This window comes from Sturnira hondurensis, unplaced genomic scaffold (genome assembly GCF_014824575.4).
Source record: "Sturnira hondurensis isolate 20B ecotype Veracruz unplaced genomic scaffold, ASM1482457v3 Scaffold0021214, whole genome shotgun sequence".
Lineage (NCBI taxonomy): Eukaryota > Metazoa > Chordata > Mammalia > Chiroptera > Phyllostomidae > Sturnira > Sturnira hondurensis.
In genome coordinates this window covers 7,990,609-8,134,787 of record NW_028093845.1, presented here as the reverse complement: position 1 = coordinate 8,134,787, position 144,179 = coordinate 7,990,609, and the positions used below count along the sequence as shown (strand labels likewise).

The window sequence follows — 144,179 nt, the reverse complement described above, 5'->3', positions numbered from 1 at the left end:
ATGGCTTCCCAGCAAGTCCTGTTTCTCTTTTTAGAGTACTAAATGACCAGCCCCATACCTCACCACACACGCACACACACACACACTTTCTCAAGTCACTAGCTGTCTCATTCTACCAAATAATAATCACTAGCACAACATTGTCCTACTCAGTGTGGCTCAGTTGCAGGTTCAATTCTTGATCAGGGCACATGCATGTTTGAGCCTCAACTGGGCAGCCTACCAGAGACAACAAATTGATGTTTCTCTCTCACGTTGTTGTTTCTCTCTCTCTCCCCACCCCCACTTTCATCCTTTCTCTTCCCTTTCTCTCTAAAAGCAGTGAAAAAAATGTCTTTACATGAGGATTTTTTTATTTTAAAGCAATCATTATCATATATTGAGCACCAAGCCAAATTCTTTTCAAATTTTATCTCATATAAATCTCACAATATCCCCAGAAGATACATATCATATGTTTTCCTTCCTTTAGTAGATGAGGAACATGAAAACTGAGTTTTAGAGGTGTTAAGCAACTGGCCCAAACTTACAGTTAGTAAATTGAAAAAGTGAGATTTGAACCCAGGTGTTTCTGATTCCAAAGCCGCATCTGTCTACAATTAGGTAGGTATACTATATGGAAAAACTATCTAGTAAAACTTTGGAACATCATACTTCATCTTTCATAATTTCTCATCATCTTAATAGACTACTATGAAAAGGTGCTAGTCAGAAAATAAAAATTTTTAATGTTCGAAATGCAACATAAATTAACATCCATAACCATGAGCTGTAGGTCCTAATTTGACACAAAAACTTGTAGCTCCTAATTTCTTGACCAAAAAATCTTCGAGGATATTTCTGATTTTAAGGGAAGAGATATCATTCTAAGTGTCTGGGTTTCAAAGGCAGCAGAAACAGGGTTTATTTCCTTTTTAAAAAATGGTAGTAAAAATTATAATTTTCCTCTCCTGGTACCTAAAATTTCTTTTATCCTTAATGCAGCTGCAAAAGAGGCACCAAATAAAAAGAGGCACCATATAAATTACTCAAACTAAGATGTGAATGACAGAGCTCATAACCTTTCCTGAAAGCATGCCTTGAGATGGAAGAGTGAACCAAGGCCCTAAAACAGTGATTCTCAAACCTGAGTGCCCATGAGAATCACCTGGAGAGCTTGTTAAACACAGACAGCTGGGCTATACCCTTTACTGAGTCAGTACACCTGACACAGGGCTAGAGAACTTGCATTTGCAGAAAGGTCCTAGATGTTGATGGTGTTGCCAGTGGCAGGGCCACACTTTTAAGAACTGCTGTTGTAGAACGACTGAGGCAAATGAAAAAGCAGGTCCTAACAGAAATTACTCAAATGGTAGCAAAATAGATTTTTAAGGAATAATTTGAAAAATGCTACTTCATCATTTTGAAATACTTCATGCTTCACCAGGAGTTAAATATAGGTGATGGCTCATTTAGTCAAGAATGAAAAAGAATTAAAATTCAGGAGCTTGGATTTCTCTGGCATGAGCATGTTTTGTTTGCGAGTAAACATGCTGTGTTTACTCTTGAAAAAAATGTGGCATCCTGTCTTTATTCTCATAGGGTTTTAAATGCTTATTTAAAAATGTTCTTTGAAATCAAATAGCTTTTTAAAGGTTGTATTTTGATGACTGCTGCTAAATGAATGAAAAGCATATGGATTAAGTCACACATGGTTTTAAAGAACTACAGGCAAAAGTGTGTAAGGAGACACATTGAGAGTTTATCAAATGCAAGTCACAAGATAGAGAAAAAGAAGCTGACTTTATTCTAACTGAGGGGCTAACATGCCTATGTGTTAACATCTATATCTTAAGAATTTGATTATCACCATTAGGTACCTGTATTTATTATTTCTGTCAAAAATTTAATATACTCCCCTTAGTATTCCAGTTTGAAATAACCCACCCCAATGCATAACTATTAAAAAATCAATAATATTTATGCCCTGGCTGGTGTAGCTCAGTAGATTGAGTGCAGGCCTGTGAACCAGAGGATCCCTGTTCGATTCCCAGTCAGGGCACATGCCTGGGTTGCAGGCCAGTTCCCAGCAGGGGACACACAAGAGGCAACCATACATTGATGTTTCTCTCCCTCTATCCTTCCCTTTCCCTCTAAACATAAATAAACAAAATCCTTAAAAAATATTTTTAAAAAATCAATAATATTTTGTCTTCTGACCATGACTGATAGTCAGGACCTAAGATATCTATTGTGTTGGCATTAGTGAATCATCTACATATACAAAATACATGCAATATAGAATATTTTTAGATTTTAACTAATACTTGTTCTCTTAGAGATTAGCTTTTTCCCCTAGCAAAGCACATTGTAGAACAATGCTTTCCTGTGCTTATCGCAGAGTGAAGGAATAAGGCACTGCAGAAGAAATTCAAAGGCAGGATCTATTTGGTTTTGTGTTTTAAAAACAATGAATTTGAGAGAACCAAGAGAAGAGAAAAAAGATTTGAGTTTAGGATTTGAACACATGGGTTTCTATGGCTGTGGGGAAGGAAATGGAAGATATGCAAATAGTGAAGAGAGTGGCCAGGCTGAGAGGCTGGACCTAAAAGACAGAAACAGAACCGCAGGACCCATTACTAAAGCAGAGTCAGCATCTGGGCTGCCCTTGAAAGAATGCTAAACATGTCCTCTGTTCCGTATAACCACATCAGCATTCCCTCCGGTATAGCAGTTACGGTCCTTTTGTTGCTGACGTTCTCAATGTTACAGAACAAAGGCCCAAGGTCGGGGGACAATATTTGGCCCGCCCAGGGATGCCAAAAACTGTTACCTAACACACACATGGGTTCATTATGTCTGCCACCAGAGGAAGGACATCTCTCAATGACAGAGGTTTGTGAAAAGCAAAAGAAAGGTTTGTTTAAAGCTATACAGACTTAAAGTAGTGCCCCAATGTCCCCATTAAAATATCAAAGTCCTTTTGGATACCCACATACGCGCGCACAGTGCTTCCTTCTCCCCCTGCCCTAATTTGGGGTACTGTAACTCAGGAAAAGAAGTAGGCGTCTGTGTCACAGGCTGCTGGCACCGTCAGCTGTGTCACCATCCAGACAGTATCTCTAATTAATCCAAAACCATGTGGCACCTTCTCATGGCCTATTGGCAAGAGTTATTTTACCCTTCTTCCAGGCAAAGTCTCTCCTGCTTCCAGGCCACACGACCAAAGGGAACACCCGAAAGCCACGTGGTCCTCTTCTACCAGAGCTGCAGAGGTCCTCATTCTGGCCAAAACTGCATGGTTCTCTCCACCAGAGCTGTGGAGAGCGTAGGGTCACAACTCTGGCAAAGCTAAGTGGCAGAAAGCCACATAGTGATTCTCTCTACTCAATGGCTGCTGAGTCTGGGTTCAAATCCCTGCACCAATCCTCCTCTGCAGCCCCATTTCCGACTCCTCCTACAACTGGATACGCTTTCCAGCACTCTCATATCCTTCCCGCTTTACTGGGCTGCCATCGTGAGTCTGGGCAGGTGTGGCCTCATGGCATGTAGCCAATCATCTCCAAGCTCCCACACAGGCACTGTAACTCGGGAGACCTGCCCCCCAGTTACATCTTGTGGGGGAGTCCTTTTCCATTCCCCTGGCTCAGAGCATGGCCACTGCTATCTAACGTATCCAAACAACCAGCCAAAGGCTATCGATAAGCTAAACAACCATGCCTTGGTTGTTAGCTGCAAGGCTGTGGCTATACAAAACAGCTCTCAATGGCTCTGCTCCCTTTGTCCCTTCCCCCAGCTCACACCTGTGTGGGGAGGGGGTGAGGACATCCTAATATTTTCTGGATTTCTTGAGTTCTGGACCCCATTTCAAATCCATTTTTGGGCACCACCTCTTAGCTGCACCCTGTTACATCAATAGTACTAATTTATTCTTTCTGCTTATTTCCCATGGTCAGTGTTATTAAAGTCTTCAAAGAACCAAATTTTAGTTTTGATAATCTATTGGTTTTTGTCTGCTTGCTTGTTTTTATGTCATATTTGCTACTTCCCTTCTTCTTCCATTTTTGTGTTTCTTCTGTATTCTTTTTCTAACCTTATGAGTTTAACATTTAATATTTTACATTAATTTTTTCATACAGTTTAGACTATACATCTCCCTCTGAGTGCTACTATAGCTGCATCTCACTAATTTTTACATTCGGTAGTTGCACCGTTATTTATTATAATTATTACAAAATTCCAATTTCTATTTCTTAGTTACCTATAATTATGTTTCCTAGATTTCAAATGTATAAGAATTGTTTTTAATTTTTTTCACTGATTTATAACTAAGAGTATTTTGTACAAGAGATATGGTCCCTATGAAATCAATTGGTTGGGCAATTTTTTATATATGTTCCATGCTATTCTTGGGGGAAAATGTGTTCTCCAATATTTTAGCTCAGTTATATTTAAGTTCATTAATCATATCACTAATTTTTTTCTACATAGTTATTAAATTTTGTCATACTGATATACTACTTGTGATATCACACATATCCTGCAGATAAGCAGTTTTATCAGTTTCTGCCTTGTCTATCATATATATTTTCCATATACATGCAGATACATATACTTTATTTTCCCCTTTCTCATATACAAAAGATAGCATACTATAAATACTTCTTGTGCTTTGATATTTGCATTTAATAACTTATTGTAAAAAGTGCTTTGTAGGAGGTTATAAGTTTGCTCTTTAACTTTTTTTATAGCCACATACTACTTCATTGTGTAAATATAATAATTAGTCAACCAGCCCCTAATGTGTGGGCATTCAGATTGGTTAAAATATTTTGTATTTACAAATAATGCTTTAATGAATAATGCTGTACATACATGTTTCATATTTAGGGAGGTGTATCTTTATGTTAAATTTCTAGCAGTGGGGTTATTAGATCAAAAAGAAAATGTGTATGTAGCTTTGTTACACATTGCCAGTTCTCTTCCATTGAGTATGTACCGTTTTTGCACTACCTTCCATACTGAACAAAAGTAGCTGTTTCCTCACAATCTTTTAAATTTTTGCCAACTTGGTAAGTGAAAATTTTATCTCAGTATAGTTTTGGTTTGCATTTCTCTTATTATGACTAAAGTTGAGCATATTTTTGTATGCGTAAGAGCCATTTTATTTATTTATTTTTGTGAATTGTCAATTTATGTCTTTTGCTCATTTTTCAGTTAAATATTTGGTCTTTTTTCCTCTGATCTTAATTTTGTTAATACATTAAGGTTGTCAGCACTTTATCTGTCATCTATATTGCAGGGTTTTTTTTTTTTTACAAAGTGTCCCTTGTCTTTTGATTCTGATAATGATGCTTTTTTTCATGAGAAATTTTTTTTTGTTTTTGTACAATTTAGCAAACTTTTCTTTTATTGCATCAGCATTTTAAGTCATGCTTAGAATATCTTTCCCTAAAAGTGGGTTATATATTTAAAGTAATTCACCAGTGTTTTCTTTTAGTTTAATTTTTTATGTTTGGATCTGCAGTCCATTTGGTGCTTATTGATGTGTATGCTGTAAGGAATAGATATAGCAAAATATTTTTTCCAAATGTTCTATTATTGTCCAATACAATATATGTGAAATTTCAAATTTGCCTCAGCAATTTCAGTTACTACCTTTATCCTAACATAAATTTCTATATACTTGAGTCAATTTTAAATTTTCTATTCTATTTCATTGATATTAATGTTTATGCACCAATATCATATTGTTTTTTTCTCTTTTACTTTTTTTATTGTTGATCAATTACAGTTGTCCCTATTTTCTCCCATTGCTCTCCACTGCTGTGCCTGCCACCTTCTCCCATATTCAATCCTCCCCACCCCCTTGTCCTTGTCCATGTGTTCTTTATATACATGCTTATATCCCATTTTTTAGTTAATAATTACTCTAGCTATTGAAAACTCTTTTTATAAAGAGCCATTATAGATCCTTTCCACCTCCATCCCATTCCAACACATAGCCCAAAGAGTCCTAAATGGAGACACATCAAAATTTCAATAACAAGAGTTAAATACAAGGAGAGAACCCTAAAAGCCACTAGAGAAAAAGCAGTTAGTAACCTACAAGGAGCTCCAATTAGACTTTCATCTGATATCTCAACAGAAACACTTCAGGCCAGAAGGGAATGACATGACATTTTAAGGTGGTGAAAAGCAAGGACCTGCAACCATGGGTACTTTACCCAACAAGGTTACCATTTAAAATCTAAGGAGAAATAAGGAGCTTCCCTGACAAGAAAAATCTAAAGGAGTTTAAACACCATACCAGTACTACAACAAATGTTAAAGGGCTTGCTTTAAGAAGAAGAGGAAGAAGAGAAAGAAAACAAACAGAGGAAAACAGTCTAACAATAAAATGGCATTACATATGTATCTATCAAAAATCACCTTAAATGTATATAGCTTAATGACCCAACCAAAAGACATAGGATAGCTGAATGGATAAGAAAACAAGACCCATATATATGTTCCCTCCAAGAGACCCATCTCAGATCAAAAGATCACACTGATTAAAAGTAAATGGTTAGAAAAAGATATTTCATGCAAATGGAAAGGGAAAAAAGCTGAGATAGCAGTACTTATATCTAGCAAAATACACTTTAAAACCAAGGCTATAGTAAGAGAAAAATAAAGACACTACATAATGATTAAAGAAATAATCCAACAAGAGGATGGAACCCTAGTAAACATTCATGCACCCAACATAGAAGCACTAAATATGTAAAGCATATCTTGGTGGACATAAAGGGAGAGATCAACATAAATACAGCCATAAGGTGAGGATTTTAACACTCCACTGACTTCAATGGATAGATCTACCAAGCACAAAATCAACAAGGAGACAGCAGCATTCAACAACACTAAATCAAATGGATTTAATTGATATCTTCAGAGCATTTTGCCCCAAAGAGCAGAAATACGTACTTTTCAAGTGCACATGGAACATTTTCTAGGGTACACCACATTTTAGGACACAAAACTTAATAAATTTAAGAAGATCGAAATCACATGTAGCATCTTTTCTGACTATAATCTATGAAAATAGAAATCAATCACAAGAAGAAAAATACACTGAAAAATACACAAAGATATGGAAGCTAAATAACATGTTATTAATCAATAAATGGGTCAATAATGAGATCAAGGGAGATATCAAAAAATACCTTGAAACAAATGAAAATGAGGACACAACAATCCAAAATCCGTGGGATACTGGGAAAGCAATCCTAAAAGGGAAATGCATAGCATTACAAGCATACCTCTGCCCCCCCTCCTACAAAAAAAGCCCAAATAAACAATCTAACACACTTAAAGGAACTTGAAAAAGAACAACCACCAAAGCCCAAAGTGAGTAGAATGAAGGAAATAGTAAAGATCAGAGCAGGAATAAAAGAAATAGAGTCTAAAAAATACGAAAAAAAATAAATGAATCCAAGAGCTGGTTCTTTGAAAAGATAAACAAGATTGGCATAATTTTAACCAGACCCAAATAAATAAAATCAGAAATGAAAGGAGAAATAACAACTGGCACCAAAGAAATACAAAGGCTTGTAAGAAAATATTATGAAAACTACTATTCTAAAAAAACTGGACAAATCGGATCAAATGGATAAACTACTACTAAGAAACAGTGTTCAAAAAAATCTGGAAGAATGCAAGAATATTAATACACAGATTACAATAAATGAAATTGAAGCTGTAATAAAAAAAAAAGCTCCAATGAACAAAAGCCCCAGATGAGATGAATTTTACCAAATGTTCCAAGAAGAACTAACACCTCTCCTGCCCAAACTATTTTATATAGTTCAAGAGGAAGGAAGGCTCCCAAACTCATTTTATGAGGATAGCATTATCTTAATTTCAAAACCAGATAAATATATTATAAAGAAAGAAAATTATAGCCCAATATCCCTGGTGAACATAGATGCTAAGATCCTCGACAAAATATTACCAAACCGAATACAGCAATGATTCATACACCATGATCAAGTGGGATTTATTCTGGGAATTCAAGATTGATGCAACATTGGCAAATCAATAAATGTGATTCACCACATTAAAAAAAATGAAGGATACAAACCACATGATATATCAACAAAAGCAGGAAAAAAGTATCTGATGAAATCCAACACTAATTTATTATCAAAACTCTCAGCAAAGTGGGAACAGAGGCAACATACCTAAACATAATAAAGGTCATATATGACAAACCCGCTGCAAGCATCACACTCAATGGGCAAAACCTACAAGCATTCCCCTTAAGATCAAGAACAAGATGGGATGTATACTTTCACCTCAGTTATTCAATATAGTGCTGGAAGTCCTAGCCACAGCAATCAGGCAAGACAAATGAATAAAAGGCATCCAAATTAGAAAGGAAGAAATAAAAGTGCAATTATCTGCAGATGGCATGATACCATACATGGACAACCCCAAAGATTCTACCAAGAAACTACTAGAAGTGATCAATGAATTCATAAAATTAGCAGGATACAAAATTCATATCCAGAAATCAGTTGCATATTCATATGTCTGTAACAAACTAACAGAAAGAAAAATTCAGAAAACAATCCCATTCACAATTGCTGCAAAAAGAATAAAATACCTAGGAATAAACCTAACCAAGGATATAAACGACCTGTACTCAGAAAACTATAAGACACTGAAGAAAGAAATAGAAGATACAAATAGGTGGAAGCACATACCCTGATCATGGATAGGAAGAATTAACATTATTAAAATTAGGTCATTAACATCATTAACAGAATTAAAATCATTAGCATGTCCATGCTACCCTGCTTCAGGTAGCAATCTATAGATTCGATGCTATTCCTATCAAGATTCCAATGACGTATTTCACAGAACTAGAACAAATATTTCAAAAATTTACATGGAACCACAAAAAGTCCCTGCATAGCAACAGTGATCCTGAGAAAGAAGAACAAAGTTGGAGGAATCATGCTACCTAATATCAAACTATACTATAAGGCCTTACTAATCAAAACAGCATGATACTGGCATTAAAAAAAGAAGAAGAAGACAGATCAGTGGAACAGAATAGAGAGCCCAGAAACAAACCCACATTGTAATGGTCAATTAATATCCAACAGAGTAAGGAAGCACATACAATGGGCTAACGGTAGTTTATTCAATAAATGGTGTTGGGCAAATTGGACAGATACATGCATAAAAATGAAACTAGACCACCTTCTTACAGCACCCACAAAAATAAATTAAAAATGAATCAAAGACTTACATGTCAGACCCAAACAATGAAAATCACAGAAGAAAACATAGACAGCAAAATCTCAGACATTGCACCTAAGAATTTTTAATTAGATATATCTTTCCAGGCAAGATAAACAAGAGAAAAAAATAAAACAAATGGTTCTGCATCAAACTAGAAAGTGTTCGCGCAGCAAAGGAAAACATCAACAAAATAAAAAGACAACCCACAGAATGGAAGAATATATTCACCAATACATCTGATAAGGGGGTAATATCCAAAATTTATAAAGCACTTACAAAATACAACACCAAAACCAAACAAACAACCCAATTTAAAAAATGGGCAAAGGACCTAAATAGACACTTCTTCAAAAAGGACATACAGATGGCCAATAGATATATGAAAAGATGCACAACACCACTAATCGTCAGAGAAATGAAAATTAAAACCACAATAGATACCATGTCACACCTGTCAAAATGGCTATCATCAAACAACAAACAACAAGTGCAGGCACAGATGTGGAGAAAGGGGAACCCTTTTTCATTGTTGATGAGAATAGAGATTGGTGCAGCTACTGTAGAAAGCAGTGTGGGAGACAACTCAAAAAATTAAAAGTGGAACTGCCTTTTGACCCAGTGGTTTCCCTTCTGGAAATATATCTGAAGGAACCCACAACACTAATTCAAAAGAACATAAGCACCCCTATATTCATTGTAGCATCATTTACAATCACCAAGATATGGAAGCAGCCCAAATGTCCATGAGTAGATAAGTGGATAAAGTAACTATGGGACATTTACACAATGGAATTCTACTCGATCATTAAAAAAAAAGAAAATTTTACCCTTTGCAACAGTATGGATGGACCTGGAGGACATTACGCTAAGTGAAATAAGCCAGTCAGAAAATGACAAATACCATATGATTTCACTCATATGTAGAATCTAATGAACAAACTGGACTAACAAGCAAAACAGAGACAGACTCATAAATGGAGAACAGATGACAGCTAGTTGGGGGATTGGGAAATTAGGGGGTAGAGAGATTGAGCTAAAAAGAAAAAGGACTCCTGTACATGGACAACAGTGTGGTGATTGCTGGGAGGAGGGGCCATAAGAGGACTAAACAATAATGGGAAAAATATAACAAATATTACATCAAAAACTAAATAAAAATCCCTCTTATTAAATTGTAATTTAAGTCTTTTCTTCATTTGGCACCTTGTGATTTAATTTTCAAATCTGAGATTGTTTACTTTTCCTTTAATGTGTTTCCCAATTTCAAACAAATCTTACTACATTTTTTTATAATTTCTCTTGCTATTACTTGAATTTTTATTCTACTTTTTAAAATAACTCTAAATGTGCCATGGCTGGTGTAGCTCAGTGGATTGAGCACAGGCCTGTGAACCCCAGGGTCACTGGTTCGACTCCCAGTCAGGGCACATGCCTGGGTTGCAGGCCAGGCACCCAGTATGGGGTATGCAAGAGGCAAGCACACATTGATGTTTCTCTCCCTCTCTTTCTCCTTCCTTTCTCTTCTCTCTAAAACTAAATAAATAAAATCTTTAGAAGAAAAAGAAAGAAAATGTTTTTAATGTCTTTTCTCTTTTCTCTTTACAGTATCTTCCTTTGGACTTTGTCTAGGATTCCTATGTGAAGCATTACAATTTTTCATTCGAGATAACCCTCTTTGGTCAGTAAGGTCCAGATTCTTTAATGGATGATGTTGTTGAATGAAAAGGCAAGTTGGGGTGTTTTGTTTTCTTTTTCTTCTTCTTATTTCTTTATGACTCTTAATTCTTCCTTCTTTCCTTTCCCTCTCTGCCGCTTCCTCATGAATCCCTTTCTCTTTTACATCTTTTCCCCCAGAAGCGTCTACAAGGCTCTTACCTCCAATGTCACTCACATTGAAGCCCCTTCTTTGTAGCTGCTGCTATGAACTAAGTCCCAGATCTTGGTTCAACATTTTAGCCCTCAGTGTTGGTCTTTTCTTTTTTCAGCGGAAACTCTGTATCTTTCTACATCTATGCCTGCTGTGTTCCTCTTTCCCACATTGCATACCCAGAGACTAGCAGTGGCAGTGGGAACTCCATCCTTAGCCCTGTTTAATTGGTATTTATTTCTCTATGTGCAGATAATCTGAAGCTTGTAACATTCTTTGTTTCCTAGAAATACTGTAGGCATGGAACATGTATGGATCTATTGTCTTTATTTTTAATTTCGGTTTTTTTTTATAGTTTGGAAGAGGGTTTATAAAGAAGTCTAGATTTAGTGGTCATCATTATCCTAGAGCCAACCACAATTCTCCATTATCTCTTTAAATCATTCTGAAACTTTATCTGGCCTCCACGTCTCTTACGTTTTATTTTTATTTACATAATTTTTTTGTTTACATTTTTTCAGTTTTATTTTCTAATTTTTGTCTCTGTTATATAATACTCTCAAATAAATCTTGTCATTCATTTGTTCTCTCTTCAAGCATGACCAGTGTAATATTTAACTCTCCCATGGAGAATTCTTTTCTCAAATTATCCTTTCATGACTCCTGGCTTTAACAGATAATAATATATATATTTCATACTTCATAGGTATATATTTTAAAGTATTAAGAGCTTTGAAAGTTTATAGTGCTCCAGAGAGTGCTCCACAATAGGTGCTCATTAAATGTTGGCTATTTTTATTATATATTTAAGATATTCAACTCTGGCTCTCATTCCCATGGGGCTTCAACCTAGATTTCTCTTCCTCCACAGACTTCAAAACCCCAACCCTCAGCCATTGAGACCTATATCTACATCCCATAATCCCATCCTCCAATTTGATTTCAGCTTCCACACATCCTATAACTTTCTGGAAACTCTTTAGTGTAGTTTATAATAATATTAATAATAAAAACTAAAACATTTATAGCACTCATAGTGGCCTCCATTCAAAAAGTAAGATAATTGTTTTTTCTACCCACATCTAATAACAAATTTCCTACAGTGACACTCGGACTCTTAGCTTGAAAGTTGCCTAGTGGAATTTGTATCTGTCCAAGCTTTGAGAATGGATTTGGTTCCTGTCTTTTCTGTCCATTTGGATAATCTTTTTGCAATATCTTGCGACAGTCTAAATTAAGAAGGTGAAACTCCTGCCAGCTGTGCATGAGGGAGAAATGGAACACTACCGTGCCAGCATGTAAACAGGACCAGCTTAAGTACTTGGAGTGTAATTGCTTTATGCTATAATTTTTGCCAACTACTCAAAAAGAATTGTACTAAGAAGGAAAAGCTTCACACTTGAATTCCTCTAAGGAAATTTACTTTATTATTTCTGAAACCTAAAAAGAAATCATCCAAGCCAAATAGTAAATAAAAACAAATTGGCAGCAAGAGATAGGAGAAAAAAGAAATGGAGACAGAGAAGGAAGAGGAGACACTAGTTCCAAAATATTACAGTGCAAGGATTAGAGAAATTCGTCATACCTATTTTTAGTCTGCAACCTATGCTGTAAACACCGTATTTAAAAACTTATGTGTCAAAATCCGCAAGGTTTCCTGCTAAAAGGGGCCCTGCTGTGAATAAGATAGAGGAGGAAGAAAAGGGTCCTAGGAATGGAGCACAGCACTGGGCAAAGGATGACAGAGAAGAGGAAGCTGGGGGCCAGGCCCTGAAGGAAGTATTTGAGCTACGCTAATCAGGTGGTTGCTAGGTGATATGCAAAATAATACAAAAACTACCAAAAAGTATGCTTCGATTTCTTTGTGCAACCTGGTGAAAGGGCTAAGTTTTGCATCAAAGTTTGTGTGAAGGTGTAAAGGATCCCATGCAGACAGAAGGAAATTCCTACATCGGGGTTATGGTAGGAATTGTCTCTTAAAAGGTACAGTAAGATTTGGGCCTCGATGTAATAAAAATTATAATGTATAGACTTCCACCAAGATGGAGGCATAGGTGGAAACACTGTGCCTTCTCCCACAACCAAGTTTGAATACAACAAAGGTTTGGAGAACAAAGACGCAGCCAAAGAACAGAAAATTGAATTATACGGAAGTCCGACAACAACTAACCGTTCAACCAGGACAGTAAGAGAGGCGGAGCCAGCAGCGGAGCAGGGTCGGGCATAAAAGGTCCCCAGACCTAGGCGCGCAAGTAGCCTGGACCCAGTCAGGGTGTGGGGCAGACTGATTGCGGTCCCACATTTGCGCACAGTGAGACGGACCATGCAGGCCCCAGGGGGCGAACCCAGTGGTGGAGGGCTGACGGTGGTGGCACACTCGTGTGCAGTGGGATGAAACTTGTGGGCCCCGGTGACGGTGGCAGCTGCCGCACCTGTGGGGGCCAAGGCGGGAGGCGGCAGATGGGACGCCATTGCTCCTCATTGACCCCACCCCCACATACAGCGTCACAACCCAGGAACTGAGTTGTCCTGCTCTGGTGAACACCTAGGGCTCCGATCCTGCTACATAACAGGCACAAACAGCCCAAAAGATAGTGCAAGAAGAACTCAAAGTCCCAGAGCCATTAACTCTAAGCGACCAAGAGATTGCCAGCCTCTCAGAAGCACAGTTCAAGACACTGTTTATCAGGATGCTCACAGAACTGGTAGATTATAGTCACAAATTAGAGGGACATATGAAGGCTAAAGTAATTGAAATGAAGGGAGATGCACAGGAAACCAATGGTGATGGAAAGGAAACTGGGACTCAAATCAATGGAATGGACCAAAAGGAAGAACAAAACATCCAACCAGAAAGGAATGAAGAAATGAGAATTCAAAAAAATGAGGAGAGGCTTAGGAACCTCCAGGACATCTTTAAACGTTCCAACATCCGGACTATAGGGATACCAGAAGGGGGAAAGAAACAGCCATGAGTGGAAAACTTATTTGAACAAATAATAAAGGAGAACTTCCCCAGTCTGGCAAAGGAAATAGACTTCTAGGAAATCCAGGAAGCTCAGAGAGTGCCAAAGAAGTTGGACCCAAGAAGGAACATACCAAGGCACATCATAATTACATTAGCCAAGACTAAAATGAAGGAGAGAATCCTAGAAGCAGCAAGAGATAAGGGGACAGTCACCTACAAAGGAGTACCCATCAGACTGTCAGCAGATTTCTCAAAAGAGACCTTACAGGCAAGAAGGGGCTGGAAAGAAGTATTCCAAGTCATGAAATCCAAAGACCTACAGCCAAGATTGCTTTATCCAGCAAAACTTTCATTTAGAATGGAAGGACAGATAAAGTGCTTCTCAGATAAGGTCAAGTTCAAGGAGTTCATCATCACCAAGCCCTTATTATATGAAATGCTAAAGGGACTTATATAAGAAAAAGAAGATGAAAAATATGAACAGTGAAAGGACAGCAAACTCACAGTTATTAACAACCACACCTAAAACAAAAGCAAACCAAGAGGACAGCTAGATCAGGAGTGGAACCATAGAAATGAAGAACACATGGAGGGTTAGCAACAGGGGAGTGGGAGGAGGAGAAGGGGGGAGAAGGTACAGAAAATAGCATAGACAGTAGGTAGAAAATAGATAGGGGGGAGGGCAAGAATAGTGGGGGAAATATAGAATCTAAAGAACTTGAGACACGTGGTTATAAACTAAGGTGGGGGAGAATGGTGGGGGAGGGAGTGTGCAGGTGGAGGGGAATGAAGGGGGGGAATAGAACAACTGTAATGGTACAATCAATAAAATATATTTTAAAAAAGAAATAAATAAATAAAAATTATAATGTATATACTGAAAGAAAACAAATACCCTTTTTTCCAAGAAAGGTTGGAAAAATTAGAAAAACATTGCAAAATGTTGTTTAACCTGGGACTCTTTTCAGAGCTCCCCCAGCAGCCTCAGTTAAGATATTGGTCCCATCTCCCAGGGCCACCATCATTAGGAATAGAATCAATAGTTAATAATCAGCCCAGCATTACATTGCCGTAGGCAGTACAAGTGGCCAAATCTAGATAAAATGCAGAAATCACACATCCCTTCTATTTCTGTGTGTTCTTGCCCAGTAAGTAATCTATAATTCTCTGGCTTATAAACTGTTTCTTCCTAGCAACAACATACCATGATTTTACTGGTCATTCTTATTCATTAGTACCAGCTGCTTAACAGTGCCTGAAGGTATCAGGAGAAATACGTGTCGATGTTTCTACCATATGGTTTGCTAAAAGCTGATGGAACCCTTTCATGTGAAGCTGCTGTTGGCCGGGAGTGATGTGCACATCGCAAAGTCCAGCCAAGTGAAAGGAGGATCAAGGCTCCTACAAAAGGAGAGTTCCTTTCTCTTTGTCACTTTTGACTTATGACCTTCTTAATACTCGGTGACCAAAATTACCTAAAAATATCTCAGGCAATATCACCACTGTGACAAGCAAGGGGTATGATAACTCTTTCAACGCAAATAAAATCTCTTGTTCCAGAGTTGTTTCAGATTGACAGTTATTCACACTGCAATTTCTTACTTGAGAGTCGTGCTCAACAATAAGATTTTATCCGATGTGGTTCTATCATGTGGAATTTATTCAATTTCTCAGGAAGTGCCTATTCGGAGGACGCCATGGTGAACAAATGTTCCTAAGTTGCCAATTCTAGGGGAAAACAAATGCAGAGTCAATGATGTGAATGTGATGAGTCCGATAAAGAAGATGGAAAGGCGTGTGCAACCACGGGCCTAACCAAGTCCGAAGAGACAGAGAAGGTATCCTGGAGGAACTGATGTTTAAACTAAGACTTACTAAGACAAGAGTGTTGGAGTTAGCCAAAAGAGTGGGGAGAAGAGTTTTACTGGAAAAGGGAACGTGGACAAAAGCCCTCAGTAGAAAAGATAATGTCTTTTCAAGTGACTTGCAAATGTTTAATATGGCTGGAGCTGAGTGATTGTGAGGAGTGAGTCTGGGCAAGCAGACACTATTCTGATCACAGTAAGGATATTTGACTTTACACTAAAGGCAACAGAAAGTAATGGGAACAGGAGAGTGACTTGATCGAATACGTATTTTCAAAGGATCACTGTGGCACTAGCCGGGGAGCAGGGAAAGGAGAGGAAGAGTGGGTAAGTTGCTGACGGTCCACATTAGATGATAATTTTGAGGATGGAGAGAAGTCACAATCCTGAGGTATGGGAGTGACAAATTGTACTTTAATTCCCAGCTACTGATATTTCCCCATTCTGCCAAACATCTAGAGTCCCAAAACCACATGCATTATTCATCCTGTTCTGTCTGTGCTAACAAGGCCCTGCCAGGAACCAGAAGCCATGGCTTTTGATACTAATGAGGGCCAGAGCCTTGGATATGGCTTCCAGAGCAAATGGAACTGAGGCAGACCAATGCCAAGCCCGATGGAACAGGGTTATGGAACTTCCTGTGGGATCGAAATGGAAATGAGAGCAGGGGAAAAGAAAGAAGTGGACATAACAAAGAATCACAGGTTGACCTTTAACCTGGCCCCCAAACAGGGACGAGAAGCACACTCCTCTGCTCAGTGTTGTGTGCATTGAGGAAGTCCTATACGGCCAGACTCCCTTCTGCAATGTAGGTCTTAAAGCCGTACTGAGTTCCGTTATCTAAGAAACACTGTCTGCCATGAAGATCTAAGAAACAAAGAGCAGGACACCAAGCATAAGCAGTGCAGAGGTTCTCTGGGAGGCCATATGACTATGTGGCAGCTGGAAATGGCAGCGATCCCAAGACTAAGCTGAGGGCCTGACATCTGATGCCGCTGCTGACCTTCCACACGACTCAGAGACCTAGACCCAGCCCATTGCCCAGTGACTTATGAACATCATTGATTAGTGGTCAATGGCAAGCCCAAATAATTAACAGCAGTCCTGGAATGCAGTCAGCCAGCAAGGAAAAAAGCAATGTTCACCTGAACATAATTTTCTTGGACAAGACAGGTGGAAGCTGGCTGACAGCAGGATATCTGCACAGTTGTTTTAAAGTTGAGGAAAGTTAATATTAAAGTGAAGAAATGCTTTGGATGTTCAATGAAACGCAAATCAAATGAGCAAACTTTTCTGCAGAGCAGCATGAGAAATCCAAAGATACACCAAGCGTATGCACTTACAGAAGCTGATGAGTTTTTGTTAACATCAAATTATTAATTTTTTTAAAGGAAAGATCAATTTGATGCTGAATGTGGCAGGGGAAAAGGTTTAGTAGAAAAACAATACCAACCAATAAAGCTGCATTAACAAAACAAAAAAAATTTAAATCATTGTATATTCAGATTAAAAACAGCTCTTACATGCATATAACATGAAGGGGACTTTTGGTCAGAATTTGTTGTGCTCAATAATTTTAGAGCCAGAAAAATGACTGAAGTCATTGGTGTTTTCTTTTCACATAAAATTGACTCCTGAGTTAAAATAAAATCACACCTTTCTATTCACATCCTAGGTCCCCAATTCAGTTTAAACATCATCAAAAGCCCCATCAAAAGCACAAAACTCTTTGCTCTAGCAGGGTTGGGCTTTTTTTGTTGTTGTCATTGGGGGTTTTTTTGGCCCCAAGACAGGCAATGGAAATTACTTTAATGGTCAGGTAAAGAAGGAAAGTAGAGACATTAGCCTTCACATTTTATACTGAGTGAGCTTGAGAAAATTTGTCAGTTTACAGAATAGCTATGGAAAACTAAAAACGGTCACAATCTTTTTGACCTCCTTGCCATCCAGAAGTAGGGTCTAGGATGCTTCCTCTTTAACCTGGGAAGGCTCTGTGATGGCTCCGACCATTCGATCACAGAAGCAATGCCGGGCCTGTTCCCACGCTGGAAGAACAGCTCCTCCTTCCTCTCTCTTCAAACACCCACACTGGGGGCGCTAGACACTACGTAAGATGTTCAAATTCCTGACCCTCCCATGCTGTGAGAAAACCCAAGCTTGTTACTTGAAGAGGCTCCGTGGAAAGGGAGGTGCCTGGACAGGCCCCAACTGTTCCAAAAACCTGTCGAGGCACCCGGGCGCAGAGTGAAAAGTGACCTTAAACATTAGTCCATTTGGGCCTTCCAGTGACATGAGCCCTCACTGATACCTGAAACCACATAAAGAACTGCCTCGCTGAGCAGTCGACCCACTGAATCATGAGATAATATATACCTCACTGTTTTAAGGCACTATTTGGGGGGTGGTTTGTTACAAGAGCAGGATTTTGCCAAGCCTCAGTGCAGTTTTCAAGAGTGACTGTAATTCTGTAGACCTGTGTTTTAAGAATAGCCCCTAGCCATAGGTAGCTCCTTAAACTTGAGTTAGTTAAATGTAAATAAAATTTAAAATTCAGTTTCTCAGTAACACTGGCCACATTTTCAATGCTCAACAGTCACCACTGGCTGGTGGTTACCGTATTGCACAGAGCAGATTGTAGAATATCTTCATTATCATGGAAAGCTCTAGCAAAGTGACCCAGAAGCCTGACCCAGAGCTTCTCTGCAGAAGGATGAGGCTGAGAGGGGACATCTTGACGGGAATCCTATTGTCTTACACAAAAAACTAATTCAAAGCATAGTTCTATGACCTATAGCTAACAGCTATAAAAAGAAATGAAAAACGAGGCTAAATAAAAACAATGTTGGTAAAGCTCATCCAGGTTTAAGTTTTCTAAGCACAAGTCTTTAAAAAAGAAAAGAAAACTTCCTATTTGTGTTCGTCCAGCAATGACTGGTCTCATTTTATCACTGACAATGGGAGAGATTCTTAGAGAGAAAAAAATCCTCTCGAGCTTAGCCTTGCAAAGCTGAGGCAAGCAGGCCGCTGTAATTGCACAGGACATTATGCAGAATTCATAAAGGCTTTGCCTGACAGAGCATCATTAAGATAAATCAGCTGGAAAGGAACAAGGATCCGGTACCTTGGCATGTATCCAGAAAAAATGTTGCTTTTCATTATGAGATTTCTTTTGTTCCTCATGGAAAATTTTGAATCTATAGGGATGTATATGGATATGTCCACATGAAACAGAGAACAGACAGCTAGGCACGCAAACCCATTGTGTGTATATACATACACGGGCATGGCTTTAGAAAGAGGATACTGAAGATGTCATCTTTTCAAGTGCCTTTGGGGCAATTTGGTGTTTTTTTTAGGTAATAATCAAGCTACACAATTTCAGAAATTATGACTTTCTAATAACATTTGAGATGAGAATAAAGCTGAAGTAAAGTGTGAGGTGAAGTATCAAGACACATAAACATGTAAGTTATAGGGTATTTCATTTTATTTTATGTTGGCCAAAAAAATAATTCCTGCCTGTGCTCCCCCTCACTTTCTTGTCCTCAAGAATCACACATCAGTAAGCCTCAATTGCCAAAGACCCCTATGAAGGCAGCATGCTTATTCTTTATTTTTGAATGGGGAGAAGGTATACTCATAGCTCCATTTATAGATATCCTAGGACAAAAGTAATATCAGCAGAATAGTTCCAAGATTGTCAAAATGATTATCAAACCAAAGAGGCATCTTTTCCAGTATATCCCCCCAAAGACTTAATCATTCATAGTTTCTGATGAGAAGCCACTTTGAGTTTCCTAAATAATATATTTGCTACAAAAAGCAAGAAATGGGGGAAAGGACATGATGAAAGCATGAACTCCTACCCCAAGATCTTCAGAGACAAGAGTTGTGTACAATTATCACAAGAATCAGCTAAACATACCTACCATATCTTTTGGACCATAAGATGCACCTAGGTTTTAGAGGGGAAAATAGGGAAAAAAAAAATTTTGAAACAAAAAATGTGGTAAAAAAAATTAACAACATAAATAACATAGTATTTCACCAATGTAAATATAAACAGAAATCAACAGAAGCATTAACAACCATTATTCCTCCCAAATTTGGTGGGGGAAGGGTGCGTCTTATAGTCTGAAAATATGGTATTTAAATGCCATGAAAATGGAATCTCTAAGGATCTCTTTATTCATTATTTCCAGGTACAGAAATAGGTCCTGTGACCACAAAGGCATAGCAGATAACAATGAGCCTGCGCCAGTTACTTTAGGAAACAAGCTGAGTAAAATGGTCTTACATGTAGGCTATGACGATCTTCCTTTGGTTCTAGTTGAACGCATAAATGCCATACTCACATACTCAGATCTTTCCTTTTTTGCTTTCTCTTGCCTACATTGCAATTAAAAGAGACATATGATAGCCAAAGGAATTGCCCTGCAACTTTAAAAAATAATTGTTTAGTATTTTTGAGCTTAAACCAGGCACGGAAAATTTCAACCCAAAAGATTAACTTTGGAGAAAGTTACTTGCAGATGAGGACTAGAGTTATAATGGAAACCACATGGCAGACACTATTATACATGAGTCATTGCTAAAAATGTGACTTTATATACATAGTTATATAAACTATACGCTACCAATTTATTGATCAAATCTAGGCATTATCTCGAAAATGTTCACTGATGTTAAATGTTTGAAATGCCTTTTAACCTTCATAAGAGAAAGATACTATCCTTTCCCATAAAAGGTATTCAGTACAAATTTTTGGCATTAATTTTTGATTTTATTGTTTTAGATTTTGTGATAACCCTAACACTGCAAGAATTAAGATTATCTTTCTAGCCCTGGCTGGTGTGGCTCAGTGGACTGAGTGCCAGCCTGAGAAGCAAGGGGTTGCTCATTCGATTCCCACTCAGGGCACATGCCTGGGTTGCAGGCCAGGTCCCAGCAGGGGACATGCAAGAGGCAACCACACATTGGTGTTTCTCTCCCTCTCTTGCTCCCTCCCTTACCTTCTAAAAGTAAATAAATAAAATCTTTTTAAAGAAAAGATTATCTTTCCAGCTACAGAGAAGAGCTTTGATTTTCTTACGTAGAGCCAGCAAGACGGTAGAGGTACATGTGGCCCTATTTAATTTGAAACCAATGTTTTTAACTTAATAAATAATTTGTATATAGATACATACGATGATAACAAATACCTCTAAACTGCTTAAAACGGGCCAATATTCAGAGAATTTCTCCCTCAGCATTGTGTGTTTTGGAATTTAAACATTCCTCCCCTATCTTCAGGAAGGAGATGGGCACAGAGAGGTGGAGTGGAGTAGTACTGATCATCTAAAAGCTCTTCCTTCAGTCGGTGTCTCCAACCTGGACATGAAGAGCCATTCGCTTCTAACAGAAAGACTCCAGTAATATCAACCAAACACGGAAGGAATCATAATTCTCCACGGCGTGTAAGTGCCATGAACCCAGAGTTTTGTGTCCGTTTACTCACTGCTGTGTTCTCAGAAACTATAATAGTGACTAGCACATAACTGGTGCTTCATAAATATTTATTGACTCCTTTCATGAATAACTAAGCCAGCACTTTATCTTTTCACAAGGAACAGGGTTGAAGTTTTATGCCGACCAATCTGTAGTTTATTGCAGGAAAAGAATGAACTGTAGCAGAAACATTTAAATGAGGACATCCAGCAAAAGCTGTCTCACGGCAAAGGCTAGAGAAGCCAGATGTGGCTCTGGGAGTCCTTCCTCTGGAAGTGTTCCTGCAGGGCGACGACTTTCTCCCTCCAATCAGGAGCCACCATCAGGTGGACAGAACACCTCGGAACCAGGGAACCCAAAATGAGATTTACACCCCTCTGGTCACACAGCCAAATTCCCTCTGTGTGATCAGCCTCCCGGTGGAAGTTATTTTAACAAAAGGAATTTCCTTTCCTCTGATTCTAGCTGGGGATGACCACTCCTGACCTTACAGATGTGTTTAGATCTTGGCAACTAGTCAGGAAGCAGCAAGAACTCCAGCTAGAGGGAAAGCTGAACTGGAATAGGAGTCCACAATCCAGGCATGACTTCCTATAATATTTGCAGGACTTAAGCAAATGTACTGGCAAAGCCCTCTGAGCAAAAACCATCATGAAGATGTCTGTAGGGGGTTGGCATTGATGGCTCATTTTAGTAAGGAAGAACATTCATGCTGGGAAACGTGAGCTTTCTTATTAAGAGGGTATGAGAAGGGACTTACAGGATTTAGGCATGTATTAAGTGATTTTGAGGAGAGTTTAAGAAATGGGTCTTTGCTTAGGGTTGGATACTGTCAAGAAAGCAGGTGTAATGTTATGTTTGGGATTCTTAAAATTCTTATATAGAAAATAAGAAGAATAGAGTGAAAAGCAAGTTGTATCAGTGAATAAACAGTGGTCTCCCATAAAAACTAAGAGAGGAGGTGTGGTTATGTTTCAGTCTGAAAATGTTCTTGTACACAGAACATGATTTCCAAGTGGTTCTGTTTCTGCCTTGCTCCATCATGGCCACAGAGGGACCTTGCCCAGTGTGGTGTTCTGTGAAGTTGTCCACGTTCCCGGGAGAACACCACGGCCTCACTGTTAAGCACCAAGACAGCTCCTAGCCAGCCACCTGAGAGCTGGCTCTCAGATGTCTGGGCTGCTTTTCTCTTTTCAGAACAGAAGAGCCCATATATCATTTCTCTGAGTATTTAAGAGTTAAAAATCAACCTAACTGTTGAAGTATGTTTAATCCTCTTGCCTTGAAAAATATAGCCATAATAACAAAACTGAAAAGATTGTGTAAAACTATGGGTTTTTTATATGACTGAAATTTGGCAATTTATTTTAAAAGACTGAATTTAACTACTATTCTGGATGTCTGAATGTCCTATTGATGAGTCAGTGATGTTTGTATAGCTAATAAAAGAAAGATCTACAGCCCTGGCTGGCGTAGCTCAGTGGATTGAGTGCGGGCCTGCGAACCAGAGGATAGCGGTTCGATTCCCAGTCAGGGCACATACATAGGTTGCAGGCTGGTTCCTTGCAGGCTAACTACCAGCAGGGGGCACACAAAAGGCAACCATACATTGATGTTTCTCTCCCTCTCTCCTCCCCCTCTAAAGATAAATAAATAAATAAATAAAAATAAAAAAAAAGAAAGATCTATATGGTTCATAACATATATTTGTTTCATAAAATTTTCTTGCCTCATTTTAGCAAAATTGCTAATTACACTGTTATTGTGAAGATTTTTACATAATTTATGGTTTCCCAACTATAATAATCTGATAAATTTAAAATAAAATGTAGTCTCTGACTGAGTAGCTCATTTGGTTAGAGGTCATCCAAATATGTCAAGGTTGCAGGTTCAATTCACAGTCAGGGCACATACAAGCAGCAAGCAATGAATGCACAAATAAGTGGAACAACAAACTGATGTTTTGTTCTCACCCTCTCTCACTCTCTATCCCTTCCTCCCTCTTTCAAAATAAATAAATAAATACTTTTATTACTGTAATGACATTCAAAATATATAAAATTTGGATATATTTTCATATTTAAAAATATAAAATAAAATAAAAGTTTTTTAAAGGATATGTAGCACTTTATTTCTGAAACGTCTTTGAGTCTAAAATAATTTCAAAATAAAAGCCTTAAAAAACAAAAGAAAATTATTTGGCTTATAATATGAGAAATGTTTAAAAGGGAGTCATATAGTAGAAAAGCAAAGCATATGTCTAAATAATAAATTAATTTCATTTTTACATTTAAAACAATCAAATTATCATCCGATTTTGTTGACTCCTACCTTCCCACCACATGATATTATCTATTCATCTGTTTTAGTTGAACTTTTATTATTTAGACATTCTTAATAATTTTAGCACTTTTATTCCAGTTTTATATCTAAAAGGGGTAATGGTTTTTCCTGCCTCTCTTTTCAACTTCCACTGGAGTATTTTCCAAAAATTTCTATTTCTGAGAATTTATCATTTAACTTTGTCATTTTACTTTTCCTAGCCTCCCTATAAAATGATGTTCTTTTATTTCACATTCATGACCTAACCTAATTTTCACACTTAGTGACAGTCTCATCTACTTCTCCACTGCTTTTTGCCACTCTGAAAGTAACTAATGTTCTATTTGGTTAGCCTTCCCAGCATAGTCCCATCTGCAGACTTCATGAGCAATCTCTCTATTCCATTACCGAGAAAGATGCGAATTATTAAACGACAAGGTGGAATATGAAGATTCCTTCTCTTCCTCTCCCTCTGTCTCTGTCTCTTTATCTCTATCTCCATCTTCATCTCCCCCTTAACACACAAATATAGAAAGATTCATTCTAAATTCTGAGAAGATTAGATGAGAGAAGGAATCTCAGTAACAGCCTGTCCGCTTCCTGACTGCCTTTATGTTATGCTATTTGTGTTATTCCACTGACCAAACACCACCACCAAAGATACAAATTTAAGATTTGGGGAAGCTATGGGAGAGTCTCACACGTGATCAACCAAAACATTGCCACCTGCAGTCAATTTGCAGCTAGATTGTACCACGTCAAAAACTGGACGAGTTGTGTGTCAGGGCTCAGCTGTTTTGGGACTGTTTTGGTTTGTTTTTTTTGCACCTCAGTGGAAGATGCAGAGATTCTGGTGGGGCGGGGGTGGGGGTGTTAAGTCATCAGCTCTTTCTTTCTTTCTTTCTTTCTTTCTTCTTTCTTTTTTTTTAAAGATTTTTATTTATCTTTAGAGGGGAAGGGAAGGAGAGAAGGAGAGAAATATCAATGTATGGTTGTCTCTCATGAGTCCCCTGCTGAGAACTGGCCTGCAACCAAGGCATGTGCCCTGACTGGGAATCGAACCGAGATTATGTGGTTCACAGGCCCTCGCTCAATTCACTAAGCTACACCAGCCAGGGCTCTTTCTTCTTCCTTTCCTCCTCTTTCTTTCCTTCTCTTTCTCTTTCTGTTTTTCTTTCTTTCAGATAAAACAGCTTTATAACGTGAGCTAAGATGGGAGCCAGGAGGATTTATTTGCCTCTCCGGACTTCGATTTCCCTCAGCTACGGTCCCAGCTCCTTCCCCTGTAGCACATGGCCAATGTGACTAAATGAATGTGACTTAATGAAATATCATTAAGCAGATCTCTGTTCATATAGAAAACATATTGCCTGTTATAATCTGAAGAAAAATTACATTATGACAAAGGAAGCCTATTTTAAATCATGTTGGTGTTAATTGAATGGTTTACAAATTTGTGGGATTTTTTTCTGATATTTCCTTAAGTCACATTCATTTAGTCACATTGGCCTGGTCTTGAAGGTATGCGTGCAACAAGCTCACCCGGCTGGAACTGTTTCTTTAGAAGATAGCTGGTACTGACATTCTTTTTTTAAATCATATTCCTTCTGAATTTTCTTCAATTTTTTTTTCAAACCCTCTTCCTCCTCAGGAGTCATCTTGGTCTCCTTCTTGTGGCCCAGGGGCAGTGCTTAAGTGGGATGCGAACCACCATTGGTATGGTGTGCTGTCAATGAGCACGATGCTGCTCTTTACTAGAGTCTTGGTGTCACACGTGATCAACCAAAACACGTGATCCCTGTGTCACACATGATCCCTGTGTTGTTGGATGCATTTAGATGCATAGAAAGTTATCCTGATGGCTAACTGGGCTCAAATTTTTAAAAACAGAACCTAGCAGCCTTTTTTACACAGGGATCCCAGGCAAACTGCACGTCAGGGAGAAGCCTGCATGAACTACTTGCCTCTTCACCGATCTGCTTGCCTGCATTGTGTTTCTGCCACCTCAGTTAGCCCTTATCAAAGAGTTTTGGGAGTTCTATTTTAACCAACAGGACTGAGGCTTTCCCCATTAACTTGGAGCTGTGCAGCTATATCCCCATCAACATCTTTACTGACTAATCAGAGCAGCTTACTTCTGACTAATCAGGACTGTGCCTTTTGGACTAATTAAACTGTGAGGATTTGGAGTCCTCATTTGCATGATGATGGACCAATCAGGGACAAGGAGTGGGCACTTCTGTTTATATAAGCCAGCTACTTTCCAGGTTGGGGAGCTCACTTTCCCTTTCCACTGAAGACTACATTTTCCTGGCTGAGCTGAAATACAGGGGATGTCCTGCTGGAGCAGAGTGTAATGGACCAGAGCCACACAAGGCAGAGCTAACCAAGGAGAAGAGCAGAGCTGTCTAGCTGAGGAGGGGCCTGGCCCAGAGCTTCCTCAAAGCTATACTGTATCACAACTGAGCTTCTTTGTACTGAATAAAGTTTCCTTCTTTACTGCACCCCAAATTGGGGATTCCTGTTTGCATTGAACAGGCACCAACAACAATTGGTCAACAAGAATTATAAGAAGAATGGGTTTTTCTTTTGTTCAGGAGTAACCTGCATGAGGAAGCATCCACAGCCCCTGTTTCTGTCTCTTGTGGAGCTCCCTATTCCTAGCTGGCGGTGGGAGTGGGACTCAGGAGATTTAGGCTGTTTCTATTCTCTCTCATCTCTGCTCCGTTTCCTGCAGCCTTCTGGTTTCAGCCCATAAAACTTCAAATATTTTCTTTTCTCTAGGAAACTTTTCCATCTTCGGTGACTTTGGCTTTGGCCAGATGCTCATGGATACTCTCTTCCAGCCAAACTTGGTCAATTTTGAAAAGGTAGAGGAAGATCCATGAGGTGTGAACAAGAGGGAGGATTCTGGAATAAGCCCTGTGCTTTGGAAGACCTCGTTCATCACCAGTTTAGATACACAAAGTAGACTTATTAGAGTGAAGGGGCGTCTCTGTCCCTCAAGTTCTGGAGCTCAGTGCAATGCTTCTTTACATCTCTTACCCTCTGTCTTCAGAACAAAACATCTTGGACAGTGTCTGCATGCCATGTGGGTTGTGCTGCTATCATTGTCAGAGATATAGACTACTTCAGCATGCAGAAAGGATTTGAATGGCAAAAATGCTTAGATAAGAAAAAAGACAAATTAATTAACTCACAATTTTAAGAGTTCATTTTCTTCTCAACTTGTGAATCCAGAGATAATTTAGGAAATTAACAAGGTATTGCTGACAGTTGTATGTGATTGTTTAAAATCACTTGCAACATTACAGTTCTTTTCACTTATATTTTATATATGTAGGTCTAGATGTATTGGTGTGATACATCTAGACCTACAATTGGTGTATTGATGTAATATTGGTGAAGAGTGATAGCAATTTTCTATATTGGCAACTAAATGGACACTGAATGCTAGAATTGCAAATAATTTGATTTTTTAATGTTTAATGTGATTTATTATATTTTATAATATAAATATTATTACATTTTAAAAACATTAAATTAAAATTTACTTTTCTTTATATAATTTCTATTTAATATTTTGATATTCCATAATGATAAGTTTTCTTTTGCTTTTTGGTTTCTGTAATAATTTTGAATATATTAGAAGAAAATCTTTGTTTTTTGAAAAAATATACAAATAATTTTAATTAAAAATTTTTATTTCAGCTTCCAATGTTGGAGCCATTTTCAAGGATGCAGCCTGGAGAGAGCAAGGTGTTGAGACTGTCTGGACAGGATGTGGAACTGAACCCAGGCAGGCCAATGGAATGAAGGTTGGGGAAGGAAGTAGTCTCCGGAAATGATACTACAACGAAGTAGATGCAACTGCAGATGAGGAGTCTTGCACGTTGAACCGGACTTCTGTCCATGGGGAGATGATGGTCTGATATCAACAACGATTCTTTTGATCATTGTTAGCTGAACTTTCTTGGGCCCACCTTCCCTCACCTGCTCCCTGCCTCTTACTTTTCTTCCACATTTGAATCTCAGTGTTTGACCTTTCTTCAGTTTGAAATTTAAGCTGGTGTTGAGCCATGGGCATCTCTTGGGACAGTTGGCAAAAAGTGCAGCAAGACTGGGCACAAGAGAAAGACCCCACAAAAAGCAAACATATGAGCTGGGATGCTGGCTGCAGGCACTAAGTTGGCCCCTGCCCTATGAACACAGTCTTGGTGGGGGGATATGCATCTGTTGTTGGATGCATTTAGATGCACAGGATATATATATAGTGAAAGTTACCCTCCCTGTACTAAGAGGGTAAAAATCATCCTCTTCACCAGAGATAAGGGATTGAAGACCGAGGAGGGTGTACAAGCAACCTTATTACTTCTCTATTAATTTACTACCCCAAGCCCAACCCCCTTTGTCTTATCAATTCTTCACAAATTTATTGTTTCTTTGTCTAAAAAGTATAAAAGCTGCCTGCTCTGGTCATTTCTTTGAGTCCCATATTTTCATGAGTTTCTGGACACTCAAAATTAAATTTATTTTTTTCCTGTTAATGTTTTATGCCAATTTAATTATTAGCCAAAAAACCTGGATGAGGAGAAGAAAAAAGTTTCTTCCCTTATAGTATCATACTCATATTTCTTATTTAAAGTAATGGGGAAGGAGCTCCAAGTAGGCATTTGTTGCGCAGAAATCTGAGCTTCAGAAACGAATTTGGACGCTAAGAAGGCTACGTGCAATTTATTTCAATAATTCAGGTGGCAGTGAGGATTTACTGATCACCTTGTCTTAACGGATACAAACAAAGTATCCATTTCATTTCTTACACCCTGGAAACAAACAATTTTTAGTTGTTTCCTCATCTGGGAGACCTGATTCCCTTGGAATCGCAGGTGTCAATGGACAGACAAAGTCAAAAGATTGCCCACTTTCCCTCCAGCATCAGCGAGCGCCCCAGCGGCCTTTGCAACGCTGCCGAAACTCCTCCTCGGGGAGGCTGGAAATGCGCTAAGAAATGTCGTTTGCACAGATGCTGGCTGCCGGGCTCAGGAGCCTAGAGCAGTGATTTGCCGCCTTTTCCACCTCATGGCACACATAAACTGATTACTAAAATCCTGCAGCACACCAAAAACTGTATTGTGTTTTTTGCCAATCTAACAAAANTCACCTTGTCTTAACGGATACAAACAAAGTATCCATTTCATTTCTTACACCCTGGAAACAAACAATTTTTAGTTGTTTCCTCATCTGGGAGACCTGATTCCCTTGGAATCGCAGGTGTCAATGGACAGACAAAGTCAAAAGATTGCCCACTTTCCCTCCAGCATCAGCGAGCGCCCCTGCGGCCAGCAGGCCTTTGCAACGCTGCCGAAACTCCTCCTCGGGGAGGATGGAAATGTGCTAAGAAATGTCGTTTGCACAGATGCTGGCTGCCGGGCTCAGGAGCCTAGAGCAGTGATTTGCCGCCTTTTCCACCTCATGGCACACATGAACTGATTACTAAAATCCTGCAGCACACCAAAAACTGTATTGTGGTTTTTGCCAATCTAACAAAAAAAAAAGTATTACTTTGATTCATTCACACTGGATTGCTATTCTTGGGTTGGCTACTATCATTTTTCTTTTAAAGATTTCTTTTTTGTTTCTTAGAGTTTGTTCATTTTTAGACAGAGGGGAAGGCAGGGAGAAAGAGGGAGAGAAACATCAATGTGTGGTTGCCTCTCGTGCACCCCAGGTATGTGCCCTAACTGAGGATCAAGCCCGCCAGGGCTCAATCTACTGAGCCACACCAGCCAGGGCTGCGGTCATTTTTTTTATCTGACAATGTAAAGGAAACGAGGTCAGTGCCCCTGACTAAGTAGTCGGTTATTGCATGTTTTAAAAGCTGTTGTGACACCAGTTGAAAATCAATCACTAGCCTGAAATAATAACAATAAGGCATTAGTGTCACTCTAAAAAAAAAACCCAAAAAACACTGGCCTGGAGTAGCAATTTCCTAATATTAACTGCATGCCAGGCAAGTACTAAGAGTGTATTAATTGTTTAAATACAGTAAATAAATAGAAAGTCCTGATTCTTCTTCCCTGGGATCAAAAATGGACACCACCGTGGCCGCGCAGTAGGGCAGTTCTCGCAAGTGGACGAAGTGCCTGGTGCTGGCGGCAAGGCCTTCCCTCCCACCACAGAAGACATAGACACCACGCTGTGAACGAACGAGGTTGCTGCTGGGAACTTTGTGCAGGTGCTCCAAGTTGCAGAGACATCGTTTGCTGACACTTCAAATTTACACCTTTGTGCTGTCAAAGATACAAAAAACAATCACTCTTTGTAGATAAAGAGAATGATAGTAGAGAAGCTGCTATTGCTTAAAATCCATCACGTGTCCATCTGGAAACATATGGAGGAAAGTCTATTTTTAACCAAATTGGTACATAAAGTTGGATCTGCTTAAGACATGCAGAGGATAAGGAAGGCATCTGCTTCAAAATATCTGTATTTTATTTTATTTTTTACTTTTTTATTGTTTTCAGTTACCGTCATCTGCCTTTTTCCCCATTGCTCTTACAAATGAAAAAGTTTGTGATTCTCTGTTTGTAAATCAAATAGATATAATGTAATGGATTTCGTTAATAATATTACCTACCATTATCTCTGTTCATGAGGAGGAAAGATTATAATGTCAATCTCAGTTTGCAACAATATAAATTTCTACTTGTTCAATCAACACATTAAGGTACCTAAATATATAAACACTCGTCACACTTTAAAGAGAGGCTGATACAAACTTTCTGACAAGAACATAGGTTTTTCTCTCCATGGGAGAAAAACAGTTTTCACAGGTATGAAAGCAAGCACAAACACACATACTCACACACACACTCACACATGTATGACCTTGTATTTTCAAACTAAGGACCAAATATTTAGAATGTGGATTATCTTCCATGTGTTATATGTTAGTTATTTCCCTCATTGAACATGCCACATATAAAAACCGAAGCATATTCACACAACGCACTCGCCTTCTTCTCACACAAACATTTAGATTTGTGGTGTCTAAACTGTGGAGGTACTTAAACTTTTGTTTCTTTCCTTTCTTTTTTTAATTTTTATTTATTTATCTTTAGAGGGGAAGGGAAGGAGAGAGGGAAAGAAATAGCAATGTATGGTTGCCTCTCATGCGTCCCCTACTGGGAACTGGCCTGCCACCCAGGCATGTGCCCTGACTGGGAATCGAACCGCGATCCCTTGGTTCGCAGGCCCGTGCTCAATCCACTGAACTACACCAGCCAGGGCTCTTTCCTTTCTTTATTAAGAAATATTAACACATACAATCCCTTTAGGTATTGTAATATGATGAAGACAGACCACCGCTCATTATTGTTACTGATGGGGAGACCTTCTGGCAATGAAGATGAGCTCACCAGCTGCATGTGCCGAGAGGAATGGGCCTCACAAACATAAAACTGGGCATCAGAATTGAGACAAAACCAAACTCTAGGATTTAGGGACATTTGCTTCAGTGATAAAACTATAAATAAAAATAAGGAAGTGGCTTCCCCAGAAATGATTGTGGTTTTCTTTGTGGAGAAAGGAATAAATGACTAAGAGGGCCATAAAAGCCATTTCTGGAACATTGGCATCGTAAGTAAACTGCTGTTTGCTTTGTAATAAATAGATGAGAAACGAACTGTGCTTCTGGACGCATGCACTATGCTGTGCTTCATGGCAGACTGGAAAGCTGGAAAACGTAATTTGTGGACCCAGTCACAGGAGCACGAAAAAAGACCAATACTCTCCAGTGCTCAAATTCCACCTTGGGAAATCCACTTTATAGGTGTAATCTCTCTAAAATGTCTTATTCTTAATGACGTTCATTATAAATGTATTAATACTTTGGAAATTAATACAACCTAAAATCCAACGATAAGTAACATGGCTGAAAGAAGCTGTGTTTTCTAATTATAAAAATAGCAAAACTATGACTGTATTTTACAAATACTCAATCCAAGGAAACAAGGCCCGAAAGACATACAATAAAATAATAAAGGTAAGTTGGGGGAGTGGGGTTATAGCCAATTTCTCTTCTTCTTCATGTTTTACCTAGTTTCTCTATTTTTCTCTAGTTATCACTTATTAATGTAATTTTCTGTATACCCTCATTGAGGGACATTTTTCTTTGCATTTAGAGACAGAGGAAGAGGAAGAGAGACAGAGAAACACCCATGTAACAGAGAAACATCAATTGGTTGCCTCTCATATACACTCCAAACTGGGAACCAAACCCGCAACCCAGGCACGTGCCCTGGTGGGAATCAAACCCACAATTCTTCAGTGCACGGGATGTGCTCCAACAAACTGAGTCACAGCCAAGGCTAATTTAATTTTTTAAATAGACTGCAGTCCAGTTTGGGAAGAACTTTAATACAATTGGGGCTTGTCTTATTTATAGTGCCTGTGCAAGATGTCATTTCAAAAGCTCTACTTCTTCAAAGCCTCCTCCAAACCTCATAAAGAAGAATGATCAGTCCTTGGTCAAGTGAAGGAAGAGAGGCACATGGAACTTCAGTAACTTGGCCTACGGTGCACAACCAGGAAGTACAAGAGCCAGGATTTTGTCCTATTCTTCTTAATTCAAAATCCTGAAATTCATTAAATTACACCATATCCCTATGTAGGATCACACGATAGGATTGGCTATAAATAAGAATAACAGGAACTAAATTCCTCTAAAAAATACAGCAGCAAAGTCCAATGGTGAGATCCAGACTCACTGGCCGCTATGGTAGCAACCAGTGACTCTCAACATTTTGTGGGGAGGGTTCAGATGTCTATAAGAATCTTCTGAAAATCAGAGGGAAAAGCATATACACATGCACACATGTGCAATTTTTCCATATAATTTCAAGGGCTTGGGAAATCTGTGAATATCTGTCCGGAAAGTATCCAACCATGTCATATGAGAAAGAGACATTTACTGAACAAGATACAAGAATCATCGTACATAGGACAATGATGCTTCAGGTCCTCTTCAAAGTAGGTACCTAGAGACCTCACACAGTTCTCCCAGCACCATTAGCAACTACAGCACAATGTTCCTTCTGCTCTGATAGCAGAAGCCATGGAACAAATTTTGCCATGACACATTTCATACCAAGATCCTGCATCAAAATCTCGGACACAGTAGCTTTTGGAATCCCCAGATCAGCTTCCAGTTCTCATACTGTCAGTCGCCAACCTTTGCTGATTGCAGCCCAAACACATTCAACTTTCTCAGGTGTTCTGTTTGTTACGGACCTTCCAGAATGTGAATCACTTTCAACAGATTCTTGGTCATGTTTCAAGTGTTTGTGCCACACTTTTATTTGCACTGCACTCGTTGCATCGTACCCAAATGCATTCTGAATCATCTGACCAATTCTCAGAGGGAAGTTTAAGCCTAATGCAAAATTTGATGCAGATTCATTGCTCTGCTAGCTCAATCATGAGCTCAATTTTGAGTGCAACAGCCACACAGTACATGCTTACTCAGTGGTGTCTACCGGCCCCATTGACTAGTACAGTGACGTCATCATTGTTCATGCATGCACATCCCAGTCCACTCATTCTCCTCGGCTGCCAGGTTACATCAATGAGGTGCAAACCATTCTTATTATATTAACGATGGTTGAACTTTTTCCAGAAAGACCTGCTCTTATACCTCTGCTTCTAAACCCTGCGTCCATGAGCACAAATTCCAGAGAGCATTAGACTAAGGTTGAATATCTGAATGGCTGGGGAAAGAAGTTTAATTAAGTCAAAAGGAGTTAGAACAGCCCTGGCTGGTGTAGCTCAGTGGATTGAGCTCGGGCCTGCGAACCACACAATTGCAGTTCGATTCCCAGTCAGGGCACATGCCTGGGTTGCAGGCCAGTTCCCGGTTCACGGCAGGGGATGCAGGAGAAGCAACCATACATTGATGTTTCTCTTCCTCTCTCCTTCCCTTCCCCTCTAAAAATAAATAAATAAATAAATAAAAAGGCCTTCTAGGCTGTAACACAGAAGTAAAGTTAAAATTATATAGAGCAGCTTTCATTTTAAAAAAAAAGGAGTTAGAACAAACTTTCTTATTATATTAACAATGGTTAAACTTTTCCCAGAAAGACCTGCTCTTATGCCTCTGCTTCTAAACCCTGCGTCCATGAGCACACATTCCAGAGAGCATTAGACTAAGATTGAATGGCTGGGGAAAGGCAGTGTACTTAAGTCAAAAGGAGTTAGAACAAACTTTCTCTTCTTTAGCTTCAATAAAATTCCACAACAAAGACAGTAGAAACAGCCCCATTGGTTGACAGCTCTTCCCTCGTGCCTTTCTATACTATGTAAAAAAGAAACTGAAGGCTTTCTTTGCAATTTTTCCCTCCCTATGCATAGTTCTGGGCCCAGATGGATGAAAATAGAGATATAGCAAGACAAAGCTGATGAGACCAGCTTTGTGGTTGGTCTGCCTGGGACCAACCTGTCTTGCTCAGATCTTCCCTGGAAAGTGGATATGAGATCGTCTAAAAAGAGGACAAAAGAGACCCTCCGAGCTCCGGCATGCTCCACACCACACATGCCGGGAAGCTCCCAGCCCAGCACACTGGGCCAGAGCAACATTCCTACATGTTTGGCCATATTCTCTCACCCTAGCTCCTTATCCCAACACACGCTCATTGGATTATGACCCTAAGCCCATTTATGTTGTCGCCTACCCCACCATCCCAGCCCCCTCAACAGAAAAGCTCACTTAAAACTTGGTGAAATTTAGGTTGTAAATATAAATACTTGGAATCCCACACGTCACAGAACGAGCTGACTACCGTGTGCCCCAGAGTTGGGGCACCAGGGTGAAGTGTATGACCTGGTGTTTGTTCCCTCTGCTGCCCTGACCTGTATCCTCACTGTCTCTACTCCAGTGCTACATCAGACAGGGATGGGGGCTCTGACAAGAAAATAGGGGAGGACCACAATAAAACTCAGAATGAACATTTATGAATTCCTCACTGCATGCCAGATGCTTTCAAATATCTTACCAAATGCAAAACCCTATGAGACCTCAATTTATAGGTGACAAAACTGAAGCTCAGAGAAGTGAAGTGACTCCCAAAGTCACACTGCCTGTGGCTCTTGTCCGGGAAATAGAGCATTTGGCTGGGAGTCTCATTGAAATAAGCCGTCTAACCACAACCAGCCTTGCCTATAATCAAAGGCACTGTCAGTTTATGAGCTTAAAAATCAAGATAATACTTGGATGAAATCAAGGTAATATTCAACAATATTTTACAAATGGATCCTTCCCTAACTCATCCTCCATCCATCTTGGGAACTTCAGCACGATAACAATTAATTGCATGACAGTCTTACCCAAGGTTTCTATGCTTGTTTTATATACAATAGGGAAGGTAATATCAGACTCTTTTTCACTTCCTAGGCTTAAATTAGGAGCAAATATAAGTCATGTGGGTGAGGCTAATTAAGCAGAATTTCCATGACAATGCCTTGTTTGGCTCAGGCACATGGAAATTCAGTTGGACTATGAATTCTGAACTGGCACAATGAGAGAACGAATAGAGACTTTGCTTGTATAATAAATAAAAAAAAGGATTTCAAGGTTATAAAACATAAATGCTTCCTACAAGATATCTCTCACTTTCATTTTGTCATTGTCTTAATGTTCTTATTTAGTTATTATTTTATTATATATTCTCATATGAATCCTCATAATATGTCTAAATCTTTTTGTAAAAAATAATCAGAAATTTTTTTAACATTGTGACAGACACTAACTAAATGCTCATTAATCTCTTTAACCTATTTAAGAATTCAAGGAAACTATCTTTGCCAGCTTTCCTTGCAATTAGTTTGGAGTCACGTGACCAATCCTGGCCAATCGAATGTGGATAGGAAGCAATAAAGGCCACATTCAGGCATCTTTGCAAGATCAACCCTGCTCTCTCTTCTCTTGCAAAGCAATCAAGGGTGCCACAGATTGAAAGCAGCTGTGTGAAAAAATGGACTCATCTACATCTACCTACAGACTAAATGCAAGATAAATGCAAGAAATAAACTGGTTTTGTACGGACAGTTTGAGATTATTGTTACAGCAGTTAGCAATGCTTATCTTCATTATGTGGTAAGAAAATTCATATTATTCTACTTCTGATGACTGGCAAAAAAGAGGTAGAAAAAAATGTTTGAAACCTTAGTAAATACTTATACAAATTCATGGGTCATTAAGCCCGGGGCATGTTTCCATTTCTGGCCCAGGCCCTCATGTGGTCCTCTGTTACTCATTCCTGTTTCCATAGCTTTGGCTTTTTCTTTCAAGAAGCTGACAATATTTTTTTAATACCTTGGGTTTTTTAGATGGTTGGGTGGTACCTACTCCACCACCCACCCACCCAAAGAAGATGTGCTCACAACCTACTCCCCAAAAGCTGTGAATTTGAACTTAACTTGGGAAAAAAGGTCTTCGAAGATATAATTAAATTAATGATCCTCAGTTAACAGCATTGTAGATTACTTCAATGGATTCTAAATCTGATGACAAGTACCTTATAAGAGATAGAACAGGAAACGACAAGACATAGAGGACAAGGTCACATGAAGAAGGAACCATGGATTGGAGTTGTGCCGTCATAAACCAAGGAATGCCTGGAGCCACCAGAAGCTACAGGAGGCAAGGGAGGATTCTCCCCTAGGGACTTCAGAGGGAGCACAGCCCTTGTTTTGGGACTTCTGGTCTCCAAGACTACAGAATAATACATATTTGTTGTATCAGGCCACTGAACTGTATGGTAATTTGTTACAGCAGCTCTAAAAAACTAAAGCAGGATTCAGCGTCCCTAAAGATTGACCACTGAGCACAATTCAGTGTCCCCAGATGCCCCTGAACTTCTAAAGATGATCTAATAGACTCTTTTGTCTTAATGGCTTTTATTGCTAATCACTACTGAAAATAAGCCAGAGAGAGCCAAAAGTAGTAACCATGGAGAAGTTACAAAGAAACCTATAAAAAGCTTTTTTCGTGTGTGTGAACATTCAGCTTTGCACTCTGTGATGTCCCTGAAAGGCTCGACGAACCTCTGCTTCACATGTGTTGGGAAGGGCGAAGCTCCCCGGACAGCCCCCTCCCTCAGCGATCTCGAGCTTTTTTATCATATGCTCATATCTATTGGCGATCTTTTTAACACACATCACCACGAATACTTGTCTTCACTTGTATTTTTATTGTTAGAAAACATTCTTAACACAACGTTTATATTTTCAACCATTTTTGAGTGAACAATTCACTTGTGAGTAAGTACATTCACAATGTGTAATCATCACCCCTGTCTATTTCTAGAACTTTTTCATCATCCCACAGAGATAATCTGTAACTATTAAACAATAATTCCATTCCCCTCAGCTCCTGGAAACTTCTGTTACACTTGCAGTCTCTGTGAATTTTCTTATTTTATGTAATTCATATAGGTGGAATTATACAATATTTGTCTTTTCGTGTCTGGCTTATTTCAATTAGCGTAATGTTTTCAAAGTGGATCCATGTTGTAGCATGTATCAGAATTTCATTCCATTTATGGCTGAATAATATTCCATGGTATGTGTATACCACATGTTGTTTATCCATTTATCTGTTGATGGATATTTGACCGTCTCCACCTTTTGCCTCTTGATTCCAATGCTGCTATCAATACTGGGGCACTAATATTCGCCTGAGTCCTTGTTTTCAATTCTTTGGGATTTGAGTTCTGTCCAGGAAAAGTTCAGCCATTGTTAATGTAATGAGAATGGTTTTCACCTCATTGATGTAACCTGGCAGCCAAGGGAAGAACTGGACAGTGAGGGACTAGAATGTGCATGCCTGAACAATGATAACTTCACTGTACTAGTCAGTGGGGGCAGTAGATGCCCCTGAGTGAGCATGTGTACTGTGTGGCTGTCGCACTGAAAATGACTGAGTGAGTAGGGCAATGAATCTGCCTTACATTTTCTATTAAGCTGGAACATTCCTCTGTGGAACCTATTCGGATGATTCAGAAGGGTTTGGGGGACAATGCAATAAGTGCAGCACAAATAAAAGTGTGGCACAAATGCTTCAAAGATGGTTGAGAATCTATTGAAAGTGGCCCAAACTCTGGAAGGCCTGCAACAAGCAGAACACCTGAGAAAGTTGAATATGTACAGGCTGCAATCAACAAAGGTCGGCGATGCGCAGTGCGAGAACTGGAAGCCAATCTGGGGATTCTAAAAGCTACTGAGATTTCGATGCAGGATCTTGGCATGAAATGTGTCATGGCAGATTTGTTCTCTGGCTTGTGCTGCCAGAGCAGAAGGGACATCGTGCTGTGGCTGCTAATGACTTGATTCAAACTGCTACCAAAGAACCAGATTTCCTCAAGAAGGTCATAACTGGAGATGAGGTGCCAAGGTGCCTACTTTGAAAAGGACTGAGGTGTCATTGTCGTCCTATGTACAATGTCTCTTATATCTTGTATCTTCTTCAATAAATGTCTCTATTTTTCCTAGCAGGTGGCTGAATACTTTCTGGACAGACCTTGTACCTAGAAGTTGAGTGCTGGATCACATGGTCATTCTATGTTTAACTTTCTGAAACACCCATACTGGTTTGAAGCACCACCTTACATTCCCACCAACACTGCACCGGGGTTCTAAAAATTCTCTCCATCCTAACCAACATTTGTTATTTTCTATTTTTCTGATAATAGCCATGCCTAACCAGTGTGACCATCTCTTTTTATACATGTGCCAGCATATTAATAGTCTTTATTAACTATGAAACAATCAACAATTAGAACATTTTAAATAATTATAATAAAATAATTACATTAAATTTAAAATAATTAAAAATAAAAAATTAAATGTGGAAAATAAAGTTAATATAATCTATATTTAAAATAAATTTAAATGTTATTTATTAAAGTTTATTAGAACATTGTGTTTATCTATAAATTTAACATTAGTGTACACAAAGTGGTTAAATGCACATTGTGTACACTATTATGTTTTTTTATTTTAATTCAATATTTTGTGATGTTACTTAGTTTTAATGTTTGTCATTGAAGAAAAGTTTCTTACACAAATATTTGGATCCACATGGAAAAACTATACCATTGGTTGTAAATCCTGGAATTTATTTTTCAGTTTATCTACAAACTTCCAATATTTTTATTAAAATACATGTAGTAAATTTTCATCTTTCCGGAGTTAGTCCATACCCTTATAAAAATGAATCAGAAGGTATTGTATTTTTTTCTTGTCACCAGGTAGTTTCAAAATTTACTAAAACTATATTCGAAAAGTGTTTTTTAAACAAAATTTTAGTTTCCAGTTTTTAACAGTCTAGATATGAGGAAATGGGATGTGACACATTTACCTTGTTTTTGACAATAAAATTACATGACAATGGAAACCATTCCAACTATCGAATTTCAAAATGTTTTGTACATAGCAGGAGTTTCTTTACAAAAGCAATGACTTTCTTTTTCATTGTTGAAACGTCGCTTTAAACTTGGGGGATGAATTAATACTTTGAACACATTAAATGTCTTCATGTTTTCGAAAACTGCCTGGGTGCCACACTAGCCATAGCCACCTGCCACCACAAAAAAGGACTGCAAATTCGGAACACGTGTCTCTTTGAAAATATATATGGATCTTTTGATTTGGCCTTTCTGGAACCTTAGGGCATAATCCCAGCAGTGGAATTGCCAGGTCGAAAGGCAGTTCCATTTTTACTTTTCTGAGAAAATCCCACACTGTTTTCCACAGTGGCTGCACCCGTCTGCATTTCCACCAGTAGTGCACTAGGGTTCCCTTTTCTCCACATCCTCTCCAGCACTTTCCGTTTGTTGATTTTTTTATGTCGGCCATTCTGGCTGGTTTCAAGTGGTATCTCATGTGGTTTTACTTTGCATCTCTTTGATGGTAGTGATGCTGAACAAGCTTTCATATGTCTCTGGGCCCTCTGTATGTCCTCCTTGGAGAAGTGTCCGTTCACATCCTTTGCCCATTTTTTAATTGCGTTTTTTGTCTTCCTGGAGTGGAGTCATGGGACTTCTTTATACATTTTGGAGCTCAAACGTTTGTCCGAGGTATCATTTGCAAATATATTGTCCCATATGGTTGGTTTCCTTTTCATTTTCCTGATGTTTTCTTTAGTTGTTCAGAAGCTATATATTTTGATGAAGTCCCATTTGTTTATTGTTTCCTTTGTGTCCTTTGCTCTAAGGAACATATCAGTGAAAATATAGATGTGTGGAATATCTGAGATTTTCCTCCCTATGTTCTCCTCTAGGACTTTTATGTGTCATGACTTATATTTAAGTCTTTCATCCACCTCGAGTTTTATTTTTGTGTATGGTGTAACCAAACAAACAAGCAAGCAAAACATAACCAGAAACACTGACATAAAGAACAAACTGACAGTAACCAGAAAGGAGTGAGGAAAGGGAAAATGGAGGAAAATAAGGGAAGTGTTGTCAAAGAACTTGTCTAAAGGACCCGTGGACAAAGCCAAAGGAGGTAGGATTGATGGTGAGAGGCAGGAAGGATGGGACAGGGGAGATGGTGGGGTGGAAATGGAGACAACTGAACTTGAACAAAAATAAAATAGACCAACCATGTTCATTATTTATTCCATAATAGCCATCCAACCTTTCATTTAAAAATAAAGAAATAAATAAAAATTAAATATGTGTGGACAATACATCTTTAAGTCAAACAACTCTTCAGTATTTTGACATGAGAAATGTCGTGAAATTGTGGTACAAAAGATTTCCATAGTCTTTTCCCATCTCATTACAAAACTTCCTATTTTATTTTGTTCCTGTAAAACTAAGCACATCAGTATGTTCTGTATCATGGGGAAGGCAATACTTCGGGATGGGATGGTAGTAAATGAATGAGGGCACTGCTTGCTGGGATTCCCACATGTAATAAAGTGCAAAAATGACTGCAAGATCTCCCTCCTTTTAGCTTTTGCAGTGCGACCTTGCAATGTGACTTCACAGCTCCTTTTATCGAAAGATAGAAACTACTCCCTGCCCTTGAATTTGGGCCACCTTGTGACTTCTTTTGAAAAATACAGTGTGGCAGAATCGTCATGGCTCAAGTTTCTTTTTTTTAAGTATATTTTACTGATTATACTACTACAGTTGTCCCATTTCCCCCCTTTATGCCCCTCTGCTCTGCACCCTGCCTTCCACCAGCATCCCTGCCCGCTTCGTTCGTGTCCATGGGTCAAACATGTACGTTCTTTGGCTTCTCCATTTCCTATACTCTTCTTAAGCTCATTCTATTTTGTAAATACCATTTATGCTTCTTATTTCACATACCTTTTCCTCCATTTTCCCCTATCCACCTCCCCACTAATAAACCTCCATGTGATCTCCATTTCTGTGATTCAAATCCTGTTCTAGTTGATTGCTTAATTTGTTTTTGTTTCTGTTTTAGGTTCAGTTATTGATAGTTGTGAGATTGTTTTCATTTTACTATTCATAATTTTAACCATCCTCTTTTTCTTAGATAAGTCCCTTAACATTTCATAGAATAAGGGCTTGATGATGACAAACTCCTTTAACTTGATCTTATCTGAGAAGCAGTTGATCTGCCCACCAATTCTAAATGATAGCTTTGCTGGATAGAGAAATATCAGATGTAGATCCTTGCCTTTCGTGACTTGGAATACTTCTTCCCAGACCCTTCTTGCTGGCAAAGTTTCTTTTGAGAAATCAGCTGGTAACCTTATGGGAACTTCTTTGTAAGTAACTGCCTCCTTTTCTTTTGCTGCTTTTAAGATTCCCTTCTTATCTTTAATCTTGTCTAATGTAATTATGATGTGCCTTGGTGTGTGTTTCCTTGGGCCCAAGCTCTTTGGGACTCTCTGAGCTTCCTGGACTTCCTGGAAATCTATTTCCTTTGCCAGATTAGGGAGTTCACCTTCATTATTTGTTCAAATAAGTTTTTCATTTCTTGCTCTTCCTCTTTTCCTTCTGGTACCCCTACGATTCAGATTTTGGGATGTTTTAAGTTGTCCTGGAGGTTCCTCAGACTCTCCATATATATATATTAAAGATTTTATTTCTTTATCTTTAGAGGGGAAGGGAAGGAGAGAAGGGGAGAAATATCAATGTATGGTTGCCTCTTGTGAGTCCCTTGCTGGGAACTGGCCTGCAACCCAGGCATGTGCCCTGACTGGAAATCGAAACACGATCATGTAGTTCACAGGCCCATGCTCAATCCACTGAGCTACACCAGCCAGGGCTCTGCTTATATTTTTTAATTCTTCTATTTTCATTCTGTTCTGGCTGAATGTTTATTTCTTCCTTCTGCTCCAAGTCACATATTTGAGTTCCAGTTTCCTTCCCATCACTGTTCGTTCCATGTTCATTTCTCTTCATTTCACTTTGCATGGCCTTCACTCTTTCCTTTGTTTTGTCTCTGTACTCAAACCATTTCTGTGAGCATCCTGATTACCAGTGTTTTGAACTGTGCATCTGATAGGTTGTCTATCTCTTCGTTGCTTAGTTCTAATTTTGGAGCTTTGATCTGTTCTTTCCTTTGGGCCATTTTTTTTGTCTTGGAGCATCTGTTACATTGTAAGTTCCAGAACCTTAGGTATTCACTGGGGTGGGGCCTCCCACATCATTGGGTTGTGGCACTGTATGTTGGGGGAGGGGTCCTAGAGGGAACAAGGCTGCTTGTCCGGCTCTCAGCTGCCTATCAGTCATGTTCCCCCACTACCCACAAGCAAATTTGGCCCTTCTGGTGCTGATTCCCAGGTGGGTGTGTTTGTGTATGTTTTAGGACCATATGGATCTCTCCAACAAGTGCTCCTGTGAGGCCAGGATTTTCTCCTGCCACCACAACACCCACAGGTTTTCACAGCCAGAGGTTTTGAGGCTTTATTCCCTTACACTGGAACCCTGGGTTGCAAGGTCCCCAGTTGTACCTCCCAGTATATCTGTATGCAAATGTGGGACTGCCCAGTCCTCCATCCACTTCCTCTCCACACACGTCCTCTCTACCCCGGTTGCCCATATTTGCCCCTCCTACCAGTATAAATGAATGTTTCTTCTTTAACTCATTGGTTGTCAGATTTCCATACAGTTTGCATTCCTGGCAATTCTGGTTATTTTTGGTTTTTAAATTTGTTATTGTCCTTTTCGTTGTCCGGTTCTTTTGGTTGTGCTAGGAGGGAAAAATGTATCTACCTCTGCTTCTATCTTGGCTGTAACTTCTCATGGCTCCAGTTTCAAATCATGTTCTTGGAACTTGGCCACTGAGTGATCAAGCAGGGGCTTCTTCGACATACAGATCCCTGGGTTTCTCTCCCAAAGAGTCTGATTCATTAGTCCAAGAATCCACATTTTTATACAGCATGAGAAGCACCTCTAAATCAGGAAGTCCTTAGATAACATTTCAGAAAATGCTGTGAGTCTAGACAAAGGAGCAACCTTAACTTCAAGCCTAGTAAAAGAATCAGAAAATATATATGAACTAGTGTTCATTCATGGCCTGAAATGTGGGCCACCTTTGTCGAATTCCTATGTTTGAGTCTAGTCTTGACTTTATATTTTACTAGCTTTGTGATCTTGGATAATTCCCCTAACCTCTCTGAGCTTCAGTTTTTCTATTTATAATACAGTAATTTTATCTAGATCTTAAGTCAGTGGCAAGAAAGAAATGAGTTATTTGTATAAAGCACTTAACACAGAACCTGGTAGATGTTCAAATATTTGTTACATTTATTATTACATGATTATCTCTAAGTACTTAGTCTTCTCAAAGGGCTAATTTACATTGCTGAATACCTCTAAATCTCTTCATGGAAACTCTATCTCACACATATTCAGGGTCTGGAATCAGTCAAACCTTGGGCCCTTTCCATCATTTATTAGTGTGTGCATCTGTGAAACAGGTACATGCAGACCTATCTGATATTTGGAGCTGATACAAGAGGAGCAAATTGGTTTTGCTAGACTCACACTAAACCAATGTGAGTTGGTCAAAAGCTCACCTGTGAATAAAGAATGAACTAAACCATATGAGGCCACCAAAGAACAGGTCGGAGTATGAGGCCCAGGGAGTTATTTGGGAAGCTGGTAAATGCATTGTCCCTTCCCTATTACCTCTTTCAAGACCTAAGCCAGGTTCTCCTTGCCCCCTCTCTGAAAAAGTACAGCCCTTTTAACTGGTCCCTCTGTCTTGCTCTTCAGTTCCTCTCCCCACTCAGCACACCATGGCTAAAGTTACTTACCTAAAATCCTGCTTGTCTCACGTCGTACTCCTGGATAAAAACCTCCAGTGGCTGCTCCTATTGGGCCCAATGTAAATGCTTCGTTCTTGCTATAGTAGGCTTCACCTCTCCACATGCATGAAATTTCTCTCACTAAGAACACGAGCAATCCCCTTGCTGCCAGAGGTGGGAGTTACTGAAAGCTCACCTGACCATTTGGTATCTCAAGTTAGATGGCTTGGAATCAGTGAATTTCCCCACACCATCACATGTTACATCTAATTTCATTGCATTCTAGCCAAAAGAAAACAAGACCCTTTGACTTGTTTAATTTGTAACAATACTAAATCTAGTATAGCTGTACATTTTCCCTGTTTTGTTATTTTCATTGGTTATATTTTATTCTTATTTATATGACAATACTTTCTCTAATACTTTTAAGTCTCTTCCATTTTTATGGCATCTCCGAGAACTGGGAGCCCTGGTTATTATAAATAGTCACTTGCTTAGACAGATTCTGACTTCTGACCTCCCATCATTATGGCCTGTGGCTTACTTCAGGATTGGAGAGTGAGAATCTCCCCAAGCGAGCTGTCCATAGTGGTAAGCAGATACCTAGACTTCATGAAATGTGACAAGAGTTGCCTTTCACTTCTCAGAGCAGGAACTGAAGAAAAACAAAAAGAAAAGAACTGTAAACATTGAAAAACTTGCCTTAGATGCCTCTGGTATGAGCATTTTTCCTGAGACTGAAGTGTTTCTTCCCGTGGTTTATAATCTTTCCATTGTGGTAGGATTGCCATGGAGAAGGAGAGGAGGGGATCCTGAGGGAAGGGGAGACGGCTTGGTTGGCCTTGAGAGAAAATACCTGCGTTGTGTCCCTCACACCACTGAGAGGTCAGGCAACAGGAAGCTTTACACCATGTGGGCTGAGTCACCTTATTTCCCTACTGCTGGAGGATCGCCTTAGGCAGGATCCACTATGAGGGAATCGGGAGCTGTCTACAGACACTTCATAATACCAGTTAACTTTTCCTATTTGAAGTTAAAATCTCATCTAATTGACCACAAGCCTTTCAGTTAAGGCACCTTGTCAATTTGTGGAGATGGAGTCAAACTGAAGACACCTGAAAAAGTAACCTAGGATCCAAAAAACAAAAGACATTAAAAAATGATCTTATTTTTACTGTTACTGGAGGTCTTGTTTTGTTCCTTTAAAAGATTATATGAGTCCTTATAAAAGATTATATTAGTATTTCAGGAATCTCTGAGAATTATTTATGGAAAACCAAATATGTTTTAACATTTTTAGCAAAGGAGAAAAGACATAAAAGCCAGTTCAGGAGAAGACCATCCTTGTTTCTTTTCTGGCTCTAGCTGAACACATGGCAGTTACTCTCAACTAAAATATGTCTCGAAATGTCCAAGGAGCAGATACTCAAGTCCAAAGTTTATTAAAGTCTTTAAGTGGAATGCATATCCAAATCAGAACATATTATAACTTGTAAACAAACCTATTCAAAAGAACTATCCATCTCAGCATTTTGGCCACCAAATGTCAAACTTCAGGGTGCATAAAAATAAATAGCACGAAGCATATATTTAAAATGCATATTCCTGGCTTCAACGCAGAGATAGCAACCCAGGTGGCTTTAATACAGATGGGTCAAGACCAAAGTTTGAAAAACATTTCTTTAGACTTTATTTTTAAAAAATGATTGCTAAATACCACTCATTATATCTGTTACAGAGCTTGTCAAGGAAGCATTGTTAAGTAAGTCTTCCTACCACTATCTCGTGGCTAGCTATGTCCTCTCTGCTTTAGGAGGAAAGCAAAGCCTCCACCCTGAAAGAATTCCTCTGATGTCCTCTTGGCCTGAGTTGGTCTAATAGCCAATGATAGCTGCAAGGGAGGCTGGGAAAGCTGGGAACAGGACCCTGTCTAAAAACAAGGTGGAATGAAGACTAGACAACCATACTGCTACCTCAAAAAGGAAGGAGGCAACCATAAACTGAATATCTACTATATGAAAAGTTTTGAAACAAGTACTTTCACATTTTTAAAGATTCTCATTTAACATAATACTCCCAACTCTGGAGTAAACAGAGCTCCTTGCTTTTACCACATTCCTTCTGATCTCTTTCAGAGTTATCACAGAAGTCATCACTCCAGACCCCTTTCTAAAAGATTGCCTTTTAGAAGTTTCCATTTAATGTAATTTTAGTTACTCAAAACTGAGTTTTAAAGTTTGTCTCTTAGCTATGTTATATTTTATTTTCTTTATTGAGGTTCTTTGTACTCTTTTGTTTATTTTTGGCAGCAAGAGAAAATTTTTATGCAAATGGAGCATAATACTTTTAATCTATTAGAGATATGAATAAAAGGAACCAAATCCCTTCCCTATTATTCCAAAGATTAAAAAAAATTAAGAACCCCCAATGCAGCTATTCTGTAGTATATGGTGATTGCCATGAGAAATTGGGAGATTAAAATTTTCTTTTTGTTCTCAGTTTTTTAAAGAAAAGTGTATGCAAAGAAAAATGTTTAATAAAATGTGCAGATTAAAATTAAAAGAGGACATTCAGGAAATGCAAAGGTGAAAATTCTCCTAGGAACCGTATCTCACGTAGCCTGACCACATGCTCGATGATCTATCAGCAGCACTACAGCTTTGGTGTTTCTGCTGATAAACCTGACATTCCAGGTCACCAGCCTTTCTTTGTGAAGCTGTAATTTCCTGGACACTAACCGTAAGCGTAGCAGTGAAAAAATTACTATTGAAATTACTGCTTATTGAAATTCATATTTCTTTTTATTCTCTGCATTCATCTACTTAAAAATATAATTATGTGTATTCACAAGTTTTTACTTTCCATCACCAGAAGAAATGTTGCTGGATCAACATGATGCTAAAAATTCTGATCTATTCAGTAACACTTCAGTCAACATAACCCCAAATCAAGTCAGAATGGATGGCTGACACAAATGAATTGGGGACGTCCAATCTTGCTCTCCTGATAGGAGGCAATTGATCAAGTACCATCTTGATCTTTGACTCCATGGGGTTAAATTCACTGAAGTTTCTGGACCCCTTCACTTCTGTTATCTCCCCCTCCGCACCCCCACCACCCTTCCAAGTTGGAGAAGGAAATAGAATGGTGAGATATGCAGACTAAATATTGTGTGCATTGCTCAATTCCCCAGCCCTGTCCCCTCCTCATAGTTGTAACTGACGTGGACACTCCACGCTGAGGGAGACATTGTCAATCTAGAGCAGCAATTTTCAACCAGTCAGGGGCACTGACCTCTTTTCTCTTAGATTTTCAAATAAAGAAGTGACAAAAGCCAACAGGATAGCCATTCAATGTGAAGGAATCAAAATCATACATACCTTTTCTTTTTGTCAGATTGGCAAAAAATATATTTTTGGTGTGACACAGAATTTAATCATTAGTTTATGTAAAAAGTTTGAAAATTGTTGGTCTAGAGCAAGGGTAAACACATTTTCATTTTTTCTAGAAAGGGCGAGTTAGTAAATATTTTCAGCTTTTCAGGTCACGGGGTCTCTGTCCGAACCACTCAACTTTGCTGTTGGACACAAAAGCAGCCACAGACAGTACCTAGAAAAATGTGTGTGGCTATGTTCCAATACAACTTATTTACAAAAATGGGCAGCAGGCCAGGTCACAGTTTGCCAACTCCTGGTCTGGAAAATTGTTTTTATCTGCTCCTTTTCTTATTTTATCAAGTATATATTCTGTCTTATAGTTCAGTAACTCAACACTTTCTCTTTTCCACTGTGTGATCTGCTTCAGTTCCTAAAGCTTACGGGCAGAGGCCAGCAATGGTTCAAGGACACAGTTTGCTCTAGTGAAGGGCACTGTGAGAAACTCAGGAAAAGCCTTCCATAAATTCAAATACATGCATACTGTATTTTAATGTACACTTTTGCCTAATTGTGTTTCATATCTTGCCACTACTGTTCTGATTGATTCTAGCATTGCTCCTTTAATCACAAAGCTTCTAGCTTCTACTCCAGATTCCTTAGTTTTCCTTTACATTTCCCACAACCAAATTTCCCCAGCCATCATCTGCTGAGTATATCCGAGTTAGGATACAGGAGCTGTAATCCCTATATTAGTTATCACTGTATAACAAAGCACCCCAAAGCTCAATGGTTTAAAATAACAACTACTTCTCTGGCTGGTGTGACTCAGTGGATTGAGTGCTGGCTCCTGAACTAAAAGGTTACTGGTTTGATTCCTGGTCAGGGCACATGCCTGGGTTGTGGGCCAGGTTCCCAAGTGTTTCTCTCCTCTCTTTCTCCCTTCCTTCCCCTCTCCAAAAGTAAATAAAATCATTTTTTAAAAAAGGTAATTAGGATCTTTCGTCCAAGATAGAGTCATAGGTAGATATACTTTGCCTCCTCACACAAACAAAAGAAGGATAACAACAAATTTAAAAACAAAAAATAACCAGAATTTCCAGGAAACCAAACTGTGTGGAAGTTCAACAACCAAGGAGTTAAAGAAGAAACATTCATTCAGACTGGTAGAAGTGGCAGAGATGTGCAGCCGGGGTAGACAGGACACATAGCAAGGCAGTGGCTGGTAAGGTAATTAGAATTACCTTTAAATTACCTTTAAAAGGTAATTAGAAATTAAAAATAAATAGAAATGAAAAATAGAACAACTACTTACTTTTTTATGAGTCTGGATCAGATGGTGGGTTATCTCCCCTTGCTTTTCTCATAATTTTCTTGCTTATTCTCGGTGTTTATTTTCCAAATGAACTGATAAAAATTATCTTGTCCAAATCCCCCCAAAAAAACACATTTACATTTTAATGGTCTCAAACATTTATGAATTTTAGAAAGATTGGCATTTATATGATATCAAGTCTTCTCCCCTAGGACCATGGTATACTGTTCCAGTTTTTTTTAGACCTTGATTTATATTCTTTTATAAAGTTTTATTGTTGTATTAAAGCAAACCCCATTTCTTTTCTTCTTAATTTTGTTCCTTAGTATTTTACGGTTTGCGTAGCCATCATTACTGGGCATAACTTGGAGGTTTCCAGATCTCAGAAATTCCTTCCGATTTCAGCTACAATCTGAAGCCGGCCCTTGCACACAGGGGGCAATGACGGGCGGAAGACAGAGGCAGGCCATTCCAGATTAGTAAACAGCAGTTTAAGAAATAAGGGGACTTACATATGAAGCTTGTCCTGGGTGCCAAAAACAAGCAGATCTCCATACCCACACACCAGAATCTTAAAAATGTATATAGGGGCCTTAATGTGGTTCAGCCACATATACTGTCCAGATGGGCTGATTAACACAGGGCTCCCTCGAGGCTGTGTCCTTGCAATGGCTCCTCATGGGGGAATGACAAGGTGCTGGGAGGCAGAGTGCACCTTCTAAGAACAGATGGTCTATGGGTGGGTGGTCGAAGAGCCTCTAATTGTCCAGGTCCAGCTCACAGGTCAACTGGTGGTCACATCCTCTCGATGACCTCCTCTGACAGACATTTTCATTTGCAGTCGGTCATTTTTAATACAGAGACTTGGGGTTTTGCACATTTATCTTATATCCAATCTCTTTATCAAAGTTTAATTTTTGTCGGTGGGAAACGTGACTACAGAGAAATGGTTAGAGAAACGCAATGTTACTGGCTTCAGGGATAGAAGAGGGGCCCCAAAACCAAGGGATGAGAGTGGCTTTTCAAACTGGAAAAGACAGACACACGATATTTCATCATCAATCATTACTGAATGTCCTTTGAAATCACTACAACAGAGCCACTATTTGGTGAGAGGCACATTAGGAACACTAAGCCTGCCTGGCCTCCCTTCAGAGCATTTGAACTGGGCCATAGAGAAACAATTCAAATGGGAAATCCCTAACAGCATCACACATCCATTAAAATGGCCAAATCCACAACACTGACAACTACAAATGCTGACAAGACATGCAGAGCAATAGGAACTATCATTTACTGCTCATGGAAATGCAAAAACGGTACAGCCACTTTAGAAGGTAGTTTGACAGTTTCTTACAAAATTAAGCATACTCTTACTATACCATACAGCGAAAGTGCTTCTTGGTAGTTACCCAAAATAAGTTGAAAATGTATGCATACACACACACACATTTAATTTTAACTTCTCTTCTAAAAAGTTATACTGCTAGTTTTTATTTCAATTCTTATTTTAAAATCTTGTTTTTCACTCTCCTTTCTTAATATTCCTTACTATGCCAGTTTTTGTGATAATCATTAAACACTTAGCATGGTGTCTAGCAAATAAAATAGTAAGCACTCAGTAAATGTTAGCTGTTATTAAGATTTTCATTATACTTATTCACAATAAATTTATGCTATTCTTTACTGATCATTCTACTCTTTCCTATGAGATCCTTTGACTCTATGACCAGGAAAAAGAAAAACCTGTGTGGAAAACTCTGCAAAACATACAATTTTATATTTCATATTCCTAATGCCTTAGTACCTATTGTATTCACAGAAGATACAAATAATCTGCTAGTACATGAAGTACCACTTATAGTTCCAATTCTAAGAATAAATATATTTAAGATTTTATGCTTTGATCAGCAGTATCAACAAACTAAACTCAGGTTTTATATAAAAAGTATAACTTGTAAAAATTATGCTTTAACATAACTAATCACCATATTAATTAAAGTAGATCTTCCTCATTAAACTTAATGTTGAGAATAAATTCTTTCTAATCCCTGACTTCCACTCCTCATATATTAAGGTACATCTTCCAGTTAATTCCTTTCCCAAAGTGCTATCATTTTTTCAGTCATTTTCCTTTTGCACTTGAATTATCTATGCTTGCTTTTAAGCAAATGTGTATATTGTTCTGTGTATTTTTTCCTTTGCAAAAACATACTTTTTAAAAAAAATCTAAGAAACATAGAAGTTGGACACAAGGGAAAAATGAAAGGAAATAATGTGGCTGAGCAATAAATTCATGGCTGAATACTGAATACTGTCCCTTGAATGCCTTTAGATTTGTGACTAACATGTATATCTGCTCAGTTACTTTGCTCAGTGGGCTAGAGATGCTATTATGAAACAGAGATTACAAAGCCTAGTCTCATAAATGTTGGTATCACTGTGTTTCTTGGTCAATTGACTATACCCTTCAATAAAACAATAAACACACTAGAGTAGCGTTCTGCACAAATTCCTGACGATAACCTTCACTCCAGGTAAGGGCATCAAGGCCTCATGAAGCTGAAGGTCACACAACCAACAAGGAATTGGTCCAGTTTGACTTCAGAATCTGAATACTTAACCTCAAAACTACACTTGCCCTTAAGCTTGTGCCCCTGCTGAAGCCAAAACCTCTGGAGAAGTAAACTTTTAATTTTTACTCAAAACTCTTTATTGACTTCCCATTGAATTTTCCCACATCTAAAGTCAAACTCCTACATATGAACCTATACAGAATATATATGCCCTTAGTTGGCACAAAATAGCACAGCCACACAGTGAGGTTGAAAGTCATTTAGAGCACCAGCAGGCCATGGACCCAGCTGTTTCAGACATAACTCAGGATTTCCTTTCAATCACTCATACGTAGCTGTTTTTTCTTGGGGAGTGGATTGTGCAGCAAGGCCCCAGCACTGTTTGCTTTTAACAGATGCATAAGTTCTCTTGGACAATTGGAGTGGTTAAACTCATGGAGGTAACAAACACTTCTCAAGGATAAGCTAGATCTGTTGGAGGGAGAGCAGAGAGCAGGCTGCATTCTGGTTCATTTCAGTGGAGGTGTTTTCCTTTTCTTGACAAAGGCAGATCACCGTAGATGCTCAGTGCTGGGGCAGGTCCAGAGCTAAGGGTGCACTTTTCCTGAGTTCTTCAAATCTAGGCCCTAAACCCTTGTGCTATTTTCCTTGAGAATCTAAGAAAACAGGACATCAGGATAAGAAGTCTTCAATCTTCCCACAATTCTGCTCAATGATAGTCCTCAAGTACCCATGTATCTCTGGTGAGGCCAGCTTTTCCCTGGGTCCAGGGGTGCAGGATGTTTTTTGCACACCTTACACAATATGTAATTACATTCGGGATGAGACTGTGTGCAATAGGGAATGGAATCCTGGAGAAAGAGAAGCAAAGAGGATTGTGGGCTCTCTAATATACCCCACACATAAGGGTCCCACTGGGCAAATACTCTCTCACTTTGTACACCAACGCTCCCCTGACTACACATGTGCTGATTAAAATACACCATATGTGAGGAGCATGACTTCTGAATTTTCCTGATAAAGTAATTGAATGCTGACTCCCAACAGATAGACGCAATTGCTCCTCCCTTAGAAATTCAAATATGTGGTCTTATCATAGCAAAGATCTGACAGCTTTAAAACACTGTATTTCTGCCAAGATTATTGCACTTTCTTTTTTCCTCCTTCCTTCAAAAAAATATTTTTCCATTCACTTTTCCAGCTGATGGCTAGATTAAAGGGGTACTGAGATTTCCAAGACCACTTAGCAGGACAGGTTGGGTGTAAGGGTTGAATGTTTTAAAGATTGGTTTGGGTGCATTTTAATGAACCGGGAAGAGGAAAAATAATTTCTGCACACATCAGATTTGTAGATTAAAGTCACACACACCAACCTGTGCGGCTGGTAGCAGTCACCAGGTGCTTGCCTTTGTTTCCCCATCTCTCGGGAACACACCAGTGGAGGGCCAATGCCAAGGGCACAGGGGCCCAGAATCAGGTTTTCCTCTTGTTCCTCTCTTGTGGGTTGGAGGCCAGAGGGGACACAGTGGAGACTAGACTCACAAAGGACAATTCCATGATGGAACACAAAGTTACTTCTTAGGTCAAATTTCCCCCAAAGGCTGTTAATCTTGATCTCATGAATATATTTTCATAGTTTTAAAAAGGACATTACATTTTTCTGAGTGCCAAGTTTTTTAAAAAAATTTTAAATTCTGTATTTTAAACTTTTCATGCTGACCGTAAAAATCTTGCAATTTAGCAGTAGTATATTTTTGTGTGTGAAACACGTTTTATGTGTGAAAACACATTTGTTTTCATATCTCACCTGTAATGATCAGGGTACTTGGCAACAAACAATAGCAACCCCAGATAATTTCTGCAACAAAAGAAAGGGAAGGCTGTTGGGTATGTGTTGTAGATCGCTCTGCCTGGTTCTAGGAATTGTATCTGTGCCTTGCCCTTAGCCCTTGTGGCTAAGGGCAAGGGACAACCTCTGGAATGCGAGCTGCAGGGGAAAGCTTATCTCTGGTAGCAAACGCTGCCTCAGTTCCTCTCCCTGCCNAAAGAGGTACTGAGATTTCCAAGACCACTTAGCAGGACAGGTTGGGTGTAAGGGTTGAATGTTTTAAAGATTGGTTTGGGTGCATTTTAATGAACCGGGAAGAGGAAAAATAATTTCTGCACACATCAGATTTGTAGATTAAAGTCACACACACCAACCTGTGCGGCTGGTAGCAGTCACCAGGTGCTTGCCTTTGTTTCCCCATCTCTCGGGAACACACCAGTGGAGGGCCAATGCCAAGGGCACAGGGGCCCAGAATCAGGTTTTCCTCTTGTTCCTCTCTTGTGGGTTGGAGGCCAGAGGGGACACAGTGGAGACTAGACTCACAAAGGACAATTCCATGATGGAACACAAAGTTACTTCTTAGGTCAAATTTCCCCCAAAGGCTGTTAATCTTGATCTCATGAATATATTTTCATAGTTTTAAAAGGACATTACATTTTTCTGAGTGCCAAGTTTTTTTAAAAAATTTTAAATTCTGTATTTTAAACTTTTCATGCTGACCGTAAAAATCTTGCAATTTAGCAGTAGTATATTTTTGTGTGTGAAACACATTTTAGGTGTGAAAACACATTTGTTTTCATATCTCACCTGTAATGATCAGGGTACTTGGCAACAAACAATAGCAACCCCAGATAATTTCTGCAACAAAAGAAGGGGAAGGCTGTTGGGTATGTGTTGTAGACCGCTCTGCCTGGTTCTAGGAATTGTATCTGTACCCCTTGTGGCTAAGGGCAAGGGACGACCTTTGGAATGCAAGCCGCAGGAGACAAAGCTTGTCTCTGGTAGCAAACACTGCTTCAGTTTCCTCTCCCTGCCCCCAAAGCTTGGTCAGAAGTCAATGACGAGTAAGACCCCTCACAGCGGTGGGGGGGGGGGGGGCAACCTAAACCAGACTCGATCACTTGGGAGGCCTTCATGGAAGAACTGGGGGGGGCGGGGGCTGCAACAAAGAGCAATGGACTCTCACCCCCAGGCTTTGACAAAGCCCCAGTCCCCATGTTCTCTGGGAGAAGCACTTCCTGGCTCCAATCCCCTTAAGCCTGAATACCTGTTGGGGAGAGGTGCAGCTCCTTGCCTTGCTAGAGCATGTCCTGGGGAAAAATCTGGTATTGCAAAGATTTGCTGATAAACCTATGAAATCTGCTCTGCTAAGAGTGCTTTCATTCATAACATAAGGGTCCAAGAGGAAATGAGTATGTTTCCCAAAGTTTCTGCAACTCTCTTCCTGACACTGACTCAGACTCTGAAGCCCTCATATTTCTTTGAAATGTTATCTACTGTTTGATTCTTGCCGCCCTGCATTCCTGTGTATCAAAACCCAATAAAAGGCTATGGAGAAAGGCGCTCGGGGCCTTTTCCTCCTTGGAGAAACTGGCCACAGCCCACTCCTCCTCCCCAAGCAGATTACATCATGACTCAGCCATTATTCACTTTCGTCCATGGCACTTGGGGGGCTTTGTGAGAGAAGTCGCCCCCACAGGTATGTTACAGAATTTATGGAAAATGTTAAGAGACTGCAGCTTAGAAAGTGGTCAGGAATGAAAGGTTGGTGGCAGAGGACTCAGCCAAGGTCATGACATTGGACTACTAACATACTACTTCTGCACAGGACACCCAACTGCCCCGGGGTGCCACCTCACTGGACGCTCACGGCCCCCAGGACCTTGACTCTATCACTGCCACCACCAAACCACGATTTATCCTGTCTCTTCGCCTCTGCATCACTTCCTACACATCAACACTGCAGGTGGCAGTTTCTGAATTAGCTGAGTTGAGGCAGCACCACACCGCAGCTGTCTGTGGTTGAAGAGGGAGAATCCATGGGGCCCTTCACCTCTGTCGACTTATATAAAGGAGCTCTTCCCTAAATAGAGTCTAGACAATGTGGTGCCAAGAAAGTAACCTCAACGATCACCTCTAATTTTTCCCATCAACATATCCTTCCATATATCCTCCAAATCACCCGCTAATATTTTACTCAGTATCCACAGTGAACATATCTATCTATCCACTAGAAATATCTATTTATCATCTCCATTTCTTTTCTATTTATCAACTCTCACTAATTGGTTCCCTCGTTCTTACCTTTTTTTGTATTTTTCCTCTTGTTTCTTTACCTAGTAATATCTTATTCCCTCCTGCATTAATGACAACACACTATACCCATGTATAATATGCCATCACTTTGTAATGCTGAATTTTTAAGGCCAAATCATGCACATTATGTCATCATAAAAAGTATGATTGCAAATCAAAAGAGCTAGCATCTCAACCAAAACTATATACCCGGTTCCTAAATAATCATCTTCACTAAAATATTCAACTTAAGGATATTCTGCAAGAGCATACGTGGTATGTTGCCCCCTCCAAAATGGACTGACTGACATGCCCCTACTTCCCTCCGTCATTCTCTCTTTACTGGAACCACTGACTTAGGTGTTTGAGAATATTAGAGAAATATTTAGGGTAATAAGTTTTGTGATAGGCTAAGAATACATTATTATTTCCAACTTAAAAATTCATTTGAGCCCTGGCTGGTGTAGCTCAGTGGATTGAGCATGGGCCTGCGAACCACACAATCGCGGTTCAATTCCCAGTCAGGGTACATGCCTGGGTTGCAGGCCAGTTCCCAGCAGGGGACTCATGAGAAGCAACCATACATTGATATTTCTCTCCTTCTCTCCTTCCCTTCCCCTCTAAAGATAAATAAATAAAATCTTTAAAAAAAAGAAGTAACCTTTAAAAAAATTCACTTGAAACACTGTGCTAAAAACTAATTATTAGATTCCAGTAATAAAAAATACCTGTATTTTCCCTCCTCTATCAGAAACTTCAAAAAAAATGTAAACCAAACAATAAATGTATCACATAAATAAGAAGTCAACAGGTTTAATTTTATTGAATAAAGAAAACTCATTCAGGGCTTACACAGATCACAGGAATACTTTAGATTATAATGGATAATAAATCAACAGCTGATCAAGAGGAAGGAAGAAAGCAGTTTATGTTTTCAACGTAGAAGAGAAATCTAATCACTATATAGGTCTTGTAAAATTCCCAAAACAAGGTCTAGCTGAATTTATTGTTCAGTAGATTTTTTCCCCTTTTTTTAAGGGATGAAAAATGAGATTCTATGTGTATACTATTGGTTACAACTAATATAACAGCTTAGAGAAATCATGAGACAGAAGCATAAATATAAAAGGACAAGATTTTAAAATTGTATTACAGGAATATTAACTATAATCAGTGGAAAAGATACACTAAAACCAGCAGTGTGTTACTCTAGTTCGGAACAGAACTCACAGGCAGACCAACACTGACGCTAGTTAAGGAAAATGGTCTGTTTCCAGGAAGTGTGTCCAGACAGACACCACCACAAAGAGATGCCAACAGTAACTACGTGGTCCCCTCTGGCTACTCCTCGAAGTGTCAAAGGTGAGGGACCGAGGAGCAGCTTAGGCCTTCTCCAGGGATTTGTAGTACTGCAGCAGCACAGTCCAGGCCTTGGGAGCCATGAAGCCGTCGGGGGGCTTCTGGCCATCCCGAGCCAATTTGCGCATTCGTGTTCCTGAAATAAACTCAAAGTCTTCATGGCTGAAAGAGAAAAGGAAAATTATTTCACATTTTTAAAAACTTATCTATAGGAAAATATTTAAAAGCATATGTTCCTTCCGTTCACAGTAGGCAAACTTATTGAAAAAATGGATAAAATGTACTTGTGAATAGCAAGCTGATTTCAACCTTGTCACTGAGCAAAAATACCACACACTGTCAAAAATTTCCCAATTTCAGAACTGGCCAAAATATTTTAAGTGACATTTTTACACGATCATTGTAGATTCGTGAGCCATTGTAAGGACACACACAGCAAGATCCCATGTATCCTTGTGGCCAGCCTTCCCCGACGGTAACATCTTGCAAAACTACAGCAACATATCACCATCAGGATATCGGCATAGAAACCACCTACCTATCCTATTCCCACGACCCCAATTTTATTTGTACTCATTTTCTAGCATGTTTATCTAGCTTTGTGCAACGTTATCACCTGTGCAGGTTCACTTATGCACCACAGTTAAGACATGAAACAGTTCTATAACCATGACAACCCCTTCGGTCACCCTCTAAGACCGCACACATCACTCCCTGCTCTCCAGCCCCTGGCAACTGCTAGTTTAGAACCAGGAACTGAAAAAGAGAATCACATCTAATTTAGCTAGTGCAGATTCAAAACATTTTAGAATGACTCTAAAAGGCTAAACCCGTACTGGAACATTAAGAGGAAACCTGAAATTTCACAATAGCAACAGTGAGCAGGTAGCAATAATGGCTCTTATTGCATTGGTAAGGTACCGCAATGGTGGTTAGTTCTCATCTTCACAATACAAAAACACACAAAAGCCCTTACACCATCAAGCACATGGTGCCTATGGCTAGAACACATACTTGTCTACTAGCAATTTCATCCTCTTCCCTCAAACCAGGGAACCAACTAGATAGCAGACCAGCACCCAGCACCAGTTCTGAGTCACTGAAGACACCAGATCACAAGCCGAGCTTACTCCTTGTTAGAATCCGTATGTTCCCTCCCCCCTTCATTACCTGTGGATTCAACCTGGGATCCACTGAAATCACAAACTGCCAATTGGCCCTTCCTTCTAGAGGTACACTAGGTATGTTTCAACGAAGAACTACATTTCTAGGAATCTACATTAAGGAAATAATTAGAGATACAGAGAAACATTTTGCATGAAGATACCTATACGAAAGTTGTCTTATGATAGTCAAACATTATAAATAACCTAAAAGTTTAAGGTTCTAAATAAATGATGGGACAGCCCTGAGTTGAATTACATGATTATTAACGTACAGCTAAGGGTGGGGAAAGATGTTCAGATGTAATAATAGTAACCAAAATGATCAGAATACAAAACTTCACACAGAAAAACACTGCAATTTTGGTCAGATACAAGGGATGGGGCGGGGGAGGCTATAAAGAAATACACCCGAGTGTTAACAGCAGTTACTTCTACAAAGTGGTATCATAGGTGCTTTTGATTTGGTTCAGCATGGTTTCTGCAACTGTCTGTAATAATGATTTTTATCAATATCAAATAAAAATAAAATTATTATCAATAACAACTGTTGTAATAACAGCTTATTTTAAAGATCCCTATCCAAAGCAATCTGAAATAATTTTAAATAATGTAACCTTTAATTAACCTGAAACCCCAATCATTTGGAACATCCCCCAGTGAGCACAGATAAAGGGTGGGCTGCCGCAGCCTTAAGCCTCCTATTCTGGCCCCACAGTAGTGATAACGGCTATTAATTCACACTCCAGTGCAGACACAGGCAGAAAAGAGTACCTCTGAACAGAGCCACGGATGCAGAGCACAGTCAGTAAATACTGACCAGTGATCGACTAGCTTTCTAATTAGGAACCCAATAAATGTTTCTAGTTAGGAACTCAACATGACAAAATGAGAAGGTGTATGTATAGAAAGTGTTAGTGGTTCAACACAGGACTATTCATAGATTTAAATGAGTTGTTATTCTCCATCCTCTGGCAAAAAAAATGGGGACACAGGATTTGTGACTAATCTGAGCAGCCTGCACATCCCTTTCTTTCTAAGCCTGGATTATTCACACTAGAAATTTCTGCATGCCTTTTGTGATCTCTTCAATAATCACACCTGCCTTCTTTCTGACCCCACTCACCTCCTCTAGTCAGGGGACCCACACTCCATTTTCCTAACCTGCTTCATTTAGTCTCTGGGAGCTCTTGGGCTATCGACTCAACAGCACTGGGCTCCAGACCAAGAAATAAAGGAGTACTGAGATTTCCTCACCCACAGTGTGTACCAGACTCTGGTTTCTCTTGCTTTTCTGATTTTCACTGTCCATATGCTCAATGACGGGCCCGGCTCACTGAGCTTCTGAGCCTCAGACCTGGTTCTGTTACCACCAGCCTCTACGTACCTCCTGCCCTTGGCCCGCCCCTGTACCTGACACTACTGTTAGTTCCTAAAATCACCTTGACTCTTGCTCCTGGATCCAGTTCTACCTCTTACATTCACTGCTGGTTCCAATCAGAACCTTTCTAACTCCACAGTGAGGTACCCAGTCATTAATGAAGACCCAGACACCTCCGAAAGATGTCTGAAAGTTGTATTCTGGAATGCTACATCTGGGATATGAATATAAGTTCATGTCACACATTTAAGCAGTCACTGGAATATCCACATTAATGCTCTATCTCTTAATATCAAGCAGAAGGCACTGCTTTCATTCAGACATGTGGCATCTTCCCCTAGTCACCCTTTCCACTCTTCCTATTCACGGCACTACATAAAGGCAGGAAGGCGCGCGCATACACACATTCATCATATGCACGTTCAACTCAGTTTTCAGCAGCTCCCATTTTCTTAGGTGAAACATCTTTCAAAGGTCTGTACAGATTTTCAAAGATGCCTGATGAGAGGGAAAGGGTAACAGGCAATGCTTTAAAGCAGGCTGGATTCAAACAGTTTAAACCCAGAGGGTCTCCCCGACTCCTATCTTCTATTCCATATGCACATGGGCGGGTCGCCACAGCTGATGCAGGGCGCAAGCGACCGTCTCTCTCTCACAAGAATGACTCCAGAAGTGACTGCGACATAATGTGAGAAAAAGGAAATGGCTGTATGTGGGACGAGCCTAGAAAAAGAAGCAAGAATATGAGAGATTTCACAAAAATTCAGAAAAGACTGGGGTTAGAAACATAATTTGTAAGTTTATCAACCCCAAAATAAAAACTGAACTTGAGAAAACACATAAGCTCAACAGAAGAAAAAGTATTTGTCAAAGGAAAAGCAAGAAAACCAGGATGATTATATGAAAGTTATGGGAGAAATTTAAAAATTTTAAGGACAAACAGGAGCTAAGGAAGATGACCATGAGGGAAGGAAAAAAAACACACAACACTGGATTTACAAATCAGAATTCAAATTTTCTTGAATCTAAGAGTTTCAGAGGATGGAGAAAAACATGAAATAATAAAATGGCAGAGACAAACAGTGGGGAAAAGCTGTGATTTTTCTCCTAGAAAAAGGGAGGCCTTAGTAAGTGTACAGGAAGAAGAACACAAATGGCAAGAATGAAAAACAAAGGAGGACGAAAGCCAGGAGGGAGGAAGCTGGAGAGGAGCGAAAAATGGAGGTGGGCTGGAATAAAGAACACAGGGAGAGGAGCTCTGACAAGGAGAAGGGTCAAGAATGAAGAAAAGAAGAAAGAGTGACGACTTGAAGTCATGCGTGGAAGAGGGGAGGCAGTTAATGTTTCCGCAAAGACATACGCTGGCTTCTGAGGGTGACAAGAAGCTGTGTGGGAACGAACTGATAACGCTGTAGAATCCACCGACACAACCAACTTCTCTCCAGGCCAGAGAGGTTACCCCAGGCAGGGTCAGCAAGGCCGAGCCTCACACAAAGTCAAGGGAGCTGCAGGGTCCAGGGATCTGTCCCACTATTATCTCAAAACCCTTGCTGCAGCCTGGTGTAAAATTGGTTAATTTAGCTGAGAATCTCTGATAAAACATCGATGGAATGTTTCAGTTCCTTAGGAGCTTCACTTACCAGCTCCCTAAATAAGCTTCACGGAGGACAAATACGAACCTGGAGCTTTCTGGCCATGGAAATTTTGAATTCTGACTTCAAAAAAGAAGGCCTGTGTCACATGCATAAAGTACTTGTCATTGCCGGCAATGAGAAAGACGCGAGAGCGCAGCAGCTGCTGGATGACTTTGCCCTGACTGTTTGATTAAAGGAAGAAAGCCAGAACGATTGAAGTCCTTTCTTCCCCCAGAATGCCAAGCTGTCTGAAATCCAGAAGTCTGCTTGCATTCCTTCTGAAATTGCATTTTAAAGCCAAGGGCCCTGGGTACCTCTTTCCCTGACACCATTTCACACTCCATCTGCCCCACACGCCACAAGCATTTCTTCAGCACATGAGACTGGAGTTTCTGCCTCCACATGGCGGTGGTTCTACTCCACCTCGGCCACGAAAAACACGTTTACTTCCCTTTGCCTCGTCACTGGGCTTCTGTCACAACAGGATTTTGCTTTTTATCAGAAGTCAGGTGCAAGGCCTTGACACAAGAATTACTATCTATAATCAAATCATAGTATTAACAATTATATATTTAAATGGCTATCTTTTTACAGAAATAATTAAACCAAATGAAACTGGGCATTCCAGGAACCATCTGAAATTAGCTCTGAACTTCACCTGTGAGTAATCAGGACTCTGCTGGAAGCAGAAAAGGCTACTGAAAAAAGGACATCAGGCTCTGACTACAAAGCAACTCTAATTAAACCATCTAATTTTATTCGTTAACCAATCTCCCATGGCACCTGAAAAAAGAAATACAAGTATGTTTTGTTTTGTTTTCCTTTCTCAAAACCACTTGGCCACACATTCTTATAATCCGCAGCTGAAAGGACGCCTGCTCTTAAAAAAGGGTGGGTGGGGAGGGAATTCAAACAGCAGGAAGGGGAAAAAACCAGACCATCCAGCAGACTATGTGGGACCCTGTGGGACCCATGGCATCTCATCCCATGTGGGACACAGCGCACGTGGCCAGCATCTTAACTAACTCCAACGTGCCATAACTCTTGGCTGCTTGCTGGAGATTTTAAATCTTCACAACTGCCTCCGCCTGGGCCCACACAGGCAGCCCTCAGAGCCACCAGCCCCAGCTGCTCATGCGGACAAGACTGGGCTCAGCAGACAGCCCTTCATGGGTATCTTCTGACGGGTCACGTTCAATTAGGCCAGATTTTTTTAAAAGGCTAACTACATGACAAGAGAAGGAGAATTTCTTTACTAATATAACTAAAAATACTGATGGTAATGCATATGTGAATCTAATGAACTATTTGAGATCTATTTAACTTTTCATCCAACTTAAAAGCAACTTATACATAATATAGTGTATATCAAAAACCTACAAATTCTTAGAAATGAGGTAAAAAAAAACATCTTTTTAAAACACATAAACAGCTGTTTTTAACTTTCCAGAAACTAAAAAGCAATGGTTGACATCATACATGACAAATTTAATGACTTTTATTTCCAAACCGAAGACCAACTAAAATACACAAAACATTTAATTATCAAAAATTAATTAACCCAAATCCTTACTTCATCATATTTTCCTCCCAGCACCCAATGCTTATGAATAAGACTAGAGAACAGCTGCGATCAGACATTCAGTCAAATATCAAACTCCTGAAGTCACCACAGGCAGCTCCATTTTCTTCACTACAAAGAGCGATGGAGTCTACGATGCACTACAGCTCAGAAAAACAGTAATTTTTGGTTGCTTTTTGTTTTTTTATTGAGGTATAATTAATATGTACCATTATATTAGTTTCAGGTGTATAACATTATGATTGGGTATCTGTAGTGGGAAATGACCACCACAATATGTCTAGTTAACATCGGTCGTCATACACGGTTACCAAAAATACACTTTTTTGTCTTATGATGAAAACTTTTAAGGACTACTTGCTCAGCAACTTTCAAATATGCCATACAGTATTAGTATTAACTATAGTCACCAGACTGTACATGACATCCCATGACTTATTCATTTTACAACTGGAAGTCTGTACCTTTGGATTAATTTCGCCCACTCCCCCACGCCCACCCCAGCCCAGCAACTACCAAGTTGTTCTCTAGTACCTATGAGCTTGAGAATGGGGGTTTTAACTGAGTGCCAGTGGACAGGTTTCTAAAGAACCCACACAGATCTCGATGGGCAGAATGTTGGGTTTCCGTGCTCTCAGCTAGAAAAGGGTACATCACTTTTCATCTCCTTCTCTAACCAGCCTCTGACCACTCAAGAGAGGATCCCAGTTTTCAAGAAACTAATCCTAATCATTGTCCATCACCAAAGAACACTGTCTGGACGCTCAGCAGACTGTCCTGGACTATTCTGAGTGGCACACAGACATCCCTGGATGCAGTTTCCTGTGTAAGGCCTGCATCTAAGGAGGTTATACAGACAGAAATAATACATGTTCAAAGGGTTTTAAAAAGTTGTAGCCCAAACAGCTTAATTCTTTATAAGTTAACCAGGAAAATTAAGTGAACCCAAGCACTTCATTTTAGATAACTGCATGTTAGCATTGATCTAACTATATTAAACAATTTCCTTCCTAATTGTCACCAGGATTTCTTTGTTCTGTTACTTGCTTCCTACTTTGTGTCACATGTGACTATCCTCACTTACTTAGGAGCTAGGACTGCTAGTCCTCTCCACATGCACAGATCCAGTATGGAAGGAAAAAGCAGCCTCTGAGAAACACTGGGGAAATGCCTGTTTTTGAGTGGTCGATAATGATGAAACAGTGAAGAAGAGCATAAGGCACCCACATACGTCAACACCGTTATAAGCCACTGGTTCTCCACAGCGGTGAGTTTGCTGCCTTATCCCCTCTCCCCTTTCCCAGGGCCAATATCATATACAGCAATGGACCCCAACCTTTTCTGCATCAGGGACCCGTTTCGTAGAAGACAATTTTTCCACAGATCGGGGTGGGGAGCGGGGGAGGGGGGATGATTTCAGGATGATTCAAGCACATTACATTCAAGCTCACTTCCCGCTGTGTGGCCCAGTTCCTAACCAGCCCAGACCAGTACCAGTCCAGGGTCCAGAGGCTGGGGACCTCTGTTACGGTGGGCAGGACGGGCCCCCATAACAAAGAATTATGTGACTCCAAATGTCAACAGAGCTAAGGCTCTGCTAAGTGGCATAATAGAAGGAAAAAAATCAATGCATGAGACATGTAATTGTGACTATTTCCTCCTGGAACTCTTTACAGTAAGCAATACCAGTGCCTGTGGGTACAGCACAGCCCTACAGTCAGGAGAGATCACAGCCGGATCCCCATAGAGCAACATTTGAAGGCACAGGTACAGAAAAATGACACCGCGATTGCGAGGGGAAGGGGTGGGAAGGGGGGACACAAGGTGGGACAGGCAGACTCTTGCACCCACCGGCCCCGCATTCACCTGGTTCCACAAGGTGCTCTCACGTGTGTGCTCTCTTCTGTTAGTTGCTGTTTAAATGGGAGCCCTGATCTTGCACTTACCCAACTACAAAGATTTATGAGAAAAAAATTACCAAAAAAAGTATTTCTAAAACTTTGTAATATCTGAAAGAATGGGCTTTGAGCTTGTGGTCCTACACCAATCTCCCTGAGTCACTATTTTAGTTAATATGAACCTACTTAACTTCCTAAGTATAAACAGATGATTTTTGTCATAATTCCTATCAACAATATCTTGCCTGAAATTTTTATGAAGCTGGTTCTTTGTCCCTAAGCCTTGTCTTACACTGGTATTTAGTCAAATCAAAAGCTACAAAATCATCAATCGCATAAAAGTTGGCATTGAATAACAGCCATTAATCAAACGTAAGACAAGCTCACATGTGCATAATTAATAACTGTTTTCTCACCACATCAAAGACTATCGCCTTTCCATAAAATTTTAATCACTTTCCAACATATTCCCATCAACTTAATTGTATTTGAACCCAATATAAAAAATTTAGAAAACTAAGTCCGTTTTAAAGCTTCCTAAGTTACAATTTATTAAGATCTGCTAACTCAAAAAAATTCCAAGAAAATGAGCCACTTATGCAACTAATATAGAATTCATCATTGGAAAATCTTATGAAAACTGATGTAATTATTTAGCTTTTGAATGATTAAAAGAGAGACTTAAAGCAATACTCCACAGAAAACATGAAAGTTATCAAGGGCCCCCCAGCACATCAATCAACTAAGTACATACAGATGGGTCCTAGCGCCCGCGTGTGGTTAAACCAGCTGATCGTGCAAAGAAGCCGCAGTGACGGAACATGTCGGCATAAGGAACACGTAAATCTAGAAAAGCTCCAACTGTTCAGTTTTGTTTCCTTAACTCATAATAATGGAAACTCACCTAAGTTTTAAATATTTGGCCACTAGTTGAATAATTCTGTTTTTCTCTCCTCACTCTATTTGTGACTGATCAGTACTTTCAAAACATCTTGTACACAATTAAACAAATAAATTGCATGCTGGGTGAGAAGCAAAGAGCTGCCTGGCCCAGCATTCCATCTCTGACACTAAGTTTTATAAGCCTATAGAAAGGTGAGGCTGGGAGCTTTCAAAAGAATATCCAAAGCAGGCTTCTCCCCAGACTAAGCACAGTAGTTTCCCCCTTTTCTGAGGGGTATACATTCTAAGACCTGTAGTGGGTGCCTGAAACCTCAGATAGTACAGAAGCCTATATATGAGGTCTCTCTGGAAAAAGTCCAGCCACTGTTAATGTAATGAGAATGGTTTGCATGATATCAATGTAACCTGGCAGCCAAGGAGAGTGGATTGGAAGGCATGTGCATGAACAATGACAACTTCATTATACTAGTCAATAGGGGCGGTGCACACTGTTGAGTGAGCATGTGTACTGTGTGGCCATTGCATTCAAAATGACTGAGCGAGTAGAGCGATGAATCTGCATCAAATTTTGGGTTAAGCTTGAACATTTCTCCATGGAAACTACTAGGACGATTCAGCAGGCTGCAGCTGTGGGTAACTGGAGACTGGCAGCTTCGACACAACAACGTGGCTGCTCATGCATCACGCCTTGTGCAGAGTTTTTTTGCAAAACATCAAATCACCCAGGTGACTCAGCCCCCCTACAGCCCAGATTTGGTGTCCTGCAACTTCTGGCTTTTCCCAAAACTAAAACCACCTTTGAAAGGGAAGAGATTTCAGACCATCGACGAGATTCAGGAAAATACAGTGGGGCAGCTGATGGCGAGTGAGAGAACTGTGTGGGGTCCCAAGGTGCCTACTTTGAAAGGGGGCTGAGGCATCATTGTCCTATGTACAATTTTCCCTATATTTTTTATCTTCTGCAGTAAATGTCTCTATTTTTCATATTATAAGGCTGGATACCTTCTGGATAGACCTTGTATACCACGTTTTTTCCTGTACATGCATACCTATGACAAGATTTCATTTATAAATGAGGCTCAGTAAGAAATTAACAATAGCTAATAATCAAATAGAACACCTAGAATGAGACACTGTCATAAAGGCTATGCAAATGTGTTCTCTGGCAAATCATATTATTAGTGTACTACACTCACATGTTCATTCCAAGGAAGCCCCTCGCGGCTCCTCCCTGCAGGTCAGAATCCCTGGCATCACTAGTCTCACACGCGGGAGCCACTCTAAGTGAAATAAGCGTTCCCTGGACACATCACTGTGATTCTGTCGAGGTCAGTCCGATAACTAGGACAGCTACTGAGTGACCAAAAGGCAGGGAACACATACAGCGCAGATACGCTGGACCAAGGTATGACTCACGTGCCCGGGCAGGACAGATGAGGTGGTGGGCTTCCATCACACTCGTCAGGATGGCACACAGTTGAAAACCTGTGAACTGTTTATTACTGAAATTTTACCTTTAACGTTTCCGGGCCAGATGTGACAGACAGCAAGATGGCCGAGATGGCGGGAAGTGAAGCTGCAGTGACGGGGGCACTACCCGCTCTGAGTTTGACTCTCTGTGGGTGACCCTACACAACTGTGCCCACAGAAGGGCAAAACTGTATTAGAAACTTTTCCACTTTCCCTTTCCCTAATATTTATTTTTTTTAAATATTTTATTTATTTATTTTTAGAGAGAGGGGAAGAGAAGGAGAAAGGGTGGGAGAGATACGTCAATGTGCAGTTGCCTCTCACGTGTCCCCTACTGGGGACCTGGCCCACAACCCAGGCATGTGCCCTGACTGGGAATTGAACTGGCAATCCTTTGTTTCAGAGGCCTGTGCTCAATCCACCGAGCCACACCAGCCAGGGCATTCACTAATATTTAATTTATATTTTCACTTTTAATCAACTTTTCTGGTAATATGATTCAAGGTTTACCATCTTTTTCTTAAAATTCATTTTTAAAAGCTTCTAAGGCATCTCTTTGGTAGAAATAGTCTATTTACAATTCTTAGCACACCACTCGTATAGCTGCATGTTTCTGACAGTGAAATCGTACTGTGTGCGTGTCTATATGTGAGTGTACACAGGGTGGACAAAAGTAGATTTACCGTCGTGAGTACATAAAAGTTTATTCTTGCATTATTAGTTATTAATTATTGCATTATTTCCCATACAAACAACTGTAAACCTGATTTGTCCCACCCTGTATGTATATATAATATACACACAGGCATGCACACACACATTTTTAGGCCAAAACAAAACATTTGGAACTATTTCCGGGTGCTGGCAAACCCTGATTTTGTATAAGGGTAAAAAATGTTGTGGTTTATTGCAATGTGTCTCTGGTTCAGAAGCACATGGGATACAGGTCATATTTCAGATATTCAGGAAAATAACAGTCTAGAATTGCTCCGCTCTTAAATTCCACACCCAGGCCATTGGGAACACTTAGCTCTTTCACACTTGCCCACACCAGTTACACAAGCCTTTTCTCTTCATTGACTCGGGATTTCCCTGCATTTTAGCTACAGTTCATCACTCAGAGATGCCTTCTATCATCTAAAATTGTACTTTTTCCAGAATTATTTATGTCATTAAATGAGGAGCCAACAAATTCCTCTAATAGTCTTATCTTCATCTAGACAAATTTCATTTACCTCAAAGAAATTAAATGGCACATTAATGTCCCATTTAGAAACAGAATATTTGAATTTTTAAAAGGTTTCTCTTGCTGTCTTGTCCCCACCATTACAAAATGGCCCACAAGAAAAGAAGACCCAGGGTCAAGGTTGGGTCAAAATCATTCCTGAGCACAGAGTCAACTGTCAACTACCATGGAAAAAAGACTGAGAGCTCTTAGATTAAAGGTTATTATGGCCAACTTTTAATTTGTACCTGTCAATACAGGTGACATCGATAAAACACAAATAAAAATAATTATTGGTTCTATTTGCTGAACATGAATTATAATCTGCACTAAAGAAGTAAGTATACTAAATAAGTGGATGTAATTATACTAAACAGCGTCAATCAAAAAAACCAACTCACACGTACAAGTACCTGCTAAGACATGAAAATAACAAGGCACTACAGATTATGGGAAGAATGACAGATTTTGAACCAGAAGGGAATCATCTTGTCCACAGCCATCATTCTAGAGATGAAGGAAAAGGGCCGGAGATCACAAAGGACTCTCAACTTACACGGCAAGGATGGGCTAGAACCTGTGATTTCCCCCTCCTTCCCCCTCCCTTTTTAAAATTTATTGATTTTAGAGAGAAAGGAGGGGAAGGGACAGAGAGAGAGAGAGAAACATCGATTTGTTGTCCCACTTATGCATTTACTGATTGCTTCCTGTATGTGCCTTGACCGGGGATCAAACCCCCAACACTGGCCCTTTGGGACAATGCTCTAACCAACTGAGCAACCCAGGAAGAGCAATTAAAACCCATGATTTCTGATTCTAAAGCCTCACCTCGCCACTCTAAATCATAGAGTGCAGTACCTACTGGTATCATCTACAGACAGAAATACAACTTGGTCAGTCCAAGGGAGATAAATGCATTCTCAGTGCTACCAATAATTTGTACCAAAAGCATGTTAGTTTGTGGCTCCTCCTAAGATCTCTGAAGAAAGAAGCTGCACTCTTAGCGTTCAGGAGCACCAGCTGAGGGGTCACCACGCTTGGGTTCAACTGCTGGGCTGCCACTTACCGGCTCTGCGAACTTTTACAACTATTTAATCTTTGTATGCCTCAGCTTACTTCTGGTCTATATAATGGGGATAATATCAGCACCTACCTCTTAAGATTGTTATAGGGAATAATTAAACTATATCTAAAATAATTAGAAGAGGGTCTGTCACATAGTGATTGCAAGAATATTAAGCTCTCACTGCACAGGCACTGTGGGCTTTAGCGGAGTAATAATCATCACTGAGTCCTTGGACATTCTACATGCTCAGTAAAGTACAAAAAATACAGCAGACACAGAAATGTCAACACTACCCTTAAATATTTCCCAACAAAATTCCTGTAATCATGAACCATGTGACCAGATTCAATTTTTATTTCTAACTTCTGGAGTATGAAGAAATTAGTTTCCTTCACTTATCTTTCTCTTAAATGGGTACAACAAAATTTGTTGTCAGCAAAGATGTTTTAAAATGAGCCAACACGTTAAAGCCCCGGGAGCAGCATAAAACACAAGGTATTTCACAGATTTGTGCAGCAAATGTGAAACTTACTGATCTGAGTCATAGTAGTCCATACGCTTCTTTTTTTTGTTGTACGCTGCGACGCGAAAGGGAACTATTTCCAAAGTGATTAGGCCAGGGGCCATGGTCAGCACCTTGGCGCCATGAGTCGGCTCATAGAGATCCTTCCCCGTTTCCGGGTGAGGCATGCCAGCGGGGTCTCGTCCGACGATGTAGAAGTTGGCTCCCGCAACCATGCGTGCTCTGCAATGCCACTGGACCTGGAACAGAAGTTTTCATGTTAGGTAACTGTGCTTTTATGACCGGTCCTCAGAAGTGGTGAATGAGTAATAAATGCACGTACTTCCTACACAATCCATTTCTACCAGGAGGAAATCTCAACAAATTTAAATGAATAACTTGAAAGGCCAGAAACACAATTGGCAACCCTCTCCCCCTCAAAAAAATCTAGAAGTATAAATGTGTATGAGTGTTTACACATATATATTTTTTACTTATAGGAAATATGTGAGCACATATGTGTCTACACATATGATTCTACACAACTGCTAGATATCATTTATATATAGTTCAAAATCTAGTCCCGGAGGTTAGAAGTCAGGGTAGGGGTTGACCCTTTAAGAGAAGCAACTGGAAGGGGCTTCTGGGAACTGGTAATGGTAATGTTCTGATGTTCTTTTGTAGCTTTTTTGACAGGTAAATTGACAAATAAAATTATGTACATTAAAGAATACAACATGATGACTGGGTAAGTGTATACACCATGAAATATTTACCATAATCAATTAATTAACATATCTATTACCCCACAGAGTCGGCCTTTCTGCGTGTGGTGGGAACACAGGACCTGCTCTCTCGGAGAATTTCAAGTGCACAACACAGTGTTATTAACTCCACTCACCTGACTGTACATTAAATCCTCAGAGTTTATTCATTTTTAACTGCAAGTCTGTACCGTTTGACCAATTCTGGAGGTAAGAGCTAGTACCTACTGCACTCTGAGGCCAGTACTAGGAGTCCCTGGTCATATTCTGTTTTCTGACCCAGAAGCTGGTGCTGACAACCAGACTGTGCTCGCTGTGAAAATTCAGTAAGCTGTACTTACACTGTGACTCATGCACTTTCTCTGTATTGTACTTTAGTAGGTTAAAAGAAAAACACTATGGGTGGGTGGGCTGGGATGGGAGTAGAAGACAGAAAACTGTACTTAAAAAATTAAAATAAAATTAAAAAAACACTGAATGAAAATGACTTAAACTATTTGGAGACATATACACTGGTACTGAGGAAATCATGAAGGTCGGTGAAAACAACCCAAGATATTAGGTAAGAACTGAACAAGCCACAACATTTTATTCCTGCAACGAAAAGCACCTCTGAAGCCTAAACTTTCACATAAAGACATCACTTAAAAGCAAAAATTAGTCCAACATCTAGAATTTATAAGCTAAAGTAACTGTAAGAGATTATCATTCTCATTAAAATTTGAAGTAAAACCCAAAGTTTAGGCGACTTGACCAATAAAGCACAGAGCAAACCCAGGTCCAGAGATCTGTTTTTAGCTCCCTTTCTATGTAAAGTTCCATTATTTAGTGATTTTGACAAAACCATCTCTCTTCTGCATGAAAATAAGGCCTACCTACACAATGAACACTACACATCATTTTCATTTTATCTCCCCTGAAACAGGCACCTGTGTCTCGATCAACACATTTAGAAAGTGCAATCGCAGCAGAGCCACCTCCTCCCCGCTATGCCTGAGCTGGTCACCCATCCCAAGGAGGCTGGTTTTCGGCTGTGTCCCTGATATCAACCTCTTTATTCCCAAGTGACACCCATACACTCCTGTGTCTTGGCTGTTTAATTTTAGATATTATAAAATGTACACATTATTTCCACATTATTTTTCCTACTACAAAAGATGAGGTTTGGCTTTTACACCCCTCTCATTCTTTATTCCCTTTCTACCCAATAAATGAGTAACTGTATTTTTTGTGAAATCAACATTCACCTGTAAAAATAGAAGTTTTAAGTAAACTAACACATGAAACATGTGAAGACACAGAACAGTACCTGGTTGTTGGGGGAAAGCCCCAAAAGTCTAAATTCAGGAGTGATCCCCAAAAACTGACATGCAGCCCTACTCAAATTCCTAAGAGCTTTAACAGAAGAAACTTACATACGTGGGCAGCTGCTCCCAGTAGTCGCTGGCCGGGGAAAATCCACAGCCCTCCCAGGACAGGGTCCCTCTTTATAGGGGGTTAGAGTAAAACGAAATAGTCACAAACACCACCAGAAAGAACAATGCATCCCTCAGCTAACATAGGACATCAGGCAGTATCCACACCCTATACATTCATTAACTTCTTCCTGGGTACATGGTGTTCATCTTTGGGAGACATTCCAGTCTTCTGGGTGGTCAGCTAAGCCTGGGGCTACAGAGAACTAAACAAAAAGCCCAACATTTCCCAGTTGCATTTGCTGCATTTGCATCTCAGTACTATACTGGTACAAAGCAAAATGTTAGCTGTTAATATCTTTATTCTCCCCTTTGTACAACCATTTGTTTTTCCTAGAGTTAATATTGTCTTGATTTTTTTCACTCACTCAGTTTTCCATACACTTCTGTGCCTACATACCTTGTACTATCCTTCTTCCTGAACACAGAGTTTAATATAATTCCCAGCCTCCCTTGCAGTGTGGCCAGGTAGCTGAGTTCCGCCCAAAGGATGAGCCCAGGTGCTGTGTGCCACTTCCAACTGGAACATTAAAAAGCCTCCTGAGTACTACCGTAATTCTTGTTTCCCCGTTAGCCAGCTGAATAGAGAAGACCCCAAGGTCCTACAACTACATCTTTTTCCACTTTAGTGTGAATTCTGCATGCATTGAGCTGCAATAGTTCTGTCTGAACAAAATGGCAGAGCATGACGCTAACAGGCTTTGTTCCCCTCTACGCTGCCTCCTTCCCTGCCCGACCTCAGATCCATCCCCACCGGAAAGTTCTGCTCACTCCCCTCTGCCCCTTCACAACTGTCACACAAAGACCTCTGCTGTTTCAGACTCAGAACTTTTATCAAGAGGTCATAATTTTATCACCAATTAACCACTGTACAATGCTACTTCAATGAAAAAAATCTCTTCGGCCTCATGTGAATTACTGGCTGCTCGCACAGTACTAAACCCAAAAGGCAGTTCTCTGAATTTAGGTGAACTTACTTTGCTTATTAACTATGCATGCCTAGACATTTAAATCATTCAAGGACCAAAGTGTCCAAAAACTGGGAATACATGGCTTAATTTTAGTATTTAAGGAAGTTCAGATTATGTGCTCCAACCACCTCCACCCTCTTAAAACAAGAGGAAACTGAAGCTGAGAAAAATTAGCAACATGTAGGTCACAAAGCACATGGTGGGTGGCAGTAGCCAGTTCTACTTGTCTTGTAAAATCACCAGTCAATGAAATTGCTCTTGGACTTCTAGAGGTTACCTAAGTAAATTAAAGGTAAACACTCCAAACAAGCAGTCAACACTCTCCTGCAGGTGACCTGAGTGTGTTAATTTACATTTTAGTGAATGGTTTCTTATGAGAATACTTTTAGAGCTGTAACAAAAGCGAATAAACAAAACATGTGCAACTCTTCCGAGCATACCTGCTGTGAGTTACTTCGACCCTGTTGAAGAGGTAGTACAGTATGCTCTAGTCAAGAGAATCCAGCCAGTTCGGAGCCACTGCTGTGTCTGGTTAAGCACACAGGCTTCAGATCAGGCTGTCCAGATGTGCATCCCGACTTTGCCCCTCGCTAACTGAGTGCCCTTATGCAAAAATGAGGACAACACTTAACACTGTAGGATGGATGGGAGATTTGAAAGCATAAAGGACAGCACCTGGCCCTCAACAAAGACAAACATTGCTCCAGTTACTATTATTCTGTAAAACATTCCCTGGCAACCCCAACTGAATTGCTCCCTAACCAGCATTTCTAAAAAAATCCATGTGCTCTATGAAAAAGATGACACACTGCTCAAAAGATAGTTACTAAAAACCAGTAAGAGCTGCCTGTTCATCTCTCCAGCAGACTGAGGTCAGGATGTGTTATTTATCTCTTTGTGCCCAGCGGCTCACAAGATGTCTGGAACACTGAATGAGTGCCGAACAGGTACAAGGTGATGTCTAAAGTCTTTCTATAAAGCCTTCCAAGAACTGGTAAAGAGCCAGGCTAACTACAAATGACTTTTTTCTGCTTTACTTGTATTTGTGTGCCAAATAACAAATAGCTTTGCCACTTTTTGTTCTGATTATAAAAGCAATTTCATTCATATTTGGCAAATACTGCTGGATGCCTACACACGACTGATATCTCTTTGCCCTGATCTCTCCCCTTTCCATGAGGACTCGAAGGGCAGGCCCACCCGGCCCCCACCCGCTTCCCCAACTTCCTCCCCACACAGCCACACAGGGTGCAAATGATGGGCCGTCACAGAAAGTCTGCTGGAGGTTTTCTGAAAAGCTTTTCTTCCCTAATAAAATTCTCAACTCTCGTTTATCTGCAATGCCTTAACGTCACCTTTATTTTGCCTGGAAAACAAAATTCCAGATTACCAGGCTTACTTCTGAATTTTTTGCTTGTCTTTCTTAATGATGTTAATCCATTGCCTCCAGTTCCCATCACTCCTGAGAAGTCAGGTAGCATTTCCATTATCTCCTCAATGTTCCCTCTTCATCTCTCCCTTCCTCCACCACTCTGCATTTAAGGTTCCTCTTTACATCATGCATTTGCAGCAGACTGACTACTATGTGCCCAAGTATGGTTTTCTTTGAATTTATTTTTCTAAGACTGTAGACTTCTTGAATTTTTAGGTTAATGCTTTTCACCAATTTCAGAAAACTTTCAACCACCATTTTCTCAAAACCTTTCTCTGCCTACATCGTCTCTCTCCTCCTCTCATTATTCCCATTATACCTGTGTTAGGTGGCTTGTATTGTCTACGGTCACTGAGGCTCTGCTTTTTCCCCATCAATTTTCTTTCTCTTTTTCCAAATAATTTCTATTAACCTAACTTCTAGCTCACTGACCTCTTCTCCCACCAACTCTAGTCTAGTTTTAAGTCTATTCAATAAGTGTTTTCATTTCAGGTACTATAGTTTTTTAGTCCTTGACTTTCCATTTGATTTTTCTTAATTTCCATTTTTTCTGAGATTGCTCATCCATAGATCATATTTTTCTTTAAAAAGCTTTAAATGCTTTTATTTGCTAATTCTAACACTGGCATCAGCTCAAGGTATATTTCCAGTGACAGCTTTTATTCTGCATTATAAGTCACATTTTCTTGTTTCTTCACATTTCTAGTAATCTATGCTGTAGGCTGGAGTTGTGCATGATTGCTTTATGGAGTCTCAATTGTGTTGTTTTCTTTTTTTCATAGTGTTGAGCTTCATCCTAGCAGACAGGTAAGGACTGGCACCTCTCCTTATCTTTCTGAGGCGTGGCTGTGAACCTTGTTGGGCAGGCCCGGTCTAGCTTTTTATGCCAACTGTCAATCTACCGCCTCTCAAGTCCAAATTTACCCTGCAGTACTCAACACAATGGATTGGGCTGGTAAAGTATCTGTCTTTCAACAGCAAGTACAATGTTACCCTTTATCAGTAGAGGACATCCTAGGGACACTGGAGGAGGAAGGGGGAGTCGCTGGTGCCTGTGTTCCGAATTAAGTGGCGGCATCCTGGTCCAAGAGCACGCCCAAAGTGCATAACCCTTCACAACCCTAGAACACGAGCCTGAACCTGGAGACCCCCTCGCAGCAGCCCTCCAAATGCCCCACCAGCAGGGGCTCCCTGACCCCCTTCTGTTGCCCATCTGCAGGGCTCAGCATGGGCTCACTTGTGCCCAGAGGATTGTTTCCTGCACCCCTTTCAGCTCAGGTATCACACACTGTGCACCTCTCTGGCAGCAAGAGGGCTCCCAGACACCCCGAGCCATTCCGGGCATCAGTCTGCCTGCCTCAGTTAGCCTGTGCACCAGAGGGCTGTTTTCTGCTTTCTGGCTTCTGTGAACCAGTGGTGGTCCAGGCAATCCACTGAATTTCTCCACCTTCCCCTGGGATGAAACCATGCGTTTTTCAACGGGGTCTGGAGCCCACCCTCAGGGAGTGATCCCTTTTACAAGTTTGTCCTCCCTTTGGTAATCTTCCTCAACCCAAGGATACTCATTAGAGTTCACTTCACACTTTCACAGTTACTTCCCTATTTAAGTTTAGTAACTCTTTAAACTGCCCATATTAAAACTCTCTGAGATTTCCACCTCCTAACGGGACCCAGACAAATCCACTGTCCAGGTCTTTACTCTCCAGGCATGTTTTTCTGGTGCCTCCACTCAATGCCTAGGATGTTAACAAGTTCTCTCCACTTGAGCTGGGCTGGAATGTCATCTTCCAACACTGTGTAACCCAACCTCTAGCATCCTCATTCCGGCCATCAGTCCTTGCAGAGTCTTGTCCAAGTGCTCCGCAGGTCTCAGATGCTCAGCAGGCCCCCAATCCAACCTCTGCCTCCCCAGCTCAACGGACCACCGTGTTCCACCCAGATTCCCACAGTCTGTGCTGTGGCCAGGAAATTATCCCCAGGCACAGAACCAGGGTAAACATGGGGTTCACTGTGAGTGCTTCCCATCTCTTGGGATTACATTCCTGTGCGCTGCCTGTTTTCCAATGCTCCAAGCAGGTATTTCACATACTTAATCAATTTTATAGTTGTTTTCAGCAAGAGGGCAAGTCCCGTATCCATGACTCCATCATGGCCAGAAGTGAAAGTCTACATATATTTTGAAAGTGAAAGGAAAAGCCTTTTTGTAGACAACCCAGGCATGGATTATGAGAGAAAATGATGATTCCAAGGTTTCATCATTAGGAACTGTGATTCACTGAGAGGGGAAGCTACCAATAAAGCAGATGTGGAGGGGAAAACGGAGGCAATTAGCATCTCAGACATGTTAAACTTGAGCTGAATGTTAGACACTCACAGTGGTTGGATGTATGGGTTTGGAGTTCAAAACAGATGTAAACTGCAGATAGGTGTCCGAGCATCATCAGCATCGGGGTGTCTAAAGCAGGGAGCTGGGTGGGACCACCACAGGGGGTTGTATGGGTGGACGGAGAGGAAAGGAAAAGTGGAGACTGAGATGTAAAGAAATGAAGAGATCTGATTATTTCCTTAAGAAAGGAAAGATGAGCCCAAAACTATGTAATTTTAAGACTTCAGCTATCAAATCACTTCCCCCCAAAAGTTATCCCAGTTGAACTACTTGTGGATTATTTGGCTCTTTTATATATCACTGAGAGCGTGAGAATATAAACTGGTATAACCACTTTGGAAAAAAGTTGCATTACCATTTCAAGTTGGATATGTGCATCTCACTGGACCCAGAAACTCCACTTTTAGGAGACACTCCTGCACATGCATGAGACACCCCCCCCCCAAAACTACAGTACTAGCTCCATTCACAGCAGCAAAGAGTAACATAAAACAACACATGCAACAAAAGTATGAACATCGCAAATGAGAAAAAACATAAATTATGATATATTCTAATAATGAACTACATCATACATGTGAAATGGTTGGAGAACAGCGACATACACAATGACATGGAAGAATTTAGTAACTTAAGGGCACCCTTAAGTGCACTAACATAGCAATAGAAAAACAAGTCTCCACTTCCAGCCAAGATGGAGGCGTGGGTGAAAACACTGTGCCTCCTCGCACAACCAGGTTTAAAAACAACAAAGTTTTAGTAACAAAAATGCAACCAAAACACAGAAAATTGAACTATACAGAAGTCCGACAACAACGAACTGTTCAGCCACACTGGTAAGAGGGGCGGAGCCAGAGACTGGCGGAGCGGGGTTGCGAAGGAAAACTCGGCCAGACCGACCCAATGACCCAGGCGTGTTGTGGGCAGCAGTTCGCAGATCCCAGGCGTGGGGTTGCGATGGACAGACCCAGTGAGGGCGCAGGACAGCTGGCTGACTGTGGTAACACATTTTCCCGCGCAGATAAACCAGGTGAAGAAGCAAGCAGTGAGATGGACTGCGCAGTCCCCAGTCACAGCAAGCAGCAGAGAGGACCGCCATTGCCCCTCTCTGACCCCGCCCACACACACAGGGTCAAAGCCCAGTGACTGGGCCACCCCGCCTTAGTGAACACCTAGGGCCCTGCCCCTCATACATAACAGGCGCAAACAGACCAAAACATCATGGCTCAAGAACTCAAAGCCCCAGAGCTGATAACTCTGAGCGACCAAGAGATTGCCAGCCTCTCAGATAAACAGTTCAAAACACTGGTGATCAGGATGCTCACAGAACTGGCTGATTTTAGTCACAAATTAGAGGAACAAATGAAAGCTAAACTAATTGAAATGAAGGGAGATGTCCAGGAAACCAATAGTGATGGAAAGGAAACTGGGACTCAAATCAAGGGAGTGGACCAGAAGGAAGAAAAAAATGACCAAACAGAAAAGAATAAAGAAACAAGAATTTTAAAAAATGAGGAGAGGCTTAGGAACCTCCAGGACATCTGTAAACATTCCATCATCCGAATTATAGGGGTACCAGAAGGGGAAGAGGAACAGCCACAAGTGGAAAACTTATCTGAACCAATAATAAAGGAGAACTTCCCCAGTCTGGCAAAGGAAATAGACTTCTAGGAAATCCAGGAAGCTCAGAGAGTCCCAAAAGAAGCTGGACCCAAGAAGGAACACACCAAGGCACATCATCATTACATGAGCCAAGATTAAAAGGAAGGAGAGAATCCTAGAAGCAGCAAGGGATAAGGGGACAGTCACCTACAAAGGAGTTCCCATCAGACTGTCAGCGGATTCCTCAAAAGAGACCTTACAGGCAAGAAGGAGCTGGAAAGAAGTATTCCAAGTCATGAAAGCCAAAGACCTACAGCCAAGATTGCTTTATCAAGCAAGGCTTTCATTTAGAATGGAAGGGCAGATAAAGGGCTTCTCGGGTAAGGTCAAGTTCAAGGAGTTCATCATCACCAAGCCCTTATTATATGAAATGTTAAAGGGCCTTATCTAAGAAAAAGAAGATAAAAAATAAGAACACTGAAAGGATAGCAAACTCACAGTTATTAACAACCACACCTAAAACAAAAGCAAACTAAGAGGACAGCTAGATCAGGAGTGGAACCATAGAAATAGAGATAACATGGAGTGTTAGCAACAGGGGAGTGGGAGGAGGAGAAGGGGGGAGAAGGTACAGAGAATAAGTAGCATAGACAGTAGGCAGAAAATAGATGGGGGGAGGGCAAGAATAGTATGGGAATTATAGAATCTAAAGAAATTGAGACACGTGGACATAAACTAAAGGGGGGGAATGGTGGCGGAGGGGTGCGCAGGGAGGAGGGGAATGAAGGGGGGGAATAGGACAACTTTAATGGCATAATCAATAAAATATATTTTTTAAAAAATAATAAAATAAAAAAACAAGTCTCCAAAGACTATATAAAGTATTAGACCTTTTTAATAAAGTTGGAAAATAAAGCTAATATCACATAAGCATATGTACATTTGATGAAAATGTGTATCTATGTGTATAAAGGTAAGAAAATAAAAAATACAAAATTCAACACTGTGATTACCTGGAGCTGGAGGAAAACAGCAGGAGAGTAATTTGAAACTATGGTTTTTCTAGGACTTAAGCCACAGGCTGGCAAAGAAAAAAGCTGGCTAAGCAAACAAGCTGCTCTGTTTCCCGTGGCAGTCACAAAGACCTTCCATGGGTTCCGTAGAGGCACAGTCAGCGACAGGTAGATATTTACGTGCACAGTGATCACTTGCTTAAATATTACACTCTCTTACTCTATTCATGTGAATGCCAACTGGTATAAAATTTCTGAAAGGCATGTCGATAAATGTCAAAAACCTAAGCAATACTAATTCCAGACGGGACCGGTAGGAGAACCTGGAAGAGCAAGTCGTGCTTCTCAGGTCGGAGGTAATTCACAGCTGTTCACTCAATAACATATCTAGAAACAATGAAAATTTATAACATCAGCTTATGGACCCAAGATGACAGTGCACCATGCGCCACAAATTATGATTAATCTAATTCTGAGCATCTGAAGTCCGTGCAAGACTGTTTACAAAGCAATGTTACTTTATACTCCCACCATGTTTTACTTTTTCAAAGTACATGGTGGAAAACTTTATTAAGGTTCCTATTTCCCAACAAAAATTAAGTAGATAGGGGGTCTATACATCATTTAAAATAAACCCTAAAAAAGAAAACACATTTCTTAAAATGTAACTCCAATTTTTACCTAATCTGGTTCATAGAGTTCCTAACTCACACTGTTTAAATGTGTTTCAAATTACACAAACCACAAGATTTTCTATTCATCACACAAGCTGGAAGACAATTAACGGATGTCTAAACTTTACCAAAAAATTCATAAGACCTAAGATTTCCACAACACTCTGACTATATTTTAAAGTTTTATTTAAAGTGTTTTCTTTTTTCCTTCCCTTTTGTGTCTTAACTAAACATCCTTACCTACAACTTGAATGCACCTCTTTAATAGTGAAGACTTTTTCTTACTAAGAAAAACTATTCATTGTCTGAAAAAGATAATATGCTCCCTAAAAGATCATTGCTAAAAACAAAAAGTGAAGTAGAAACTTGAGAAGATAAAAAAAGACTTATAGATTACATTTTATCCCCGAGCATCATGGTATATATATTTGCTGATCTTCACTAATTTGGATTCAACTTCATATAAGCCAAAATAAAGAATTAAAGGAAAAAACATTTTCACTTAAATTATTCTCTTTGTGCCACTGGACAAAAGGGAAGAACATCCTTGTTGGGTATTTAAAATCAGTGACTTCTTTAGTCTAAAGATGCATTGAAAAGTAGACTAACGAAAGGAGCTCCCTGGGGGAAAAAGGAGGTGCGGGTAGGGAATAATAGGAAGACCAACACAAATGCCAAGCACTAACTAATACTGAGGTTCAATAACTATTTCACTTCCCTTCCATTAAGGTTTGAGAAATGCCTTATCAAATTAAGCCTATATTTTCAATTTTCCTTACTTAAAAATACTGAGAATAGTGAATAAAATAATTTTCCATTCAGCAAAACTCATATATTCAACTGGTTTATAAAAAAACTTCATGCATAAAGACTATTTTTTAAATAAGTTTACATGTTTTCTTTTCTAAACTATCAAAAATGTACTTATTTTAAACACTACTAAAATTCTTAGAAAGTCATGGATAAAAAAAATTAAAATCTCCATCATCTTATGAATTCCTTGTTAAAATACTCTTCCTTGTACATTACATTACCACATCACTTAAGCACTAATCTATTTTCTTGAAATTTCCAAATCATGACAGCCTGCCTCTTGATTTCTCAGTGGGAGGAGTTGTTTTAAGCTCTTCAAGCTGCCTGGGGAAATCTAGAGAGACAAATGAAAGAGGAGGCTCATCCTTGGCTCTGGCCACAGACGCCTTTCCGTCCTCTTCGTACAACGAGCATCCTCAGTGGCTCCACCCATTTCTATCACTCTGGCCGGCACTGAGCAGCGTTCGGTCCTCCCAGGAGTCCCATTTCTGATTTCCAGTGCAAAAGTTATGAAATCTACTTAGATGTTTCATCCTCTAGCTTGAAAATGAGAATTAGACACACCTTACAATTACTCACATCACACAATCTTAAGAGTTAAAAGGCAGTTTTAGTTTGTGAAATCCAAATCCTTCATTCCTCCAATCAAGATACTGAGTCCCAAACACACAAAATACAGACTTACCCAAACATCTCTTTTGCCTGAAAGGAATCTCAGTCTTCAAAATGACATTATTCAAATGTAAGAGATGTGCTTGTTCAGAACCCATGGGCAACCAAACTAATTTTATTCTTGTAAATGCCCTTGCCCTGGCTGGGCAGGCCTGGCACAGCGGCAGAAAGCAAATGCCCCCCTGCTCCTGTCCCCTAAGCCTCAGAGCCCCCAAATTTGCTTCTGATTAAAGCCAGAAGGGTCTGATTTTCTCCTGCCTCTCTACTCTCTCACCAATTATTACTTCAAGGAACCCAAGAAAAGTAACCATGGTGGTAAGGTGTTAGAAAGCGCTTCACAAAGCCCTTTACGGGGGTGACAGAGAATAACAACAGGTACCAACTGTTGACCTCTTCCTAACATGCCAGCCACTGTACAAAGCTGTTTTATAAATGTTGTCTCATTTAATGTTTACAGCAAATGGATAAGATAGTCATTATTCCTGTTTCACAAATAGATAAGTAAGGCTTAGAGAAATTCAAAAACAAGTGCAAAGCTGCAAACTGAACAAGATATCCGATCTCATTTCTGGGTCTTTCAAACCCCAAAGTCCACCCGCACCTGTTCTGACTGAGCTGCTCGCACTGTGTCAAGCCCCACAATAAGACAGAACATCAGAGCAGCAGAAAAGATACAAGTTGGTGCGTTTGGAGAAGAAACGGTACAGACAACCTAACAACAGGAAAACCTGATAACCTAACAGAAAATACTGAAACTTGACGCTGCTTCAGGAAGAAACAAGAACAGATTCTGAGCTGAACATCTATAGACAAATCAGAAGAAAAAAAGGCCATTCTTCCTTCATGAAAAGCATCCTAAAGCACCTGTAAAATCTAATGTCTATGAGTTAAATTAGTTATTTCAGTTCTCAAGATACTGACTTATGTCCTTTAAGCTAAAAGGACATAAGATATCAGACTATACAGATCTCAATAATTACTTTCAAAACAGATCAACAGATCTAAAATGTTTTTGTGGTACTGACCCAAAACTGCTTATCCCAAAATCTGAAATCCAACATTTTCCAGTTTTACTGATATAATTAACATATAACAAACACTCTGTAAACTTATGGCATTGAAATGTGATGATTTGATATGCGTGTGTGTGTGTATTGTGATTACCACAATAAGATTAGTTAACATACCCATCTGAAATTCAAAAACCTCCAAAACCTAGTTTTTAAACTAATTTAGTAGCAAACCATGATCAAAACTGATGAAGTTATTTATGGGTTTTACTGATCCTACTTAGTATGAAAAATCATTCACTCTGCTACAGGAATTTCTATGTTCTGTATGTCCCAGACCCACTGGCAGAACTAATACATGACCCCAAAGATTTTGGATAACAGACTGTGAATCTGTGTCGCACTACTTCACAAAAATGAATAAAATAAGTGAGTAGAAGACAAAATTATCAAGGGCCCCAGAGTGGGTCAAAGGTTACAATGAAAACTTGGGACTCTGTGGCTCCCATATTTAGGCTCCGATCTCACGAAACAATATCCCTTTAGGAGATCAGAACTTTTGCAAGTGTTTATAGGGTGCAACAGATTTATATCTTAACAGACATTCTATTTTCTGCTCCACACAGATACTAGTGCAAAGCTGGATTAATTAAATGGATATATTGGTACCCAGTGGCAACACAGTAGTCCCCTCCTTATCTGTGGCTTTGACTTCCATGGTTTCAGTTACTTGCCATCAACCACAATCTGAAAATATTACATGGAAACTTCCAGAAATAAACACTTTGGCATTTTCTATTGCATTCTGACTAGCGTGATGAAACCTCATCCTCTCCCACTCCGTCCCACCAAGGACATAAATCCCTTAGCCATTTAGTGGCTGGCTCTCTTGGAATCACAGTGTGGTGTTCAAGTAATTAAGTAAAATTACATATTTTATTAATGATGGCTGCAAAATGTAAGCGTAGTGATGCCGGCAAATCAGATATGCCAAACAGAAGGTGATTCCTTTAAGTGGAAAGGCACGTATGTCCAGGAAAAACCATTATATACATACAGGGCTCAGTACTCTTCATGGCTTCAGGTGCCCACTGGGGGCCTTGGAACATACACCCCGAGGATAAAGGGGGCTGTTCCCTTATCCTACTGTCTGTTCCTACCACCCCTGTTTAAGGGCTTGTGCTCACTTCCGCAGAATCAGTCTCTATTAGGGAGTCACTTATCTGTGCATGGATAACTTTCATGACAAGGAATTCCTACCCCAATACTGTGTTTTCTACAAAATTCAACTGGCAATTCTCATTTGAACATTTTAAACCAGGGTCCATCTGTTAGCTGTACATATCCACATTCCAAAATACATCTTATTTTCATGTAACAGGTCTTAGGAAGCATTACTTGTCCTTTACAAAATAGATTTAGTATTCTGTGAGAGGGGACAAACACAACTTCTACAGTCAATATCTCACAAGAATATAAATGTACATGTGTTACACCTTTTTAGCATTAGAAAAGCAACTCTCCGTCCACATGCTGCCCCACCCACCCAATTCCTAAAATGGAATTTAGGAATCCAGCCATTAAATCCTTACAGATTAGAAAGTCAGGGACATCCTGTTGATAACCAAACAGCCTTGACAGCTGCTCACTGTTCTGAAAAGCATTTGTGCTGGGGAAACAAATCTGGTACCAATGCCTTCTAAATGACCCACAGAAAATGATTAAAGGAAGAGTCATTGTTTTTATTTTATTATTATTAGTTGGCAAATAAGCATTACCAGCAGACTTCTTCCTGATGTCACTGGAAAAAGCTACAAAAATGAGTGTGTCATTTTTTTAATTACAAAAAAAAAAAATCACTTAAGGCTGTGAATAAGCCAAGGAAGTCAAACAAGTGAGGGACTTGAGAAAAAGAAATGGACAGTTTTCATAAGCCACTCAATCTCAGAGTTTAAATCCTGCCAGGTCATAAGCATTATTATACTTAATAGTTTAAAATATGAGGAGGTTTACCAGAATTTCTAAAGTTTGTTCTTTGTAAGTTCAGAAATTAAATAATGCCTTTTGCTCATGTATCAGATCTGATCTGATCTTCCTGATAAGAACCGCACCCCTAAGCTTGTGCCTGACCCTCCAGAGACAGACAGATACAACTGTAAGGTGCCTTTATACCTCTAGCAACCCTGGGAGCTCTGGGTGGGCACCTAAATTCCTTCCCCTTCCACTGACTGCCAAGGTGCAGACCCCTTTGAGGCTTGGAGACAGCAAGGAGCACTGGCGAGAAGACCACACGGTCCTGAGTTCCCGACCCACCTCTGCGTCCTGCTGGTTGTAGGATCTGACACAGACCCTCTCCTTGACCAGACAGACTCTACTCAGGCTCTCTGAAGCCCTCTGAGCCTCGACCATCAGTGGGCATCCCTGCAGGCCCTATCCTGCCCAGCTGTGGCAAAACTCTTGCTAAGTCAGTTTGTTGGGAATTCCCCATCCTCCGTATCTGATCCAATTCTTCACCCCCAACCATCCCCCAAATGATACTTGCTCAGACTGGCTGCTTTCAGCAAGAAGCCCTGCTAGGTCTGTTTAACCAGAATCATCATCCCTTGACTTATTTCTGACGTTTCCGCTTACTAGTTTTCCATCCATACCCCACCCCCTCCTTGGCTATACTTACCCCCACTTGTCTGTCCATGCCATATTCAGAATCAAGCCCAGCTCCATCCTGTGGTCTCTTTTCCTCTATTCATTACAAGAGTTCCTGAATAAAACCTTTTACCATTCTAACGACTGACCCGCTCTGATTTTCTCCGACAGACCACAATTAATTGGCCTCCCTAAGCCTCACTAACCTCAACTGTAAATGGGAATGAAGCCTCCCTCACTGAGTCGTTGTGAGGAGGAGGGTATATAATGCATGACACATACACAGGCACTCAAAAAGTAGTTATTTTCGTTTCCTTTTATTATGTAATATTGATTTCCATATTTTTTATATACTAACCAACACCAAAGGACATTCCAAATCAGAGGGTGTCTGCTCTGATGGGAAGTTTGTTAGGGAGGAGGCCATTCCAGGCTCTGTCATAACCAAAATGCTAGGACTTCACCCTGATTGACCAGCAGCAATGAGGTGCAGGCAGCTCCTTTGTCGTTCGACGGGATCCTAGGATAGTTGAGAACTTGCAGCAAAGTACTTTGTTATTGTTTTTAAGGCAGCTGATATTATCATCATGTACTATCAGGACCTAGCTGGTGTTAAATGATTTACATTATCCCATTCACTTCCCACAACAAAAAAAAGCTGGCTCTTACCAATACCATGAGACAGCTACCATAAGAGTAGAAAAAGCATCAATACAGGCATAGCTCATTTTACTGCACTGTTCTTTATTGTGCTGCGCAGACAACATGTGTTTTTTTTACAAATTGAATGCCTGTGCTAGTGTGAACAAGTCAATCAGTGTCATCTTCCAACAGGCTCAGATGACAGCATCTTTGGTAATGAAATACTTTCTAATTAAGGAATGTACATGTTTTAGACTATTGCACATTTAATAAACTACAGTATAATGTAAACGTAACTTTTATATGCACCAGGGAACAAAAAATCCATGTGCTGCGCTTCACTGCGATACTAAATCGCAGTACTCTGTAACTGAACCAGCGAAACCTCCAAGGTACGCCTGTCCCGATGACATAAAGAATATCATAACCCACAACTCTAGGTGATGATAATCAAAAAATAAGTGAACGCCACTGTACAAAGATCCCGCCTCTAACGAACTTCGGCTAGGGCCATCCTCACTCTCTACTCTGGACACCTGCAGGATAGCTGAAGAATTTATTTCCAGGCTGTTTTCAGAAACCACATGACCAGGTGTTTTTAAATGGTTTACTATTACATAGGAAGATAAAAAATATTCTGTGGGAGTTAAATACACGGCTCTGGGGCCAGACTACTCTGTGACCCTCAAGAACTTTTTAACTACCTCAGTTTCCTCATCTTTAAGTTGAAAAAAGCAACAGCACCTCCCCTCAGTGCTGCTGTTCGGAGGGTTAAGTTAGCCAGTACATACAAAGCACCGGAAACATTGCCTGGCAAATCCAGTAAGAGCACAATAAAAATGGGCTATTATTATATCCCACCTCTCAATCAACATATCTAAATAGAACTCATTTACAATGCTCCACTTCCTCTTCCGTGAAACTGGTTCAATAAAAACATTTCTGGGGTTGGTTTAGAAATAGCAAAACTATTTCAAAATGTTTGGCTAAATAAATAGGGCTAAAGCATCAAATGGCTACAATGATAAAATACAGGTGAAGAAACACACTGCTCAGGAGAGTGTAAAATAGTCACCCACTGGAAAACTGACAGACAGCATCTATTAATGGACAGCAGCCCTGGCCCATGGGGCTCTGCTGGCTGGAATGTTGTCCCATAACCGAAAGGTTGTGGGTTCAATTCCCAATCAGGGTGCATGCTTGGGTTGTGGGTTCGATCCCCAGCCCAGGTGCACACAATTCCCGGTCCAAGTGCAAAGAGGAGAAAACCAATCCAATGCTCCTCTCTCATATCAATGTTTCTCTCTCTCTCTCCCTTCCTCTCTAATGAAAAAAAAGAGTCTTTGGGTGAGGAAAATCAATCAAGCAAGCTGAGCAAATGCATACCTCACGACCAAGCAATTCTACTCCCAGGCATACCAACAGAAACGTTCATAAAAAGGTAAGCACTGATTGATACCTTCATACCAGCACTATTCTTAACAGCAAAAAACTGGACCCTGCCGGGAAGCCTAACAGGGCTAGATGCTGTCACACACGGAACACTCCACAGTACTGAGGACTAACCTGCATGCAACTGACTACACACAACAATAAGGGCAAGTTTCACAAACCAAACGTAAAGTGAAAGAAGTCAGACACGCGAGGGTATGTAGTTCCAGTTGGAACAAGCCTTAGAGCAGGCAGGACTGGATGCCGTGAGGTGACACCCAGGTCCCCTGCGGCAGGAGTGCCACCAGCACACACCGGCAGCTGTCACCCTCCTTAGGAACTGCCTCTAAAAGAGCAGCACGCCCCTCCCCCAGGTAGCCAGTCACCAATCAGCACAGGGCAGAAATGCCTCTTTCTCGTGCAACGTCTCTGAAGGCCTTTGCAGAACTGCAGGTGGGATCAACCAGGCTTCCCTGAGAATGGATCACAGATCAGCTCCTCCCTCTGCCCCATCCTGCTCCCTTCCCGTTCATTCCCTCCCACAAACACTGACCCCGAGGGCTCTCCCTAAGGAATTTCCTGAACCCTGATCTCACTGAGTCTGCGTCCCAGAGTATCCAAACCACAACCCAACAAACTGAATTCATGATGTGAGAAGTGAGGATAGTGAGAGATACTGCGGGGAGGGCAGGGAATGAAGGGGGTGGAGGGAAGAAGAGCTTTCTGGGGTGTGTATAGTCTTTGAAAAAAACTTTGGGTGCTGGCTGTATGACTGTGATCAAATGGGGAAAATTCATTGTATTGTGTTCCTATAAAGTGTGTGCTTTCTCTGATGTACATCACACTTCAACATGAAGTGCAAAGAAAATGAAGCAAAACAGAAAATGATCAGAATGGAACAGAACCTTAGAAAACTTTTAGATCCACACCCTGCACATCCCTTCAATACCCAATTACTGGGCACTTCACACAGCCCGGAGAAGTCTAACACAAGATCCCGACCCAGCGGGGGGCACACTGGGCCCACACCCATGCTGGCCTCCTGACAACATTCTTCCATTGTTTCTTTTCAGACCATGCTCTCCTGAGCAACCACGGGGTCGGGGTGAGGCCTCCTGAAACCAGCTGGCCAACGAGTCAGCTTTGCCTTGCGCAGAGGAAGACTAAGGTAAGCCGAAACAGAAGCACCCTACAGGAACCTTTAGATACCTCCACTTTTGAATCTCTCTTTAGAAACACGCCCTGCTCTGAAATCAGAAGACATGAAAATCTTTCTCATGCAGACAAAACAGCGACCTACCTCCGTCGGCCCCGCATACATCATGGGAGACGGGAAGATGGCCACCACTGTGGTCTCCGGGTTCAGGATGGCCTCCTCCAGCACTGCGGCATGCTGCTTCATACGCCACATCAGAGGGACGTCGTCATCCTTCGTCCAGCCACCGAGAGGGTGAAGGAGAAGGACGGGGCGCCGGTAGCCCCTCTCTAGGAGTTGTTTATGGGTATCCTGCATTAAGAGAGCATGTCCATTGTGCACCGGGTTGCGTAACTGAAATGCAAAGACGGCATCTGAAAAGAGAATTTCCGGAGTTAAGAGTAGCGTGTGTCTAACAGATTACCTTGCAAAGGTGCAACAATTCCTGAAGTTCGGTGCTTAGGATTAAGCAAACATTCATTCTCAGAATCAGAAACTGGTAAAAAAAAAAAAAAAAACATGTACTGCTTTGACCATGCCACCATGACCTATACTTCTACTCCCTTTTTACTTCACAAATCTTACAGGCTTGAGAATGTGTAATGTAACAGCATCAGGTTTATAACAGTCACCTTCTGCATTCATGGGAAACTTAAGAATTAACAATCAGACTTCCGGCTCCTAACATCCTGGTTCACCTGCCTACATGGATGTAAATTCTTGGTCAAGGCCTTAACTACCCATCAGGTTAATCCTTCCATAGGACGTAAGATACTTCTTTATTAAAAGAAGACAGTAAGGCAAAGAAATATAATTCAGAAAGTGTACTCGCTATCTAGATATGTTCATTTATACTGACTACTCTGCCTGATGGGAACCCCACCTGGCTCTGTGATGCCAGGCTGGGACTTTGGATGACAGCGGGGCAACACCAATATCCCTTAGGAGGGCCACCACTATTACCCAAAAGAAGAAAACTGCTAGATTAATTAGACTGATTAACTCCCAGCTTACAGCCCTGGCTTCATTCCTATGTGGGGCTTGCAATTATGAGACCTTTCTTAGAAGGCACGGTTCTTTGGGGTCACAGAAACCCCAATTTCACAGAACCGAGTGACAACCCAGCCCCATGTTATACTGCCTTCACAGGATCTGGTACAGCGCCATGCCCTGCTAATCCATGCTTGTCTCAGAGAGAGGAACATCTTCCCCTCCCCTGATAATTTTAAGACAAACAGTACATCTTCTCCATTGTAACCCTTTTCTATCCCATGACGAAAGGCCCAGGAGGACCTTTGTGTCCTCCGGGCACCCTGCATGACCAGGGTTTTTTGGTCATTGCATCCTCCGATATGCCAAGATTTACAGCATTATGCTTTGAAGTGCCTCAGGTTACCTTTTATACACGAACAAGGCTGGTTTTCACCCAACGAATAACTGATATGACATAAGGTACAAAGAAGAAGAAAGTCTTGGTACAAATACATGAGCATTTCTGCTTTTAGGAGATGGGAGGAGAGGTACAGACCTGAAAGTTTTTCTTTCCTTCTGAATTCACTTCAAATTTTGTTTTCTACATGATATAAAGAGATTCTAAAACATCCTTTCTGACCACCAAGTAGAACTCTAGAACTCCTCTCCCCAAGATCAAGAAGTAATTTTACTTTGTGACTCTATTATACTGGGGTTCTTCAAAACAGAACAGATGAAGAACGATATTCTTATGACACTCTCCTGACATGAATACGAATACTAATACTCCTCCATTCAGGGGGTTACTGCCTGAACCTGCCATAATGGTCCTGGCCTAAATCTCATCACCCACTCAGATCCTTCTCACACCTCTCCTCCCTTCACTTTATACTGCCCATTCTTTATAAACTGCCTTGAATCTCAACAGAGACACTTACTAAGCATTCATGAATCCTCCTCCTGGGTTGCTGTGAGTTGTGGCACTGCTGGGAAGGTTTGGGGGAGGGCCCAAGCTCACGCAATACCGTGGGGAAGAAGCAAGACACTGGCCTGCCACAGGACCAAGGACCAAGGCCCAAGCAGCACCAGGACCAAGCAGACGTCTGCATGGTTCAGGCCAACAGGCCAGGACCTAGAGGAGAGCCCGTGTGATTGGGAGGTGCTGACATACAGGGAGGTACAGCAAATAAGTAAATATATTGCAAATAATGGGAGCCAGGATTCTTACTGCAGGAGAAGGAAGGCATAAACACCGAAAGAAGAAAGGCTAGAACAAACTACCCATTATTGGGTTATAATTGAAAATACTGTGACCTCATGGTTTTCAGCTACTTAGATGGACAGATATAGAGACAGATATAAGTACGTGTGAGTTTATGAATATATGTACAAATGCCATTTCTTAGCTCTGTCCATTGAAAGGTCCTACAAGCAACAACTAGACAATGGCAATGAGCAAAACTAAAGCCCCAATTTTTCATTCTATTTAGAATGGTATGTACCAACCCCCACTTACATACATCCAGGCTCTTTGGCAAAACAGCTGATTTTCGGGCTAAGGCAAGGAGAGTACAGTACATCCCCACTTAATGTCATTAACAGGTTCTGCAACTTTCCATGAAATGACGTGTCAGGAAACCAATTTTACCACAGGCTAATTGATTTAATCAAGAGTTAAGTTCCTACGACATCTCATCATTATAATGAAACAACGCTGAAGTTATTTGAAGAGCTGCTGAAACATCTTTTGTGTCATAAGAAAGAAAGTGCTCAGAGAATGACGGATATATGTCAAAAGGACACAGCAACCAGTCTGGGAAACCCACAACAAGCTAAACATCAAAGTAATTAAGAGTAATGGATCGTAACCCCCTCCTGGGCAAAACAGAAATCTGTGAGTCCCTGAAGAATAAAACAGATGAATAAACCAATAGGGGAGAAGTACAAATTCTACCTTATGCTGGAAAGTCAGCTAATAAATGTAAAAGGAATGATGAAATTAGAAATTCACCATTTGGCAGTATTTGTATCTACCTGTTAATAAGTACAAAATAATTTGCTAACTTTACAGCAGAAAAACCTGGCAAACACAATCTTAAGTCATAAAAGATAACTTTAAAAAGGGTACCCTCCTCTGTAACAGGACAAGTCAGAACGGTGAGCCCCCAAACAGAGCCCTGAGAATTCAGCATGGCTTCCTACAGCACTGCTTATCAAATACATGTGTAACCTGAGCCAAACTGAGACAGTCAACAAAGTAAATGACTCACAAAAGGCACAACAAAGACTACGTGACTATTCGAGACTGAAAGACAATGAGATCCTGAACCAGAAAGAAAAAGTGGTTAAGAGAAGACTTTATTGCTGTTGCTGGGTTTTGTATAAAGGACATTATTAGGACAACGGCATCATCTGAATGGACTATTCAAAACAGACGGCACATCAATTATTATTTTCCTGAGTTTGATGAGCATAGTGGGGTTAGAGAGAAGACTGTCCTGTCCTTACTTTTAGGATATATTAAGGGGTAATGAAGAATCATGTCTTTACCTTTCAAACAGGCTAAAAAAGCAAATAAAATATAACATTAATAATCATGCCCTGCCCGGCGTGACTCAGTTGGGCATCAGCCTGCAAACATAAAGCCACCGACCGGTTCAATTCCCGGTGAGGGCACATGCCTAGGTTGTGGGTTCAGTCTCAGGCTGGGGTGTGGACAAGAGGCAAACCACCAACGGTCCCCTCTCACAGCAATGTTTCTCTCCCTCTCTTTCTCCCTCCCTTCTCCTCTCTTAAAAAAATTATGGAATCTAGGTTAAACATATAAGGGGGTTCTTGGTACTTATTCTTGCAATTTTTCTTGAAATTTAAAATTATTTCAAAATAGAACCAGAGACATTGAAATAAAAAACAAACTGACAGTAACCAGAGGGGAGGGGATAACGGGGAAAAGCGGGAGGGTCAGCAAGGAACATGTACAAAGGACACACGGACAAAGCCAAAGGCGGGTAGGAGTGAGCGAGGGAGGTGGGGATGAGTGTGGCGGGGGGAGCAGTGGGGAGGAATGGAGACAACGGTACTTGAACTAGAATAAAAGAAGAATTAAAAAAGAATCAATTTCAAAATAAAAAGTTAAAACAGTAAAAAATTATGACATATATGAACCAATTATTATGTATAGCTGTTATTCAGATCCTGATTCAAACATACTAAAAAAAATGTGACTCATAAAATTACTAGAAATTTGAACACTGGTTACTGGATAATATTAAGGAGGTGTTATTATTATTTAGGTGCAGTAGTGGTATCATGGCTGTGCTTGTTAAAGACTTTACACTTAAGAATACATACTGAATTGAGTGCGGGCCTGCGAACCAGAGGATCGCAGTTCGATTCCCAGTCAGGGCACATGCCTGGGTTGTAGTCCAGTTCCCTGCAGGCCAACTCCCAGCAGGGGACACACAAAAGGCAACCATACATTGATGTTTCTCTCCCTCTCTCCTTCCCCTCTAAAGATAAATAAATAAATAAAATCTTTAAAAAAAAAGAATACATACTGAATATTTAGATGAAGTGACATGGGGTTGAGGATATGCCTCAGAACAACATGCAGGCGGGCAGGGGTCCAGGTGACAGAAGCAGTCAGGAGGAGATGACCGCTGATGCTGTCACAGGTGCACAGGGGGTCATACTCTGTTATCTCTACTCACCAGTGAAAGCAGTAGATGTTTGAAATTTTCCATAGTAACAAGTTTCAAAAGAGCAGACACACATAGGGTACCAGAAGAAGCACTGCTCTGGGAAGGAATACTCATGGGTTCGTATCATTGGACTACTATGCTCGCCATCTTCACTTGCTCCATCTTTGAAGGGGGAATGATACTAAGGTTACTGTTATGAAGATAAAATGTCTAGTACTCAGCATGGTCAGATGCACGGTGCACTCAATAAACTGAAGTTCCTGAAGACAATTCACTCTTTAAACACACACACACACCCCCGCAAGCAAGTTTCTGGCAGGAAATTAAACCCACTGTTCCAGCGGTGACTCAAGGTCCACTTCAGTGTGAACTGCACTCCTGGCAAGTGTTTCCAGGGTGAGCGTGTGTGAGCTCTGTGCTGGACATATGACCTGTGTCCTCTTTAATGAGGAACAGGGGTCCATCTCTGAATATGACCCTTGGTTAATGCATCTCAGGTATACGATGACTACATTCCCAGACTTCAATCAGGTCAAATCTGATTCTGTAAGATCACCGTTTAGCAGGATTATTTATAAGACAGAGGATGTGCAAAAGGAAACGTAACAGAGAAATCCTGTCTCAAATACACATACTTCACAGATTCTAATAATTTATCTGCCTAGGTTTTCTTACCAAAAAAAATTAATCTAGCTCCACACTGGACATTTAACAGATAAAGTTAAGATGGATGACTTATTAGAAGTTCACCTTAGAAATATATAAAGGATTTCACTGCCAAGATTTCTCCCAGGTAGAATTCTTTCCTATCAGTTGCACTAAAAAGTCCAATGACCACTGATCTGTTTGCCCAGTTATTTTCTTGCCAACGGAATCAGGTCTTTCTCCAACTTCCAGTCTTTTCAATTCCTTGTCCTGATTTATCAATGAATTACACAAATGGCTTTAACTGTCTGTAGTTCCAGGCTGTATTTTCATCCCTACCACCTGGTTTCTCCACTAGAGAACTTCCATGAATGAACAATGTAATAGGAGTACCTAATCCACTGGAAGCCACATTCCCAGGGTACTGTCCCTACTAACCAAACTCAATCAATATGCATAACTATTAAAAATAGTTATGCACCCTACACTCTTCCATCAAGAATAAAAGAATAATAAACCACTACAAACCTGAGGCCACAGATACTTACAAACAACTTTCATTAACACCTCACATTCTCATCCCATTTTCTGAAAAACAGTGATTTCCCCCACTGTCACACTATAATCACAGTAAAGTATTTGCCTTTTCATTTATAATTCTTTATGACTTAGTTTAAGACTGCTTTACCTAAGATCACAGTTTCAACTGTGTTTGAAAACAGGAGATGACCTACAAGATGACTGGAATTCAATATTAACATTTACAATTTCCATTTCTTCCTAGCCCTCTGTACTCCTGTTCCTGGGAAAGGACCAGGTATTCTGCAATTTTGACGGGTAGAAAGTGCACTTCAAAGCTGCTGATACCATGAATAAAAGCAAACTTTTTTCCTTCCAGAGCCAGAGGGAACAGTGTAGGCTTTGCAGGCAATGGGTTTCTGCAGCCTACGGCTTGCAAAAAACAGTCACAGGCAATGCATAGACAAGTGGATGTGCAGTTTTCCAATAAAACTTTATTTACAAACCTAGCAGTGGGCCAGATTTGGCTTGCAGTTTGCCAGCCTCTGAAAAGACAAGTGAAATGTGGCTGACAGAAGTAAAATCAGCATTCCAAGCAAGCCAGCTGACGTGAGCAAAAGTGTGGATGCAGAAAAGCAGAGATGTGTCTGAGGAAAACGGGATCATTCATTCTGTCAAAGATGGATGTAAAGCCTGGCACAAGATGAGCATGTAGAATAGCAAATGCCAGGTTAGGAAGGACATGGTGTACCTAACAAGGGTTGTGAGTTAACCAGCAGTTTATTCTTTTTTTCAAGCTTACTTAGAAGGTCACAGAGGTGGGAAAAGTGAGCCCGCTGGGCTGCATGAGCTCAGGGAATAAGTTACAGAGGCAAAGGACAGGCCCTTAGTCTTAGGAGAGAGGGAGAAGCAAGGAAAGTGCACCTGGAGGAAGGGGGCGGGGACAGGTGCCAGGGTGCTCAACAGAACTGCCTTCAGTAGTGTGCTCCAGAAAACTAGTCCACCAGGACTGTGCAGGACTGATGGGGGGCAGGGGAGGCAGAGCATAAGTGGGTAGAGTGAAGAGACAGCAAAATGAGATGACTATCGATGAAGAACATGTTCCCACAGTTAAATATAACATAAAACTTCCACCAACTCTTCCACTCTCTCCACCCATGAAATGCATTCCTCCCCCAGGACTAGTACAGGGTCACCTGACAGACTGCACCCTACACTCTGGTCAGTGGGGTCACACTGTGACCAGAGTGAAGATAGGCACCGCCCTCTCCCCTCCTACTCCAGACGTCACTAAGCGAGGCTCTATATTAGTGACCAGTAAATCTTCATCTGCTGACCAAACCCTCCCCTACACTCCAGACCATCTCTCCAGACACCTCTCAGTGCCCCACAGACATCTGGGAGTGGACTCCTCCCAGCCTCCATGCAGGCCACTGGCCCTCCTCCCCATTCTTGGGGAGCACAGCACCATCGCTCATCCCAGAGTCCCAGAGCCCTTCCATGCCCTCGCCCTCCACAGGCAAGGAATCACGTCTTCCCTAGATCTCACCAAATATACTTTCTTCACTACCAGTGCAACAGCAGCCCTTCGCCACCTCTTCTCAAGACATGTCCACCAACTTGTCTTCCTCCCCGCGTCCAGCCTCCACACAGCAGCCACAGCAGGCAGGGGCAGGGAAGAAACCAGTCTGGGACAAGAGGAAAATTCCATTTTAGGTATGCTGTCCGGAGGCTGCAGCGGAACTGGTCCTGCCCCCTGGAGCTTACAATCTGGTCAGAGGAAGAGACGCAAACATTCACTAAGTAGAAAATAAATTCATGTGCAAAGGAATACTGTACTTCCTTCAACTGTGACAGGACATACTTATATCTCTGTCTTCAGAAGACAAGTCTGCTGACAGCGTGAAGGATGAAATGATGGAAGAACAGAACAGGATTGGATTCATTCATTCAACCAATTCCTTCCTGCTCCAACATGTGGTACAACCCTCCTGCCAGACCCAGAGGCACCTTCCTGTTCTAAATGTTCCTCGCCTCTCTGCTGCTTCTGACATTAAAAATAGTAATAATACCCCACTGTCCTCACAGTCTCAAGGCCTGCTAACCATGGCACCAACCTTTTCTGTCATCTGCCTCTGCCCCCCCCCTTTTTTAAATAAAAACCATGAAACACTGAAGAAAATCTGGTAAAATATCACCCACAAATGCACTACGCTAATGTGGCTGTTTTTGGATTTTTGCAGTCTAGTTGTTCTCCTTCTGCATACATCTTAACACAGTTCTAATCAAGTATGTATGCCATTTTATATTCTGCTGTCCATTTTGGTGTAATCGCCTGTTTCTGACATCTTGTAGTCCCTCTCAGAGCTACAGCGTTCACTGCTGGGTCCTGCAAAATTCTTTCTCTACAGACTCATTCAGGAAACTTACCCTTCCCTCACCTGGATCCAATTACTCTGTGCATACAGATGGCTCCTGTTAGCTGCATCTCTAAGTCCTGACCTTCCAATTCAGCAGTTCAGAGACATCACTGAAAACATTTCGATGTACACTGCTCATTACTGCCCTGCATCCCCTCATTTCTTCCACCTTCACTATTACTGTCACATCTCAAGCCAAACACAGGTCTAGCCCCACCAAACCCATTCCTTTCACTACATTTCATGTCTACCTAAAGGCATAGTACAGGTTCTCCCTTTTCCCTCTGCTTGGACACCATCTAGACTAGAAGCCAACACATTATGGAAACAAGCACAATCTGACGCTTCCCTTCCAGGTGGAAGGGGAAGAAGAAAGTGCTGACGTGCAACAGGGCAAGCCGACAGCGGCCACTAGCATTTCCTGATGATGGGGAGAGGGTGGGCACTGACTCCCTGGACAGTGTAGGACATGGGTCGCCCAATCTAATATCATAGCATCAAACACTACGGGGCACCGTGCGATGAAACTGGGTTGGACCACTGCTCTGCGATTTCTCAGCCGAGTGCCCAAGGACAACTTCAGTACTCTGGGCAAAATTGTTTTGTGCAAGAAATAAGATGATGAGCAAGAAAGGGCTCCTAACTCCCAGTCACCATTCCCCCAGATTTCTCAGAACTGTGCTTAGCTCCCCAGCCCACAGTCAGAGCCCTGGTATGCATTCGAACCACAAAACCCAGAATTACAACATCTTCCTGCTTCCCTGCTTTCAACTTCTTCTCTGTGAAACTGTCCTACATACAGCAGCAATTAATACGTCTATTCTTCCAGGCCTACTCAAGCTTTAATATCTGCCACATTTTCTACCCCAAAGCTCTAAGAACAGGCATTTCTGCTTTCCCTAAATCAATATGGTAGCTAAACCAGAGAGTACTGACAATAATTCTAGAGTTAGGGAGGGGGGTGTGTGAGCTGTGCACATGTAATGTTTGTTTTTGTGGGAGGTTTCTGGAGAAAATGGAAGAAAGTCTTTGATCTCCTTGCCTCTCTCTGGACTGTCATAAATTGCTAGTATTTCTTTAATTTAAACTGCTTATGAGGGAAAAAAATCCGGTAAGACAAAGATAGGCCACTTGAGTATATACAAACACATTCATTAGAATTCTTCACAAACAGGTCCTCTTACAGGAGGACACAGCAATGAAATGCTTTCCATTCTTAAGATTAGAAATGCTTTCAAATTAAAATTTATTTTTTAAAAAGATTTTATTTATTTATCTTTAGAGGGGAAGGGAAGGAGAGAAGGAGAGAAATATCAATGTACGGTTGCCTCTCGTGAGTCCCCTGCTGGGAACTGGCCTGCAACCCAGGCATGTGCCCTGACTGGGAATTGAACCGCATCGTGTGGTTTGCAGGCCCGCACTCAATCCACTCAGCTACACCAGCCGGGGCTCAAATTAAAATTTATAAATATGGAATATAAAGCTTTTTGCCAGCTGGGCTCCGTGCTGCTTCCCACCAACTCTGGCTGTGCCTGCGTCTGTGTTTGTGTGCGCGCACCTGGGAGCGGGGAGCCCTATCCTATGTCCGAGATGGGAGACTTCAGCAGGCAGCCAGAAGACAGAGGACGACCGAATCCGCAGGAGCCCGTGCACCACCGCATGCTGCCTCAGTGTGTGGTTCTGGTCATGCCTGCATGCCCCACCACTAGCTCTGTCCTGCAGCCCATCTGGGTGTGCTGTGACTTCACTGACAGTCCCTGCTCACCCAGTCACAGATAACACTATCCCCAGCTCAGTGACCCTGCAGTAAGAAAGCCTCATGCCGCCCTGGCTGGTGTAGCTCAGTGGATTGAGCACGGGCCTGCGAATCAGAGGTTCGCGGTTCGATTCCCAGTCAGGGCACATGCCTGGGTTGCAGGCCAGTTCCCGGCAGGGGACACACGATACATTGTGTGTCCTCGGCAGAGGCAACCATACATTGATATTTCTCTCCCTCTCTCCTTCCCTTCCCCTCTAAAGATAAATAAATAAAATATTTAAAAAAAAGAAAGAAAGAAAGCCTCATGCTTTCATGGGCAAATTATCTGCTCCGGCCTCAGCTTTCTATTGTGTCACTCCCAACTTCGCTAAAGACAGTCGTCCAATGTCTCTATCCATTCTTTTAAAATCTACTTCTTAGTTCAACAACTCTAAACACTTTCTCAGATTTATTCAACACTGCTACCACAGATGAGGCTTGAAAGAAATGACGTCCGTTTTTCCCTTTGTAACCTGGCAGGACACCAGTGCTCTGTGTGTGACAAATGCTAACTAGCTGTTACTCGGCTTCAGTGGAATTCATTCTTTCTCTCCAAGATAGTGATCAACCACAAAGGACTGAAAGAACCTGCCACCTGGAACTGCGTCGCCTTGCACCCACTGGCTTAGGTACAAAAGGCCTCTCAACCTGCTGCTAGAGAGGTCGGAGCCGCCACACTGCTCGTATCCACGGGCGTAAGTGGTGATCACAGTTCTTCGTCTAACACCAGGGAAGGAGGAGGAGCGTTATGGAAAAGAGAACTCTAGGTAAAAGAAAAAAATATTCCCTCTTTCCTCTCCCTTGAACTACGTGTCATACACGTCTACAGATAACTTATTATTGCCTTCCTAAGAGTGGACAAGAACCACAAAGAAAATACCTCAGTCTGTTGCTTATTTGTCCGAGTCTAAAATAGAAAAGTAAATAAAAGGACACTCCACAATCTTTGTCTAATATAAAGCTAATAACTGGCTCTTAGCTACTGTAAACAAAGTTGCACTCACTCATTATGCAATGAATTCTCTAACTGATTTAAAATGTTTGGCCCACTAAGAGTGTAAAACAGACGTAATAGCAAAATCTCTAATTATGAATGGTAATTCCCTGATAAGACTCTTCAACAATGCCAACGATTAATTTCCTAACATAAATTGTTAAGTATGAGTTCAAATTTTGGCCAAAAAATGAAAAGTAAATTGAGGTTATCTCAGCAAGTCCTCCATTAAACATCTTCCTATTCATCAGAGAAAAATCGACTGGATGCTTCTGGTTGCAAACAGAAGGCCTAATCAGAAGTGCCTTAAACTATTCAAACGTGTATTAGGTCTTCGAGTAAGAAACCCAAGGATACAAGAGGCCAGCGCTGGACCAGAAACTCAAACGGTGTCCCATTCTCATGAATACGAAAAGACTGCCAGGGCTCCGAACACCGTACCTTTACATGACAGCATCTAAGGCTCTTTCTGCCCCGAAGAAAGGCTGGGAGGAGATGACTTCTCGCCCTAAGGCAGTTTCTTGTCCTGTACTGACAAGACAGTGAGGTGCATCACTGACTTACACAAAGAACGATATATTCCCCTGTGACTGGGCCAAAAAAATGTCAGCGAGAAACAAGATACATAAGCTGCTGCGTAGGCAAGCACCAAGTAAGCATTCAGAGAAATTCCTGCACAAGTAGTTTAAGCAAGATATTTGCTACAAATTCTGAGGAAAAGAGTTACGTTTGGCAGGGCTCAAGGTGAGAAATCCTAAACTCAAATACCCTCCAGGAACCGAGTAGGAAATGGGAATGAAGGAGGCAGGCTGGGGGGGAACTGTGGGGCTCTGAAGAATGTACAGCCTCCAGTTCTTGATCTTATCGTGTCAACTACCAGATGCTACAGTAAAGCTTAAAAAGAAACAGATACGTTCTTCCTAACCTTTACACAAACACACTTAAGTCTAGCTTCAGACTCACATAACAGAAACTATGACCTTAACCTCTTACTGTGTGCCAGGTACTGTTTACAGTGCCTTAAGCATCTTACTTCACTTTTTAAAATAAAATCCTATGCCTCACAATGAAGTACCATCATTGTCCCCACTTACAACTGAGGGAAGTGAGCCTTAGAAATGAAAAAGATTTCCTACAACCCCGTAACTACTAGGTGGCAGAGCAGGGGGGTGCTGTACAGGACTCTGATGACTGCCAGGATCTGGGGCTCACAGACGCTGAGCACACTGACAAAAGGAGCTTGCCCTGGTTCCCAGAGTCACTGGGGAGGCTAGCTTCTGGTGAACAAATTGGGCTTAATGGCCAGCTATTTCCTAAAGCAACCATGTCCACCTGACTTTTCTCAGCCATCCCTGCCTGATTTCTACACAGAAAATATATGTATTTTTAAAAGCAGCATGAAAGCTCAGGGCTTAAACATTTCTTAGAGGGTGAGAATTAATTAGTAGCATAATTCTAAGATGTGTCAAATTATTCAGATCTTAAAACACGCCTCCTAAAATCTACAATAAATGCTGTTCCCTCACATGGCACCGTGAACTTGTGAGAGTAGAGAGAAAAAGAGAATGGGTCACTAGCGTAAACATCATTTCCCTACCTCTGTGAAGAAGACCTGAGAATAGCCGATATCTGGTATAAAAAGTCTGTCCTGAGTACTTTATAATGTATAAGACAGTATGATAAAGAACAGCGTCCATAGACTCTGCTCTTACTGTTCTAGCTCATCTTAATCCAGAAACTTAAAATCATTATTAACCTACTCTGCAACAACCTTTTCTTCTATTGGTTTAATGCCTTCCCCTTTTCCAGAGTAAGCTCCTGGATCTCAGCACTTGGTACTCTGGCATATAAAGACAAACAGCAAACATTTGCTGAGTTAATAGCAAACACGACAAAATTTCTGTTGTTCTAGTAGTTTCTGCAGTGATACATTCCAGTCATATAAGATATTCTGAAGACAGAAAACACACTGATATGAGTGAGCTCTTCGAATTTTCTCTTTGAGCCTTGGCCAGGTGTCAGTTGGTTAGAGCATCATCCCTATACAGCAAGGTTGTGGGTTCAATCCCCAGCCAGGGCACATATAAGAATCAACCAATGAATGCATAAATAAGTGGAACAACAAATTGATATTTATCTTCCTCTCTCTCTCTGCCCACCTTCCTTTCTCTCTCTCTGTCTAAAATCAATACATTAAAAAAATTTAATTTCTCTTCTATAGTTCTATTCAGCTTTAACAGGTGAGTTTTATAACAAACAAGTAAAAGATCAATTTGTTACTACCACAAATTATCTTCCACATAATAAAATGATGTGAAATCAAATTATATCTTTCCTTACATATTCCAGTTGCTACATTTACCTTTACTCATTATTCTGTTTTACATTATTAAGTAATGGAAAAGGTGTTCTGGAACTTTCCCTGTCAAGCAGGAACCCCAAATAGCCCTGTATTAGATAACTAGGTCCACGTCGTACCAGCATTCATATCTTTAAACTTCTGCTTTAGCTCAGCAGGAGTAAGACGATACTGATCAAGACCATCATTCCAATAAATTCGGTCCAAGACTTGAAGATCTCCTCCAATCAGCCAGTCTCCTTGTTCCATCACCATCTAATGGGAAGAAAAAAATAATAATTGTTTTCAACAGAAACCAAGAGAACATAAGTGAGAAGAGTTCTCTCATATAAGCCAACTACAGCTATAAACTTTTTCTTTCATCCCAAGGTCAATGGTAAATCTGTTTAGCTTAACAAATGAACCAAGACTGGAAATACAGAATTAGAATATATTTATAATTTCTCAAAGGACCATCCAAATATATATTTACCATTATATGTTTACCATTATTTTGTTTACCAAAAAAGGCAAACAAAACCAACATGAATAATTATGATTTTTTAAGTAACAAAAACATTCTTTCCATTGTTGTTGTATGTTGATTAACAAAAAAATCTGTAACCCTGGGTCACTCCCTATTTTGTGTTTTCCAATCCTAAACTTTCGAGCAATCAAAGTAATGATGACAGAGCTGGATGCAAAGTCTTGCCTTCCAATCTTCAAGCCACCTTAAATTTCTTACGTCTCTCATCCTCTTTCCCTGAATCTGGGAAGAGGAGATATCATTTTCTAGGATGTATCCGCCCCCACAGAGCAGTCAAGCTCACCCTTTCCCCACGACTGCTTCGGCTTCTGTGCTTACAGGGTCCCTGAACTGCTCGGTCACCTCCTACCTGGTCCTCCTCACTAGACGGTCCACCCCATCCATCAAACAACTTACTCAATAAACATTTACTGAGTAACTGCTATGTGCCAGGGCCTACAGTAGGTATTGGAAAATGCAGCAGAAAACAAGAGAGAGAGAGAGATCTTTCTCCAATGGTGCTTACATTACAGCAGGGGAGACAGAAGAGAAACCAGAGAAATATCAGCTGGTACCGAATGTTGCAGAGAAAACAAGCAGGGCTACAGAACACAGCACCCAGGGAGCACAGTGAGTACATTTAAGGAAAAGGAAGCAGTGAAGGCCTCTTCGAGGAGGGTGCCGTTTAACCTGAAATGATGAAAAGGAACCAGGCATGGAGGGAAAGTATTTTAAGCACAGGGCCAGCAAGTACAAAGTCCTAGAGCAGCATCAGGCTTTAGTCTTTGAACAGAAAGAAGTGAATGTGGCTAGAGAATCAGAAGGGTCAAGGCAAGGACAGGAGCAGAGGTAGAGTAATAGAGATGAGGCGTAAGGCCAGGGCTGGAGCACGCTATGCCACAGTCAGGCATTTGGGTTTTATTCTAATTACAATGAGCAGCTTACTGGAGAGCTTTAAAGAGTGGAGTGATATGCTCCGATTAATACTTGTAGACAACTCGCTCTGGTCGCTCTGAGGAGAATGGAGGGTAGTGGGTAAGAGATGAAGCAGGATTCCAGCCAGCAGGTGACTCCAAGAGTCCAGCCTAAACACTGGAGAGCTCGGACGGTCCTGGTGGGAGTGAAGGTGCAATGTGGACGTCCTGCACAGACAACCAGGCTAAGAGGACCTCAAAGTTCTACTTGGTAATCCTCTCACGCTCCAAACCTGCCCGTGACCTCTCCAATCCCAGTCAGCATGCAGCACAGCAAAAGGAACACAAAAGACCTAGGTCGGACTCTAGTCCTGACTCCTAACAGGTGCCTCTGCAGCTCTGGGCAAGAGCAACCCACACTAATATTCTTCCGTGTAAAGAAAAACACTTTGTCTACCTCCAAGGATCCCTGTAAGGACCAAAATACTGAAATGCGGTTTGACAAGCATAACTACACGTAAATTGGTATTAGTATAGTTGGTATATTGGTATATTGGTATAAACTATATTGGTATAGTTCATTTACTACACGTAAATGAACAAAGTCTTAACATTTTAGTGTAGAATGGTAAGCCCGCCATCTTTCCAAGGCCCCTTCTCTCGCTCAACAACCAGCTGTTTCTGAAAGACACCCAATCTCTGCTCCTCCTGCTCTGTAAGCCCGGAGTGCCGTAGTCCTCAGGGCTCCCTCCAACCCAAATCCTCCTGGTGCCTCGGGCAGCAACCAGGTACCAACTAATACACAGAAGTCCCACAGAGCACTCTCTGAAAATGGGACAAAATATAAACAGCACTGACATTTGTTCAGTGATCACAAAATAAATGTCTCTTCTACCAAATTCATCTGAAGAGTACCCTGCAGTGATACAGGCTACACAGTAGGTATGAGAAACTCCGTAGATACCAATAGTTACTGTCTGCTGTGATTAGGGAAGACGGATGGCTTTGACACCCAAAGTGACTTGGACTGATATCAGACCTTCCTCCCACCTCTTAGCTGCACAATTTTGGTTGAGCATTTATCCCCTAAGAGTCCCACTTTCTCCACATGTAAGATGCACACGCCACCCACCCCACAGGTTTACTATGTGGCTCGAAGAATTCACATGAGCATGTTTTAGGGACTATGTTTACCTGTTATTAATAACTATAGGATTTTAATGTTGAAGGAATGCCCAACACCATCACAAATTCAACATCCTTATTTTCTAAGAAAAGACATCCCCTACTTTAAAAAGTTATCACTTTTTTGTCCTTCATGAGACAATAAAATGAGACTTAGCACATTGCCATGACCTAAATAGATGTTGCAGAAATTTTCTAGATAAAGCTACTACAATTTCACTCCATTTCTTTTCATGCTCAAAGTGTACTTTAAAACACCTACCGACAGAGACTGGACTTCGATGACAACATTTCACATATAATATAAAAGTCAGAAACCCAGACCAGACAAGCCCCCTGCCAAGGGCTCCCACGGCACCCTGGCCTCAGGCCCTGCTGTAAGCGCACGAGGGATCGACGTCTGCCCACCACCGAAGGTAAGAGCTCCAAGTGTGTAAAGACTGTGCTTGCCACGCCCACCACCCTAGGTTCCCAGCACCAGCATCTAGCTCAGTGCCCAGTGCCCAGTGTACAGGAGACGCTTAAACAAGTTGTTGAACAGATATTTATCTGGACCAAATGACGACACCAAATTCTCATCACACTAATCTAAGGTCCAGTCTTGATTCTGCAAAATATGAACAGTTCCAACGGGAACAGTCTATAGGTAATGCCCACATTTTCAACACACACATTATTTGTAAATCAAGAGAAAATGCAGCAATGTTTGCACAGGACCTTGATGTAGGGGTGGTTCTTGCATGTCGTTCCCCACTGTCGGGCACAACGCTCCTCCTTCCTGTGCTCAAAAAACTCTGGATTGCGAAGGATAGCCACGCGGCGGCCCTCATACATCAGAGCAAATGCCGTGCAGCCGTCCAGCCTCTCTTTCTCTTCCTGAGTAGCTGACAGAACTATAGGCACTGACAAGTTAATGACACCCCCTGCAGGGCACAAAAGAACACACAGTTTGGATTACTCAGCAGGCCTCACATACCCACCTTGCACTTCAGGGGACACTGCCAGTGTCCAGCTGGTGCCTGGCACAGAAAATCGGGAGACAGAACAAGCAACAGAGGTTAAAAAAACAGCGAATATTAAGAAAATCAATAATGTGTGCAGCAATCCTCTTGACAATTCATGAAACTGAATTGTTATCCTCATAACAATTCATGAAACTGTCTTTTGGGGAAAAAATTATGATACAGAATCACAGAAGTAAAAAAAAAATGTGTAATGAGGAAAAATCAACTCGTTAAGCCTAACATCATCAAAAACATACTGAGCATCTCCAATACATGAATAAGACAAAGAACTATGGTTCAGGAATTTTTCAGGAAAAATTTAAATCCTTGCTGATAATTATCTTTTGAGTGGCAAGTTGATCAAGTATACTTGAGTATACGAGGGTATCCTTAAGAAAGGAAGACAACAACACACAGAAAGTTTTTTGTTTCTTAGTTTTTAATCAGAACTGAACCAGTGTCAGCTGGCTAAGAAACAAAGGCAGTAAGTAATTAGTGCTCCTTTTAAACCAAAATGTGTCCCACTGAGACTCAAGGGGCATTCTCAGTTCCCAACCTTTCAAGCTCTAAAAGTTTTTTTTCTATTCATCATGCACGGATTAGAAAAATAAAATGCATTTCAAATTCCTATGTGGATCTTATTTACATACCAAATAGAAACCATACTTTTTTGGGAAGTCATGGCATAACTTCTTTGATAACTGCTTGGCTATTTTAAAATTACCACCACTTGTACAGTTCAAAGTAGAAAATTAGTAGGTAGATTTGCACCAAATCCAAGACTAAACTATTATCCAGGATGCAGTCCACAAAGACACTACCATGAGTCCCAAAGAAGAAAATCAAAAAGCAGTATTTAATCCTTATGTTCTTGTGATAAAATTTCTTGAGAAGAATTATTAGAAATTACATTTTCTGATATGCATTTCACTCCCCAGTTTTAAAAAGTCATAATACAATAGGATGTAGTAGCAATTTAGTAGGGTTCTGTGACAATTAACAATATTTTCTTTAAGGTGGCAAATTAATCCTACTAACAGTACACAAAGTGTAAGGTAGCTAGATTGGAGTTACAATACACTGAACATCAATTTCTTTGGCATTTTTTCCCAGTGTTTTAAAAGAATAGGCAGAACCATCCTTTTAACCACCTACTTCAGGATTCCTTAACTTGACTCCCTGACTCCCTATCAGAATGTCTGGCTTAAGCCTGCACAGGCTTCAACATAGCAAAACTGAGAAAGACGTGCACTTTTCAGGGAGATGAAAATGACCAGGTAGAAATGCACAGGGGAACTATTTGCTTTTGAAATTCATTTCACTCCTTGAGTTTTCCTTCTCCCCCCGCAATAAAACACAACTGGAGAAACAGAAAGTGGAACACAGATCTCACTATTCATGTAAAATGTGGATTTTGCTATAACTTAGTCTTAAAAGGCTACCTTTATTAAAATGGTACCACTACTCTCTATAAATAGCAAAGAGTCCCTGCAACTGTGCAGTATCCCTTCCACACTCAACGTAGTATCGAATGTAAAATGTCTTACCATCCAGGAGACAATCGAAATGAAGACACTGCAAGTACTCCCTCTCTCTCATAAAGCCATTCAGGGGGGTGGCCCAGCCTTCTGCCAAAACCTGCACCCACTGCATATCCACCTAGTAGAGAAAAAAGGAAAATCTTCTATGTCATGTACCTGTCGTGTACGTGAACAAAAGCAGTAGTGCCCTTCAGGAATTTAATGTTGGAAGTGATGGAAACATCTCAAGAATGATTGCAGATTATACAAATCTAATAAAGAATAAGGGCAGGCCTGGCTGGTGTAGCTCAATGGATTGAGCGCAGGCCTTTGAACCACACAATCGCGGTTCCATTCCCAGTCAGGGCACATGCCTGGGTTGCAGGCCAGTTCCCAGCGGGGGACCCATGAGAGGCAACCACACATTGATATTTCTCTCCTTCCCTTCCCCTCTAAAGATAAATAAATAAAATCTTTTAAAAAAAGAATAAGGGCACTAGAAAAATACATATGTCTCTTAATAAGTTTAAATAACATTAGGTTTGCAAGTATTTCCAATAAGGGAAAAGCCAGTGGTTCTCCAACATTAATAGGTACAAGAAACTACTGGAACATTTGTTAAAATCAAGACTGCTCCACCTCCCAGTTTCTGGTTCAGTCAGTTTGCTGTAGGGTCCAAGATTTTGTATTTTGAACAGGTTCTCAAAAAATGCTAATGATGATGGTCTGAAAACCACACTCTGACAACCACTGTCCTAAACTAAACTTCAGTTAAAAATACCAAAATCGGTTCCTCCCCAATGACAGAGTACCCTTCATTTAGAAAGACTGTACTTGAACTTTAAGATATCTAGTCTGTCCCATTGGAATGTCAGAGATGATGATCTGTGGATCATAAATGTAAGCAGGGCATGCTCATTTTTACATGCATACATTTTTACATGTATGCATGTAACAGTGGTTCCCAAATGAGAAAAGATGAAGCACCGGCCAAGTGGTGTGCAGTAAAACGTTGCTTACTACTTATTTCCAAAGAGGCTGAAAAATCAAATTCCCCTACTTCAATGCATAGGAAAAATCATATTCATGCATCTAGTTATTTCATGCTGACTTTTCATTTTAGTTTTTTCTTCCACCTTTGACCATAGCCACTATTCGTCTATATTAGAATCCAATTCAAGATGGTATCAATTACAGACTGAATGTGAGTGTCCCCCGAAAACCACGTCCAAGTCCTAACCCCCAGTGTGAGTGTATTTGGAGGTAGGGCCTATGAGGAAGTGATAATGGTTCAATGAGGTCGTATGGTGGGTCCTAATCCAACAGGTCGGCTCCCTAATAAGAAGAGGAAGAGACGCTGGAGCTCTCTCTACCCTGCGAGGATACGGTGGGAAGGCAGACATCCTCAGGCCATGAGGGAGCCTCACCAGAAACCAAGTCCGCCAGCATCTAGGTCTTGGCCTTCCCAACCTCCAGAACTGTGACAAACTAAATTTCTACTGCTTATGCCATTTAGTCTCTGGTATTTGTTATGGCAGCCCAAGCTAATAACATTACCTGACTTACCATGAAGTTTTTAATTAACTATTTTTCATACTCCTGTTGCAAAGAATAGACCACTGTATTGAAGCAAAGTTCACATAAGAAAAGGTTACTGTCTTTCTGAGTCGGCAAGTTTGACTGACCTGGATTCATATTCACTCCCTGTCATTCTTCTCCTGGTCCAGGTTCTCACCCCTGTCTGTTTTTAGAGTGAACCTAATGATGACTTCAAGTTCTCTAAGCTTTGAAATATAAATTATAATTTCCATGGTCGTCATTCTAGCTTAAGCTGTTTTTTATTGGGAAAATACCTAATGACATCATCAGAGCTGAGATATACAACAGAAATATTCTTGATAATATAAGAAAGGAAGAGTGAAGGTTTGGCAGGGGAAGAAGAAAATATGTTTAAAGCAAAAAAAAAGGTTTATTTTTAAATTACTTTCAATTATTATTACAGATTAGTATTTCTCAAGCTTTTAGAACCGAGGTATTCTGATAAGCCTAAAAATCTTGTACCATCTTTCTTTTTTGATATTTAAAAATAAATAAATGTTACGACTAAAAGAAAATTAAAGCCATGGTATTTTGGGAATATGGTTTTACAGATCAGACACATTTCCTACGCTGGAAATTGTGATACACACCACAGCTAATCACACCCCCAAACACAACAACAAAACTACACCTTGTATACACTACTGACTGAATATAAGGCTAAATTGTTTGCTATGAAAAGCAACAAAGTACTTACTTTATTAATTTTCAATGCTGGTAATGTTTCGGCATCTGTTTTTGCCAAATGAAGTTTATTTTCTGGCACATACAGTTCTTTTACTTCATAAGAGGCATCTACAGGTACAATGTCCTACATAAAGATGAAAGTACAATGAAACATTTGATTTAACAATGTACAGTTCTTCAAAAGGTATCTTAATGAAAAAAATTCAAATTTCAAAATAAGACTTAAAAAAGAAGAATAAAAGAGGGATCTAAATACTGTCCCTGCCCAGTCAATTTTCCTAATGTCAGTTGGCCCACTTTCAAGTAGATAGAATCCCCCATACAAGAAGTCATTACTCATAATGTCTCATTATCCAGTGAGAAAGAAATTCCTAGAATGTACCATAAATGTCAAAATCAGGCAACTGCAGAGAAGACATGACCTTGAAGAGGTAATGATGAAATGAATTTGGAAACAAGCCCCCCCCCACCAAAAAATAACCGCTCTAAACATAATCATTATCTTTAGCAGGTGATGAAACCAATCACTTAAGCCACTTTTTTAGGGATGCAACACACCGCTCCCGAGCACAGCAGCCATACTCCCACCACTGCAGGTTTGAGAAACCTCACTTTGGACCCCATATGACATGTAGCCTGGAAATTTCATGCAAACTGCAAGTACTCACTCACATAACATTGGGACAGGGCTCATCCTCATTTATCCTTCAAGAATCTATTTGCAATTACCACAACACAAGCACTCACACGCCGCTCATCGGGTAACTGTTACAAGGCTTGCTCTCATCTGTCATTCTCCTAGGGCTAATTACTAAGTGTATTTAATTACTTTAAATTTGTAAAGCCAAATCTATTAAGTAATCTCGATAAGCATATAAAACTGGCACTGATTAACAGCTTTTCATACATGTATCTCATCCAAGCAATACTTTGCTATTCGAAATAAAATAACTCTCAAGAGAATGAGAATCGACAAGCCACATGCTAGGACAAAATATTTGCAAAATGCATATCTAAAAAAGGACTGTTATCCAAAATATACAAGGAACTCTCAAAACTCAACGATAAGAAAACCAATTACAAAATGGACCAAAGATCAGAGTAAACACCTCACAAAAGAAGACAGATTACAAATAAGCATGCAGAACAACACCCTACATCATATGTCATCAGGGAAATGCAATTTAAAACCACTAGAGACCTGTTAGAATGGTCAAAATTCCAAAACAATGACAATACCAAAAACTATGAAAATGCATAGCTTGTCGAAGACATATTGAAAAAAGAAGCCAATCTGAAAAGGCTACATATTATACAATTCTATCAACATGACATTCTGGAAAAGGCAAAACTATAGAGATAGTAAAAAAGAAATGGCTGCCAGATTGGGGGTGAGGGTGGAGTGGGGGGTGGGGGGTGGGGGTGGAGGGAGAGATGAATAGCCAGAGTACTGAGGATTTTCTAGGGCAATAAAACTATTCTGTATGATACTATAAGGGTGGATATGTTTGTCAAAAACCCAGAGAATATACAATGCTGATGTAAATTATAAATTATGGGTGACAAAGATGTCTCAATGAGGCTCCTCAACTGTAACCAGTGTGCCAGCCTGGAGGCGGATGTTGACAATAGGGGAGGTGCGCACGGTGGCGGGGGGCGCAGGGCACGTGTGGAAATTCATTCTCCGTACTTTCCACTCGGCTGTGCTGTGAACCTAAAACTGTTCCATGAAGTCCAGTAAAAAAATACAAAACAAAAAAAGGTTATTCAAAATAAATATTAATGGAAGAACCGGGTTTTTAAGGACACTCTGTCCTATTTTTCCTGAGGAGTAAGTTTGGGAAGAAACTTCAACTTTGATTTGGTCTTACATTAATACCCTCAGTAGAGGAACAAAAGCAGAGCCGGACAAGCATCTCAAAGCTGCATGATCTCATGAAAGGTGCGGTGTCATTGCTCACGCGGTCCCCTTGGTTCTGAGAACCTAGGAACAATTATTCCACATTTCTCTGACACTCTGTTCCCTCAACAGAGGAACAAAGGAGAGACAGTTCCACACTGGGTGCATCATGTGCCCAAAACAGGCTCATCCTACTCGTAAATTTAAGGCCTCTCCTGTTTTTCATCCTAAACCCAAGTATCCACAAGGAGAATAAACATTAAGGAAAATGAAAAGAAATAATGAAATTAAAAGACAGAAAAGAAATAAGGAAACACTGGTTGTGGCCATATCCAGGTCAGTCGGCTAGGTTGCTCCTGGAGCACAGACACAAAGGGCACTTTCTGGAGGCCCCTTAGTGTCCCTTGAGTGCCCGCCCCGCCGCTCACAGGAGGAAAGTGGAAACGTATGTGTGTGAAGCACAAATCCCGCACAGCACAGGACACTTCATAAACCTTCCAGACCACCTCTTGCAATTAAGCGTCTGGCAGTCACCCACAGCCAAAGGTATTTGTCGTCTTTAGTGACGGTAAAGACTACATCAGGGCGCCTGGAAAAAATGGCGAAGGAAGGACAGCTTCCACCAGCTCTGTCTTCTCTTTGTGGGTGTAAATACTCTACAACTTTGTATGACTCAAGTGGATTATCCCCATGAACCCAAGCTAAAGAGGACATGCATTAAATTTTGCTGGGGGCGAAGGGGATGTCAAAGAAGTGGTAAGTAAATATATCCAATTTACACTTGATTTCACTGCGCACGTGAAGAGAAAATCACATATAAAAAAGACTCTTCTTTATATCTAACAAGAGAAAGAGACTAACTTAACAGAGCCCATTCTGTGCCTTCTAGCTCTAGGAACTATTTTAATACATTATATTTAACATTAATACATGTGTTTTCATACACTTACTACACTTTTAAAGCAGACAATAGCAGTAAAGAGAATTAGGAAATGAGAAAAACAAATCACCCTATATACAGTTATTATCACTTTTGTATATTCCCTTCCAACATGTGAAATGTTTTTCACCCACAGGCACATTACAGGGAAATTATAGCTTCAGCAGTCTGTACAAAGCCTATAACTTCATCAACTACAAAATAAAAATTCAGAATCAACTTTTCCTGGAACAATAATGTAATGTGCATTAAGTAAACTGCACACATACCCTGTATGTTCAATTAGCCTCTTGGATCTGTAACGTAGACATACACATTTTCCCAGCTGCAAAATAAAGCATTAAAATTCTCCAGACAAAAAGTCTGACATTCATTAGGACTTTTGTGAGAAAGGGTATGACAAAACAGACTTAAACTTAAATATTTACATTAATCACAAAACTTTAGGGACACACCATCAGTTCTACCTAAGAAGGCAGAAGAAACCATTTGCTAGTCTCCTTCTACAGATGGGGACATTGAGTCTCAGGAGAATGGTTATTAACTTGTCTCAAATCCCTACTACACTGTCTTCCACTGTAGTTAGCACACAATAAATACTCAATGAACAGTAATTGCAGTTTGCTTACTGCACGCCAGGAACATTTCCAAGCACTGGACACATTAACTCCTAGAGTCATCTGCAGTTCTGAGGCAGGCAGGCACTATGATTGTTTCCCATTTGATGGAAGACAGAAGTGAAGCCACAGATGGTAGGTTATTTCCGAGGTGTGCCGTTAATGGGTAAGTGTTGGAACTGAGATCTCAATCCTATTCTCCTCCAAAAACAAACAAACAAAAAACCCTTTACTGTTTCTCCTATGAAAACTAAGTTCTGAAACATTTTGTCACACCAGTTATTCTTAGTTTATTTTCAAGAGTTTGTTAAACATTTATCATTCCCAGGATTTCTAGTCGGCATGTGATATTTCTGTGTTGATAAACTCCTTGACAAACAGTAAAGACACCCGACACTTCGGGTGGGCCTAAGCACTTCCATGTGAACCATTTTCAACCAGCGCTTTTAAATCCCACCACTTCCACCACTCCAGACATCTTAGAAATTCGGAACCAGAACCAGTCTGGGAACAAACGACACAGGGACTCCAGGGAAGAGAAGGATTTCATTCTCAACTTCGATGATATGACAACTCTGCATAAAGCGTGTTTGCCATTTCTGGAACCTGCGTTAGAACACCTTTCTTATGTGGTGCTTGCGGCTGACTACTCTTTCCTCCCCAACATCTACCACTGATAATTGTCAACAAGCCTGGAAGGTCAGAGGGCAGCATCCGACAAACTAATCTTGATCTCCATTGGACGCAAGGTCACCTTTAGCTGGTTCCCTAAACCAGCACCCCTACCGTCAGTTCATAAACACTGATGGAGAACAGCAACAGCACACCGCTCCCTGCGACAACCCCCCATAGCTGGGTCTGTGCCCCCTGCCTCCGTCCGCCCCAGAGTCACCCCTCTCCAGAACGCCACAGCACAGGAGGGTACACTCAGTATGTGAATCAATTCCCTCTGAAGACATGGTCAAGGCAGGAACTGGGAACTAGCCAATGTTTCTACACAGTGCCTGTAGAGTTTCCTTCCAAGCATACCCAGAGTTAAAAAAAACAAAGGTATAAACAGTTTATGAGCAAATCTGGGTGTCTCCAAGAGAATTACTTTGAATAGGAAGGGCAGCATTTATACTAATGTATACTATTAGCCCAACCAAATTATTGTTTAATGTTTTGTGCACTAATAAAGCCATAGCTTTTATATGAATGCATTTTTAGTAATATACAGCTTTGTATGAATAGATGCTATAGTGACTTTGTTTTCAAGAAAGGGAAAAATTTTTCCTATTTCTCAGTAAAAATAATTTTTCATTACAAGCATTTTACAAAATTCTTCATTTTTCAAAATTCACATCCAGAAATATTTTTAAATGAATTTTAGTCTCACAACTTAGATACCAAATTCTTCTGATAACCAACGCCAAATAAAAGTTCCAAAGGTTTCTCTCTTCTAAAAAGATTCATAAAGTGAATATTTTTGTAACTAACACAAACATAACAGCATAAATCAAGATAAACATGGAACATTTGCTCAGAGAAAGCCAGTTCTAGGTGTAGAGAGGAGAGAAGATTCTAAGTGTAGAGAGAAGAGAACTACCAAGAATACAAAAAGAATGTTTTTAATGCAGACACAGCCAGTTTCTGGCACATTCTAGTGGCAACAAATCTCTTCAGTTTCCAAAACCACTACTAAACTTCTAACAGGAGCAAAACCACCTCAGCATGAGACAAGAATTCGACGTCTCTGCTGTGTGAGCTTCCCATTTTGGGGAAGATTCATTAGCACTTCCAGAGACAGCATCAGCTATTTAAAAACAGCATGTTCTTCTTCAAATTGTACATATAAAAACGTTTACTTCAGGGAATTTACTTTAAAACAAAAACAGATCATGAGCCAGGCCAGGAGCGAGTGTTTTCATAGCTAAACCCCTTTTCTAATCTTCAGAGCTCCACCGTAAAGGAGGTCCAGGAGCGACCCTGCGAGTCCCCGGACTATGGGGTCAGGAAATAAGTCGCATGCTCCAGTGAGGTGGGTTAGATATTATGAATGTTTAAATATTAATTTAAAAATGAAACATGAGTACTCAAAATGTGTTTTGCTTGACTAAATGCAGCCCAACATCTAACATGTGCTGTATCCACATCTTTATTCGAGCAGACAACTGTTGGTTTTTATCTGGAAACTGGAAGGCCAAAAAACAATACTCATTATATTCACTACCTGAAAATACATAGTAGCTCTTGCCCTCTCTTTTTAATCTTTCTAAAGAACTCTGAACACGTTAATAAACAGTGATTCCACATTTTAAGTTTTAAGTATTGTGTGCGATTTTTTTCTTCAGCCAAACCTCTTCCACAGATTTAAATGCTGGAGCTCATGCGTAGTTTTAGGTACATATTAAATTTCTATTCTCTAAACTACATGCGTCCAAAGCATGAACACAAACAATATTCTGGCAACACTTTAAAACAGAGCTGCAAAGTCTGGTTTTTTATGTGCAGAATAAAATCCATTTTGAGCTCTAACCCACCATGTTATAAAAAGACAAACCTTTAAATAATTTATGGCAATAGTAAACCTAGAGTTCCTGGTAGGTTTAAAAACAGTATTTAAAATATTACTTTAGATTAGAATGAGCAGTAAGAAGCCTGCTTTCTCATGTCATACATAATGCACCAAGTTAGAACACAATCCTAGCAGGCCATCTAGTGACCACTCAGAGGTTAGGGAAAAAGTTTTCATCCAAAATCCTCAGTATTTTTCAGTATCTTCCATTCTCTTGAATAAATATATGCCACCTAAAGCACATGAAGAAATCAACATGCTCTGACCAAATACTGAGAAATGTGGTATTTATGTAAATGATCACATTAACATACCCTTTGACATCACATAGGCCAGAATGAAAGACAAGAAAAATGATCCAGAGATGATGGAGGATATTATGCTAAACAAAATACCCATCCTCCTAAAACACCCATCTACTGCACAGCACACTAAACACATATTTTTCTTGGACAGTGAAACCAATGCCATTTCTTAGTAAAGAAGATTAACAACACGGTTCCTGGTAAAATTCACTTCAGAAGAGTCTCTGCAAAGCAATACCAAACACACAGAAAAACTTCCATTTACTAGCACGGAGAAAGCACCTCTTCTCAAACACCTGCGTTCTCTCTAAGTCCCAAAACATACTACTTGCTTTGCTTTTATAAAAAATGGTGGTACAATGGGAAATATATATTTGGTCTTTATCCCCATATTCTGGCATAGAGCTCTTTTTTTAAAAAAGCTTTTATTCATCCATTTTTACAGAGAGGGGGAGGGAGGGGGAAACAGAGGGAGAGAAACATCAATTTGTGAGAGAAACCTCAATCAGTTGCCTCTCACACACCCCCAACTGGAGACCTGGCCCGCAACTCAGGCACGTACGTGCCCTGACCAAGAACCAAACCTGCAACCTCTCGGTTGGCAGGCCAGCGCTCAACCCACCGAGCCACACCACCTGGGGCCGGGCACAGAGCTCTGAAAACCCTGGAATGTTGTCCTGAGTGGTGATAGTGTCTTGGGTAGAAGAATGGGATGGCTCAAGGCCAGCAATTTCAACCAATGTGCAGCAAGAATGTTTAACACATGCAATACCTGCCTATTTAAGTCAAGGGCACTGAATTCTTGTCCCTTAGTTTGTCAAATGAAAAAATGACAACAACCAACACAAAACAGCCCTCCGGTGTAAATGAATCAAAAGTATACCTATATTTTTGTCAGACAAACAAAATACAACATTTTTTGGTGTGCACAGAATTTTAGTAATTAGTTCACTTGTACCATGAAATGAAAAAGGTTGAAAATGGCTGCTTTGGGCCGAGGGGCTCAGTCCAGAAAACCAAGTCATTATAGGATTTCAGCTCCAATCCTAGGTAACTGTGGGCAGGAGACTGGAGATTGAGTTTAACCACCAATGGCCAAAGACTTAATCAATCATCCCTGCATGATAAAACTTCTATAAGAACCCCTACAGGACAGATGCAGCCCTGGCTGGTGGGGCTCAGTGGATTGAGTGCTGGCCTGTGAACCAAAGGGTCATTGGTTCGATTCCCAGTCAGGGCACATGCCTAGATTGGGGGCCAGGTCTCCATTGCGGGGAGGCGGGGCATGAAAGGCAACCACACATGGATGTTTCTTTCCCTCTCTTTCTCCCTCCTTTCCCCTAAAAATAAATAAAATCTTTAAAAAAAAAAAAGGACAGATGCAGAGGGCGGGGCCGCAGTACACACTGAGGGCAGCGTGCTCAGAGAGAGCATGGAAGCCCCACGCCTCTCCCCGCCCCGTCCCTTGCCCAATGTATCTCTTCTGGTTTGCAGTTCCTGAGCTGCACACTTTACAACAAGCTGGTAATAGAAAGTAAAGTGCTGTCCCACGTTCTTCCGGTGGAATTACTGAAGCTGGGGCAAGCATCCTGGGAACCCTGAAATTTGCAGTCAGCAGGGCAGAAACGCAGGTAGGCTGGGCACCCTAGTTATTACAGCTGCTATCTGAAGTAGAGGCAATCTTGTGAGGTCTGTGAGGTCTGTGGGGTCTGCGCCAAATCTGGATAGATCGTGTCAGAACGGAAATGAATTGTTGGACACCCACTGGTGTCAGAGAAATAGAATTGCTTGGTGTGAGGAAAAACTCTCAAAGTCTAACAAACTGGCCCTGAAGAGGAGATCATTTAATTAGCTTGACTGTTTTAGAAATGAAGTTTTTGTTATATTGGCATAAACCCAAGTCAAGTCATTAACCACTTAGATTTGTGTTTTGGGACCTAAGGAGATCATAATTCATCTGGTAAAATGTGTCTCAGCTTCCCAAGATAAATTACATGACCTACAAACAATTTTCTTATTTCACACTCGAGAACAAACATTCCACACTAACCAAGGACAGGCACAGCAGTTTCTTTCTTTACATGGTAAACATTCTTTCCATCCCAGACAGTGTCATCTTGACCTGCTCTTAAGTATTTTTAAAAGTTTTCTAAAAATATTAAGTTAATGAAATGCCCATTCTTCTCAATTTCTTCATTCTAACTACACTTAGAGAGCAAATGGACAAAGAATGTCAAAGAAAGTTTTAAAAAATTCATATTTCAGAAATAAGCTGGAAATTTGAAAGCATCTAGCTATTAGGACAACAGTGTAGTAGAAAGACAAGGGTGTGGGCTGTAGAATCGATCAGACTGTGTTCAAATCCTACTCTGCCCGAATGAACTGCCCTGGGGCGAACAACATCACCTCCCTGAACCTGTTTCCTTATCAGTAAAATGAGGATAATTGTAACTACTGTACTTCCCAGAGTTTTAATACAAATTAAACACAATACTGCTATTGAAGTGCCTAAAACAGGGCCTGGTACACGGTAAGAACTCAACTTAGGGGACTTACAGTTGATGGTTTCCACCTCTGCCGATGACACTTGCTCCTAGCCCACACACCCGTATTCTCACTCACAGCAAGGGGTAACGTAGAAGCTCCAATCTTCACATCCCCGTCAAAGCACACACTATGAAGCTATGATGCTTTGGTTATCCTTCCCTGGTTTAAAACACCACTGCACTCTACGGATTCAACCTCTTCACCTCCTATCTATATTTAAACGCTACACATGAGCTTACCTTTAGAAAACCTCACAACAAATGCCTTTGTGATGTTGCACTGCATTTGCTACCCTTGGATCACCAAGGAGAAGTCGTCTGGTACGGAAAATGAACATTACGTCGAGTCCCCTTGCAGTAAGGGTGCAGCAGGCAAACATACTCCTTGACCACCAACTAACCATAAACTCTCAGCTGAATGTCAGGCATTCACTCACAGGTTTTCCATGAGCCCTAATCCCCATTCAAGATTCAACTGTGTGGAGAAAATCAATGGAGGACACATTCCTGAACAGAAGTAGTCATGTGTATGTGTGTGTGTGTGTGTGTGTGTGTGTAGTCTTCCTTCAATAGTATTTTTAAGTTCCACAGTTATAAAAGAAAAAAAATTAATGAATTTATATATTGTCTGCCAAATGGAGGGAGGTGGAGGAAACTCTTGTCCCAGGATCCTGAACTGGTGCAAACCAGGGACCTGCTGATGCCTGTGAAGACGCAGAAAATTCCCCTCCAAGGCCTCCCAGGTTCAAGGAGAGGTTGGCTACCATGGGTACCACCTTATGTACCTTAACTGAAAAAAAGACAATGCCAAGTTGTACAGGCGAATAAATCAAGGCTCAATTTTATCTGTTAGGTACTTGTGTGGTAAAATCACTGGTAAAATAAAACATTACTGACTGTCAAGTCTCCTGTGGGTCACGCTGATGTGAAGTTCATATGTTGTACATGCACAGTACAACACCTAACACAGAGACACGCACATGCAGAAAACTGTGAGCACTATAAAGAAGTTAAAATACATATACTCCTGCACAGTACCACCATTTTTTTTCCAAGGACATGGTTACACAACAGAGAGAATTAGTCCCTGGTGGTTCCCTCTGTGACCTCTTACCCGCTCCTGTAGAAGTTCCACAACTTGCTGGACACAGTCATTGACATCACAGGAGTCTGTTTTCAGCACCAATTCAGGGGCCTCTGGTTTTTCATACTCAGAATCAATCCCAGTGAAACCTATAAAAAGGTACCAGGTAATAAAAGAGGGTGAGAACTAAAAATAAGTTACATTTGTTTCATCAGCACGAGTCTCTGCTATGTTGAAGTCAGTAGCCAACCTGAAAAGACGGAATCTTCGATGAATGAGGATCAACTATACATCTGACACCTTTTTTGTGCCTCAACTGCCTGTGAGAAGACATACGAATGAGCACCAAGCGATCCGGAGCACCTCATTGCTCCACAGGAGTACAGAGTACAGGGCCTAAACGCTGGGCATAAACACTGAAATCGACCAGGTGTTTTCTCTCAATGCAGACCCGGCCCCAAATCAGTCCATTTTATTCACAAAGATTATCTCCAGCCACACTGAAGCTCTGCAGGCGTCTTCTGCCACCAGATCACACGTTGAGGCAAGACAAAGAAACTACTATTAGCATAAGCAAAACACAAATTAGGAAGGCAACTCTGTTATATCACAAAATATATTCCACAGTCAAATATACTCAATGTAGTATTAACTACTATTTAGATTTTCCCACCTAGCTGCCCCAAAAAGAAAGAATACAGGTATTTCCCAGGAATGGGCTATGCTGAAGATACGCTATTGCCATCATACACTTCCGACCCCACCTACACCTAAATCATGCAAGGCCTGTCTGCCTTGGAATGCTTAGGTCATCCTTGGATTGAAAGGGTAAACATGAATTTAGAATCATTACTACTAAGAGCCAACAGTTCTCCAAAGAGTTCTAAATTACATACAAGTCTACAGCCCTCTATTTCTTTTTTTCTATTTCCTGTTTTTAAGTATCACATGAAGTCCTAAACCCAGGAAGAACTCTGCTTTACTAATATTCTCATCAGTATTTAGTGGTGAGTCACAATAAAGTAGTTGGGGAAAAACTAATTCTGGTTAAAACACTAGTTCTTGCCCTGGCTGGTGTAGCTCAGTGGATTGAACTTGGTCCTGCGAACCAGAGGATCTTGGTTCGATTCCCAGTCAGGGCACATGCCTGGGTTGCAGGCCAATTCCCAGCAGGGGACGTACAAGAGGCAACCATACATTGATATTTCTCTCCCTCTCTCCATCCCTTCCCCTCTAAAGACAAATAAATAAAATCTTTAAAAAAAAACACTAGTTCTTAAGCTCTGATTCTCAAATGTAGCTACACAATGGAACCACTGGGTCCCACTCCCGTGAGATTCTGATTTCAGTGGTCTGGGGACAGCCTGGGCACCGGAGTTTTAAAAGGTCCCCAAGTGATGCTAACGTGCAGCAAAGCTTGACTATCAATATGTTAGAAAACCTGGCTTAACATGTTAAAAGTCAAGGAACTGTCTTCCTTAGCTAATTTATCCCATTAGTGATTATAACTCATGTACACTGTAAGGAAAACATTTATATTTAAGTAGAGAATAACTACTTGAGCAGTAATCATGAAAATAATCTGGGTATTTGAATGGCTGACAGAGCAATATATTTACAGTTTTTGTAAATAACTAAAGACCTATAAAATCCTGAGGTTTGCTGAATGTATGCTATCTCATCCGTCCTGAATGTTTACCATCAAGGCTCAGAAACACCACTGATAGGGAACTTTTTAAGTGTCATCTAACGACTAATTTTTAAAAGCAAACAACTCTACACTCAGGAACTCTAGCATCAGGGCAAACCTAAATTAAGGGTGTGTGCACATACCCACATATACGTATTTTCACCTGAGGTGCATTTTATCAGTGTCTAAACAGAGGAATTGAGCAACTCGCAGGAAATTAAACAAGTAACGCATAGAAAACTAAACTAATAATACAAACACGCGCCCAGACACAGAATGCACACTGCAAGCAACTCAGAGTATTTTGAATGCCGTATTATTCATGTTTGCATCCCAAGCACCAAATTCATACCTTGCAAATAGAAAGTGCTGATAAATGTGGTTGAGCATCTGATGTGCACTCCCCCTTCTAAGCCACCAACAAGTATAATTTACTTGGGCCAGGCACTAAATTCTAATGATATAAAAATGTTTCAGGTATTGTCCCTGCTCACAAGTGGTTGTACTCCAGCCGGGCAGAAAAATCTACCTCCCTCAACGATCCATCTTTGCAAAAATAACAAAACCAACTACAATTAAAATAAGTAAAAGATTTAAAATACGTAAAAGGATCCTGGATTATGGCTTCTCTTTGCCAAAACTCACTCAGAACAAACTGAAGTGAGAACTGACCATCAAAAGAGAGAGGGTGATAGAGAAGATAGAGTATAAATGGTTTCCCTCTTGTTGTCATAAATTATTCAGGCTTTGCAGCCTGTCCTCTCCGAGTCAAGAAAGTACCAGCTTAATCAGAGGAACGGAGTCTCCATGGTGGCACAATTGGTGGATATCAGCCTTGGCCAAGGAACCAGGCTTCCTACAGCAGATGGAATTTGACCCATCTGCAAAAGCCTTCCCACATTCAAAACACAGAAGAGCCCAGAATAACAAGCATTCTCCTTCCCATTCCACCTTTTCCTTTCAGGGCCAGAAGCTGAGTTTTTGGCCAGAAGCCAAAATCTACAATCTATAGAGCTCCTGGAACTCCTAGGATAGTCCCAGGCTATCACACTCCCATTTGGAAAGGTAAACAAAAGTTACCTGCATGAATCACTGATTTCTAAACAAGCCTGACTGAGTAATCGATCTTTGATTTTTTTTTTAACATTGGCAGGCCCTGCTTCTGTGAATAACAGAACTTCTGGGCAGCAGCTAGCCACTGATATTCCATCTAATGCTGGTACCTAATTATATCAAGTAGGTTTCCACCAGCCCCCAAAGTCCCAACCCTCTAAAATGCTGTCTTCTGATTAGGAGTCCAACGTGATCAGTGACAGTCACTACGTGCATACAGTGCCAGGGACTGCTGCTAGGCCTAAAAGCCACAACAGTGGAGTAAGACCCACTTTCTCATCTCAAGGAGCTCCAAGTCATTTGAATACTCCCAGGCTCTTAGGAGAGGTTATCAATCTCAGATATGGTAAGGTAAAATACCTAAGCCAAGAGAAAGTGGAAAAAACATGACTTACCTTTAATTTCCCCAGCCCGGGCTTTTTTATAGAGCCCCTTGACATCCCTCTGTTCACAAACATGCAGAGGAGCGTCAACAAATACTTCAAAGAACGGTAAACTTGCTCCCTCGTGGATCTGCCTCGCGTTGTTGCGATCCTTAGAAAAAGAAGGTACAGACACAATAAAAAGTGCTTATACAAATCAAAGGTACCATGTGAATATCAAGGATGAGTAAAAAAAGTGTTAGATAATATTTAATTTGTGTTTTTAAAATTTAAACGAAAATATCCAAGAAATTATTAAGATAACATACCCATTCTTCATAACAATTTTAAAGGCATACAATTCTTAAAATCAGAGCTATCGGAGGAATTCCAAGAAGGAAAACAATGGATGCCCCATAAACACTTTCCCTTTGATTTTATGAGGAACCTGAGCTAGAGTCCAGCTCGAAAGCAAGTATCATCAGGCCACTCCCTGATCACGCTCAACCTCAGCCTGAGTGGACATGAAAGCAACTTCACGCTACACGAGGTCCATTCAGAATTCTGAGAGACACAAACCCTTCATCTCTACCTAGGTGTTCAGGCTTACGTCTTTGCCATCTCCCTGGAAGAAACATTCCACCCCCCCACCCCACCCCCACCCCAACACTCTTTTAGCTAAAGCAAGCTGCTCCCTCCCAGCACATCTCCAAGGTGACATCCAGAAAGCCTTCCGTGCATGCCCAGGCTGACCGAGGGCCCCTGCTTTCTCTGGGTTCTCAGAGTCCCCACCATAGATCTCTGTCAAAGACCTTACTCTGATGTACTCAAATCATTTCACTAGCTTTACAACCACAGCGTCTGGCAGAGTGATTATTAAGTTGTGACCTCACTGCTGCAGCTGTCCTTTTACTAAACGAAGGTGTTCCTCTCACTCCATACACCCTTCTGCACATTCAACTTGATCTAGTCAGCCAATGGAGTTAATGATTCCTAAAGCTCTATCCACATTCTACTTTCCTGAGCTATTTTTCAATGACTCAGTGATCATCTCCACTTTGACACTCCATTAGCACTTCAATTCTAACCCACCTACAGTGAAATACTCAACCTCTCCCTTCCTAACCAGCGTTTTCTCACTCAATCACGCCATCTTTCCTCAGAAAGCATCACCCTTCACAGCCCACCCCCAGAGAGCAGCGCTCACCCAGGCACCAGGTCCTCTGCTGCTACTGCTCAACGGCCCTTCAGTACGTCCCCATCTTTTCTATTCCCAAGGCCGCTGTTCAACTTCACCCCAAAAGCCCCCTAACCAGCCTTTTACCTCCAGGTCATTCCCATTCCAGGCTTCCAGGGCGACCCCACTAAGGTGCAAACTCAATGACAACACTCCCAGGTACAATCTCAAACTGTTCACTACATGTGGGGCCGGCACGGACCAGCGTTCAGCATCAGACCTCTGCAACTCGCTCCAGCTTCACTGCCCCTCACACTCACCCTGCACAGCAGTTCGACCAAAGCACCTAGAGGCCCCCGGACACCAAATGCCCTCACACGTTCACGCTTTTGTAAATACTGTGCTGTCTGCTCTGTCTGAAAGAGCTTTCTCCCTGCAGTCTGGTACCCGGTATAATCCGATTCATCCTTCGTGACTCACTTCCAGCATCTCCTCTGTGAACCTTCCACAGCACCTTTTATATACACTCACCTAATCACTTGCCTCAAGATTAACTGTTCACATCTGATGTCCCTACCACACTCCCCCCATACCAACTCCTTACGAAGAGAAATGATCGGATTTTAGAACCAAGATACTCAAGTTCAGTGGTGACATGGAAAAAATGCACATATCCTATATTATAGGATTCAATCCAAATACTATCATACATACTGATATACCCTAACCACAGTCCAAACTTCATTCTTAGTGCTCTGAGAGATGAGATCAACAAAAGCTTTGCTCCACACTAAGGTGACAGGGGCCGAAACTCAGACCCGTGTACCCTTTCAGACACCCGGCTCTCCAGATCCGGTGTCACCGACTTTCTCTGTTTCTAACTCTTGCAAAGATTCCCAGAAGGTACACAACCAGCACTGTTATTTTGTAACTACAAATTCTGTTTATATCCAAGGATTCAGGAACTCTAAACATCTCTCATTCTGCTTATACACTTCATCATCAACATACTTTAAACTGATACATTGACACAGAATCCAACATTTCAGAAAGAAAAGTACTACTGCTCACAAAATCTTTTAGGACTCTTGACATGGTTCGATTAAGTGAACCTATAAGATTAACACTCAACCTGACACTTATCTATAAATCTCAATATTTTTACAGCTCAAATGTTATTGTTTGTTTGTTTTTTAAGGTCTAAGTCACCACCCAAATTTATTAATGACAGTACTAGAGTTGTGCTAGTATTTGTTATACATACTGAATACTTATTACACACCAGGCCACTTGCTGAATGCAATCTTCAGAGCAACCCTATGAGACAGGCATTATCTGAGCCTAGGAAGCTGAAGGGAACTGGCCACGGTCATAACTGTCGTGGGCAGAGCCGAGATTTCAGCCCACGGTGTCTGACTCCAAAGCCCCTGCCATTAACCACTGAACCAACTTCCCTATTCCCTAATATCTGGGCGTCCTGAGGGTTATGCTATCATTTAACAAACACTAAATATCTACTATGTTCCAGGAGCAGGGCTTGGCATCACGATTACAAAGATAAACAAGATGCAGTTCCGGCCCTGAAGGAGCAGCACGGGACGGCAGGCGAGAGCAGGGCCTCCAGGGACCCTGTCTAGGTACAAGTCCTCGCTCCTCCAGCTCCAGTGTGTGGCCTTGGTAATTGACACTGTTCCCTCACCTGCCCCTTCCTCACTGGGTGACAAGAACTAAATGGGTTACTTCCCATAAAAGCACTTTGCAACAGTCACCAGTATACAGTAAATGTTCAATAAATATTAGCTACTTCTACCACTATTATTTTTACTACTGCTGCTGCCATCGCCACCATCAACCAAAGAACCGGTATTTATAACAAAACAATGTGCTAAGGTACAATAGTAAGGACAGCAAAGAGAGGTGCTGACAAAGCCTGAGGTTTCGAGAAAGGGAAGGAACTCAGGAGGAGGAAGTACCTAGTTGAGTCAGAAAGCAGGAACAGGACTGAAAAAGGCTGAGAAAAGGGGGAGAGCAGGAAGGAGAGAGCCTTTCAGTGGAGGGAAACAAAATTTTGTGGTGAGAAACACTTTCTCCTGGAAACGCAAAGAAGTGAATTGATGCTGCTACGGTCTCTGAAGTAAGAGGAGTATGATGAGAGATGCGACTCCAGAATTTTAAGCAAAGAAGCTAGCATGGTAGGACACATGTTAAGAAACAAGATTTTCCCTGGTATCTGATACCTGTTGAATATTTTCTATAAACATATTAAATGGAAGAGTCAGCTTAAAATAATTTGGCCCCTGGCTGAAGGCCAACAACTTTGGTTACACTTTGCGGGAGAGGGGGTTTACAGATTTTATTAAAAATGAGTTTATTCAGAAAGTTGTGGCATAAAAATGTTGTAGTTTAATTATTCTAATTTGGATCTAGCCTCAAAGCACATGTTAATGTTTAAACTTTTTGCTTTTCCTAATACCATATTCCCAATAAATACAATGAGCACAAGGACACATACCTGAGTATAAGGTGATATGAAACTCGTGATGCACACTAAGCCGGCATCTGCAAACAGCTTAGCAACTTCTGCAATGCGTCGTACATTCTCTTCTCTGTCTTCAGGACTAAAGCCAAGATTTTTGTTGAGACCTTGACGAATGTTGTCACCATCCAAAGTGTAGCATGGAATACCATGGCAAACCAAGTACTCCTCCAGAGCCATGCTCACTGTGGTCTTCCCTGCTCCAGACAGGCCTAAAATAACACAGTCCACACAGATTCCACATATCAAGTTAAAGGATAACTACTCAGTAATAACATTTTAATACAGGCTTAATTACATTCACTATGCACAGCAGTCTCTCAGTAACGATCTTACAAGTATTTCTCTATAAGATTTACCTCTAAGGTACAAAAACATCTAAACATCTTTATTATGTAAAGTATAATAAGCATTTATGTATTTAATAATTCCTATCTACAACCAAAGGTATCCAGAAGTCACTGATAATCTTCAAAGAGCTTAATCCGTTTTAATGTTAGACAAAGTTGGGTAGATATTTACTGTCTTCTTGTTACTAGTATTCCAAAGCTGCGTAACAATTTTAAAACAAAGTTATGAGCCCAAATTACTCCTCAAAAAAGAAAAAGGACAAAAGTATTATTAAGCAACCTGTATATCCCTGGATCTCATTTCTCATAGTTAAAAGGATCTGGGAGTCCAATTTCTAATATAATTAACCTTGAAAAACAAACTTCATTTCAACTCACTTTCCTCTACCAATGATGTTGATTCACTAAACAACAAAAGGAAAGAAAAGGAAAAGGCAAGACCACATTTATGCAATATTACTTGATACCTTGGTGAATGTGTAAGTACAGAATTCATAACTGAGGTAGCTATGAGGCAAAAGATAGAATATTGAAGTCTAATGTACTGATGCTCTTGAAAGAAGTCATGGTCATATGGAAGACTAACTAAAAAAAAATAGGAGGATATGTTGAGATGTTGAGAGGACCAATACAGTGTGAATTGCTTCATACATTAAAAAGTTATATTAGCCCTGGCTGGTGTGGCTCAGTGGATTGAGCGCCAACCTATGAGCCAAGGGCCGCTGTTTCAATTCCCAGTCAGGGCACGTGCCTGGGTTGTGGGCCAGGTCCCCAGTAGGGGATGTGCAAGGGGCAACCACACAGTGATGTTTCTCTCCCTTTCTCTCTCCTTTCCCTCTCTCTAAAAATAAATAAATATTNAGAAAAGGAAAAGGCAAGACCACATTTATGCAATATTACTTGATACCTTGGTGAATGTGTAAGTACAGAATTCATAACTGAGGTAGCTATGAGGCAAAAGATAGAATATTGAAGTCTAATGTACTGATGCTCTTGAAAGAAGTCATGGTCATATGGAAGACTAACTAAAAAAAAATAGGAGGATATGTTGAGATGTTGAGAGGACCAATACAGTGTGAATTGCTTCATACATTAAAAAGTTGTATTAGCCCTGGCTGGTGTGGCTCAGTGGATTGAGCGCCAACCTATGAACCAAGGGCCGCTGTTTCAATTCCCAGTCAGGGCACGTGCCTGGGTTGTGGGCCAGGTCCCCAGTAGGGGATGTGCAAGGGGCAACCACACACTGATGTTTCTCTCCCTTTCTCTCTCCTTTCCCTCTCTCTAAAAATAAATAAATATTTTATTAGTATGAGTATAGCATATTACTTTTTCCAAACATGGCCACAACAGTTATTTCCCATCCTGCAAGCTCTTCTGCAATGTGACTTTGCCCTTGTCACATCAACAGGTATAGCCTCAGTCCCTGCCCTTGAATCGGGTCTGCCTTAGGATTCACCTGTGGCCAAAAAGAATGTGCTGAAAGCAATGAGATATCACCTCACAGCTGTCAGAATGGCTATTTAAACTACCATACTTTTCAGACCATAAGACGCTTACCCTGCCCCCAGTTTGGGAGGAATAATGGTTGTTAATGCTGCTGTTGAGTTCTGTTTACATTTACATTGGTGAAATATTATGTTATTTATATTATGAAATATTTTACCACATTTTTTGCTTCAATTTTTTTTCCTATTTTCCTCCTCTAAAACCTAGGTGCGTCTTATGGTCCAAAAAATATGGTGAATGAACTTTTAAACAAGTGAACAAAGAAACAAAACTAACAGACTCAAAGATACAGGGAACAAACTGGTTGATAATTGTCAGATGCTTGGGTGGTAGGAGCATGGACAAAAAGGTGAAAGGGATTAAGAGATACAAATGTATAATTATAACATAAATTAGTCATGGGGATGTAAAGTACAGCATAGGGAATACAGTAAATATCACAATAACTTTTGTACAGTCATAGACGGTTCCTAGACTTCTTGTGGTGATCACTTCGTAAGGTATATAAGTGTCAAATCTATACTATACACCTGAAACTACTATAATATTGTACATCAAGTATACCTTAACTAAAAAGAGCTTTACAGCCCAGGCCAGGTGGCTCAGTTGGTTAGCATGCCATCTCGTACACCAAAAGGTTGTGGGTTTGCTTTCTGCTCAGAGCACCACCTTGTTAAATAAACCATGGTGATTCATTAGCCTTGCAAAAAAGACCATTCCATTCCAGAACGAAAAAAAAAAGTACTGAAAATGACAATGTGTGACTTCCTAGACTGGATCAGAAAAGGCTATGCAGCTTCTCTCTGCATGCTTAAGTTGGCTAGTAAATCCCCTGAGATCACAAGCAGACGTTCCAGGCAATGGCCTCCGCCAGCTAAAATCCCGGCTGACAGGCATCATCAACAGAGTCACTGCACACACCCAGCCCAGCGGAGCCCTCAGATGACGGCAGCCCACACCTGCGTGACTGCCACCAAGCAAGACTTAAGCAAAAACTGCTCAGCCGAGCCCTTCTGGACTCCTTGCCCACAAAGTGGTAAACAAATTAAAATGGTTGTTTTACACCACTGGGTTTTGGATACTTTGTGAGACAGCAATAAAACTGAAACAAAGAGCTGGAGGCCGAGGGTGAGCAGGTTCTCGGTTTTTGTCGTTGCTGTTAACTACCAGTTAAACAAATATCGAAGACAAGAAAAACTGAAACCTGAAAATCTAAACTTGTTATACAGTAAAGACAACCTTAATTACAATAAAGGTGCCTATTTATACACACATATATTTACATATATTTTATGCATATTTAATTTGAAACAAAGTAAGAGTTGACACTGCTGAAAACTGAATTACTGCCACAGAAGGTTTTACTGAGGTGAATAGTGAACATGAGCAAAAATGCAAAGAAATTAAAGCAATTGCAGACAAACAAAAACAAAACAAGATAGACAACCCAAAACTAAGGAATGGCATACATGAAAAAAGAGAAACCAACTGTCCTGGGCTAGATAATGTCTTCCCAAATTCCTGCCTACATGGAAACTCAGAATGTTACCCTATATGGAAATAGGGTCTCTGGGGATGCAAATAGTTAAATTAAGATGAAGTCATACAGGATTAGGGTGCACCTTAAATTCAATGACTGGTGTCCTTAGAAGGCAGATATACGAAGACACAGAGAGAAGAAGGTGCTGCAAAGACAGACGGAGGCTAAAATAATGTATCTGGTACCAGCTAAGGAACTCCAAGGATTGCCAGCAAACCCCAGAAGCAAGGAGGGAGGCACGGAACAGATTCTCCCTCAGAACATACAGAAGGAGCCATCCCTGTCAACACCTTGACCTCAAACCTTTGGCCTCCAGAACTATGACGGGGTAAATCTCTATTGTTGATAGCCACCCGCTTTGTAGTGACTGGCTTCGGCAGTCCCGAGATAGTATTATACCAACCCATGTAAAGAAACAAAACAAGAAAATTTATCTGAAATAAAATCTGAGAAAAAGCAAACCATGCTCCAGGAGGATGGGACACAAACTACCCAACACACTGACAGATCCCAGTTAAGCTTCTGATGTGCAGAAAAAGAAAGCCATCTTGACCTCTACTTCCAACATTATCAACAACAAAAATAACTCAGTGGCCCTGGCTGGTGTAGCTCAGTGGACTGAGCACGGGCCTGTGAAGCAAAGGGTCACCAGTTCAATCCCCAGTCAGGGCACATGCTTGGGTTGCAGGCCAGGTTCCCAGTAGGGGACACATGAGAGGCAACCACACATTGATGTTTCTCTCCTACTCTTTCTCCTTCCCTGCCCCTCTCTCTAAAAATAAATAAATAAAATATTTTTAACAAAATAAATAACTCACTGAAGGCTACAGAAGATTCAACAACTAACAAGCTTGATCTAATGAACAATGTAAATATTATACGTATCAGGGAAATACATGTTCTTTTCAAATACACATTTATGAAAACTGAATACATACAGAGACATAAGCAAGTACCAAAAACATCGGACAAACAGTAATTTATAAGCATCACTAGTGTAAAATACGGAATATACCGTGTTGAAGAAAAGGAGGGCGAATATCCAATATTCTAGAGATCAGTTGTCCACCAAACTGAACTTTACATATAATGTAATCCCAATCAAAATCCTAGCAGGGTTTTGGAGGAATTGGTTAGACTGATTAAAAATTTTATACAATAATGCAAAGAGGAAAAAAATCTTATTCCTGATGAAGAATAAGGTAGAGGACTTACTCCACTGGATCTCAAGATTTACAAAAACATAATCAAGACAGTATGGTAGTAACAGAGGAACCGACGAGCACAGCAGTGGAATGGATCAGAGTCCAGAAACAAATCCACATGTAAGTGGAAACCTGACGACAGCCGGCACTGCGCACCCTCATCAATAATGCTCTTGGGACAACTGATTATCCATGTGGGAAATACAAATGGATCCCTCCCTCACACTACACCCAGAAACCAACTGCAGGGGGGGGAGGGGCCTAAATGAGAAAGCCACACTCCAAAAAGAAAACACAGGAAAAGAAAGAATTCTTCAGGCATCCAGGTAAAAAAGCTCCTAAAATAATGGGAAGAAAATCAGATTGGTCTCACACAGCATTTAAGACTAGAGGACAATGGAGTAATGTTTTAAGAATTCCAGACTAAGTGAGTGTGAACCAAATATGTATTTTACAAGAAAGCTGTCATAACAGACAGTCATTCTCGAAAATAAAAACTTAGGAAATTCAGAACCCAGCAGAAAACTATCTTACAAAAACTACTTAACAATGAAATGCTGGAAATTAAAATTTGACTCAAAGAAAGAGTCCATGAGTAGGTATGCACCATAAAAAAGAAATGATGGTGAGGTAAGTACTGAATCAATTTACTTACAGAATTCAAATACAAAAAACTGTAGAAATCTAAGATCTGAAAACAGAATGTTACGCTTTACAAACCTGGACGATGAAAAAGTAACAATTTAACAATGTAGTAACAACTTAACAATGAGGAGATGGGGCCTGGCAGGGTATCACAGTTGGTTACAGTGCAGTCCCTGGTCAGGGCACATAAAAGAGTCAACAAATGAATGCATAAATAAGGGGAACAAAACTGGTGTTTCTCTGTCTCTGTCTCTGTCTCTTTCTCTCCCCCGCCCTGAGATTTCCCCTCCCTTCCTCTTTCTCTCTGAAATCAGTAGAAAAAAAATTTTTAAAGAATGACATAGGAAGATGTAAGAGTGCTGTCTTCCTTCATACGTCCAAACAGAACTATCTAATATTAAAACCAAAATTGAAATGTTTTTAACGATCAGCCACAATTTTAAGGGTTAGTAGTATCTAATGTTGACGAAGACTTTGGAAAATGGACCCTCTTCCCACACTATTGGTAGGAGAATAAATAAGTATAAAATTTAAGTAGGCAATTTGGTGAGATGTATCTAAATTTTAAACACACATTTATTAAATACACAATTCCTAGAAGTGAAAAGTATCTATCGTTTTTAAGTCTGCATGAATTTACACTCTCCCTAGTCTGCTATGACTAAGCCCAAAGACTTGGAGAAAACCAGCACAAGAACCAATGAGAGACAAAAGCTAAATGACAGAAACAGATTATCACTATTTATCTTCATATGGTTTACATTATTAGCTTCTTGAAGGCAGAATACAAGTCTTATTTTCATGCAGAAGTCTACAGAAGATAACACAGTTATCGACTAGAAGGCAGTTTTTACATGCAACCCTTTATTTCAACAGCAAATCTATAAAAACAAAAACAATTGCCAAAAGGAAATGTGTTATTAAGCAACTCTGTTGGTCACATGTTATGACACTCCAGGTAAAAGAACTGAGCTCAAATTTAAATATGCTTACTCCTAGGTTCAAGGATGTTTATAACAATGCTTGTGAAATAAGCTAATTTATCTCTCTTTGACCGTACCTGTTAGCCAAACTGTGCAACCACGAAAGCCGCCTCTGGTCCCCACCACCTGGCCTCTCTTGTTCCTGCTGACGTGATGAGCTTGATAGGTGACATTAGTTGCTCTCTGCATCCCCTGGAAAATGGGGGGGGAAAGAAAGAATTCTTGTTCACTTGAATCTTTTAAAAGAGGTACACACATATTTCTTGCACACTTGTAGTCACTAGCCTATGAAACGTCAAAAGCAAGGAAAAAGATGAAAACTAACAGCTTTTTTTTTTGGACTACCTGGTACTGTTTAGTTTTTTACATTCTCAATTAATTTAATCCTTAAAGACACCCAAAACACAAAAACTCTTACTACGGAGGTTTTACAGATGAAGATGTTAAACCTGAGAGAAGTTAAATAACTTGCCCAAGTTCCCACAACCAGTGGACTACATGCACTCACTCACTCACTCACTCACTGCTTCAACCAGGACTTACTGAAGCCTGAACAATACACTAAATGAACAAAACAGGGTAGGAACCCTCACTGAGCTTATATTCCACTGGGAGAGACAAACCAACAAAACTTAATTATAATATCAGAGAGTGACAAGTGCACTGTAGAAAAACAAAACAGGGTAAGACTAGAAAGAGAGACGGTGGGTGATAATCCCTCGTCAGACTCGATTATCAAGAAAGGCCTCTGCAAGGGTGGCATCTAAGTAGCTTCCGGGGTGAAGTGTGGAAGGCCTGGTCTGCAGCTGCCACGAATGCATAATGGAAGAAGTGGCACATGTCGGTTATAATCTGTGGTAATTCCACAAACGAAGTGAAAAGCAATTGTTCTTCCAAATTTTCTTCCTAAACAAAAAGGGCATAAAATTAGATAGGCCTCAAAGGATCTGAACAGACATTTCTCCAAAGAAAAAATATGAATGGCGAATGAGCACATTAATAGATGTTGAACATCATTAGCCATCATCAGAGAAATGCAAATCAAAACCACGATGAGATACCACAACACACCCGCTAGAATGGCTATGAGCAAAGAGACAGACAATAACTAGTGCTGGTGAAGATAGACATTGGAAACCTATGCATACATTCGCTGCTGTTAATGTAAAATAGTACAGACACTTTGGAAAACACAGCAGCTCCGCAAAATGTTAAAGAGACCGTTACCATGTGATCCAACAATTCCACTTCTAGATACAGACTCACGAGAAGTGAAAGTATGTCCACATAAAATCTGTACACACGGTCACTGCAGAATAGTCGCATGGACGTGGAGAACAACATGGCGAGTATAGTCAACAGTCTTATGGTAGCTGGGTATGGTGTCAGATGGGTCCAGGAGTTATCAGGATTGATCACTTTGTGAATTATATACTGTCTGGTCACTGGGTTGTACACCTGAAGCTGGTGTAATGTTGTATGGCAACTATAATTGAGAAATAAAAATAATTTAGAGTAAAAAATAAATACATAACATGAAAAAGGTGGGACACAACAACAACAAAAAGTGCTCTCACCCTTTATACAATGTGAGGACACAAGGAGAATGCAGTAATCCACAAGCCACAAGCACACCCTCACTAGACACCCAATCTGCCAGTACCTTGATGTTGGACAACGCAGCCTTCCAGGACTGGGAGAAAAAAATTTCTGCTGTTTATAAGCCATCTAGTCTATGGCAATGTATTATAGCAGTTCAAATGGACTAAGCTCATCATTATGGAAACTACCCAAACCATTATGATAATCAGTGGACCAGCAGAGAGAAGCATTACTGTGTATGTTCACTTCTTATGCTGTAGCTGAGCACTGATTTCTATAGATTTCATAATAGGGCAAAGTGATAGGAGAATCCCTTCCTCTATAGTGAGTGTGGGCATTATTAATTACTAGTATTAATAATTATTTGTATATATTGTTATAATAATTAATAATAATTACAATTGTTATTAACTGTTACCTACATATTTTTTAGGTTTGTTTATTTTATTTTTCTAATTACAGCTGGCAGATAATATTGTACTAGTTTCAGTGATTGGACATTGGTATATCTTGCAAAGTGACCACTCAGACGGGTCCAATACACACCTGACACCATACATGATTGTTACGATAATACTGACTGTATTCCCTACACAGTGCTTTGCATCCCCATGACTACTGTTGTAACTGGAAGGTTGTACTTCTTGGTCCCTTTCACCGTTTTCACCCATTTCCCCAACCCCCTCCCACCTGGTGACCATCAATTTGTTCTCTGCACCTATGAGTTCATTTCTGTTGCGTTTGTTTTTCATATTCCATGTTTAGGTGAGATCATATGGAATTTGTCTTTCCTTGTCTGGCTTATTTCACTTAGCACAGTACCCTCTGGGTCTGCCTGTGTTGCTGCAGAAGGTGGGATTTCCTTCCTTTTTGTAGCTGAGGGGTGTTGCACTGTGTGTGCACCACATCTTCCTTGTCTACTTGTCTACGGATGGACAACTGGGTTGCTACCACATCTTGTCTACTGTGGATGATGCTGCAATGAGCAGAGTGGTGTGTGTGTCTTTCTGAATTAGTGTTTTTGATTTCTTCAGGTGGCTGTGCAGAGGTGGAATTATTGGGTCACACAGTAGTTCTATTTTTAATTTTCTGGAGAATTCCATGCTATTTTCCATGGTGGTTATACCAGTCAGCTTTCCCACCAGCAGTGCATGGGGCTTCCCTCTTCTTGCCATCCTCACAAATACTTGTTTATCGATTTGTTGATAGTGGCCGTTTTGGCAGGTGTGAGGCAGTATCTCACTGTGGTTTCAATTTGCTTTTCCCTGATGACTGGTAACGCTGAGCATCTTTTTGTATGTCTGTTGGCCATCCGTGCATCCTCTTTGGAGGGGTGTCTATTCAGGTCTTCTGTCTATTTTTTTATTAGATCTTTTGGTTTTTTGGTGTTAAGCTGTATGTGTCTCTATATGTTTTGGTTATGGACCCCTTACGGGATGTATCATTGGTGGATGTCTTCTCCTATTCAGTGGCTTGTCTTTTCATGTTGTTGATGGTTTCCTTTGCTGTGCAAAAACTTTTAGTTTGAGATGGTTCCATCTGTTTATTTTTTCTTTTGTTTCCCTTCCTGAGAGAATGTATCCAAAAAATATACCTGGGAGCAATGCCAAAGAGTTTGCTGCCTATGTTTTCTTCTGGGAGTTTTACAGTTTTAGGTCTTACATTGGGATCTTTGATCTATGTGGGATCTGTTTTCCTATGTGGTCTAGGAGGCTGGTCAGGTTTCTTTTTTTTTTGCATGTATTTGTCCAGTTTCCCCATCACAGTTTATTGAAGAGGCTGTCTTTGTCTCATGATAAAACAAACAAAAAAGGGCATTTAAGACTTTGATGACCCCTATAGGGGGCACCTTTCAGAAGGATCATTAAGCACAAAGTAGGAAAGTGCCTAGAGAATCTAGAGTGGCTCTGGGCAGCCTGAAGGACTCATGTGATGTCAACAACCATAAATGTGAAGCAAGACCAGTCACCATGACTGTTTCCAGCAGCCACAGGTTGAGGCATGGAACATTCAGAGACAAATCCACCCAGGGCTGTGGTTTGGCACAAAGGGTTTCAAAATTGCTACATTTCCATGCAGCAATTCGACTTCCAGAGGTGGTCTTTTCTAAGAGTCGGCCTGAGAGATGCCTAAGGTTCAGGATCTCTTTCCACACCCCTCCTTCACTGTACCCCTCCCCCGCAGTGTACCGGAGAAAGGCATCTCTGTCACCTGAGTCTTACTATCACTTAATATCCTCAAGGGGAAAATCCTTTGGGAACAAAGGCACAGCTGGAAAATTCTTTTAATAAGCACACCACAAAATCCAACCTCTATGACTCCACTAACCGCCTCATTAATAGATGTACTTCCAGTAAAATTACTGTATTTTTCCATAAAGTATAATGCATACTTTTTTTGCTCAAATTTTTGAGGGAAAAGCAAGGATGTACATTATACATAGGCATAATGTTTACACGCCATGGGAATAGTAATCCCACGTGTAATGAGCACAAAATCATTATACACAGGAATGCATTATACAAGGCAAAAATACAGTATGCATTTATACATTCAACAATCACTTATGATAATAAGGGTCTCCTGACCCATTTCTTTCCAATAAGCTGATGGAGCAAACATAACTTTCCAGCTCTGTGTTTCCAAAATCTTAGACAAAAAAATCCAAATTTCAAACACAAACATCTGCATCTCTTGAGAGGCCGAGACACCTCCACCCATCTTAGCTCCCAGCCAGGCTGCCTGAGGAACAGGGAAATGGGGGGAGCAACAAGGAGGGTGCTTACAAGTTAGTTTCCTACACTTGCACAAAGGGTTTGACTGAGTCATTTTGTTTGAGGATTTTTTTTCCAAGTTACTTTGCTTTGGGGCAAGAAGAAACATGTCTCTCATGAATTTTAATTCATTTTAGCCCTATAACATGTTTCTGCTTTCCTTAGTAAATTGAGTAGAATGTATAAAAATTATCCGACAAACTATAAACTACTGAGAATATGGCTGAGGGCAAATATAGACAAGCAGAGATCTTTTGTTTTAATCACTAGAAAAGAATACTCCTACATTAAAAAAAAAAATCTGGCAGCAAATATGGCAGTCTGGGTATAAGGAGGCTTATTATGTATGCAATTTGATATTTTTCGAACAAAAAATAAATTTCAAGATATTATTAATAAATAAAAAGGATATGCCACATTCTCCTTCCTCCCTGTTTTTCAGAGTAAATTTAAAAAAAAAACACTTTCTAAAATTATTGGAATTGCAAGCTGGTAGAAATACGCCTGAACTTCATGAAGCATCTAAAGGTCACTTCCACATGCAATCTTCTTCTCTCTCCCCTTACCCTTTCTTTCCCTTTTCCACTGGAGACAATCCTTCCTGTAACTGCTGGGGAAATAAACATTAGTGACTCACTAAAGACCAAGAGTTAAGTTAGTATTTCCTTCTGAGTCTACATTCCTATTCTCTGCTTTAAACAGTTTAGTGATATGTTATAGATTACAGACATTGTAACATTTACTACCTATATCATTTGTTTATTATTTATGAACTGTTTTATACTGTACTTTCATGAGTCTTTTGTGCACATACATTTTGACTTGCTCAGAAGGCAGGTCAAGCACTCTGAGTTGTTTTTTCCACAACACCCACTCTCACTTGCCTAACCAGTGCTCACTAAAAGTTAGATGCAAGGCATTTCTTTTGAAGCATGACTTGTTTTCTGTATAATGTGCAAATGAAATAATGACTGGCCTTCAGAAATCTCAAGTCTAGCAGAACTGGGACAATTCATTTCAAAGGAATTCACTCCCTTTCCACATTTGGGACTAAATGACGATCAGTCCTGTTGCTAGACTCAAGTCACATGGCCTGTGACATTCATACTGTACATTTCCTATACATTCTATAAATTTCTGTCCTCATCAAACACACATGTGGTCCTGTGCTCCTTTTTGACTCACCTTAACTTCCATGTGACCTGTTTGGTTAATTTATCCATTTTCCTACAGGGCAAATTAACTTTCCCTACGATGCCATTTAGAAAATTTCATTCTTTGTGTGTTTATTATTAATTTATAAAGAACTCTGTATTTTTACATGAAATTGGTAAAGGTACAGAGCATATACCAAATGTCAAGCATAACTTTGGACTTCCACCTCCACCACCCATCCCACAACCTACCTTAAACCGACTGCTAAACAGTGTCTCCCTCCAAAGAGAATCCCTCAAATGGTAACCAGCACACTACTTTCATGTCCCAACACATAATTTGGATAAAACTGAAGAGATGGAAATGTGCAATGAGAAGAAACACTTAGTACACAGAGCTATTGATAACTGAAACCTTCAGTTCAATGACTGATAACTGAAATCAATCGTATGAACATTAACAAGCCAAACAACATAAGTGAATACCATAATACACTCCTCGAGGTTGAGAAAACAACTTGAGATGGCTACACTTAAATATTTCGACCACAAAGCATGAGTAGCAACACTGCGTGGCAGGAAGCAAACTGGGCCCTACCCCAAACCTCCTGAATCAGAACTAAGTTAACAGCCTGCTTATCTGATCGCTATCAACTGCCACGCGTGCTCCACATACGCATTTTGTCTCCACAACTACTCTGTCTCAAAGATGAAAGTATATTTAAATATTTACTTAATAGGTTTCTTAAATATCAATACTTCGATGGAAGGTCCCCTGCACAACCTCCAGGTGGGGAGCCCAGCCCAAAGAGATGCCTGGAAGTCAGAAATGAGTCTGGAACTACCTGTTCATTCATTCAGTGTTGTTGACTTCCAAAGAGATGCCTGGAAGTCAGAAATGAGTCTGGAACTACCTGTTCATTCATTCAGTGTTGTTGACTTATCCTTTCTAGACACTGGGGATAAGAGAGAACAAGGCGTTTCAGGGAAGGACACGGACTGCAAACAGATGAAGAAATCGTCCCACTGCGACAGGTCCCTGCCTTGGCCATGGTGACAGTTGGGCAGTTCCCACACATATGAAGGGAGTTCCAAGGCCGGGCAGCCAAAAATACATTCATGTCTACCCCAAAGGTTGAAATTAACTACTATGAGAGGAACTTGTGTACAAGTTGTACAGAAAAACCTGTACATGAATGTTCACTGCAGCATTATTTGTAATAGCCAAAAACTAGAAACAACTCAAATGTCCATCAGCTGATGAATAAACAAAAGGTGGTATAGTCATATTCCACACAATGGAATATGAATCAACTATGTAAAGGAATGAGGTATTGATACATGCTACAACGTGAATTAACCTTGAAAACATGTTAAATGAAAGACACACACAAAATGCACATCCTGATGCATGTATGTATGCATCCACTTATAGGAGTCTGGAATAAGGAAATCCAAAGATGCAAAGCTTATCACTGGTCGTCAGGGGCTGGAGGCAGGGAAGCAGGATGACGGAGAATAACTGCTGGGGGGTGCAGGGTTTCTGTTGGAGGTGATGCAACTGTTCTCAAATTAGACACTGGTGGTGGCTGCACAACCCCGGCTGACGGTTACAAAACCACACTGAATTGTACACTTAACAAAAAAGAGAAATAAAGACAAAGAGAAGGAATGCGAACATCAAAGAAACTAAAGAATAAGTGGAAAGCACCTGAACAATGGCTGCATTCATCTAAACTTAGAAAATGAACTTCTATAAAATAATACCTAATATTTCCACTATTTTTACTTACAACTTATTTGGTAAAGAACTGTTCCCTTAGGAAAGGATATTTCACTAAAATGATTACCACTTACTTAGATAAACATTAAAAAGAAACATTATTCTCTTCATTTGAACTAATTACTTAGTAGTGTGTTTTTAAAACAATTCAGGGTCGTAGTTCTGTTGTTGGTATGCTACGGATAATTATCCATCTCAGAGCAAGAGATGGTAATTTCCAGGCTGGTGGAAGAGAATATTCTACTATCAATTGGGTTTTATTTTAAATTATTGAATACTATTTTTGCATTTCAGATTTGTATAACTTTCCCCCCTTTTTTCTAACTCAAAGCCAAGAGTAGAAGAGGATTTCTCAACTTCAGAAATAATAACTTTCTGGCCCAGATAATCTCTGTACTGCAGGGTGTTTAGCAGCATCAATGGCCTCTACCCACTAGATGCCTGAAGTACCATACACACACATACACACACTTGTAACAACCAAAAATGTCTCCAGATATTGCCAAATGCCCCCTTGGGGTGGCAAAATTTTACCTGGTTGAGAACCACTGAAGCAGAAAACTACTCCTCAAAATTCAGTGAAACAGAGCCAGGCTGGGGAAGCTTACTTCACATTTCAAATTGAGAGAAGCAACTATGCTGTGGAGAAGCTAACACTGCTGGGTACCGTGCCAAAAGCCAGGGCTCAGAATTGCCTAAAACCATGACAGTACCCACTATCTCTTGAAATTTCCGTGTCCTGGAAAGAAAGTAAAAATAAAAAACAGGAACACAAAAACACATAGATAAGCAGAAAAATGCTGGCATCCACCCCAAAGAGACTATCTAGACCTGCTCTGTCCACAGAACTTTGTTCCGAGATGATGCAAATCTTCCATACTTCTCTGTCCAATACAGTGGCCACTAGCTACATGGGGCAACACAGCACTTGAAATGTGACTAAAGAACAGAAATTTTAATTTTATTTAATTTCTAACTAAATTTAAGTTGCCCGATTGGGGCAACCCGATTGGACAATGCAGGAGTTCCCCGATTGGACAATGCAGATCTATATCTTGCTATCATTCTTATTACTGTTGTTTGTCAACATTAAGATTACATTCTTGGTAAAAGTCTAGCTTTTCCTCTTTGGGAAATCATTCTAGCAGCATCTCCCTGGCTTCCGGGGCAAGATCATCAGCACCTGTCCATGACAATAGCCCAGCCAATGCCCCTATCTTGCTTGGCCTTTAATGTGCTGTGTGTTCCATTTCTGCATTCTTGTTTCATTTTTTGTACCACCTCAGTCTTCCCCAAAATCCAGAATGAGCAGCTGGCCTTCGAAAAAAGACATCTACCAGTATAAGAGACAAATTGTTCAGAAAAGGTAGAACTGGTCAAAGGAAAATGATCTCATTCATTTACTTGTTTGTTAAGGAACTCTCTCCCTGGTAAAATATCTGATCCATAAAAACAGAACCCTTTTCTGTTTTGTTTTGTTGTTATTGTTTTTACCACCTATATCCCCAACGCATGGAACAAAAGCATGTGCCAGGTATGCTTCAACCCTACTACAGGCACACCTCGGAGATACTGCAGGTTCGGTTCCAGACCACCGAAACAAACGGAGTCACAGAAATTTCTGGTTTGCCAGTGCACATAAAAATTATGTTTACACTGTACTATATAGTCTAGCAAGTGTGCAATAGCATTATGTCTAAAAAATCTACACGACTTAGTTCAAAAATACATGATTGCCCAAAATATTAACCATCACTTCAGCCTTCAGTGAGTGGTAATCTTTCCTGGAGGAGGGTCTTACCTCAATGTTGATGAAAACACAGTATCTGTGAAGCACAATAAAATGAAGTATGCCTGTAATTCATTTAAATCTCACTATAACCCTGTCTATTTTCCATGGCTTCCACATCTGGGACAATGTCTAATTTCTCCAGCAACTGGTCTTCCTGGAATACCAGTTTAATGTTCCCATGTAATGGGAACATTAAAGGTGTATGGGTTCTTCACATATGTGTATACACATTGATTTAGGTATGTGAGAGGGAAAAATGATAGGTGTTCCCTATTGAGGCAAAGAAAAACTTACAAGGCCCAGAAAATTAAAATTCTAGCCTCATCAAAAATCTGCCACAGAATCAAGTCTTATTTCTGCAAGCAAACACTAACAACTGCATAACCTAGCCCACCTTACTGAATTTTAGCTCCAGTTCTCAACAAAAACCTTCCAGAGTAGTTACTCTTAGTTGATGCTGGAATACAAAAAGAATAATAAGTCTTACTGTCAGGCCCTTCTAAATTAATCTCTCCTCTAAATTACAAAAAAAAAAAAATTTGTCTTAAACCACTCACTGTGGTCACAATGATGAACTCATCACCAGGCAGTCATTTACAAGCCCATTCAGGCCAGGAGCAACCAGACGGCAAACCCTGGGTCCTTCATTTTTCATCTTTTCCACCTCTAGCACAGGTCTCTACAATGAATACACACTTATTTGGCAAATGGAACAGTAAATAAATGAGCAAGAGACAGTGTAACTGAAATTACCTTTAAATACCTTAATTGAGTCCCTTATTTCCCTAACTAGGAAATACTCAACAGAAGCAGTATTAGTAGTTTCATGGCAGCAGCTTCATTGCATTGAATTTCATTATCAAACGAAACTCAAATTTCATTTGAATTTCAAATTCATTATCTTCTTTACTCTGTGAAGTACACACTATTATATTCTTCTTTAGTCAGCTGACGTTTAAAGAAGCATTTTCCTCAAAATCACACATTAGTAAATGGCAAAGGTGGTACCAGAGACCAGGCCAGTAATCCAGTGCCCTTTCCTATGTCCTAACACACCTTTTACCTCCCTTCCCCTTAAAACCTGGAGAATAGGTAGTTACAAGAAAAAAAAAAGGGAATCGGGTGAGAATCCTTAGCAACAGCAGATTAGGTAAATGAATGACTGCAAACGTACATTTGCCTGAAATGGCTTCTATTTTTTTTTCCCTTGTCTCATCAAGGGTAATGATTGGCAAGGCTGCATTTAAACCTCATGATTTTGTTGTACTGTTTAATAAAAATGTCCACCTAAACCTACAAGCACAGTGCCTTTCCAGACTGCCAAGCTGGACACCACATCCCCACCACGCCGGGTATTGACAATCTTAGATTAAAAGCTGTTGGTTATCTAACAATAAGGAAAGAAGCAACCTAAATGAGGACACGACATCTGACTCCATCAAAGCCAACTGGCTGTCCTTGCTAAATGTTATAAACCATTAATCCTCCCACACCTTACTGTCTCCAAGAATCGAGTCTTAAAACTCCTTTTATGTATTAGACGTTTGAATTTAACACCAAGCCACAAAGAAACCTCAGTTCAGGTCAGTCTCGACTCATGAATGCCTACATTGTTGGGTACTCTCCCTTCACACTGAAACGCAGAAATGGAAAGACTTGGAAATGGACCCAAACCTGGGCTAACTACACTGGCAGAGCCAAGAAAAACGAGCAACACACGAAAGACGCCCGCCTCCACCTCCTCTGCAGATCCTCTCGCAGTTCCAGGAGACACCACAGCTCCCCAGTCGAGGGTACAGGTTTCAGCAGCCGCCAGCTCTCTCCGGAAAGACTAACTCCAGGTCTCCTCTGAGCAAACAAACTGAGGGTGGGTCGGAAGGCACCACCGCCCAACCCTAGACCCACGCCGCGCCACCTCCATCACGCACCACCCAACGACCCGGCTGGAAGGCACCGTGGCCTCTGGTACCTACTCCCCGAGCTCCAGAGGATGCAGAGGAGGCGGAAGGGAGACAGCAGTTCCAGAACCAGCTGCAGCCGGAGGCTCCCGGCCTACTCTGTTTCCACTCACCCAGTTCTGCGCGTCGTTGCTCAGCTTCACTTTCTTGCACAGGCTCCCGGGAACCTCCATGGTTGCAGAACGCAAGCGGGTACCGAGGTTCTCAGGATCTGCAGGCCTAGCGAAGCTGGGAGGGCCGGCGGGGGCGGGGCTGTGCGGAAGGCGGGGTCTCCTCGCGCAGGCGGGCGCGCGTGGACCTACGCTTGAGCTCCAGACTGTGGGCGTGTCAGCGGCTCCTCAGGCTTAGGTCCAGAGCAGATCAGCGTAGGGAGAGCGAAGCGGAAGTGCAGAACGGAAGGCGGAATGAGGGCAGGACTTGGAGGACCCCCGGTGCTATGCCATCTGAATTCAGGGGGAGGGACAGGGCCTTGGAGGGTAAGTATGGAACGCCCAGACAACCGCCTGTCAGCTGCGCATGCGCGGAGGTTGGGTTGTCCAAGGCACTGGCCTCCGTGAGAGTAGCTCGTGGTTCTCGGTGACAGTGCTCCTTGGGAGAAAACCTCATGTGGATTTCTGCTCTTCCGGCCTTTCCTCCATAAACCCGGCCAGCAGATCCTCTGGTATCCACCCAATCTGTGCACTTGTTAGCTGGGCCACATTTAAAACTGGATTTTCCAGACAAACTTGCACAGGGAAGAATTGATTCCCTGAACTGATTTCCCCCAAGTTTCTCTTCACTTTAAAATTCTGCTCAACAAAATTTTTTTTACCAAAATCAATGCCTCATCTCTGGACATCAAAAATTAATACCTCGCCTGGGTTTACGTAGTGCCT

The 144,179-nt window shown here is 40.6% G+C and overlaps 1 protein-coding gene and 1 long non-coding RNA gene across 2 annotated transcripts; one reads left to right on the top strand and one right to left on the bottom strand.

Annotated features, from left to right (window-relative positions):
- Positions 1-56,254: 56,254 nt before the first annotated feature.
- On the bottom strand, positions 56,255-143,711 carry PAPSS1 (3'-phosphoadenosine 5'-phosphosulfate synthase 1). The gene is made up of 12 exons (XM_037031876.1): positions 143,418-143,711; positions 132,319-132,433; positions 125,989-126,224; positions 122,333-122,471; positions 119,165-119,283; positions 109,196-109,309; positions 106,927-107,038; positions 105,093-105,298; positions 101,891-102,026; positions 88,469-88,737; positions 69,671-69,900; positions 56,255-56,978 (listed from the first exon to the last, which is right to left on the bottom strand). The coding sequence occupies exons 1-12, from the start codon at positions 143,475-143,477 to the stop codon at positions 56,840-56,842; spliced, it is 1,875 nt and encodes a 624-aa protein (XP_036887771.1). The 5' UTR covers positions 143,478-143,711; the 3' UTR covers positions 56,255-56,839.
- On the top strand, positions 104,084-104,509 carry LOC118977097 (uncharacterized). The gene is made up of 2 exons (XR_005064457.1): positions 104,084-104,172; positions 104,420-104,509. It is a non-coding gene; the product is annotated as an uncharacterized LOC118977097 (long non-coding RNA).
- Positions 143,712-144,179: the final 468 nt, after the last annotated feature.

Excerpts from the sequence above, each read along its gene's own strand:
- PAPSS1 (XM_037031876.1), bottom strand. The coding sequence starts at position 143,477 with ATGGAGGTTCCCGGGAGCCTGTGCAAGAAAGTGAAGCTGAGCAACGAC. Across the intron at positions 107,039-109,195 it reads CAGCATTGAAAATTAATAAA|GTGGATATGCAGTGGGTGCA; the intron begins GTAAGTACTTTG and ends TTTCTCTACTAG. Across the intron at positions 105,299-106,926 it reads TTTCGATTGTCTCCTGGATG|GGGGTGTCATTAACTTGTCA; the intron begins GTAAGACATTTT and ends TGTGCCCTGCAG.